This window comes from Barbus barbus (assembly GCF_936440315.1).
Source record: "Barbus barbus genome assembly, chromosome: 34".
Taxonomy (NCBI): domain Eukaryota; kingdom Metazoa; phylum Chordata; class Actinopteri; order Cypriniformes; family Cyprinidae; genus Barbus; species Barbus barbus.
This window is the reverse complement of record NC_136762.1, coordinates 6,703,272-6,825,167: the sequence shown is the minus strand read 5'-3', so window position 1 is coordinate 6,825,167 and position 121,896 is coordinate 6,703,272. Positions and strand designations below refer to the sequence as shown.

Here is a 121,896-nt window from a genome sequence, read left to right as displayed (position 1 = left end):
TTTGTGTTCTATGGAACAAATAAAGTCAATCGGGTTTGGAATGACATGACGGTGAGTAAATGAAACTGAATTTTAATTTTTGGGTGAACTATCCCTTTAAATGAGTGTGTGCTATGTGAGAATCGCTACATCCAATTGGTTCTTGGTGTGTTCCAGTGATTATCTTGTGTTTCAATGATTCTGCATCTACTCAAGTTGGGCGTGTGGTGCAGTTTTGAAGGCTATTTCTATTCTTCAGTTATGAATTGGCACTATTAATGTAGTGTGGTGTGGAGGAAACCATGAATTACAGAGTAATGGAATGAATAAGGAAGCTAAACTCCACTCACCGGGATCCATTGAAGTGACGATGACCTATTTTGTGTGTGTGAGCAACAGCAATGGAAATGTGGCATCTTGCCACCTCATCACTCTAAAAAAGAGACTTAGTTTTAGATGTTTTATTAAAATACATACACAAATGGTGATAAAACATAATTGTGAAACATCTACAGAGTAGAGAAAAATATCTTGTTTCATGCTTTTGGCATTACATGACACACACACACACACACATGGTGGGGATATCATGCCTGCCAGTGTAAAGCGGAACTAATGCATCTTCAGCACAGAATTAGGTTCTCAGCTTCCTGCATTATGTCAGCGCACTAGGATACTGTTGCCTGGAAACCCACAGTTCCTTCTCCTCAAATTCCATTTCTAGAATACAGCTGTGTGTCCCTGTGTATGTAAGAGTGTGAGGGCATCTGTGGGCATGTTTAGGTGTGTGTGTGTGTGTGAGAGAGAGATGTTAAATGGAGGAAAGGCAGATGTGTAGGTGGGATTGTGACTAAGGAAGGGATGGAGATAGAGGGAGACAATCTGAGATCAGAGTCTATATTAAGACATGCTGAATAATACAACAGAGAACTGCACACTGGATGACATATTCACAAAGTTGTAATAATAAACTTGACATACTTGACATACATTACGGTTTTTACAGTTTTTCTCAATTGCTTTGGCACATTTTTCGAACCATTTTCCTTAACATTCTCTAAACTGTGAGTGCAAATGTCTCAACTGTTTACTGGAACTTCAGAACTTTATTGCATGTCTGCAAAATGTAGTTACTCACCCAAAACATTCCATTCATGCTTCAATACCTAGTTATCGTGTCAGTAATTTGGCCAAGGCCACCAAAATATAAAAGTATTTTTGTCAACGTGTGAGCCACACTGGTCAAAATGTTTAGTTGTTTTTTCACCATGACTGTAGAAAACTGTAGTGTTACCTGAGGTAAACTATGGCAATAGATTAGATGACAGTTACTGTAGGCCTACTGAAATGCAGAAGGCTGCACATATATCCATTTCAAAAGTACAAATTTACACATTACTGTATGTGGGATATTGATTGAAAGAGACTGTTTCAAAATGTTTTAATTATTGAGGATATGGTCGATCTCCCAATTTTTAGCTGCACCCTTCAGCCATTGTAAGGCCATGATTGGCAACATTATTTCATCTGATATGCACCTCTGTCCTTGGCCTCTTCTGCTTCTTCCTCTGTTTTGCCTGTGTACCCTTCCACCATGCATCCTTACTCCTCTTCTTCCTCTCGGCTGTTGACCCTGATTGTTTTCTGGATGTCCATCCAGAATTTTTATCTCTTGTGTTGTCCACTGTCTATATGCTTTCCAACTGAAGATTCATGAGATGCACCTTTGAGCAATTTCAGAGAACTGGTTTATAATTGGTTGATCTATATTCTCTTCATTAGTGAAAGTCAAGATTCACTTGCACAATTCATGGCAAATTTACAAAAAGTCTAATAGAAATGTGTAGAAAATATGTTTGACAGTTTATGACAACTCGATCAACCATTTTGCATTTAATGACTTATACGATGAACTAATGACTAGATGTTTTGAGGGGTAAGACTATTGCACAGAGAACTATATAATACATTTTGAGCTACATGATATTAGCAACTGAAAATGTAGGAAACCGCAGACAAATGTACATAATCAGTTGCATGAATGTATCAAAGCAATCGCAACTTGTTTAAAAGAATGAGAAACTGCTTTTATCATGTGCACAAGTGACTAGATGATGTGGAGGTAGTTTTGAAAATTTAATTTCTGATCTGAGAAATGCACCAAATTTTAATGTATTTTTGATCAAATAAATTCAGCCTTGGTGAGTATAAGAGTTCATACTTAAGACCATATCCTCAAAGCGACTGAGAAAAACTGTAAAAGCATGTAGAAACAGAGTAGGATGAAATAAGGCCTGTAAGTGGCACATAATGTTGGGCCAGATGTTACCACTGTTTGCATGTAATGCTTAGAAACTGACTGATCTAACTAGTCTCAACCTGTTTATATACTTGTGTACTTTGTGGACAAAATTCTTCCCAGAAGTTAGATAGATGGACAGATAGAGAAAAGGATAGAACGATAGAACGACAGACAGACAGACAGACAGACAGATAGATGATAGATAGATAGATAGACAGACAGACAGACAGACAGACAGACAGGCAAAGTACCTCCAAAGTTCATTGTTTTTTATAAAGAACAATCTCTCACGAGGACGGAATGACATTGTGTGTGAGACACTCAAGTCTCCCTCGCTCTCTCTCTGTTTTCCAGGCAGTCTCTCTGCTGTGCTGAAGGATGGATTCAGGGGAAGACGAGTGCACACATTTCCTGCAGTACGTGGAGGACAGCGGTCTGAGGGCGTATGACGAGCTGGTTATCCAGAACGCCTCTGACATCGCCCGAGAGAGCGACCGCGTCCGCAACCACACACAATGGACATACCAACAGGAGAAAAACCAGAAGAAGAGACGGCAGGAGGAAGCTATCAAGAGGTACACACACACACAGAGCTAGGGATAGACTCGTGTAAATACTGCACATAATAATGCTGTTGGCTATTACTATTGTTTTCGGATTTGAAAAAAACCCTGTATCTAAGTATTTAAAATTCAGAACGCAGCTCATCCTGCTCTGTTTTACACTTATTTTTTTCATCTGGCAAACAATAAAACAGGCACAAATATCCCACGTATGAACACTAAAGGATATCTACACTCAAAGAAAAAAACGTACAAAAGCTGTCACTTGGATGATATCTTTTCAAAAGGTACAACCTTTCTGACTTGAAAGCCCCTCATTGTCCAATATAATATTCAAAGGCCCCACTTCCGTATCTTCTAAGATTTATGCTGTAATTATGACAAAGCTGTTTGTTTTCAACTTTTTTTAATTGATATACAGTATTTAATTAATGAACATGGTTCATTAATATTATATATTAAGTTAATTAACAACTATTCATTTTGTGATTCCAAAAGCGATGTTCTGTGTTCCAGAACTTGATGTTCTTAAATAAAAACAATAGTTATTGAGGGAATTTAAAAAGAATATATGATTTTAGTTCACATCTGTATGTGTAAAATTTAGAATGTTAATTTAGATTACAGTTTGATTATTTAAATATATTAATAACAATTTATTAGTTTAAACACTTTTAAGTAATCCCAAGTCCCCCTATTTGGACAAGCACTTTTAAAAAATGACAATATTACTGTGAAGTAATATAAATAAGTAAAAGTTAACATTACTGCCATATTGCCATATTGAGTGACATTTATGTTATGCTCTTTAACAATTGGGATTTTAGTCGCCTATGTGCGCAAAGAGAGTGAGAGAAAGCCAGGGAAAGAAAGGTCACTGGTCCTGAGCTCTAAAAGTCAATGAGGAAATAGCTGGATATTAGAGAGACAAACACAGAGTCAATGAAAACCTTCGGCCATTATGCTGTCTGTGTGAGTGAGCAACAGAGAGTTATTTAGCACAGACAGTTCTGCCAGTCTAATAAAAGACAGACACAAAAGGATGCTTTGATTAATCTAACAGCAGCCCGAGGTGTGCGAGTTTGTGTGCGTAATGATATTCCAGTGCTTTTGTCTTTCCTTTATTGTTATTTTGACTTCTGTGTAGCTAAATTTGGAACAAAATGATGTATGCAACCCATTTTACTTCAGTAATGACATACTTCTGAGGCATATTATTTATATAATTTCTTATTTTCAAATGATTTTCAGGGTACAGTAAGATTTCTTTGTGAGATTCACCAACCTATTTTAACAGCACAAGTATTTCTAAGTATATTAAATGATATTAAAAGTAAATAGGTTCCATTTGAATTAATACTGGATGGGTGATTGTTCATTTTCTTTATATAAAGTTGGACATATAAGCATCCGCATATATACAGTATACCTGCATAGGGTGATATTTACTATGTAGCATATCTCGCTTGCTTGCTTATGTCGCAAAATCTAAACTATATTATCACTAAATGTAACTATAAGCCATGAAAATATTAAGATGTAAACATCAACATCACAATTTTCTATATAGCTGCTCTGAAACCATGTGCATTGTGAAGAGACCTAGTTTACTAGACTTTCATATAATTGTGTCTTTAAAGACATATCATGAAAGTCTGTTTAAGTGCTACAATCAGGTCCTTGGTGCATCTACCAACCCAGAAAATGTTAAAAAGAGCAACCCAGTAAATTTTTTAGTAAGCCTTTCTCTGAAAATTACGAGCCGCTCAGATTTTGCTCCCTCCGTGATATAATTATAGTGCCCCTTGATCTGCAATTTCCACCCACAGCGCCGCCATTCTGTTTTGCAAGCAACAATGGTGTACCAGTTCTAATGCCATGGTCAAAGTACGAGCAAAGCATGCTAACTGTTCTGTTGTTGGCTGCACAGACAAGCACAGAACACTATTTAGAGTTCCAGGCTCCGAGGAGACAAGAGAGCAGTGGATTTATTGATTTATTTAATGTATATTACGCTGCTGCCTCACAGATCTAAAATAAACGTGATTTCTTTCCCAGCTGTTTACCTTCACAGTGTTTTTGTAACTTATGTGTTTTTGACTGTTTAAGCGCAGTAGGACATGAAAGAGAACTTAGTTTAGTACTCACATGCCATGTGATAGCCGCTTTCTGTGCGCGTGCTTCAGATGTGTGCGCTCAGGAAACCGTATGTCATAAGTTTAAACTTATAAGGCTTTAAAACACATGATCTCAGTGCAATAGACATGATAATCATAACCAAACAGATGTTTTTTTTTCTCAGAATATCTCAGATAAGAGCTGTAAAGGCACAGTCCTATTCTGGAAAAGGGGTGGGTAAAAGCAGCTCATTTGCATTTAAAGGGACATGCACAAAAACAGCCTGTTTCTGCTTCTACTCAAAATAGGCATTTTCAAAGTGATATAATAAATGATCTGTGGGGTATTGTTTAGCTGAAACTTCACTGACAAATTCTGGAGACACCTGAGTCTTACACTGCATCTTGTAAAAAGGGGAATAGTTCTTCTTTAACACACATTCCTCTACCTTCTAATTTTTGTTTTCATTCCACTTTTCCTCTTCCTTTTTTAGCACGTCTCTCTTTATCAACAACTTGTCCCCCTCATCTTCTCTTCCGCTGCCCCCTTAAACATACATTTCCTCCTGTTTGTATCCTGTAATCGAATCTCTGGTTCTTTCCTCCTCTTTAGCATCTCTCTGAGAGGACTGAGTGGTGGCTCTCTTTTCATACAGCTTGAGACACTCTTCCCACAGTAACGGGGCGTAAGTAGGGTGTTCTTTATATGGAGAGGAGGTCAATGACACACACAGAGCGATCTAGTTCATCTGTGGGTTGTCTCTCTCCCTTGGAGGTGTTTTAGTGAGATTAAACAATCAGGATTACAGAATGCAGATTAAATTTCATTAACATAACTCATGAAAGAGGATCAAAACACACACATACTTATAAACAGTGACAGTGGGAGGACCTAAAGTCACACCTCCTCAGCCTGGAGAGGGAAAAAACAGGGTCCGTCACCATGGAGACAGAGGGGTGAGTTTCTATGGCAACAGTGGGCTTGGTCCTCGTCTCCCTCTCGTCTCTAAATTTAGACTGCTAGCCCCTGAGGACACATGCACACGCTCCCTTAAAACACACACAACAGAAGCCAGGTTTGGATGTGTCACTCATTTGCTACCACACAGATACACACACTGAGAGAAACCTGGCCAAGGACACACACAATGGAAAATCTGGATCTGATGACCTTACAGGACCTACATAATATCAGAAATCCTGTTACAACTGGCCTCACTCTCATATATGAGTATGTGTGCATGTTGATGGGGCTTAAAATGAATGTTAATATGATTGGATTGGGAAATAAATAAGAAAGTATAGGCACACACCCACATTTGTTTCTCTGTATGTAGAAATATAATACACAGGGATATAAGTGGGTTTTATGAGTTGTTTTATAACATACTTCAATTAGGCAAATTTTCTTTGTTATGCTGGTAAAACAGGCTGGTGAATCTCACAAAGAATGTCCGAGTTATATTTCACCCTGAAAAACATTTGAAAATAATAAGAAGTTAAATTCCACGTAAACCCCCCCAATACTGTAATACAGAAATAAAAACAATAAAAAATAAAATATAAAACACACAAATAATAACAAATACTATAAAATACAAAAATAATGATAAACATTAACCTTTACAAATATACTACAATTTACAATTTAGCTATTATATCATAATTTTTTTCACGTTCAAGTAATGAGAATGGTCTTTGTTACACATAACTGTAGGCTAATGAGAAACTGAGGGAGGGGTGGATATGCTTAGTTGTCATAAAAATAATGTCAATGAAAACAATCTTGAAATGTACAGATTATGGTTCACCATGAAAATCATAAGATATTTTATTTTGCATAAAGAAGAATGGTTAATTTTTTTTAGAACATTAATTAACATTAATGATTTTCATGTTATTACTGTAATACAGTAATGAAAACTATTCTGCCCAGACGTATTTTTTTTTTTTTTTGGAAACTCATAATAATAATAACATTAATAATAATATTAAAATACATTAATAACAATATTAAATATTCTAAAATGCAAAAAATAAATAATAAATATTAACTACAAATTTACTTTTGTTCAATTTACAATTTAACTGTTATATCATTATTTTTTTGCAATTTGCACATATTTTGCATTACAGTAATAAGACATTTTTCACATAAACTAATGAGAATTGTGGAAGGGAGTCTCTCTTAATTGTCATGAAAATATTGATAATGCAAACAGCCTTGCTGGTTCTAAATAGCTTAATTTTCATGTCAAAATTTTATTTTATTTTATGTTGAAAAAATTTAATTTCTAGTCAGTTGTTAGATAGTGTGTCTGTGTTTTGAGTACATGTTTGCATCACAACTGTATAGGAGAGAGAGGAAGTGAACTGTCCAACACAGCTTTTCAGATATTAATGATAATTCATGTTCAATAAACTGCCTGGAAATAATTTTGACATGGTTGCCATAGAAGCAGCCAGAAGCCCTAAAAGCAATTTGGTGTCTAAAGCAAACCGTAGTCAATGGTATCATCTACGCTGACATAACAGTCACTATGACCTGACGTAAACATCATCAACAAAAACCAAAGAGAAATGCTACAGAAAGGCAGTGTTTTGAAGAAGAAATCTACAGACGTGCTCAGAATAACATGGATATTGACATATGAGTGAAGGTCAGGAAAAGGTCACTTTGATTGGTGCATCAACCTTGGTAGACCGAGTGCATGTGTTAGACTGATAGAGAGAGAGAGGAAAACAGTCACATTAACCAGGAGAGCTGTCTCTGGATGAGAAGCAAGACAAGTAAAAAAGGTTGAAGGAATGGAAAAGGCAGACAGAGACTGTAAAAATATGATTCAAATCATGCATGGAAAAAAAATATTAAAGGATAAAGACTGGAGAAAAGGATGAAAGGATGAGAGGTTGATTAAAGGAGGGTTGATGGGTGTGAACTGCTGGACAAGCAACGACAGAAGTTTATTTACTGAGCTCTGATCAATACAGACAAATATAACACATCAGTACAGCACACACACACGCACACACACGTACAGACAGCATACAGACCAGCTTCAGGCAAACCTGCATCTCTGCGTCCATTGAGATTAGTTTGTGTTTATAAAATGGATAGTTCCGGTCCTTGATTCTGATTGGCTGAGCTGCTTCGCATCACGCCAAAGAATACCCCTTATCTGTTATAAATTCACTGTAAACCATGGCTTGGACTCTTATTCTGACGGTACCCATTCGCTAAAGAGGATTCACTGGTGAGCAAGTGATGTAATGCTAAATTTCAGGATTAAGAAACAAACTCATCTGCATCTTAAATGTCCTGAGGGTGAGTAGATTTTCAGCAAAATTTAATTTTCAATTCATTAAATATGGATATCCAAGCTTTGCCCTACTAACCACTTTTCCATGACCTTTAACCTTTCACATGCACACATTTGTTATTATGTCAGGGGAGAGACTTTCCATCTAAATCCATCTATTGATTTCTACTGAGCTAATGATATTTTATATCTTCTAACCCTACCCTTAAACCCTCACACAAACCTTTCAGCATTTTGATTAAGACATTATTTATTATGTTTATTAATCTATTGTATTTGTGAGGGCCATTAGATGCTCCCCTCAGTGTAAGTGATTTTAAGTTTTACTACCTTTTGGGGACATTTGCTCCACACAACAGACGAAAGCTGACACACACACACACACACACACACACACAAACACAGACACACACACACAGACACACACACACACACACACACACACACAGACACACACACACACACACAGGCGAGCACCAAACTAGTCAGCATAAACTGGTCTTGTCAGCAGGAATAGTGAGCACCACACTTCTATGCTACCGTGAACATCCATCAAGGAGGTGATCGAGTCACCATAATGATCTAGACTCTTCCTGAAATGATGACACATTATTTTCTGTAAATAAAGGAGGGATGTGAAGGCTTTTAAGACAGTTTTTTTTTTCTTTAGTCTTTCTGAAATACAAAATAGGGACAAGTGTCGACTACTGTTTAAAATTTTGTGGACAGCAAGATTTTTACATTTGTTATAGAAGTCTCTTATGCTCATCAAGTCTGCATTTATTTGTTCAAAAATACAGTATGGCAAAACTGAATTTCCAGCATCATTACTCCAGTCTTCAGTGCACATGATCCTTCAGAAATCATTCTAATATGCTGATTTGCTGCTCAAAAAACATTTCTTATAATTATCAATGTTGAAAGCAGTTGTAATGTTTGTGGAAATCCTGATACATCTTTTATCAGTACTCTTTGATAAATAGGAAGTTCAAAAGAAACTAGAAATCTTTTGCAATATGTAGAAGTTTTACTGTCACCTTTGATCAGTTTAATGAATCCTTAATTTGATAAAAGTGTAAATTTCTTAAACGTTTAAACGGTAGTGTAGAAATCATGGACAAAGTAAAAATGAGAAGACAGAGGTAAAACGCCATGAAACTTTTTTTTTTTTTTTTTTTTTTGGTGATTTAGTCTTTCAATCGAAGCCACAATTGTATTTTCTGTCAATTCTGTCAAATGGACATTATAGTTTTAATTGTTCCATCACATTAATCAGCATATGAAAAAGTAAAATGAGTGACTGATTGGCCATTTGGTAATATTATTGTCAGAGTGAAGAGAGAAAGGAAAAAAGAACAATGACTGGTCACTCAAGACACTCAAGTGTGAAGTGTGACCGCTGCAGGGAAGGAAAAATGGCAGATGATACAAGAAAGACAAGACAGATGACAACACACATGGATGAAAGGGTGCAAGGAGAGAAGCAGAGAGATGAGGGATGCTGGTGCAGCGAGGTTGGCAGACAGACTCTCAATCATTCTTTATGAAGCACCACAGCACCACACCCATCCCTCTGATTACTCACCCACAAATCCCTCTGACCTGTGCTATGTTTGTGTGTTTGCATTATTCTTTGTGAATTCGCATTAATAAATGTTGGAATAGAGCAGACTATTAATCTGTTATGGAATATTAATCTGTGCTGGTATTCTGTCATGTGCTTGATTTTGCTCTCTTCTGGAACAGTGTCTGATGCTGAAATCCATCTGGCTTTCAGGAAGTATGGGGTTCATAGATGGGTGCAAGTGTAATACTTTGTGAAATGTTAAGTAAATTGTCTTTCTCTCTCAGGATTGGCGAGGATGTGGCCCGTGTGACGGAAGGAGGGGGATATGCAGGCAAACACTTTCGTATGGGCTTCATGACGATGCCGGCCCCTCAGGACCGCGTTCCTCCTCCCTGTGGGCCGGGCTTCACCGTACGCTCGCAGTCTCTGCACTCGGTGGGAGGGGGAGAAGAGGAGGGGAGTCCCACCTCGAGAAAACAGCCCCCGCCCAAACCCAGACGAGATCCCAACACCAAACTCAGCACCTCCTCTGAGACCGTCAACACTGGGCTCAGTACAGGGAAGAGCGGGAAGGAATCAGAGAAATGTGACGGTAAATGTGTGTGTAGGTGTGCAATACGTTAACACTAATGCTTCTAGTTACTGCGTGCAAGCTTGGTTTTGTGTTTGGAAATGTGTCGGAACTTGGAACAGCATTCATAATGCAATGAAAGTATGTCCAAAAAACATGGTAATACCATGGTTCCATATCCAATAAAAAGGTAAGTTTTTTTATCTCCTTTCCTACTCTTTCACTCTCAGTTAAACATCATATAAGAACATCAACCATATAAACATCACAGTAGTATTGTGAAAAATTATTACAATTTAAAATAACTGTTTTTTATTTTAATATATTTTAAAGTTTTACTATTGTGAAATATTATTTCAAACAGCATGCATTCCTTTAAAAAACAACAACACATAAACACACACATGCACCACAAGCCTCTGGAAAAAAACGGCATCTCTTATTCTTTCCCACCACTTCACTGTTGTATGCAAATCTCCTCTCTTCTGCCATCTCTTTCATGCATGCCTCGTTCTCATGGATCATTACACATGCAGCTCTTCCTTTGAGCTCCACACACACACACACCAAGCACTCTTCCTCACTGCAGTCCACATCACACAGAAGAGCTAGACAAGAAAAGTAGTAGATATTTTATAAACATGATCACTTACCATATAAAAATACACATACAAACAAAGAAATGCACTGTACAGGACAAAAAGAAATCATTCAACTTGGTGACTGTTGTAAAAATAGTCTTGCTTGTTGCTTTATGTCAAGGCTTCATTCTACAACAAACAGGCACATTATAGAAAAATAATAAGTAAATAAATAAATCTGATGAGGTAAAATGCATGTATTTGGTCACATTTTATTATTTTATAAACATTTTAGAAAATATTATAATATTATTAAATATATATATGTACAGTGGAAAAAAAATTATTTGATCCTCTGCTGATTTTGTACGTTTGCCCAATGACAAAGAAATTATCAGTCTATAATTTTAATGGTAGGTTTATTTGAACATTGAGAGACAGAATAACAACAACAACAAAAAATCCAGAAAAAGGCATTAATTAATTAATGAGTCAAATAAGTATTTGACCCCTTTGCAAAACATGACTTGGTGGCAAAACCCTTTTTGGCAATCACAGAGGTCAGACGTTTCTTGTAGTTGGCCACCAGGTTTGCACACATCTCAGGAGGGATTTTGTTCCACTCCTCTTTGCAGATCCTCTCCAAGTCATTATGGTTTTGAGGCTGACGTTTGGCAACTTGAACCTTCAGCTCCCTCCACAGATTTTCTATGGGATTAAGGTCTGGAGACTGGCTAGGCCACTCCAGGACCTTAATGTGCTTCTTCTTGAGCCACTCCTTTGTTGCCTTGGCCGTGTGTTTTGGGTCACTGTCATGCTGGAAGAGCCATCCACGACCCATTTTCAATGCCCTGGCCCTGACGGTACATGGCCCCGTCCATCGTCCCCTTGATGCGTTGCAGTTGTCCTGTCCCCTTAGCAGAAAAACACCCCCAAAGCATAATGTTTCCACCTCCATGTTTGACGATGGGGATAGGGTTCTAGGCAGCATTCCTCCTCCTCCAAACACGGCAAGTTGAGTTGATGCCAAAGAGCTGGATTTTGATCTCATCTGACCACAACACTTTCTCCCAGTTCTCCTCTGAATCATTGGTAAACTTCAGATGGGCCTGTACATGTGTTTTCTTGAGCAGGGGGACCTTGCGGGCGCTGCAGGATTTCAGTCCTTTACAGCGTAGTGTGTTACCAATTGTTTTCTTGGTGACTATGGTCCCAGCTGCCTTGAGATCATTGACAAGATCCTCCCGTGTAGTTCTGGGCTGATTCCTCACCATTCTCATGATCATTGAAACTCCACGAGGTGAGATCTTGCATGGAGCCCCAGTCCGAGGGAGATTGACAGTTATTTTGTGTTTCTTCCATTCGCTAATAATCGCACCAATGTTGTCAACTTCTCACCAAGCTGCTTGGCGATGGTCTTGTAGCCCATTCCAGCCTTGTGTAGGTCTACAATCTTGTCCCTGACATCCTTGGACAGCTCTTTGGTCTTGGTCATGGTGGAGAGTTTGGAATCTGATTGATTGATTGCTTCTGTGGACAGGTGTCATTTATACAGGTAACAAACTGAGATTAGGAGCACTGAAGAAGGTCTGGATGGTTCCATTCGATGGCCAAAGTTGCAATCTTTTGAAACTCTGAGGTTGTTCTTGACACTGTTGGGGTTGAGAGAGTCCTCTCTCCTAAGTAAGCACATGGCTGGGTGTAAAATGGGGCCCGTTGGCCCTGTGGGCCGCAGTGGAACAGTGAGAGAGGCTGAATTTCCAAGCGGGAGGCTGAAAATATTGGGGGGTTTTATGACCCTTTGTCTGAGAACATGGTTCGAATGGCTCTACCAGTCTATATTTTGATTAAATTACAAACACACATGTCATTCTACGAGGAGGTGTTGTACACTAAAGTGTGCGTCATCAAATGAGCATTAATTTGGTAGGATACACGATATAGGTGGGGTTACATTAACTAGTACTTCACTCATAAAGCATGCATAGAACAAAATACAATGCAAGAGACACTATACAAGATAGTTAAAATCGTACACACAATATCCTGGGATGCATGTTTATCCGTAGAAAGGTTTGTCTATGAGTGACAAGGAGGAAAGTTTTGTTTGTATGGGCATTGCGTGGGTTTCAGAAGGGTACGTTCTTACGACACGTCACATCTCACATACTTTTGAGCAATGAAACAGTCTTATCAGATGGTTGCCCTGGTAACTGAGCCCTTTAGGGTGCTCTTTCAGGGTGAAGGGTCCATAGACCCTCACAGTGAGAGGGTTTGCTGGTTTATTCATTAAATATAATGAATAAAAGTGTGTCTGATTAGTCCAAACACTACAGCAGCAATGCTGGCAGCACTCTATTTCCCAAACACAACCTCTGGATATGACGCTGAGCACGTGCACTCGACTTCTTTGGTCGACCATGGCGAGGCCTGTTCTGAGTGGAACCTGTCCTGTTAAACTGCTGTATGATCTTGGCCACCGTGCTGCAGCTCAGTTTCAGGGTCTTGGCAATCTTCTTATAGCCTACGCCAGGGATGGGCTGTATATGCCCCGCAGTGTCTTTTAGCATGGCTGGATCATATTAGACTCGGATGATACATTTTAAAACATTTGGAATAGTCACGTAAAGATTGCTTTAAGTTTATGAAGTTAATACTATCTCCAACCAGGAAAGGTCTCTAGTTTCCAGCCGCTCCCCGTATTAATTTCAGTGTAGTAGGACCTGCACTCTAATGTAAACATTCACTAACATTAGCAAATAATAAATGAAAAACTGACCATGATAGCATTATCTTTTTATCAAGTTCAAGGGGATATCCATATGTTTGGATTGTTTGGAAATCTGTATTTTTATTTAAATCGCCATCACATCACTGCTCACAAACAACGGGGACGCCAGAGTTGCACTTGCCTCAAATTTTAAAGGTAAATTGCATAGTCAACAAAACCTTTTTGCTAAATGCATGACAGAAATGTTTGCACTGAACTATGTTTTTAGTGTTTCCGCGGGTCCTTAAAAAGTCTTCAGTTTAATTGTTTAAATTTAAGGCCATGAAAACTCTTGGTACAAAAAGTCTTAATTATTAGCGGTCTTAAATTTGGGGACAGAAAGACAAGAATTGCTATATAGATTAATATGACGATTAAACTTAAAAAGGCTACGATTTCACTGAATAAATAGGACCTCTGAACGTTTCAAAGTCAGGCGCTGCTGCTTTGTGAAATGCGGTTACTGGGGAAACCGATATATTTCTGCAGTTCCAAAAGTGAAACTCTGCTGGCAGAGAACGAATTTGAATTTTCAATAAGCACACGTCTTTTAATTTTGCTACATATTTGTTAAATGTGAACCGATGGATTGGAAAGAAGCTAATGCATGATAAAAATCTAAACAATTAAGACACTAAGATATATATGTTATATAATATAATAATTGATTGATAATAATTGTTTAAATTAATGTAATAATTAATACTTTTGACTCATCCCTTTTCTTAAAAAATATGAAGTGCAGGTCTTAAAAAAGTCTTTAAATGTCCTAAATTAGATTTTTAAAAATCCTGCAGATACCTGGTTATATTATGGTACCAATTGCAATAACTTTTTTTTTTTTTGAATAAGCCCTTTTTAACTGTCCTCTTGTTGTTTTGATAATATTCTGTAGGCCACTAATAAAAAAAAAACGACCTTTCTGAACGTTTTAGTCACTGTAAAATCACAAATAACTGGATTAACCTTTCTTTAAAAAAAACCTAAATTGCATTCACTCCAGAGCAATTTATTTATAACACAAGCAGTTAACATTTTCACTCAAAACTCCATATTAATTAAGCACTAATCTGAATATTTGTTTTATAATTGGAATATTTGGGTGTAAGCATGCTCCCCCTCAGTGTCTATGACAGTTTGACTGTTATGGCTCTGCCTGAGGCGAGAAATAGCATTACCAAGGTGTCCATTGAGTGGACTGACCTGCTTTGAGAAGGACTTGATACACACTTAACAGCAGCACTGCACACTTGCAGACTACTGTATAATGAGTTAGTGTCAGACAGTGCAGTCTTTTTACATAACGGAAAATGCCGCACAGATAAAGGTCCACACACATATATTCCCTTTCACAGACACCTGTAAATATACCCAAGTATCTTTCTAGGAACAGGTGACATCGACTCTCTGTCCTCCTCTGACTGGTCACCCTGAGCCAGCAAAAGAGCTCTCATTGGTCGCCTGCTGGCTGCAGTGTCATTATGAATGGGGCAACTGTTGCCATAGGCAACATTCTCAATCTAAGTGTTTTACCGGTGATGACAGCTTCAGACAGAATCAACCAAAACACAGATGATGCTTCTTATAAACAAGTTCAGAGCTATAAGGTCGACAAGCAAGAGACTTGAGTCGTGATTCACATTCACAACATGCACACAAAACACAGTTTGAGTTAAAGCTGAAACAAATAATATATACTCTTTCAGAAAAAAAGGTACAAAACTGTCTGTCACTAGGGCGGATCTCTTTCAAAAGGTACTAATATGTACACTTTATTGGTAAATAAATTGGTATTACAGTGTACAAATAAATGAGTACCTTTTAGCTTTTGTACCTTCAATGGAGGTTGATACCTTTTTTTGTTCTATTGCTAGCCTAAACAGACAAAATGTGCTGCTCTAGGCTGTTTTATATTATACAGTGAACAAATGCCTCAGAGACCTTTACTATTCCACACGCTCATTTCCACACACATTAGCCGTTTTTTAACCCTTAACTTGATCTTTACTGATTCCACTCAGGGAGCTGAGCTCATTCAAAGTGCTTTTCTTTCAAATCCAAAGCAGAAGCACACATTACAAAATACCTAACCCCACTCCAACACTTGACCTCATTTTTCAATGTTCGCAACCTCATTTAGAGTACATTAACCCTAAAAACATCAACCGGCTCTTTGCAGTGAAATTTGAAACGCAGCCAACTTCACCGTACTGTATACAGCACATCAAACCTTTTAGTATATTCAATCTCAAACACATGCAACCTTATGTTCTACTCATTTTCTATTCAAGTCAAAAACTAATTTAAAATATTAAACAATTTAAAACATTGATTTTCTGATTGAATTTATATTTTAAAATATAATTTATTTCTGTGATGGCAAAGCTGAATTTTCAGCATCATTACTCCAGTCTTCAGTGTCACGTTATCCTTCAGAAATCATTCTAATATGCTGATTTGCTACAGTTGTGCTGCTTAATATTTTTTGTGGAAATCATACATTTTTACAGGATTATATAATGAATATAAAGTTCCAAAGACCAGCACTGAAATAGACATTTTTGACATTATAAATGTCTTTCTTTTATCAATTTAATGCATCCTTGCTGAATAAAAATATACATTTAATAAATACATTTTGTGCTTAAAAAAAAACCTATACACACACACACACACACATACATAAATTCATTCAGCAAATACTTTATTCCAAAATGGGACAATAACTAATGTTAATTTAATTTAATTCCAATTAAAACATTAAGTTACAGGAAAAGGAACACCCTACCCCTTTAAACACATATTAACCTCTTTCTCTTTTCTGCTTTAAGAGCATATTTTTTAAATCATATAGGATCCTGATGTCTTGATGTCCGAGTAAGGATCTATATAGAGAGACAGTGATTGTCTGTGGCATTTCCACCACACCAAGGGCCACAGATTATTCCTTCAGAGGAGCCTCAAAGAGCTCAACATCTCTCCTCCTTCTCTTCTATCTCCTTCTCCCTCAGGCTCCATGCTACATACACTTCTCCCCCATCTCTCATTCATCCTTTACTCTCGTGCCTTCATTTCCCACCCAAGTTTGGCACCCTTTCTTTTTCTCGTCATTACAATCCTGTCTTTTATCTCACTCGTTTATGCATTCCCTTTCTCATAGACCCAGCGACTTTTTCTTCTAGCCTTCTTAATTTTTAAATTCATGCTATAGAAACAGAACTCTCTTTCTACTCTTACTCTTTGTGGTAGAAAGATTGTATCAGATGGTGAAACTATAGTATTTTAATATATATCATTGTATTAAATGATTACCATATTTTCATGGTACTTCAAAACTATAAATACCATGGAATTACTATGGCAAAATTTTTTGGACATTTATGTCCAAAAATTCTGGAAATGCTGTAGTACCATATTAAAAAAAACATAGCAACCCTCTTTCTTCCTTCATCTGATCCCTATGATCTTTTTAAGCATATGTGCCAGCTTGCTTGTGTATGTTAGTGTGTGTTATCTTCTGCACTGCTGTCAAGAAAACACGTATGCCCTATATAGAGAGAGAGAGCTACTGACATACATGCGAACCTCAATAAATCATGAGCAGTGTCAGCATCATATTAAACTTAATGACATGTGGCATGTGGCGTATATCTGTGCTGTATATCTCATTGGCAGGGACTATTTCACCTCTAATTTAGAGGGAAATCAATATAAATGCATTATTGTACACATACAAGCACAGATAAACATCTGTATTAAATAAGCAGTGTAATACTAGATAACAGATCCAGAATTTGCTACATCCTCTGATGGAAAACAGAGAGAGAGGGAGGGAGAGATGGATGTGTTGTTAGAGGAAGGTACATCATGCACCTGCTGTCCTCTGGAACACAGTGCCCTATATTTTCCTGTGTCACAGTTACAATACACTTACAACACATTCACACAAACACACACACACACACACACACGCACGCACGCACGCACGCACACGCATGCACGCACACGCACGCACACACACACACACACACAGGCATATGTTCACACACCAGTGTTTCCTACACGATTCTGCTTTTGCAGGGGGCATTAGCATCAACCATGAAGAGACCTAACAATTTGCTAAACAATAGGAATACCATTTTTGCGAACATACAATTATGTTTTGTTTAAAAACAAAAAAAAACTCTTTTGCTGCATTGTGTCTCTTCACATCTGTATGGATTCATATTTGTGTGGAGCCCTTCATATGACATACAGAAAAAATAGATATTGTGGTAACAAATGAAGAATTAGTTCTCACAACATATTTTAATATATGGCTATTTATTATTATTAGTGCTGGGCACCGTTAATTTTTTTAAATCACGATTAATCACATGATTTTCACATGATTAATCACGTGATTAATTGCATTGTTATTCACAAAATTCAGTAATGAATTCAAAAGTAGTGTATTGTGCACTTTTTTTCATTTAAAAGTACTGCTATATGAACAAAAGTGCAATAACATTTGGTTTGCAAACACTTTAACACTTTTTTTTCTACAGCAGTATTCCTTTTACAGAGTAGCAATTATGACCCGAATTCCGGAAATATTGGGACGTTTTTTAAATTTAAATAAAATGAAAACTAAAAGAATTTCAAATCACATGAGCTAATATTTTATTCACAATAAAACATAAATAACATAACAAATGTTTAAACTGAGAAATTTTACAATTTTATGCACAAAATGAGCTCATTTCAATTTTTTTGATGCCTGCTACAGGTCTCAAAATAGTTGGGACGGGGGCATGTTTACCACGGTGTAGCATCTCCTCTATTTTTCAGTTTGAAGACGTCTGGGCATCGAGGTTATGAGTTTCTGGAGTTTTGGTGTTGGTCCCATTCTTGCCTATATAGGTTTCCAGCTGCTGAAGAGTTTTTGGTCGTCTTTGACGTATTTTTCGTTTAATGATGTGCCAAATGTTCTCTATAGGTGAAAGATCTGGACTGCAGGAAGGCAAATTAAGCATCTGGACTCTTCTACTATGAAGCCACGCTGTTGTAATAGCTGCAGCATGTGGTTTTGCACTGTCCTGCTGAAATACACGTTACCTGGAGGGGAGCATATGTTGCTCAAAAACATTTATATACCTTCAGCATTCATAGTGCCTTCCAAAACATGCAAGCTGCCCATACCGTATGCACTTATGCACCCCCATACCATCAGAGATGCTGGCTTTTGAACTGAACACTGATAACACGCTGGAAGGTCTCCCTCCTCTTTTGCCCGGAGGATACGGTGTCCGTGATTTCCAATAAGAATGTCAAATTTGGACTCGTCTGACCATAGAACACTTTTCCACTTTGAAACAGTCCATATTAAATGGACTGGAAGTCCATTTAATATGGACTAATATGGACTATGTGGGGAAGTCGTGGCCTAATGGTTAGAGAGTCGGACTCGTAATCGAAAGGTTGCGGGTTCGAGTCCCCGGCCGGCAGGAATTGTAGGTGGGGGAGTGAATGTCCAGCGCTCTCTCCACCCTCAATACCACGACTGAGGTGCCCTTGAGCAAGGCACCGAACCCCCGACTGCTCCCCGGGCGCTGCAGCATGGCTGCCCACTGCTCCGGGTGTGTGTTCACGGTGTGTGTGTGTGTGTGTGTGCATTTGTTCACTACTCACTGCTGTGTGTGTGCACTTGGATGGGTTAAACGCAGAGCACCAATTTCGAGTATGGGTCACCATACTTGACAATACGTCACGACTTTAAATGAGCCTTGGCCCACAGGACACGACAGCGCTTCTGGACCATGTTCACATATGGCTTCTTTTTTGCATGATAGAGCTTTAGTTGGCATCTGCAGATGGCACGGCTGATTGTGTTTACCGACAGTGGTTTCTGGAAGTATTCCTGGGCCCATTTAGTAATGTCAATGACAGAATCATGCCGATGAGTGATGCAGTGTCGTCTAAGGGCCCGAAGACCACGGGCATTCAACAAAACTCTTCAGTCTTGTCCCTTACGCACAGAGATTTCTCCAGTTTCTCTGAAACTTTTGATGATATTATGCACTGTAGAGGATGAGATTTGCAAAGCCTTTTCAATTTGACGTTGAGGAACATTGTTTTTAAAGTATTCCACAATCTTTTTACGCACTCTTTCACAAATTGAGTGCCCAGACTGCCCATCTTTACTTCTGAGAGACTCTGCCTCTCTAAGACATCCTTTTATAGCTAATCATGTTACAGACCTGATGTCAAGTAACTTAATTAGTTGCTAGATGTTCTCCCAGCTGAATCTTTTCACAATTTCTTGCTTTTTCAGCCCTTTGTTACCCCTGTGCCAACTTTTTTGAGACCTGTAGCAGGCATCAAATTTGAAATGAGCTCATTTAGTGGATAAAAGTGTAAAATTTCTCTGTTTAAACATTTGTTATGTTGTCTATGTTCTATTGTGAATAAAATATTGGCTCATTTGATTTGAAAGTCTTTTAGTTTTCATTTTATTCAAATAAAAAAAAAAAACGTCCCAACATTTCCAGAATTCGAGTTGTAAAATATTTCTTTTAAATCTCAACTTAAACGTTAATGTAATCAAATTAAATATAAAACCAAAGCTATTTACAACAGAGTGCGGCGCGGGACAACACTTGATGGGCGAGTGCGGGCAGGTAGAGAGACTCCTGTGTGAGGGATGCGGGAGAATAAGGGTGTATTCACACTAGGCAATCTCAACCGTGCCCGAGCGCATTTGACCCCCAAAGCCTGGTTCGTTTGACTATTGTGATGGCTCCGGTTCATTTAGCCAGCCCTGGCTCGGTTGAAAGAGGTGGGCCAGAGTGCGGTTCAGTTAGGCTCAGGCACGGTACATATGTAGTGTGAGTGCTACGGTACGTATGTAGTGTGAGCGCTAACCGCGCCAGAGCGCTGAACTTCTGATACGTGCAGCTTGATTATGTGTACATTTCTGAGCAGCAAAAGCGATAGATCTGTAAAGCAATATATTGTGAGAGGGCTGTGTGTTACTGCGTCCCAATAAATGAATCAAAATAATAAACCACAAAGTTAACAAAAAGACCGTGATTACGAGCTCATTGCATTATTTTCTGTTAAAAATAACAGTGAACAGCGTTTTGTGAATGGTGATACTTACAAATACTCTCATTGGCTATATAGCGTGATGACGCCCATCCCAAGCCTGTACTGATCAACATCCCACCCCTCCTTTGACCCATGGTTTGTCTGTATGTGTATTCAGAGCCCGAGCAACAGACTTTCAAAATAATAATAATAATAAAACTGCGTTAATGAGCGATAAAATAATTGTCTGCCTTAATTAATGCATTAAAGCAATAATAACTTGCTCAGCCCTATTATATTATATTATATTACATTATATTTGTGGCTACTTATTATTTTGTTCTCTCATTTTATAGTTAAATCATGGCCACCATTCAGTTAAAATGAGGGAACAAATTAATAGAGCATGGGAACACATTTTTGCCTCGGACTAAAAATTGTTTTAAAAATTGCAACTTTATATTTCACAATTTCATATCTTACAACTGTATATTAATTTCTCATAATTACAATTTTATATGATTTCTTCAGAACTTGATTTCTGAGAATTATAACTTTGTTTCTCACATTTGTGACTATTTCATATAAAGTATGTAATTTATTATAATTTATTATTTATTTAAAACTTTCTCACAAATATTTAAAAAATACTTCTTTAATGTGAATACGCATTTAGAGTTAGGGTGCAGTAATTACACCCAAATAAATTTATAAATAATAGAAGTAGGCTATATAGGAGGTTCTTACAAGGTGTACAAGTTTGTGTGTATGTGTGTAAAATTGCTGAGAAAATGCAAGTCACTGGCCTCGTTCTGTCACTTGGGTGAGGTGCTGTGATCTCTCCGAGTCTTTTTTCTGAAAGATAAGTGAAATCATTTTGTCATTTTGTCATTCTTGCTGACATTTCATCTGTGTATCACAGAGTTCCACCACAAAGCTGATATAAACCCCTGTCATGTCTTTTACATAACATAAACCCATCCACATACACACACAGGATCTAGAGTCTCTAGAGAATGACGTAATTATAGCTTCAGCCAGCATTACAGGAGATTAAAAATTAGCATACATCCCATGCTGCCCCATTAACTATTACTTGAACTTGCTGTTGGCAAGAGACACACTAATAGACACAAATACAAACACACACACACACTCTGCCTTTGCTGGAAGAAACGGGTCAGTCAAGTTGCCCTTCACTGAGCCAGCTGAGAAATGACAGAAAGATGGAGAATGAGCGAGTGAGTAACCAAGAGGGCGGAAAAGAAACTGAAACAGTCGCTTTCCGCTGAGATAATTCAGGATGAAATTCATTCATGAAGTAAAAATGACCTAGTTTTCTCCACTCTAGTTCTTTCTCTCCGCCCTCCAGTGTGTGTAGGAAACTGCCTGTTTGTGTCTGTTTGATTATTCCATGAACTCTCCCCACAAAGCTTAGCATCTCTAGCTGATATTACCACTTACTGGCAGTAGTGCACTCAGGGTACGTTCCAAATGTATATATGTATATATATATATATATATATATATATATACACACACAACTATGCATATATATACATAGTTGTGCTCATAAGTTTACATACACAAGAGCCGGGGGATGTAAACTTTTGAACAGGATGATGATGTGTAAATTCTTCTCATTTTGTTTAACGATCATATTTTTTCATTTAGTACTGGACTTCAGAAGTTACATAAATACTTACATGTTTCACAGAAGACAAAAATACAATATACCCTGATTATCCAATTTAAAATGTGTACACCCCCGTCTCTTAATGCATCGTGTGGCCTTCTTGAGCGTCAGTAAATGTTTTTACCTTTTGTAATAGTTATGCATGAGTCCCTCAACTGTCCTCAGTGTTAAAAGATGGATTTCAAAATCATACAGTCAATGTTGGGAAGAGTTCTAATATGCAGAAGATGCTGGAAAAGAATGTGCAGGAGCTGGAGGATTTTTCTGAAGAACAGCAGGCAGAACTGCACAGGACCAACAAGGGACTCCTGAACAACTATCCCAAAATATAAAAACAGTCGTGGTTCATCCAGGAAATTACACATAGTATTAAGATTCAAGGGTATGTAAACTTTTGAATGGGGTAATTTTTATCAATTCAGTTATTATTTTGTCTTGTGGAGTATATGTAAATATAAGTTCAGGTGCAAAAGCCTGACATTTTCTTCTAAAATTAGCATTTTTATCAGGCTCCTATATTTATGTTATTGCATAGAAAAGGACCTATATCTTGCAATTAAAATAAAATTACTGGACCTAAACATAGTATGATAAAAACATGATAAAAATGCTCATTTTAGATGACAATTTCAGATGGCACTTAGAGCCTTTTGCATCTGAATTCTTCACACACACATACATATATACACATATATATATACACAGGTGCATCTCTGCAGTGCTGCCGAATGAAACGTGTTTATGAGCGCACTCTCGCTCTTGCTCTCGCTCTGGTTGATGCGTGCACTATGCGCATTCTTCCAGGAGAAATGCCCATATAAGGAGTTCCACCGTCCTTTACGTCAGCAAGAACCACGATCGAAAAAAACTCTCAGAAACTTGTCCTAACCCGGAAATGAGATTTTTGGCACTGAAATATATATATACCCAAAACCCAAAAAAGACAACTTCACCAGATACGCCCTATTCAGTGCGTAGAGACCCTGTCAATGAGAACACAGCTGCACACACACCGAGCGTGGCCTGCTTTCCTCGTTTCTCAGCACTGGTAGCTCAACTGTGTATAATTAATCCTGTCTCAAGCAGAGTGTTAAACTCTATTCTCACTAAAAAGTCCTTGGAGAAGCCTATTAACTCATTTCATAACCGCACATATTCAGGATTAGTGACTGTACTGAGAGGGCAGTGGTGGGACCTGATGGGAACAAGAACGAATAAAACGTGAAGCATCAAAGATGATCACATGCACAATAGACTAGTAATGGCCCTGTGCAGCCCCATACGGCTTTGTGGGTTAGCAATGACATTAAAAATAATAGACGCTGACTGGGCTACCCTTCTTCTAAGCCTTAGAAGTGCTAATATTTCCTGCTAACATATGTCATGACATTCTGATAACACCTAGCAGTACTGTAATATGCTGCTATGCTGTACTATTTGTAGTGGGCAATAAACAGGTAGGCACGATTAACCGGTGGAAATTTGTCAACCAGTTGAGATTTTCAATTATTGTCTCTATCGCAGTTACAAGGTCACGTAACGTTGCTGTGCTACGTGGTCAATAAAACTTATCGTTTGCACACATTAAGCATCGCGGTTTAAAAAAAAAAGTGATGTAAGCCACAATCAGCAGGTAAAGAGAACTCATTTTACTATATGCGCATGCTGTCTGAGAGACGCGCACACTTGAAGACGGTGCTCAGACTGTGGGAGTATTGAACTGAGGTTTTTTGCCGCTTCATAGGTCTTGAACGGTTTAAAAAACACACTGTATGTGTCAAAATGCCGGTATTTGTCCTCGTAAACACAGTAATTTAGATCTTAAAGTGATAAAAATTAAAATTCTTTCATTAATTACTCACCCTCATGTTGTTCCAAGACCTCCGTTCATCTTCGGAACACAAATGAAGATATCTTTGATGGAATCTGTGAGCTCTCTGACCCTCCCATAGACAGCAAGTGTCCTTACACGATCAAGGTCCAGAAACATAATAAGGAGATCTGTAAAATAATCCAGGGGTTTAACCGTAATTTTACAAAGTTACGAGAATACTTTTTGTGGGAAAAAAAACAAAAAACTATTTTATTCAACAATTCGTCTCCTCCACGTCACCCTGGTGCCACTTTGGAGAGTATCCACTGAACATAAATGGCGTATGCTGTTCTGTGTCAGCTGCGCCATGCAGAATGACACATTTTGTAATTTAAATAAGAAGAAATATACAGTATATTTAATTTACACAGTGAAGAATATGCAGTGTTTTTATACATTTTATTACTTTATACAATGTATGTAGGCAGCGTTTCTTATTTATATGTTCTACTGTATTTTTTGTCCTATTGCTTATAATTTGTTTCTTATTCTTTTTTAATCGCCGACTGTTTACTTGTCTTCAGTGAGCTTTTTTAAATTTAGTCTAGTATTAATTTTTTTTGTGATATTGACACTGATGACAGGAATGATACAATTTCTATGGTATCAAAAAATTTGATATCATAAAGACCTTATTTAAAGCAAAAATACCTACTATATTGCTATATATATATATATATATATATATATATATATATATATATATATATATATATATATATATATATATATATATATATCTCAATACCGTGAAATAAAATTACTCATATCGTGATATAAGATTTTGGCATCCCTACTATCTACTTTATATTAGCTGTACTGTTGAATTTCATGCAGTGCTAAAAGAAATCCTAATCATTTCCGTTCTCTCACCCACAGCATCTAAATCCCGCCCTTGCAGTGAGGAGTACCGTCGCATGCCTCCACCCAAACCCAAACGCAACCCCAACACCCAGCTCAGCACATCCTTTGACGAGTCTTACATCCAAAACCACGGCAGCAAGGCTAAGTCTGCCTCTCTGCCGCGGCAACACAAAAAGAAATCTGCATCTCAGAGTCAAAGCCCCGCCCCTGACACTGACGATGAGACGGAACCTGTTTATATAGAGATGGTGGGGAACATCTTACGAGACTTCAGTCGAATTGCAGGAGCTAATGGCGACGAAGAGGACAACCAAGGTGAAAGTGTGTACGAGGAGATGAAATATCCTGCCTACAATGATTTACCTTCATCTTTAGATCAATGTCCCACTGCTTTGGTGCCAGAAGTCGAACTTACACGAGCCACCACTCCACGTGGTTCGCTGTGTGACATTCCCGCCCCCTTCCCGAATCTGCTTTCCCATCGGCCTCCTTTATTAGTATTCCCAGCTGCACCAGCCCAATGTTCGCCCAACTCTGACGAATCCCCTCTTACTCCACTGGATGTCACCAAACTGCCCGTGTTGGAGAAGGTCGGGTATGGGAAACCTGGTACATCCCCAACAAGTGCCGACCCTGGACCACAGCTGGAGCCGCAGCAGGTGTCTGGCAAACACCACCACCACCACCACCACCATCATCATCACCATAAGAAGTCAGCAGAGACTAAGGAGCAACAAACAATCACAGCATCAGGACGATCATCTGCTCCTCCTCTGCCATCTGCACTGTATAAAAGCGGTGGGTCGTCTGCGGCGCATGGCTACCCAAGGAGCCACTCCGCCTGCCCATCCCCCGTCAGTATGGGTCGCGCATTAACGCCGCTCACCCTGAAGCGCCCCCCACCGTACGACGCTCTCATGACCGGGACGATTCCTCGCAGCGCATCTGGAGTTCCACATGGATCGCGTGAGAGCGGGCGGCTCTCGAATTCCTCCAGTGTGCATGGAGGGTCCATGCAAAACGTCTCCACTGCATCGGGCTCAAGCTCAGGGTCGGGAGGTCGAAGCAGTCGTACGCCAACCAGTCCTTTGGATGAGCTCAGCAACTTGTTCTCTTCGGGACGTAACATGCTGAAGAAAGGTTCTGGAAGTCGCAAGAGTAAGGAGTCAACGGATGGTGAGTAAAAATGTTAGAATTGATCTAAATTGATCGGCAAGTCTTATATGCTCATCAAAGCTGCATTTATTTAATCAAAAATACAGTAAATAGTAATATTGGTAATAATATTTAGTATAAAATATTATTACCTTTTAAAATAACAGTTTTGTATTTATTATATTTTAAAATGCAATTTATTCCTGTGATGACAAAGCTGAATATTTAGTATCATTCCTTCAGTCTACGGTGTCACATGATCCTCCAGAAATCGTTTTAATATGCTGATTAAGATTTTTATTAGATTAGTTTTAAATTTATATTAAATAGAAATCTTTTGTAACATTATAAATGACTTTTCCTTAAAAAAAAAAAAACTTCTGACCCCAAACTGTTGAACAGCAACTTGACAGGTTTTATATATCTTTAAATTGCAATTAAATAATAATAAAAAAATAAGTTATATGCATTGGTCAAATAAAGAGTACACAGTATAATAGGATATTTGATTGTGCATTTCTCCAATTTTTTTACATACTGTTCACCTTTACTATAATGAAGATTACTAGAAAAATGTATTTAAACTTTTCTCATTAAATAAATAAATAAATAAAAGGAATGAAACTGGACTACAGTGAGACACTTACAGTGGATGTGAATGAGACCAAGCTGTTAATGTTAAAATACTCAGTTTCAAAAGTATAGCCACATGATGTAAACAATATTCATGTTAACATGATTTTTGTGTGAAAATAACCCCCACTTACTAACCTTTCTGTCATCGCAATGAAGTAGTAAAATTGGACAACACAACACCATAAACTATAAAAATTATGATAAAACCATTACAGCTCAAATAACACACACATTTTTAACAGAAGAATAATATAACAATATAATAGTTCATTTTAAGCTTTGTGCCTCAATGTAATTTTGATTTTATTTATTTTTTAAAGAAAAGGAAGAACTATTCAAATATATTTGTGTTAAATTGTATTTTTTTCTAAGCCACAAATACTGGCATATGCCCAAAATAGATTTCAGCCATTTAACTGTTATATGTGAAAATACTATAAAATAATTGTCAGCCTATTAATATCAGTGCAAGTAGAAAATAAGCAATCTAGAAAAAGTACTAAGACTTTTAATTAATTAGATCCACAAATGTTAACCCCAGCAAATACTGGAATTGAAGGGTTAACAGTGAGATATCTGGGGTCGATTGGTAGCCGTCTCAGTTATAACTTCAAAGTGAGGGATGTTGTCTCGTACAGCAAAGCCTGATTGGGTTTAAAGAGCGTGTGTAATCGTCTTGAGAGCTGCAGCTTTTTTTCCAGACTGTTATTTTTTATCATGTGTGGAGGAGAGATGTCCTATTTCCACGGTCCACTTCCATCACCCCAGGTGTGTCTGTGGGCAAGTGTGTGTTTGAGCCTATTCACAGATTAAAAATTGAGCGATCATCCTATGCACAGACCATTCAACATGCTTACAGTGTGCGGGGCACAGAGAGTGAGAAAATGACCCAAATTCTCCCACACAAACAGAGCCTCTTCACATTAAATGTGAAGGTCGCCAGATTGTTGCATTGCGAGGGTTGCTGAGTGCCTTCCTCATGAGCCTTTCAAATCTTGATAAAAATTGTAATGGATTCATTCTGAAACACTTCAGATTAACGAGTCAAGGCTATAATGTTGAACCCCCCCCCCACACACACACACACTATTGTTTTTTATTACTTATATTTAAAATAAGCCAAACCTCAACTCACCTTAATATAATAAGGCATATACACCACACAGGTACACACACACACACACACACACATACACAAACTAAAGCTGGTCAGTCTGTCCATCACGGTCAATTTTACGCAACCCAGTCCAGTAGACACACAAACACACACAGACTCCTCCTGTCAGTATGTCTTCCACGGATCTGTTACTTGGGCTTCGTGCCTGACAGAGTGTGGAGGTGTGAGAGATTAACAGGCTGCCGGCATTAGTATGTGTGTGTGTGTGTTTGCCTGACACACACAGAGAGAAAAGCCAGAGATAGTGAAGAATCTGTCACAGTGATCCAAAACACACCAGTATCTCATTTTCATTTACAGCTCAACATCAGTCTGCTAAGAAACACGGCTGTGGCCACATGTGAGATTATGATCAGAATTCACTCATCCATTTCTGATGTATTCAGATTTAGTCTTGTGAGTTAAAAGCCTTGCGAATGCTGCATTATTACAGAATGTTTTTAATATATTGTAATATATTTTAATAAATTAAAGAATCATTTATTCCTGTGATGGCAAAGCTGAATTTTGAGCAGGCATTTCAGTCTTCAGTGTCACATAATCTTTCAGAAATCATCCTAAAATGCTTATTTGAATCATTCTTATTATTTTTAATGCTGAATTTTTTTTTCTTTTATAATGTAAACATTTTCAGGATTCTATGATGAATTGGAAGTTCAAACGAACATCATTTATTTGAAACAGATTTTTTATTTTTGTAATATTATAAATGTATTTACTGTCACTTTTAATCAATTGAATGTGTCCTTGCTGAATAAAAGTTTTAATTCTTTATATCTTTATTTATATACGGTATATATATATATATATATATATATATATATATATATATATATATATATATATATATATTTATTATTGGCTTAATATTTTATATTAAAATATTAAGCCAATAATATTATAGCCTATTTGACCTTATTCAAAAAGCCCTTTGTTTCTATGCTAGGTTTGAAAAAATAAAATAAACCTTCTTCTCTACAGATCCCATATTGAAGGTCACTACTTAAACTTCACACTTGGGCTGTAATTGGGCATTTTCAGATCCACCCTATAGGGATAAAACAATCAATGACTGAGCTCTTCCTGTTCAGGGCAGTTATGCCGGTCCAAATCCTGTTAGGGAATTCTACTACAACTCAGCATGACACCATTCGGCGCCAGAAAGACATACAGAGTCTGAACACGTGCCAGTGTCAAGTGGCACACAATAGTGTTTGTGCATTAATCTGTTTTAAAGATCAGTCTAATTTAAATGTGATACGAGTTTGTTTTTATTGTGCCCATAAATAGCTCTAAATATGACTTAACAGACAGCAGTCTCTTGCTACACCTTAATGTATGCAGCTGTATTTAAATTCAATAGTGCGTTTCCTGAATAAGTGTCTGAGTAACTTCACATACTCTAAGGCTACATTAGCATATACTAATAATGATCCTACGCATTTAATATATTTCCTCATCATTATGGCTCTGAGGATGGCATATATTAGCATAATTTAGAGGCACAGTAGTGCTTACATTGTGCCTTGCTGTGATATAGAGAGCTGATCTGAGTAACATGAACATAATGGCAGATCAGGTTAGCAGTCAGGCTGAAAACAGAGAATATGATTGAGAAGAAATTCTGATCAGGATCTTCCAAGAATGTGCCATTAAACGGAGACAAACTGACTCCAGTGCAACAAAATACTTACATATAATGTTATAGTTTCCATTATGACAATTTAATTCTGGTAGTTTCAAAGCACCCCTCTGTTTAGAGAGAGAGAGAGAGAGAGAGTTGTATATACAGCCATGTTCAGAATTATTGGCACCCTTGGTAAATATGATCAAAGAAGGCTGTGAAAATTAATCTGCATTGTAAATCCTTTTGATCTTATATTTAAATAAATCACAAAAATCTAACCTTTCATTGGATAATAATAATTTAAAATGGGGGGGAAATATCATTATGAAATAAATGTTTTTCTCTTGTACACATTGGCCACAATTAACGGCACCCTTTTATTCAATACTTTTTGAAACCTCAATTTGCCAGTTTAACAGCTCTAAATTATTCTATAATTCCTGATGAGGTTAGAGAACACCTGACAAGAGATCAGAGACCATTCTTTCATCCAAAATCACTCCAGACCCTTTAGATTCCCAGCTTCATGATGGTGCTTCTTCTCTTTAGTTCACCTCACTCATTTTCTACATGGTTCAGGTCAGAGGACTGGAATGGCCATAGCAGAAGCTTGGTTTTGTGCCCAGTGACCTATTTTTTTGTTTGTTTTTGAGGTTTGTGTTTGGATTATTGTCCGGTTGGAAGAGCCAAACATGGCCCATTATAAGATTTCTAACAGAGTCAGTCACTTGTTGATTTTTTATCTGTTGGTATTTGATAGAATCAGTGATGCCATGTGTCTTAGCAAGATGTCCAGGACCTCCAGCAGAAATACAGGCCCACAACATCAAAAATACAGCGGTATATTTCATTGTACACATGGGGTAATTTTTATCCCTGTGTTCACCAAACCCATCTTGAGTGTTTGCTGCTAAAAAGCAAATTTTTTAGGTTTCATTTGACCATAGAAGCCAGTCCCATTTGAAGTTCCAGTCGTGTCTGACAACTGAATATGCTGGAGATTGTTTTTGGATGAGCTAGGTGTCATGGTGCACACAGCAGGGAGGAGCAAGGAACACACAGACGAGGATGTAACGCAAAATAACAGTCTTTACTGAAGACATCAATGCAAGGCAAGGCTGATACAGACAGGAACACCGGGGAGTAACAAGTAGACCAGACGAAATCAAACCGAATAGACAGGATTATAAATACACAGGTAAATCATAGATAATGAGACGAATACGGCTGGACAAGAATTAACTAATAATCACATTTAACAAGGACAGGAAACAAACCAAATATGGACACAAGAGGCGGGAACACATGACACACACGAAAGGTGACTGATACTAGGAGAATTCTTCTTGAAACCCTCCCAAACAACATATGGTGATGTAGGTACTGTTTGACAAATTTTTTTTAAGGTTTTCTGACCCCAAGATTAAACTATTTTCTGCAATTCTCCAGCTGTGGTCCTTGGAGAGTCTTTACCCTCTCGAACTCTCCTTCTCACCGTGCATTAGGACGATATAGACACATGTCCTCTTCCAGGCAGTTTTGTAACATTTTCTGTTGATTGGAAATTCTTAATTATTGCCCTGATGGTGGAAATGGGATTTTTCTAAAAGCCACTTCACTAATTTGTGAAGCTCAATTATCTTTTACTGCACATCAGAAATATATTCTTTGGTTTTTCTCATTGTGATGGATGATTAAGGGAATTTGGGCTTTGTTTTCACTCCTATTTATATTTCTGTGAAACAGGAAGCCATGGCTGGATAATTTCATGTTCATAATCACCCTGGAGTGCTCAAAATTGTGAATATGAATGGGAATATACTTCAGAGATATTTTACTCATAAGAATTTCTAGGGGTGCCAATAATTGTGTCCAACGTGTATTTGAGAAAAAAAAAACATTTATTTCATAATGATATTTCCCCCCATTTTCAATTGTTTTAGTTCAATGAAAGGTTAGATTTTAGGGATTAAAAAAAAAAAAAAAGATCAAAAGGATAATAATGCAGGTTTATTTTCAGAGCCTTCTTTGATCATATTTACCAAGGGTGCCAATAATTCTGGCACGACTGTATAAATATAAATATATTACAAAAAGATATGTATTGAAGAAAAAAATATATTTAATACAACAAATATATAAATAGAATAATATAAAAAGAATTCTAAAAACATAAATGTATTATATATATATATATATATATATATATATATATATATATATATATATATATATATATATATATATATATACACACACACAGTATATATATATATATATATATATATATATACACACAGTATATATATATACACACAGTATATATATATACACACAGTATATATATATACACACAGTATATATATATATATATATATATATATATATATATATACACACAGTATATATATATACACACAGTATATATATATATATATATATATATATATATATATATATATATATATATATATACACACAGTATATATATATACACACAGTATATATATATACACACAGTATATATATATATATATATATATATATATATATATATATATATATATATATATATATATATATATATATATATATATATATATATATATATATATAATGTTGAGCAGAGTTCTCAGAAATGTTAGTGGAGTACCTGCATTAAATGAACTTCAGATGTGCTTCACAAGATCTCCACCACTGCATGTTGACATAATACATATTGTAGAAACTCTATGAACAGTTAATTGTTCATATACTATGTATAATTATGCATAATTGTGCCTGTGCTTTTGCAGATTTTCAATTTCTTTTAATTCCATATCTCCATATCACTTTCTATCACTTTCAGAGCTACTTGTCCTAGTAGTGGTTTCAGTCTCATCTACATAAGCCATTTTCAACCTCAGTGTAAAAACGAACTGATAAAATAAAAAACTTTATTCCTCCCAGTGGTAACTTTGTCGGAAATGCTACTTTGTTTTCTCATAATTGCGAGTTTATATCCCACAATGTGACTTTATATCTTGCAATGGGGCTTTAAACTTCTTTAACGCAACTTTAAATCCCACATTGAGATTTTATATCTTATTTTAAAATTTAATCACACAATTAGCTTGCTTTTTATCTTTTACTCTGTGACTGAAACTGGCCTCCATACTCATTTGTTTCTCCCCATCTTTGCCTGATTGCAACAAATCCCTTACGCTGAGAAATCTCTTAGTTGTAATTATAAACAAATGATCGCTAAAAGAGGTTTGGTGCAATCGGCGGCTGATCTTTAGATCCCTAAATGAGAACTGACCCTGGAGATAAACTACAACCTGTCTCTTGTTGGTCTCCTGCTGTGCCTTTTAGTCTTGTTTCAGTGGTCTTGTTTGTGTCCATTACCTCTGAGTGCCAAAAGATATTTGGCATGGCATTTCATTTTAACTGGATGAGGAGAACATGTTTCTATGTTGGCTGCTGTTTGCTGAAAAGCCTTGTAGAACAACCTGACCCTGTGAACACTGACAAGAACACAGTCCTGCCAACATACACCTACAATTCCCTCTGCTAATGGACTCACATTCACATACACACACACACAGACAGACTATATCCAGGCATTGACCGTGTGCATGTTAATAAGTAAATATGATAAATTTGTCGCAGTCTTAGCATTAGCGGCCAACGCTAATAACAGTGGACACTAATTAAATGTAGACTAATGGAGCAGGACACCACAGACTAATGGGATTTCAACAGACGTGGCCAGACAGTGTGTGTGTGTGTGTGTGAGAGAGAGTGTGTTTCCAGAGAGATAAAGTACGGTAAATAAGGTTTTCGAGTAGCTAATCTGAGACCAGAATGCAAAATAAGCTATATATAATGAATTTGATGTGAAAAAAATACTGACAAAATAAATAATATATATAATATCTTTAAATTTGCATTGTCATAAGAAAAAACTGAAATAAATCTCACAGGGAGTTGTAAGCTGTATAAACTAGTAAGAGTCATTCATTAGGGCATTGGACTACACTAGTTGCTCGGTACTGTATGTTTTTTGATTCACTAAAAAAGAATGACCCATAAGAGTCAATAATTCAAATATCTGACTACACTGGTTGTGGATTCTGTTATTCTTTATGACTCACTAAAAAGAATGGCTGACAAAAGTCATTAATTTGGAAATCAGACAACACTGGTTGTGCCATGCTGTATGTTTATGATTCACTAAAAAGATTAGGCTCATAAAAATTATTCGTTGAGGTTTCGGACTACTCTGGTTGCACCATACTGTATGTCTTTGACTGACTAAAAAGAGCCGGTTCATAAGAATCAATGCCAGTTAGTTTTCTAGTTTCTTTTTTTCAATAGAACCAGTTTACAGTTCACAAATCTAAGAAGAGGTGCTGTGTTTATGAAAAGAGACCTATTCCTGAAGTGAATGAATTTAAGATGCAATCGCTATGAAACAGCATGGCACAATTCTGTTTCCCAAACCTATGCAATGCTGCATGAACTGAAATGAACTGAAGTAGCTCATGCCTTTTATTAGCATAAGGCTTCAGTTGCCACACATAAACACACACACACACACACACATGCAAAAACACACACACATACACACACTGATGACATATGCTAATGTCACCTTCAATTCCTACATCCATAAGTGTCAGACGATATAGCTAAGCACATGTCCATATGGACAATACGGACACACATTCAGATACTCTTGCCAGCTGAAATAATTGAAAAGCTTTCATCTGTTAGTAAAGCAATTTCCCTAATGTCGGCAGAGCCGGTGAAAGACGTGATGAATGTGACTGCTAATGGATCCCCTGTGAAAGAGAGAGATGGAATGAAAAAAATAAAGAGATAAAGGGATTTACTGTATGAAAGAGGAAAGAATGGATGGTAAAAACAAAGAAATGTCAAGTTTGAGCATAAGTAAACGTCTTCTATTGTTATTTTTTTTTATATTTTTTCAATACTAACCAAGTTTATTACACAAGCAACTGTAATTTAAACCTTGCATATTTATGTTAAATTATATACATATATACATATATACACACACACACACACACATATATATATATATATATATATATATATATATATATATATATATATATATATATATATATATATATATATATATATATATATATATATATACATATATATATATATATATATATATATACATATATATATATATTTAGTTTTTTCCTTAGTATAGTATGTGAACTAGTCTAAATAGTAGCATGCTACAGTACATTGTTGACATTTATTTCATGTTTATAATAGCAAATGGTGTCCTTTTATTTTATTAACAAACTTTAACTTTATTTATTTATATATGCAATGTATATATTTTTTTAAATATATATTAGGAGTATAAAATGTTTTAGCAGTCTGATCAATTAAATCTAACATAACATTTATTATGTTTTTTTTAATTACTGTTGATATTATCTTTGGTTTATCAATTTGGGAATTGAACTGTTGTATACTGCATACTTTTGAAAAATGTTATCCAGTTATTTCATGCATGCAGAAATTCTAAACACACTTTGCACAACATACATACTGAATACTGCAGAGATAGCAATAAGATAGTGACACTTTTTGTGACACCTAGGGATAATATATAGGTACTACAGCACTATTACAAATCAAATCACTCATGCGTGAAACTGCAAAATCATTCTCATAAGAATAGAGAGCTGGAGACTTATACTGCGTACTTAAATCTCTACCTCTTTTTCTCTCTTCTAGGTGAAAGTAAAGGCAGAAGTGACAGCAGGGATAGAGCCCTTCGTAGCTCTTCTCCGAAATCACAGGATTGGGAAACGCCCACAGGACAATCAGCCACACCCACAGCCACGCCCAGTCGGTTCGGCCGCTCCTCTATCAGCCCAACCACCATGCTTGGAGGTGCATCCTAGCCATAAAAACAAATAAGGATGTTTATTTTAGATACTTATTTAACATATTCTCTTTCATTTTAGAAACAAAAGCCGGGTGTAAACTCGGTCGCTCCGCATCCACATCAGGAGTCCCGTCCCCTGTGGGAACGCCCCAAAGACACGCCTCTGACGCCTCCGCCCATCCGTGCGGGACCCCGTTCCAGGTACAACCCCCTTATTCCTCAGAATGAGCGAGAGATGGCATGCATGTGGAGTTCGGTTCCTGTCTCCGTGTCTGTCGGCAATACCTTCATGTCTTTGACCTTTGATCCCACGGCTGCGTGTATATCCTATTCTGTCTGCTGCTTCCGCTGCCGTGTGCTTCGTTTGGCTCACGGTGTTCATTGTCTGTCTATGTAGATGCGTATGTGTGTGTTGTTTGTGTTTGGTCCAGATCAGGGCTGCCTTCCCATCATGCTCTGAAGAGGCTCTCACATTTAATTTGTCCTCTGTGAGTTTATGCCAAGAGATCTACAATCAGGGTTTTTATACAGCAGACAGTTTAAGCACTTGAGAGAAGGGTCAACTGATCTGAATCTGAATGAGAACCTCTTCAGAGCGGCGGTGGACAGCTTTACTCTCGACCTGCAGCATCCTCAATCTGTTCGGTCTCTATCACAATGTTTCAGACGTTGTGGTTGAGTTCCTCAGATGTACAGACATCAAAGACAGCTGTTAATGCCATGCAACTGGAAAAACTGGAGCCTCAATCCAAATCAAACACCATATGATTGAAAGTTGATTGAAATATGACAATATGAGCTTTGGAACTGCTTGTAAATCATTCAGAAAATGGACAAAACAGCCATAAATAAGCGCAATATATTCAATGCATATATACTTATATTAAGGCTGTCAAATGATTAACATATTTAATTGAAATTATTTTATTCTGTAAGTAATGTGTTAATGCATACAGCTCCAAGAAAACAAAATAATACATAGTCACCAAGACTGCATACAGTAAAACATTGTGACATTTTATTACAATTTAAATTTTTTTTTAATATATTTTAAGATGTAATTTATTTCTGTGATGGCAAAGCTGAATTTTCAGCAGATCACATGATCCTTCAGAAATCATTCTAATACGCTGATTTTATTCAGGATTCTTTGGCAATAGAAAGTTCAAAAGAACAGCATTTATTTGAAATAGCAATCTTATTTGCATAAATTAAAAGTATCAATTAATCAATTAAAAAATCTTACTGACCTCAAACCTATGGAAGTTTTGTGATGTTTACTTTAAAAGAAAGAGCTGTAAGTAAAGTGCCACTTTAAATTAAAAGTTCAGCATTTTCTATTCAACGGGTAAATTTAATCCAACGGCTGTTTGATGTGTGTATATATGTATCCAGACATGGCATTTATATCAGTGTCACATGTCAAATGCTCTCTCCTGTTTGTCTGTGTAGCCTTATTTGAGCAGGTCTTTAGAGCTATTGTATTATGTACAAAAATCCTGTAATAATGATTATGTTTTCCACGTCACTTTCACAGAGACTGGGGAGTCAGTTACACAGCTCACTACACAAACTCACCAAAACACACTCTTTATATCACAACTGATAAAAGCTGATGAGAAAACACCCACTCTTTTATAGGAACACAGTAATATACCATACAAAACAGATATGACGTACACACAATTACTCACTCAGAATATAAACATAAAACACATTTAGTATGTTGTCTGATCTACTCTCACTCCCCAGTTTGTGTGTTTGATTGTTAGCGACTGTAATTGAACTAACCCAAATAAACCTAAAAATCGAGGGATAAAACTAACCCAAACAAAACAAAAAAATAAAACCTTGTCAAAATCATGTCTTCTCCTTCTCCGCGTCCACTGTACTTCCTGTGTCTGTCTGCTGCTTCCTTTTTCAAAAGCACAAACGTGTGTGTACTGTATGTGTATGTGTGTGTGTGTGTGTGCGCATGTTTGAAGTATGTGCTCTGTTACAAAACCTAGTTGGCAAAACCTAATTTTATTACTATGCTGCCTCCTAAAACCTTGCTTTAGCCAAACTTTAAGGCAGTATTACATGTATCCTTATAAGTAATTTCAAATCTGTGTTATTTTAGTATTATTTATACACAAATATAGTATTTATTAATATAGCTTTTATTTTTATATTTTAAGTTTAGTTTACATTTTAGTAATTTTTTTTCTTTTCTTTTTCTTTTTCATTTGATTTATATTTCTATAAAAAGCATCCATTTATTTTTATTTCAGTTTTAATAATAGTATTACTTCAACTTAAACTTATTTCAGTAAATTGACAAAGCAACATTTCTTCATTCAACATTTCAAAGCAGTTTTTCCACCCGATCTCACGAAAGTGCGTATAAATAGTACACCAAATAAAAACAGAAACCCGTGGTATTGATATGCAAAAATGGACTTTGGCATGTATATGCTACGCGATGGGTAGGTTTAGGGTTGTGGGGTAGATGCGTATCATATGCATGTGAAAACTGCGTGTTATATGCATGCCAAACATGTGCGTATCATGAACGCCAAAGTCCATCTTTGCATATCAATACCACGAGTTTTCGTTTTTATTTGGCGTACTATTTATACGCATTTTCATGAGACCAGGCTCGTTTTTCCATGTAATATTTATTTTTATTTCAGCTTTTTTCCAATTACTCAGTGATTTTTAATATTTGAACAATAACAACACTGTCTCAAATAGTAATTAAAAATGTATTTTACTGAAAGTAAATTTACTAGATTATCACTTTGTTAGCTTAGCAACATGTTAACATTAAACTCTGCTGAAATAAACTGTCATAATTTTTTTAACAATATTTAGAATTTGTTTATATTTTGTTTTTATCTTAATTTTCAGTTAAAGTTTTAGTCATTTTGTCCTTTTTTTTGTTTGTTTTTTAATATTTCTGTTTTATTTTTATCGTTATTTACTCTGTTAAACTAAACAAATATGAGAAAAGTTGGTAACTAGCTGAAAAAAAAATTATGTATTTTTTATTTTAATTTTATGTAATGAAATAGTTTTTATGGTTTTAGTTTTAGTTAACTATAATAACCCTAAATATAAATGTGCTTCACATAAGAAGTGCTATTAGAATGACACAGACTTGCTGCCTATATAGAGTGTTCCCAAATCACTCACTTATTGGTTACATGACATTTAGAATGCTGTCTTAGAAGGTATTGAAACAGAGCTATAGTGTGTGCTCATAAGATTTTGTGTTGCCTATAAAATTGTTTTAATTTGTGCTTGTACAGGTGCATGGGCAATTTAATATGTGTGTACATTATTAAGATATTGTGTGTGTGTGTGTGTGTGTGTGTGTGTGTGAGAGAGAGCATTAAACTGAACGGCAATACATTCTGACTGCTCTGACTTTATAAGAGGACATGAATTATTAAACACATCCTTTATTATTAAAGAACACTGTGAACGCCTTCACCCTTAAAAAAATATAAGGGCTACAAAATTAAAGGCAGCGCTGCATGCACCAACATTGTCTCACCCTTGCCACCCATTAGATGCCCCCAATGCCCTGGGCATGTGGGGACAGCACCATGATGGAGACGATCGAGAAGAAACGTCACCTGTGCAAGGAGATAAAAGCCAGACAGAGACCATCAGACAAAGCCCTGTGCAAGCAGGACAGCATGCCCATCCTGCCCAGCTGGAAGAAGACCAATGGGGGCAAGAAATACGGGCCCCCTCCATACTCTACCCAAACCACTGTCTTCTGGGACACTGCTATATAAAGAGTGACCAGCGAACTACAGCCATGGAGACTGAGGGGGCGTGTCCAAATATTGATTGACAGCTAGCAGGAAGTGGGACTAAGCAAAATGCACAGTGAAGGATTATCAAAACTCCCTGGTTTCCTATCGCTGTTTACATTTGATATTTTTATATTGGAGATAACTGTCTTAATATAAAATATGATTAGCGGTTTTATAAAGAGGAACTCTCGAATTGAGATCAAAGAGTGAAAATAGTACACTTTTACCCATGAGATGATATTTGTCCTCTTCGAAAAGGTATTTCTATTTATTTTATATCCTTTTTTGGGGTGTTTCTATATTTGGCACTCATTCGTGTGTCTGGGGAAAACATCTATAATGTGTGATGAAATATGTGCAGTAATTCCATTGAGAAAACATGTTTTTGATGCCTATGCATTTGGTTATATGGCATGGACAGCGCTTTTGTTCATTGTCTGTTTTTCATATGGAGAGTTTATTTGAAAATGCTATATTTTTTGGTGTCTGTATTTTAAATGTCGGATCGTGAGGTGTCAGGTTGTTGTTCCTATGACTTCTGGGTTGGACTTGAAGGCGATCGGCTGGACTTTGAGATATTAGGTTGGATTGGATTATGAGATAACTGGGTTATTATAGTACAGATCGGGCAGTTAGTCAGATATTGAGCGTACGGTCAGATAAACCGCGAGGGCACTTTCTGTTTTGCGAGGTCAGCTGGTGCATTCAATTGTGAGCACTGTAACTCAAAAACACACACTAATATCAGCTGCTTTATGGCCTAACATTTGGTGCTGTTCACTTTCTTGAATGTTCAACTTTAACAGCTACATGACAGTCATACACATAATACAACTGGTACAAAATTAGCATGGACGGTTCACGTATGTTCATAAGGATTGCACATGGTCAGGGACTGGATGGTGAAAATTCATAAATCTTGTCTTCTACCATGTCAGATAGTATCTGAAATACAGACACTGTCCTTTTATGAAGCACTATGCAGACATACTGTCAGTTTACATGCTCATATATCACTGCGACATGAGTCAAGGGCAGGCAATATCATACTGAAAAGGCTCAGAAAGAAAAGACTAGGCCATCATTTACTCTGATCAGATACTGTGCATCAAGGCTCCATCCATGGCTTCACTACACAATCAAAGAGCCATGCTGGTGCATTCAAGCACACTTGACTATATGTGAAGTAGTTATCATAAGAGTTTGCCCACTAGCAAGTCAAGCACAGGTTTATCATGGCAGGAGAGTAAATGCATTTCTTTGTGTATGTCTGGAATCAGATCAAACATTTTGGGTCAAGAAACATACTAAATGCAAGTATACAAACAAATGCATGGCTAACGCTTTGGAAGCGATTGGTTTCTTAAAGGAAGAGTTCACTCAAAGTGAAAATTCTGTCATCACTTAGTAACCCTTAAGTTGTTCCAAACCTATATGAGTTTCTTCTGTTGAGCACAAAAGATGATATTTTGAAGAATGTTGGTAACCAAACAGTTGACGGTAGCCACTGACTTCCACAGTATAGAAAAAAATACCATGGAAGTTGATGGCTACCGTCAACTGTTTGGAGTAAATTATGGGTGAACATTTTTGGGTGAACTATCCCTTTAATTGTGGTAGTAACAAATCTCAGTATTTAAGAAGGAAATAGACCCTAGTGACAAATATACTAAAATGTGTTTGAAATACATTTACTAAATACAAAGTACATTACTTTTTTACAAGGGGAGAGCTGAAGGGGAGAGCCGTTCCAGAAACAATTCTTCTGGCATCCCTCCACCACCCCTTCTCCTCCTCTAAATTCCTCTCTTTTTTGCCCTCCAATCCTTCAGCGCTCGAGCCGAGCCTAGGGTTTGAGCCTCCTTCGCGGACAGCAAGCCAAGTTGGTTTACCATTATCTGGCAGGGCTGAATGGGCAGGTGAACTCGTGAAAAAAGATTTTAAGTGTCTTGAATAAGGTGATTGCTAACAAATTGCAGGAAAACTCACCTGCTTCTACAGCCTTGTTGTGTTTATACGTAAAATCTTGCAAACTATTCCAACTCAAACTTTTCAACTTGCAGAATTTAAATCAAGATTGAAAACGTTTTCGGTAGCTGACATTTGTATTTAGGCTTCAAAATTCATAAATGTTGTGTTCTTTTGTGAAGTATGTCATGTTAGTCATTTATTTTATGCTGTTATCCAAAAGTCAATGGAAAAATCCTACTGGCTTTTTGTTGATGGAACCAAGGTGATGCAAACATCTGGATTAGCCAACAAAATACATCATCCCTGCAGCACTTTATAGTGTTATATTCAAATGTCTGTCATCAAATGAGATGTGTTATTAATTATTCATGCAGCTTGCTAAACATTTTAACAAACTATTTCACTAAAAAGAGAAAACTCTGACCACAGAAGAAGACTGCTTAGAATGCAATGTCTTCATTCATTATTAATTGTGATGCATTTCACATCCCAGTAATCTGAGAAATCAAGTATTGCATTCATGTATTTGCATAGAGTATGTCTTGGGCCTAAAAGAGATTCACCCAAAATAGAGAATTCTTTCATCATTTACTGAAAACTCATGTCATTCCAAACCTGTATGACTCATTTCTTTTGTCTAAAATTCAATGAGATCTAATGTTGTTTTGGACGTCCCTGACTTTCACAGCACAACTGAAGCAATTATTAAAAAATCTTATTCTGTGTTGCATGGATTGAAGAAAATCACACATGTTTGGAACGAAAAAATTAGAATTATAGTATTGACATTTTCAGCTGAACTATCCCTTTAACATAACAGAGGGTCTAGAAAACAGAATGTGGATGGTTTGAGAGACGGACTGGATTCACAGTGCCCTTTTAAGTGTTCATTTGATGTGGAATAGCCAATGAGCAGTGGTGTTGGTGTCATTTAGCAATCGGCTGGCTTTGCCATCAGTAATTTGAGATGTTTATCTGCCAGTTAAAACTCTGTTTTATGCTCTACTGTACAGTTTTTGCCATGGAAACACTGTGCTCTGTAGTTCTTTGCACTGCAATGGGCGGGACTGTGATGTCATGCTGAAGTTCTGATTGATGTCTGCTCAGGTGTGATCAAGCCACACCCCTAAAGATGGGGCCGGTTGTTTGAAGCCCCTCCCCTCACTGCCATCCCCATTGCACAATCACACAACCTAACCTGCTTATTTAATACACATTAAACCAACACAGAGACACTCTTCAATGTAAACACATGCACATCAAATACAGGCACTGTTCAAAATTGTATTGTATCAGCACATGCTCACATACACATGTACAAAGCTGGCACCCAAGTAAAAAGCATTGCCTTGGAGACCTGGGTTCACTGTGACTTAAAAAAAAGACTTTAGGGAGGGGCTTTAAGGGCAGTAGAATTATGTCATAAAGGTTTACGATGAAATGAAGGTAAATAATCCTACTTACTAACATTACTAGTCACTTCAACAAAAACACACAACAATGCAATAATTGGGGTGGGGGTGGGGGGTAGTTAAAAACCAAAAATAGAGTGTTCTGCTCAGTTCTGCAGACCCCCCCCCCCAGGTGCAGTACCACAATTTACCAGTAGATGGCAGTAACAGTTAGTGTTCTTCATATGCAGTATGCACTGCATTCCCGTTTGCATACTTAAACTGTGTGCTACATACTTTTAAATGCATTGCATTAACACACTACGTATTACAGTAACATAGGAACAGTTGGCCCAGAAATGAAGATGTACTCACCCTCAGGCCATCCAAGTTATAGATGTATTTGTGTCTTCATCAGAACAGATGGACTGATGGACTTTTTCACTAGAAAAAAAAAACATTATTTTGGATTATGGATCCACATTTTGGCCGGAAATGACAGTTTCGAGTTAAAATGACTTTGGATTCGTTTCTTACAAACACGCAACTTTTCACTTCACAAGAAAAACCGATGGACTGGATTTGTGTGGATTACTTGTGGAATATTGTGATGTTGTATCAGCTGTTTGGACTCTCATTCTGACGGCACCCTTTCACTGCAGAGGAACCATTGGTGACCAAGAGCCATAATGCTATATTACTCCAAATCTGTTATGATGAAGAAACAAACTCCTCTACGTCTTGGATGGCCTGAGGATAAGTAAATTGTCAGCAAATTTAAATTTTTGGGTGAACTTTTAATATTTAGCTAAATTCATAATTTAAAAACCTTAAACCTAAAAAGCTGAAAGTGTAAAAATAGTGTCACAGTACTCAGAAAAACGCCTGACGTGCAAGGGATTGTGGTTTTATCAGAAAAAAAAAAAACATGCATGGATGTCTATTTTGAAAATCCACTAGAAAATTATATCATCCAATTATGATTTCTATTTTAAATTAAATATAATTTGGGATGCAAAAATGTTCACATCTTGCCAATATACAATGCATATAGAAACTGGGATGCAGACATACCAGAATTCCATCATGGTGTTATAGTTAATCTAACGATGTCTTTATAGTTTCTAAATACTATAAGGACGAAAAGCCAAAATGGGAATTTTCAGGTTTCTGGGAGAATCTTAAACCATTCAGATCTTTGTATTGTGAGTTTAGAACAGATCTCAGTACCAGACGTATATCACAAAACACAATGATTTCCCAGAGTCACATTCATGGAACCTGAAATGATGCCCGGGCAGGTTCTAGAACACTTGTGATGCAAATGTTTTTGATGCATTCTGATTCTAATGTGAAATGTTTCGTGAAATATGAAATGTTCTAGAATATGGATTTTTGTGGCATACTTTGGGAATGCTTCGGAGGATTGTTCTTTTGCCACCTATAACGAAAGAGCCAATTATTGTTCCTCCAGAGTCGTTTGCAGTAATTTCCAGTGCACTTATATTTTACCCATACAAAGGGATTTTCTGATATACGAAATGTTTAGTTTCCTAGATGTTGGAGAATTTTTTTTTTAAAATATGGATCAGTATGTATACATCATAATTAAAAAGAATGATGATATGTAAGATAATTTTCATATCAAAAAAGTTAAAATAGTGGCTGACACACAAGCGCTCTCATTCACACACAATTTCTTTACAGTTTTTGGGTTTTTGCAGTGTGTAAATATTCTCTAGTTTAATCAGTGGACGCATTTGTTGCACTGTGGGAGTGTAACATAAGCACAGTGGTGTCCGAGTGTGTGTGTGTGTGCGCACGTGTGTCTCTTTTGCACTCAGAGTGTTGCAGTCTTTACCTTTTCTAGTATTTTTATTTTAGAATGTCAAAAAAAGAGTACAAATAAAAAGAGTATGCTTATAGTATCACTGTTTTTCTGTTGAATTATTACAGAGTATGACAGAAATAAATACATATGTTTTTGCATATCGCTGTTGTATGTCTGGTCATTCAGGTCTCAAAGTCTCTGACTAATATCCTTACCAAAGCTGCATTGAATAAAACAGTAATATTGTAAATATTATTACAATTTAAAATAACTTCACTATTTTAAAATGTAATTTTAGCAGAATTTTTTAACAGCCATTATTTGTGCTACACAATCCTTTAGAAATCATTCTAATATGCTGATTTTGTGATTTGCTGCTAAAGACACATTTCTTGCTATTATTAATATTTATAACAGTTGCGCTTCTTAATATTTTTCAATATTCTGAAGCTGATTCTTTTTTTCAGTATTTTTTGATAAATGTAAGGTTTAAATAAACAACATTTAGGCCTATTTGAAATAGAAATCCTTTGTAACATAATGTTTACTTGCTGAATAAAAGTATTAATTTCTTTCTTTCAAAAAAACAACAAAAACAGGAGAATCATTGTGATGTTATGGGGCAGCAACACTGCCAAAATGGAACACAAGATGGCGGTGTACTTTCTTAAACCGCATTAAACGTTAGAAGAAATCGCCATAGTACAAACGCATGTGAAGTGTGCTAGTAAGCGTTCATGCGTGCAGTCTGTGCTGATATGACCACCAGGTGTATGTTACACGGAAAATATCCTGTCAGCAATCACATACCAGCATGCACGTTAACAGCACACGCTTATTTCCCTCCATAGGCCGAGTGTTTCCACTGTAAGTGCAGAAAGTGCGTGCGCTGCCCCGTCAAATGCGCATAAGTGTGTGTGACCTCAGGGCAAAAGCCTGTTATTCACTTTATAAGGGCATTCCTTCGCTTACACCTCCACCAGGAGAACCTATTCATACATTCTTCCATATGTTACCTCTCTTTCTCATTCTCTCTTCCTTTCTTTTGTTTCTAACCTCTCTTTATATGTTCACAGCATGTCTGTCTCCATCCCTTTCTTCTATTATTCATCTCTCTTTCATTCAACACTCTCTCCATTTTGTACTCCAGCGTTCATACCCCCTCCCAAGTCCCAAACAGCAACCCAAAAACTCCATGTGAGTGGAAAAAAAGTGAGAGAGTTTGGGGCAACGTGAGGCAAGGGACCGTTTTCCCCCCTCAAACTTCAGTTCTACCCCTGAACCCACTGACCCCCTCAAACCCGCCCCACACACACCCGGCGGACTAATCCAGGCATTTATCAGCCCAAATAGAGGCACAGATAATCATTCCACCCCCATGAGATCACCTCGCTACCACCCCTGCGAGTGTGTGTGGATGCATTTGTGTGTTTGTCTTCCCCTCGAAACTCAGAGCGCCACACAAAGGACACAGGAAAAGACATGACATCTCCCTAAAACAGAGCGCAGGGCCTCCAAATGAGCCTTAGACTTCTGTATGAGTCTATAGAGAGAGACTATAGAACAAAGACGTGCATGGCTTATTCACTGAGAGTTGCAGAATTCTGCTTGGGTGTCTTACAGCTCAGAGACAGTATGGAGACTCTGTATCTGTGCCTGGGTACAACATAATCTTACTTTTGTTTTCTAAATAAAACATATTTATTACAATTTAAATTTAACTTAAATGCAAAGTTGCATAAGATATTATTAGACTTTTCAGAGAAATATAATATTGTAAAATATTATGTCTTGTTGAGTCCTGGAGACCAACTCTGTTGTCTCTATTTAAGGTCAGTGCTGTCAAAGAGAAATAATTTAGATTTTAAAAATAACTTAGATGAGTGCTGTTCATGCAGGAAAATTTCAGTAAAATGATTTATGTTTATATAATTAACATGTTTTTAATTAAATTTATTTGAAATAATATACACATTTTTATTTGTTTTTACAATTTATGATTTTGTTTATTTATATTATTTGAAATATTATTATATTATTATTTATTATTTAATAAATAATCTAAAATATGTATTCTTATATGATTCATATTTAATGTATAATTAATATATTTTTCATATTTTAAAATAATATTTTATTATAATGAATAATACATCATAAACAGGCTACATTTATTTCACAATAAATCTGGACTTTAAACATTCACTAAAATTGACCTTTGGTTCTGAGATGCCATAGTTAGCAAAAAAATAAATAAAAATACATTCTTATATTTGTAGTGTTTTAAATGTCATTAAATGTTTCAGTTGAATGCTATTGCTGTCAAAGAGAAACAATTTTGATTTTAAAAAGGTAGGTATTAAATATTTCATCTTTTCTTTTTGTTATATTTTTTCACAATGCACTCATAATGTGTTTCCACCAGTTCTTTCTTAATATTGTCATTCAATTATAAGATTGGTTGTAAGCATAAACCTTACAATGTTGCACTGTAACCTCATTGAATGCATGATTTTGCTTTTTATATTATGTGATTTACAAAACACACTGCATATTTATAAAATACAGAAATATTATTTATATATTTTTGTTGTAACCTATATATTATTGTGTGACATGAGTGCCGTTTGTGCCTGAAAATGTTAAATTTTTATTAATTAATATCCACATGATGTCACTACATATATCTTTTTTATATATATATCTTTCTTATATTTTTATTTATTTATTTACTTTTTTATTTTACATTTATTGTAATGAGTAACTCTAATCCTAACCATAAAATGCAATAATTGCAACATCACTAAAGTAATTCTGAACTTCAAACAGCCACTAAAATTTACTTGGGACCACATGGTTTGCAACAAAATTCAATTTGAAGTGTCTTTGTCTAAGTACTTTTTAACCCACTGTAGCCACTGATGTGAACTGCTAGCTGAGGAAGGACTATAAAACACATTCACTTTGGACAAAAGTCAGTGAGACAGTGAGCATGTGTGCATGAGTAAAACGACTGAGGGAAACACTAAAGGTTTTACTTCCACACAAACAAGTCTCTCTGTCGCTCATAAACACAGACACTTAAAAACAAAAACACTCAGCGTTGCCAGCCAGAGGACTCGGTCCTTTGTAAGTCCTCTCTGTCATCTGCTGGTGAGCTCCCTGCCTCGACATCACATTTTATTAGACAAAGCTGACCCCCCTCACACACACCACACACACACACACACACACACACACTCTGCTGAATGGTCTGCCTGCTCTTTGATCTGTTAGGCTGTCAGTGCCACTTGTCCAGGGTTATGGGTGGAAGTAATGACCACAGAGAGTTCACTCCAGGAAGGGCACCCCTCGCCCCGTCCACACACACTCACATCAGCGGGGTCATCCGGGACAATGGGGTCAGCCCTACCACACACACACACACACACACACACACACACACACCAACTTCCAAAACATGGAACTGACTTCCTTTAAAAGAGTTTGTGGGCCGTGATGAGAAAACTCGTCAAACACTTCCAGATCCCACACTGAGCCTCTCTTTATCTCATTATGGCCAATAACTGATACAATGGATGATTTTATACAATCTGTATGTTTTTGGCCTCTTAAAAAAGCTGCAGTCTAGAATTATCCACACTTTTACTGAAATCAGGCAAGAAAATGTAGAAAAGGTGGATGACTGTTAGTAACTGAAACAAAGTAATCCAATACTATGATTAAAAACAGTAATATTGGCTAATACAATAATTTAGAACAATATGCTGATTCTAAATCAGTAATACTGATGATACAATCATAAAACAAAACTAAATCAACTAATATTGATGGATGCCAATTATAAAGACCTCTAATATTAGCAATATTAACAATCTAATATTAACAATAATAATGACTTAAAATACAGTAATACTGATGAAAAAATATTGATATTGATCAATATGATGATTATAAAACTAATACTGACCGATTTCAAAACAAATATTTGGACTAATTTAGTAGCCTAATTAAAAACATTAATATTGACCATATGCAAAAACACTCATTTGGTCCAGTACTGATTATTTTAAAAAGCACTAAAACTGACAGATATAGTATTTTAATAAAAACACAAATATCGACCAATATGAAATTTAATACCAATAATTTTAAAAAGCACTAAAATGGACAAAAACATTAATTAAAATACATAGAATACTGAAAAAAAAATATTAATATTGATTGGTACAATTATTAAAATATAGAACAGACACAAATATTGACCAATATATACATTTCTTTAAAAGAAACTAAAACAGACTGATAAATAATAAATAAAACATAAATACTGACCAATATGCTATTTAAAAAATTACGAATACTGACAAATACCAATAATTGTAAAAAACAGTACTATTTATAAAATATGTTCATTAAAAAACTATAATGAACAAAACAGAAAGAAAAAAAACACTAATATTTATCATTAAAATATAAAATACACAAATAATAATTAAAAAACAAAATGATAAAGACTGATGAATATCAAAAAGGACAAATACTGACCAACATGATAAATAAAAGATAAGAGTAATATTGACTAATACCAATACTTTTAAAAAGTACTAATTCTGACAAACACATTAAATAAAAAATTAAATCTAATATTGAATATAAAAATATGACTCTAAAAAGCACTATTGAATACTGTATCAATAACTTTAAAAACACACAAATATTGACCAATACCAAAAGGAATGAATGAAGGAAACACTCATTGACCAATAGTAGTACGGTCATCAGTATTTCATGCTTCTCTTCTCTTTGAGCTTTGATAGCAGTGCAGTTTGTTTAGAGAAGACACTTTCTCTCAGGAGAGAGATCTAAGCTGGAGACTTCAGCAACTGCTGTCACAGAGAAGCAACTGAGATATCAAACATTTCTTTTCTCTGGGACTCTGAGACTTTCTCATCACTTTCTCTGTGACCTTCTTACTTTCAACAAGGACCATCTACTATTTCAACTAACATCCTTTCTTCAGTCCTCAGCTTTTCCCATGGTCGAAATCTTCTTCCATTTGTCCTCAAAAGCTCTATGATTCATGTGCTGATTTACAGATATTAGAAAACACAGACACACATAAAATGATGTGTTCCTGGACTTTCTGTTTGGGTCACACATACACACACACACACACACCCACCCACCAGTTGGATGCTCTAAAGTGGTGTGTGTTATGTAAGAGCGCGCGTGTGTGTGTATGTAGGTCAGTTGTAGCCCGTCTCCACACGGCGTCAGACTGTGTAATGAGTCCTGCTGTTCTGTCTGTACTGGGCATTACATCATCCCAAGCTAAGCGGCCACACACAAACAGCTCTCCAAACAGACTTGCTCATGTCTGCTGCACATTCATACGTCCAGTAAACAGGACAGCACTTCTTGTTTTACCACTGAAAGAGTGATGCTTGCTCTTGGGCCTCGATTGGCGATTACGCCATGACGCACACCGACACGCAGTCGAACCGCATGGGTTTGTGTGTATTTATTTGTATGAATCCATAAATTAAGGTTGTGTTGTGTGTTTGTGCATGCATGTGTACTTGTGTGTGGCTGCTTTGAAGCAAAACACAGGTCATAGGTGATGGGGCACGGCAGGTCTTTGATTGGTGTTTCTATTTGAAGCACCATGTGAAAATGCAGAGGAAACTCACATCCACACACACACAAAATTATTTTCCCATGCTTTCATTGTGGAAAAAAATCACTTAATAGACAGTTTCATATAATTGGCAGCAGTCAAACTTTTTCTTTTAATTTGCTTGTTTGTCTATGAATTTTTATAATGATTTTAAGGTGCTGGGTGAAGTTTCTGAAGTATATATATATATATATATATATATATATATATATATATATATATATATATATATATATATATATGAATGAATTCAATAAAAAAGACAACAAAATGCAATCTGTGTAGGATTATAAACATCTGGCACATGATTGTGTATAGTTTAGACCTTTATAAAAACTGTTTATTGTCTTTAATCTGTTTTTGAGACGCTGTTTGTGCCCTGTATGTGTTTTATGCAAATTACTAGCTTTCTCATGTATAAAATAATATGGATTCATTATCAGAATGACACAGTAAGAAACCATATATTTATCTGTATGTAATCTATAATATCCGTATGTCCTTGCACTACCTGTTGCTTGAGACATTTTCAGCATAAATACTGACATTTTGAGAGATTAGTGAATGTCAACCATTTGTTTTTACTCAACAGTTTCAATGAACAAATACAGGAAACGGTGAATTGCACATAAAAACATAACAAAATATGTATTTAGCTACACATAACTGAATTTGCAGTATTACATCTATCTTGCACATATGCTTTCTCAAACTCACATAAATAATTGATATAATAATAAATAAATAATAATACATGAAATTATAATGCATTTTTAAAATTCAAACATTTACATTCTTAAAAGAAAATTGTACCCTAAAAATGAAAAATAGCTGAAAATGTATTCACTCTCTGGTCATCCAAGATATAGATGAGTTTGTTTATTTATAACATACAGCTTTTCACTACAAATTTTCATTTTTGGTTGAACTATTTCTTCAAACATTTAAGGGGCTTTATCAAATGAATCAATGTTTTAAAACGTACTTTTAAAGAAGAAGGAGAAAAAGTGAAAAAGCACACAAGCACTTGTGTGGGCCTACTAATAAGTCATGATGGCAAACAGCAGTATTTATTAACAGTACTTAACAGTATTTATATAACTGCCTGAGTAAAGACACCATTCAAACACAGACATCATTGTGTTTCTAGACATTTGCTGACCGTATCCCTCCATGGGTCGCGATCCTGCATGTATTAGTCCATTTATTGAATTCTAACTGTGAGTTTGTTTTTGAGTGGACATGTGAGTGTGTGTGTGTACGTGCTGGAGGAAGTATCTCCACCAGGAACGTGTTAAAGGGTTAAAGAGCTGGACTGTGTTGTTGGCATGGAGGTTGTCATGGTAACAGGAGTGGAATGTTGAGACCCGCTGTCCCTGTTGGGGCCGCACTCAGAGCAGCCGTTTGTGTGGGTGTATATGTGTGTGTGTGTGTGTGTGTGTGTGTGTGTATACGTTACTGAAGTGCGCAGGCCAGGGGTAACACATGCCTGGCGGTCGTCCTGGAAATCGTCCCACCATCCCGAAGGACTCCCGAAGGACTTAAACACACATTGATATTGCATTCACAGAACATATACACTTGCAGTTTAAGGAAGAAAGTATATTGAGTATTTTCTTTTCAATATACCTTTCTTGAAAGGATTAAACAGAGATTACTTACAAAGTTAAAACATATGCAGAATTCTTCAGAAAGATTTATGCCTGAATTTAATGCCCTGTACTAAGAAGTTTTGCTATGTACCATTGCTAATTTAGTTTTTGTTTTATAGCAATTTTATTTTTCTATTCTGTGTTTTCAGTTAAAATCTTTAGAACTTAGTTTTTGTTATTTTTCCTCATACCATAGAATGGCAGTTATACAACTATTATGAATTGTAAAAATGACATTCTTTGTTATGAAAATGGTTAAGTGGAAAACAAATATATCAAGGATACTCTCATACTGAAACAAAATAATAACTTTAACATATTTACATACAACTATGAAACATTCACCATGTTCAAGTCAACCGCATTACTCTGGCAACATTGTTGTTTGCTCTATTCTTTGTGCTAGCTCCTCCTTTCCCTGAGGGCACTATTAAATGTTTCCCTGTTCTTTCTTGTTCTCATGACACCTTCTTACCTGTCATGAGCAGAAGAGATTGAACTGAGAATTGCTATAAACATGCATTGCATAAGTCTCAAAATAAATTAAATTATTATTGGGTCTTAAACCCGCTGAAATAAAAAATGATTTTGTTTTGATGTGTTTAGACTTTGTTTTCGGTGACTTTTAGACCTCGTCTGTTAGCTTAGAGGTCATCTATATGCTAGTGTAGTCTTAAAAAGTTGTCAAAATAAAAGCTTAGGACATACATACGCATGTACAACTCGAATTCCGGAAATGTTTTCACATTAGAACTGGGAATCGAGGTTATGAGTTTCTGATGATGATGAGATTTGCAAAGCCTTTGACGTTAAGGAACATTGTTTTTAAAGTATTCCATGATCTTTTTTACTCACTCTTTCACAGATTGGAGAGCCTCTGTCCATCTTTACTTCTGAGAGACTCTGCCTCTCTAACATCCCTTTTATAGCTAATCATGTTACAGACCTGATGTCAAGTAACTTAATTAGTTGCTAGATGTTCTCCCAGCTGAATCTTTTCAAAATGTCTTGCTTTTTCAGCCCTTTGTTGCTCCCGTGCCAACTATTTTGAGACCTGCAGCAGGCATCAAATTTGAAATGAGCTCATTTAGTGGATAAAAGTGTAAAATTTCTCAGTTTAAACATCTATGTTCTCTATGTTCTATTGTGAATAAAATATTGACTCATGTGGTTTGAACGTCTTTTAGTTTTCATTTTATTCAAATTTAAAAAACGTCCCAACATTTCCGGAATTCGGGTTGTAAAATTGAGTCTTTGTCTTCCAAGAAAAATGGACCAAAATATTGATGATTCATGTTCACAGACATGTACAAATATTTTCCAATGGAATATTCTCTAGAACACTAACATGCTTTGCTGATATATAACACCTCAAGTTTTCTGTTTTAATAGGAAACACATCAGCACATTTGTAACTCTACAGAAGTCTTCACTGTCAGTTTTGATCAATTTAATGCATCCTTGATGAATAAAAGTATTAATTTTAAAAACTGACTGCAAATTTTTTAATATTAGTGCATATGAGTAGTTGACGTATCAATGTGTCCTATTGTGTGACGGAAAAATGTAAAAAAAAAACCCCAAAAAAACTAGCATCGAAGATAAACCTCTCTCATGCTATTTGTAACTCTAAGAATGAAGATACATTTTTCTCATGTTATTTGTGTTAAGTTTTTTTTATGTCATGTCACACAGTCCAATTTTTATTTGTCAACTACCCATATACTGTATTATAAAACTGATCTAAATATTTTTCCTGTAATTTACATACTATTTATATACTGATTTATCTCATGAAACTAAACCTAACCAGTGTACGAAACTAAATCTTGCTGAAGTGTTTTAGCGAGAGTGTGATGTATAAAAGCATAGCTTCTGCTGGCCTGGCTTACCCATCAGATTACCCTCATGCTGTTTCACCACAACCGTCAATCAAATACACCCACACACTTATACTAAAATTCCCATCTCTTACTCTCTCACAAACACACATACTGAGGTGTGGAATGTGGCTTGTGATCAGATCAAAGACTTTACACTCGCTCAACAACACACACTACAGTGCTGTATGTGTTTGCTCTGTATACTTTCTAACATCATGACCCAGAGAACGCAAAGGTCAGTAGATCACACCGCACCTCAGATCCGTTATACAACACACGGTTATCAGAGCGCGTGTGCATATTAGTTCATGAAATGTCAAAGGCAGTGTAGCATATCCCAAATGTCACTGTCTGTGTATATATGTTTATCTGTGAAGGCTGAGACTCAATGTTAAAGTAATATTTAGCTAATGATAAACAGCAACCATAGTGCCAAGAATAACAGTATGCTACATACGCTCATATAAGTACGCTGTGATTTCACTCTCATGCCTCGCTTAATTAAAGCATCCTAATGACATCACTAGGGCATAGGTCAATGACTTATAATGCGGCTCTGTTGTGTCATAACTAGAAAGGCAGCAACATGTTCCCTTGTGGTTTTGTAATGTTTAATGGTGGCTACTTATGCCTGTGTATCCAACGTCATTATCCGAGTTACATAACTGAAGCATGCATCAAACACATACTGTTGAGAACATGCAGATTTAGTTTTTAGCTCTATTACAGACATTTGATTTCTCTCGCCCTCCCTTTCTGTAAGATATTGTGATTTATTGTGTCTTGAGACTTGAGATTCTTAAGGAGTTACAGTAGCTTCTGTCTGTGACAGTCACCCCTCTTTCTGTCTCTAACAATTTCTCTTTGTTCAACAGTGAATCTCGGTAGAAAAATATCTATAATGGTAGTAATAGTATTTACTCATATACAAGTGAATGAAAACAAAGGCATAAAGACAAGTATTTCCCATGGTAACTTGGTAAAAAATTGTTCCTGCACTACATTGTTTAGGCCAGCGGTTCTCAATTCCAGTCCTCGCGAACCTCCCCCGCTTCGCATATTTTTCTTGTCTCTCTTTAACACACCTGATTCAGATCATCAGGTCATTAGAAGTGAGCTCCGTGCATGAATTGTGTTCCGATTGACATGCTCCCTACTCAGTGTCCAATGCTCCCTACTCCCTGAGCAGGGGAAATCTGTTGAAGCTTACTTCACTTCGGAACATTCATTCAAGGATTTGCTCTGCGCCACAGCCTGCAGCATCTTCACACAGAGATGAAACTTACAAAAGAAACATGAAGTGTGACATAATATATACCTCAATAAATACCATTTCAATTCACGTCTCGCACACTTCAGTGCCCTTTGTATGGAACATATACTTTCGCTTCGAACTGGAATCATGGCGGAATATCCTGTGATGTCCACTTTGTAAGGCACTTACGGCCGAATAGAACAAACGTCTGAATCGATAAGAGAAACATACAAAATGTGCAGAGTGGGGGTACGCGAGCACTGAAATTGAGAACTGCTGGTTTAGGCAACCTGATTAACCTTTGTTCATCTACAGAACATAAATTAAGGTATTTTTTATGAAATCCAAGACACTGACCCTGCATAGACAGCAATGCAACTGACACATTCAAGGCCCAGAAACGTACTAAGGACATCGTTAAAATAATCCATGTGATGTCAGTGGTACGAGAATACTTTTTGTGCACAAAGAAAACAAAAACAACTTTATCCAACAATTCTTCTCTTCCGTGTCAGTCTCCACCGTGTGATCATGAGAGTACCATGACGCATTACAGATTTTGAATTAAATTTTGAATAGCAAATATTTGTTATCATAAAACTCTATCGAGGGGTGAGAACCAGAAGGGCGTAAGTGACATTTCACCAACTTTAAAGGAGAGCCAAAACAAAGATTTTACCATAGTTTGATCTGACTTTGTGTACTGATTTCAATTGTTTATAATAAAAATTAGTACACTCATGGATGACAGTACTTTTGCCAGTAGAAAGAGCTCATAAAGAGCTTTCATCTGATATATATATCTCCATTTCACCAAAAATGTCACTTACACCCTTCTGGTTCTCACCCCTCGCTTTGCTTTGACCAAAAACACAAATGATTCAAGTGCATCATCAGTGATCAAACTAAATGGCCTAAAACTGACTTGAATTTTTAATACAATGTCATCTTTTTCTACATTTGATAGTTCAGTGAACTTTTAAAGTTTTATTCAGAAAATGAATAAATAAATAAATACAAAGTTGACCAACATTAAGCTGTTTGGTTTGAAACCGACATCTTCATTGCTACACTGATGATAACAGACAATAGTCCTTCTTGCCCATGAAATTTCACTAATATGATCAGACCTTTTTATGTCAAAAGTAGTGAACACACATGTATATGTAATAAATAGAACGGGGCATCTGTTTACTCTGACTCACCATGCAGTGTTGCATCCGGTGTAAACAGTATCACTGATTATAGAGGAAGATACAAAAGATCTCTTGCCTTAAAGTATTAAACCCACTGTATACGGTTCAGTAATGGAGCCGTAACCGTCAAAGACTTGACTGGCATTTCTACTGCAGCACAAACACATTCACACAGATGATTTATTGTGCACATGGCCTAAACTGACTCGGCACCCTGTGTGCCCAGTAAATCTCAATAGCTCACAACCGCTGAGGAATCCTTTGACATTACAGAGCTCAGAGAGGAAGTCCTGTGAGGACAGAAGGTCTCAGGTATTAGCAGAAGTACAATGTTCTTTCAATGGCCCTTAACCAACTAAGAGATAAACACATAACAGACTTATCAGAAAAGGTTTGCAAGAAATTTCAAATGTGAAGCTGAGAGAAAACAAATCATGTAATCTGCATGTATAGAATTGCATACTGTGTCCTAGTGTTCTTTTGCACAGTTCGTATCAAAGAACTGATAAAAAAAACAACTCACCAGATTGTTCACGTAATTACACAATGATGTCACATAGCATGGTATGACTCTGTTTTTCATTGCACCATGGTACCACCAGTACAGTCTTAATCAACTCACCTTTTCGCATAAACCATCAAAAAAATTCATTTAGTTCATGTTTTATGCAGTAAACTTTGACTTTTCACATGACCTGTGCATGCAGTTAGCGACTCTATTTTTTTCTACATTTTTAATCCAATTTTGAATAAAAATGTAGGCTATCTCATTGTAGTCAAACCAACGAATAAGCCTAATTATATTACTTGATCGATATTAGTAGTAATATTCATAGTTTATATTAGCTAGGCCCTATATTAAGTTGAATGTTGTGATTATGAATGGGAAACCCAGGACTTTTTTGAGCCCAGAGCAAGATGAATTATGACTCCTACTGTATTAGCTATATTAAACAAATATAATTTGTAAAACAGTCTGCTTTATATTCTATTTTAAAAAAACATAACAATTGCATGGAGTTATATTGTGCATGTGCAGTACAACATTTCATTCTTTCAAAATTTGAAACTTGAATGATCCTGTGTGCAGTTGCCTTTGCATCCCTCATAATGAAAGAAATTGTCTAATGTCATAGGCTACAGCAGGGGTTTGAGGTCAGATGAATCTTCAGCTTCACACAGGATATCTTGGATTAAGCTGGATCGCTTTGTTTCTCTGAACCTGAAAGGTGAAAGAACATCCCGTCTCTAGCAAATAAGCGTCTTCTCAAACCCTATCCTCAGTGCGATACACATCACCTATTCAGACTACGCACTAATCCAGTGTTTACGATTTGAGCTGAATGCTCGCATTTTACAGCGTATCCCTTACCTAATCTGAGTCACAGACACTGAAACTGAATTACCCCCAAAACGTCCTGCATCCTGCTTCAGATGAGCGCCGCATGACCGCTGCAGTATTTTTAGACTGTTTGTACCCAAAACGCGCCTGATTAGGATCCGAGTTCACCGAGCTATATTTAGAGACAAGCACACAGAAAAGGGAGTTCGAGTCAAAAATCACGTACGGCTTGAGGGAAAACAACACTGAGCGAAAGGAACTTAGCGGCCCACTCCTCCTCTTCCAAAACCACATCTAATGTCCATTCAGAGAAAAGCGGCAGTGAAATTATTGGCGTGTGCGCAGCTGTTTCAACTGTATGTATCAAAATGATTTAAAACGCTTGACAGCACGGCTCGGCTTCCAACCAAAATTGTTTTTGTTCCCGCTATTGAAGTGTGCTTTAAAACTAGCAGAAGCCTGCCTCTAAATACGCCTGATTGTTCCGAAGTTTCATGTGGCTGCAAACCGTTCACTCCAAACATTTAGACTTTTAAAAGCTAGCTTGGAAGCTAGCTGTCAGTGCACAGATAGGGCCGCTAACTCAAAGCTTAATGACTGTTTATCAGTGGTTTCGGCCTTACTGTTAATGAAAGGCTGGCCTACCACCTCAAGAGCCTTGTCATCTCCTCTTGGCCTCTGATAAAAGCACTCGACTCAGTGGGCTTTGATAATTTTACCCTAAAAAATCTAAAATGTAGGACTTGGCAGTCAAAGAAGCTGCACAACAGACTTTGTCAGACCACTTGTTGTGCCTTCAGGCTTGAAAGGCGTTTTAAGAGGCCAGATACTTGGCTGAATTAATGGTGCGTTTGGTGTCGAGCCTCTGAGGTGACCCGCCGACTTACTGGAACTGGTTTTCCCCCCTTTCACGTTTAATTAGCAATTAGCACATTGGGAATTCTTTGGAATTTTGATCCGATGTGCAATTATGTGAAGCCCGACCATGAAACGGTCAGTTGGTCGTAGACAGACGCAAGCATGCGAGCCTACTGTATGAACGTTCTCCCCTCCGTCTGTGTTCAGAGCTACCCTTCTCAGAGTCAGATAAGGACACATCTGCTGAGTATTATCCCCCAGACTGCCATGGGGCCCCTTTATACATCAACCCCTCACATACTGCACACACACATACATGTACACATGCACACACCCCCTTGTGGTTTTCTTCCACAATTCCCGTCTTTGTTTTCATCATTTCCTTTCTGCCTCCAATGGATCATTCTTTTAAACCAATTTTTTTGATTATCAAATCTTTTGCAAGTTACTTTTTCTCTGCTTACTTTTTATTCTTCACTCATATCTCCTGCCTCCAAGCCTGGAGGCCCAGGATAGTCCTGGCCCACCCAAACTTGAGTTTGACCCACCCTGACAACCACTTCCTTCTCTAACAGGAGTCACTGAACTGGTGGCATCATGGTGCAATGAAAAAACTAAACAATACATAATCTTCCTCAAAAGTCTTCCTGTACTTTTTCCTCAGTTATCTTTACTTGCTGAGCTCTCCTAATTTCCACTAGGGTTTTTTGCGTACTTATCCATGCATAGCCATCTGAATCCCTTCTGTTGCATATTAGATGGACTCTATTTTTGAAATGAATCATTATTACATTGCACTCAATAAACAAATATATGTGGTAAATATGACCTTAAATTAGCAAGCATTCCCATGTATCTCAATGCCAGTATGTCTTTGCACATGGGCTCTTAGTTCTGCTGCCAGGTTTTTTAAGCGAATCGTTTGAGCTTGTAAATGTCATGTGACATTTAGAAATTTTAGCATTTAGCAATAGCCCACTAAAAAATAACTGGGCAAATAGCCACTAATCATTCTGCCAGTGTTGTTTTTGTTAACTAAAACCATTATGTTCGATAATTTAAGTAAAGCTGGAAAAAATTAAGTATAAGATGAAAAAATTAAACTTGAAAAAATGTTGCCATGTTCAGTGAATTAAATGAAAAATTACCCCCTAATTTACTCACCTTCAAGCCATAAAGGAGTATGACATTCTTTAGTTTATGAAGTTTTAAAAAATTATATTTTTCTTACACAAACGCATCACTTTACTTCAGAAGGCCTTTATTAATCCCCCAGAGCCATGTGTAGAACTTATGATGGATGGACACACTTTTTTTGGGCTTCAAAATTGAGACTTTTTATTCAAGAATTTTCTCGAGAATTTTTAAAGACTTTAAATGCTTGCTTTGTTACTGCATGTTGGCTTCATTGTTTCAATACTGCTCATTGTCCTTTGTCAGATGTTTTTTGCTGAACTTTTAAATCAATTTGGGCCATTAGCCATCCTGTGCCATTTGTGCTACAAAGATAAATGATACCTCATATAATGCAGCTTGGTGAGGTGTACTGAGCAAACTTGTGATTTTTCACTTAGATGATGACTCTTAAAAAGCTGGGGCCTGAGCAATATCATTACCTAACAATTTAATATAATTATTTATTTATTTATAAAACATATGTGTAAGCATGCATGTATAAGCATATTATATTCTGTAGGGTTGGTAAAGTGTTTTTGAGAAATGTTTTTGAGCACCATATCAGCATCCTTGCAACATGGCAACATGGCGAATACCAAACTTGTATTGAAATACTGAATAAGGTGAACGAATAGAAGTAAACTAATTGCTTTTATTTGATTATACTAACAAAATATACATAGACCAAGTAATTTCGTAGCAGTTATCAGTTTGAAGTGAGTTTCGCTTCTATTCACAGTTGCTTTAATATGTCTGAACCTGTACATCACTAATCTGAAACGAATGAATGGCACACAGATGAGTTTACTGAGGCTAATTGAGTTAAAGGGGGATGTCCGAGGACACCATCCTCAGTGAGAGCGCTCAGAATCTGGGCCGATGAAAGCAAGGACACTGCCTTCTCAAGCGGGTCTTTTTGCCAGGCTGCATGTTCTAATCTCATTAAATACTAAATGCAATCAGGGTAAAATCCCAGGTAGGTTAAGGTCTCGAGTGTATATCTACCTGAGTTCCATCAAATCCCACATAAATTGAGCCCGTATACACACACACACAGAGTAAGGAGATCCTTTTGTCTGCTGCTGGCCCGTCACTGAGCTCCTGCTGAAGGAATGTCTGTGGAGAACTCCATTGATGAGGTACAACCTCATGTCATTCTTTCCTTCTCCTCATTCTGAAAGACTTTCCATATGTTGCAGGCCTCTAGAGTCCAGTCTACATGCCGCAAATCCAGACTCTCCCGTTGAGTACTTGACTATGGAAACAAAAGCCAAGATGTAATAAAAATAACTAGGACAGATGTATAGGTAAAAACCGTTATCCCACCACCATTTAAAAGTTTGAGGTCTGTAAGATTGTTTTTGAAAATGCTTATCAAGCTTGCATTTTTTTACATCAAAAATTATTATAAATTATTTTACACACACACATATATATTTAAAAACATAAGAATTTCTAGGGGTGCCAATAATTGTGGCCAACATTCATTAGAGAAAAACATTAATTTCATCATGAGATTTTCTCCCCAATTTCAATCGTTTTACTTCAATTATAGGTTAGAATTTTGTGAATTTTTGAGTGAAAGATCAAAAGGATAAACAATGCAGATTTATTTTCACAGCTGCTTTTGCTCATATTTATCAAGGGTGCCAATATTAGTGGAGGGCACGGTGTGTGATTATATATATATATATGTTCGCACACACACACACAGAGACATACATACATAAATAAAATTCTATAAAATAAAGAATTTCAAATATAAGGGACTCAGAACCATACTATTTTGTGAATATGATCATGATGTAATGGGTCACCATTTTTTAACAACATGCCCTGTTTACAATATAGCCTCTCGTGTTGCATGCATCGTGTCATAAAGAGCACAGGAAACAAGAAGTTCAGAAAAGATAAGCACTTCTACTTTATTACACGTCAAGGTTCCAGAAGATGCCATTCTTCTAAATAGGGGGGTGGGGAGGGGTTTACACAGTCCTCTCCTTACTGCTGGTCATTTTATTCATTAAAAACAAAAATATTTGTTTACATGTGCATACATCCATTCATCTGTACATACACTCATATTGTTTACATGTTTCAATTCATTCATTCATTCAAGAGGACCAATCATTTGCTTGCTTGCTTGCTTTGAGCATCCATAAAACCAAACATCCCTGGTAAGTCCAATATCCACCAATCATCGGTTTTCATTTATACAATACATTATTTACAAAGGAGAACAAGTTTGGTTGAGATGTTGAAGGTTTGGCCACATAATGGTGGGAAGAGTGATGCCCCACACCCTGTATCATAACACAACCCCAGGGTGCTAATTCGACAACTGCAACCTATCGAATGACAGGCAACCTTTAGAACAGCCTATCAAGTTTCAGGAACACCACTGTCACAGCCAATCAGAGCTCAGGAAAACGCAAGTGTAACAGGTTTCCAAAAGCGATACCATCCAGAGTTGGTGGGGGAAAAGGGAAGTCCCTGATGTGCATGTTACATTAATAAGCATCTTTTAAAAAAATTAAGGAAACTCTATAGAACTGTACCATTCTCTCGAAAAAGTTGGATTACACATTTTAAGCAAATATTCCCCACAAAAAGATTGAACTTAAGAACAGTGGACACATTTTAAAAATGTGTCGAGATTCTAAAGGAAAAAAAAAAATTATAATGAAACAACCATGAAATGTTAAATACTTTAACTCTTAAAAGAGAACCAAGAACATTTCTATATATTCAATAATTTACAGATTGTTCATTGTTTGTTTCATTTCAGCAGCAAACATGAGACGTTGAGTTTTTTTTTTACTTTTTTAAACCTGTTGCTGTGAGCTTACCATCGCCCCAGCAATAGTTATTTTAAGCAAAAATAAATCATATGAAATAAAAGATACAACTGTAATGAAATAAAACAGCCTAAAAAAAAAAAAAAAAAAAAGAAGTTGCGAGCAACTTTGACTGGCTTCCAAGGCTTAACAGCAGGATGCTCGATACGGAAAAAAACAAAAAACAAAACTGTACCGCTGCCTGTAAAATCAACTTGCACTACAAGGTTCAGAGTAACGTATCATACAGAACTGTTATGGCACATTCTTGTGCAAGTTTTATTTTGTTCAGTTTGACCAACTACTGGTGATACAATCTGATCAGAAACATTAGTTCAGTCATGGGATTTACACACCCATGAATGTGATCTCTTGAATAAGCTCTTTATTGAGCGCCCAACCAGGGCTGTAAGGCCTCTATTCATTTGTGACGATAATAAAAAAAAACGTACACCCATAATCATTCAAAAAAGTCTCAACTGTATTGTTCATCAGGTAATCTGGTAATAATGTAAAATTTTATTTACGGTAAGCAAACTTGTGCATATATCATTGGGAAAAATAAAAAAAAATAGTACCAAAATTATTTTTTAATTAAAAAGGTTTTAAAAATGTGATAAAAAAAAAAAGGTATAGTACCAAAATATTTCATACTTCTGTTTGGAAGCCAGATATATTCTATATTAGATATATGCAAATTATTAAAAATTGTTTCTTTATGAGCTTTATTATTATTCTTGATATTCATGCTAAAAAAAAAAAAAAAAAAAAAAATGGGGGTGTAGTTCTGTTTGGAGGCCAATATAAACTCCATGAGATTCATTTTTATTATTACAATTGCACGGAGTGTAATATGAAATGAAACACGGGTTTGACCGACATCACAGTGTGTTTGGCAGCATGAGGTCACTCGGCTCACAGTGCTGAAACACAGTGTGTGTGTAAACTCTTTCGTAAAATCCTGAGGTAAGGTCGGGGTGTTTGAGGTTGTCTGTACTGGGTGTATAAAAGTGTCTAACTGAGATCTGTAAAACCTTGTAATCCCATTTGTAATGGAAATATCTGGCAGTACTGAAGGAAATGGGTACAATCAACACTGTTGGGGTCTCTCGTACAAACCCAACACAATATGGCTGCTTCGTAAAGCATCCCTGTACCTAACAATTTGTTGTACATTGGGTACTAGTTAGGTACCATCATTTACATAAATATCATTAACATAACATTGCTTGAGAAACTACAACTACTACTGCAGTACCATTGCCCTTTACCTCAAAAGGTGCCGTTTTACCACATCTGATGGTAGAAATCGATTTGTACCGAGTCTGTAACAGTTGGACAGTAACGTCTGGTAATGTCTGAAGAGGTGCGCACAGTGAAAGTCCGGTTGTGAGAGATTTATGGTTAGTGGATTCCAGCATTTGTGAGGTCCGGATATGTGATGTTATGAGGTCTGTTTTGTCCATATGGTTTTGGTAGCGTCCGGGTGATAATGTGGCTCTGGAAAATGAGGTTAGTGAGTTTATTGAGGTCCAGTTTATTGAGGTCCAGTTTATTGAGGTCCGGCTTGTGGTGAACGGGGAGAGATTTTGAGTCTTGATGCTGAAGAAACGGCGGCTTTCTACTCTTCATTCTGGTGGAAAAAAGGAGAAACGAACTTTAGTCAAGATGATCAAACGGCCACAGACAACACAAAATAAAACCTAAAAGCACTATTTAGAGTAGAAACATGCTGTTAATCTACTTTAGGAACAAGCTGGTCTATAGCGCCCTCTCATACACAAAAACAAACAAATCCACCCTTTCTTCGTTTATTTGAAAACACCACTGTTTCTTGGATCCTTCCTTCGGCCTGAGGAGTAACTGACCTTGCCAACGGTTGATAAACAACCATCACTGTTTCCCTGGAAACGTTCAAAACAGATTTGAACAGCCTGAGAAGAGCCAAAAGCTTTATGACATCATCGCTCGGCACAAACACAGAGAGCGAGCAAGACCTGATGCAGACAATCTGCTCTCTTTCTGTTTATCTCCCTTTATCCATTCACAAGCGTATGTGAGCCTCATCCGAAAGCGGCGCTCCTGACTCCTGCACTGTTCAATCGCACGTCTAATCCACTCAGACGCACACAAACAACTATGTTTTCATTATATAACACTTTCACTGACTGTGATTAAAAGATCAGAACGTAGACAGTCAGCATTAATGCGCGCACACACCTGCTCGCCATCAATTCTGAAAAAAATAAGGTGACGGCACAAAGACGTCACTCATATGTGCTGTGATTCTGGGCTTGTGATTGATCACGACTTCAGACACGGGGTTTAAAGTCGACATGAAAAGATGTCCAGGCCTGCACAATTCTCCAGGAGGTTTGTCATTTTAAACATGAGTCCCTAAAGTATCTTGATAAAAACTGTTGTGAATTGATTAATAATGCTGGCGAGTGTCCATGATATAGTCTAACGTAATTTTTATTTTATTTTTGCCCTGTAGATTGTATTGGACCTATACATAACGTTATAGGAAAAGATGAAACAAAGTTTCGGTCAAATCACCGTCAGACTGCCTGTAAACATGAATTCAATCCAAGAAGAACAAAGAGAGAAGCAGCTGGTGGAGATGTTTCCATTTTTTCTGTGGATAACTGAGTATTCGGTGTTTGCAGTTACAGTATAGTAAAATATAATTATTTGTTGTGCTGAAGTAATTGTATATTATTCTAAACACGCTGTATTTGGTTGTTGTAGATGTTCATCTAACTCAGAGAGCACTTTTAAAGTTTTACCACCAGCTTATCAGAGGGTTGAAAAGTGGAAGTCAGGAAACATGACCAACCTGCTGCAAAACAATAAGATATAATTGTGAGATTCTTGTCTTTTTCCTGTTGTACTGTACTCTCCATAGTTCTAATAAATGTTTCTCTGACTTGTATCCCCATCTTAGGACATCAAGCCTAATCATCACAAGGAGGGTTAGCATCAAAATGGATGCATCACTGACCAATAACACAGAGATGCCAGAACTATCCGTTTCTTCGCAATCAACATATATTTGTGACTGACATGTTGGATGGGTGAGTAAGGTGGAGGGGGTTGAAAAAACTATATTTCTAAAACGGAGTGCGCTATTTGTGAAGTATGAATAAATAAAGAAACATGGATTTATGTTAATCTCTGTAACTGTTGCACTATGAATTGCTGTTTTATATATTGCTTGTCACAGTAAATGCTAATAAAAATGTCGTAAAGGATCACACAAAACCTTGATGTGTTATGCTTATGGATATTTCAATTTTAAAATTTAATTAAAACAAAAATTAAATCCAAAGAATGATCCCATGATGGGAACCCCTAAAGGGTTCTATATAGAACCTTTTAGGGGTTCCAAATATGTAGCGCCTGATAGAACCTTTTATTCTAAGAGTGTATGACTTGTATGCTCTGTTTTTACAAGTCTTCTGAAGTCATACGATGGCTGTGTGTTAGGAACTGATTGCTAAAAGTGTGTTTATTCACTAATATTTTACCCTCCGGCAAGCTGTTAAAAGCAATGACCGGATTGAGTCAGTAAGTGGAATTCAACAACCGAGTCGGTTTAATTAGTTCAAAGAATCATTCCGTTTTTGTGAACTGAATCAAAAGATTCATTCAAGGTCCAACTGAAAAGAATGATGTTTTTTTAGCTGTAAAGACTACTTTGATGGTACATTTGCATCTTGAATGCTCTACTCCCTCATCTTTTTATTTATCACAGAAGTCCAGAAAGTAAATGAGGTCAACTGTGACGTTCACTTTTACAAGTGTTTGTATCGGTGTACGTATTCCCGTACAAACCGCTGCCCTCTTTCCATCCATCTGACATTATTCTGACACCAGCTCTGCCCTGGAATACACAACCTTGCCTGTATCGGAGTGAGCTTATTTGTTTAGACTGGTCTGATTTTGTTCCCAAACCTTTTACCTGAATCCAACGCAGCTTTGGATGCAGTCGTCACAATGTCATACATGAAAGAGAACTAGCCATTACAACATGGAACGACTGACCTGATTTGTTATTTACATTCAAAACAAATACAGCTTCAATTCCTCACTTAACCCCTGAAACCAATCCTGTGATACTTTTCCATTACTTACTTTAATTGCACACAGAAAGCATGACAGCAGGCCCTGTGATGGAGCTGAGGAGAAATAGGCCCCAGCACAGAGCTCCACGGTTCCGATAAGGCCCCAGTTTAAATCTACGGGAAGGACCAGGCCTGAGCTCAGAGCTGGAGAGGCAAACCTCAGCTATAAATACAGTGCTGTGCAGCAACAGAGCAGAGAGCCGCAGGTCTAATAGCGCAGCGCTGAGAATATGAAAGCCCCCTCACATCTCCGCAGCAACCCCGACGTCAAGCACTTTTATAGTGCGGCCATTTTTATGGCCTCTTTCCTCTTTACTTAGAAAACCAGAAAGATGGAGAAAATTGCAGAGGGTGAAATTATAAGCTGCCGGACTGTGCAAACTCGTAGCGTGGGAAAAAATAGAAAAAAAATAAAGAAGAAAAGGAGCTCTAAAATGCTGCTCACGGAAGTCTCAGCATCCCGGAATGAGGGGGAGGAGCTACTGGTAATATTCAGCTTTTCCAGAATTCAATTCCAAAATTCTGTTCTTGGAATTAGTGCACTACAGCGTGCATGATGCTTCAATCACACAAACATCTTTATGATGTCAAAAAAAGACTACAGAACATAAATAATTCCAGTGTATGTTGCAACACAGATTCATTTTGACATAACGCCACATAAAGACCCCACGTTATGTCCCATGTTCCATGACTCATCCAGGCAAGTGTTAACGGATTAAGTTTTTTAACATTTTATAGAAATTGCTATGGACAATTTCCACTCGAGTTTCCAGATATTTCACACACATGGAAATCACAGAATGAACTGAAATGCAAAAGTAATCCCATGACAAATGTTTATCAAAAAAGGTGGACTCAATTAAAAATTTACTCGACTCAGAAGAACTGAAAACTAAACTTAAAAATGAACATTTCCATATAATATAAAATATACTACCAGAGCTAGGCAGATTACTTTCAAAATGTATTCTATTACTGATTACAGATTACATGATGAACACTAGTTACGTAATTAGGTTACACATTTTAGATAATATATTCTCACTACTTTTTAGATTACTTTGTCTACCTCGTTTTAAACTTACCATTAAACATACCGTATTTATATAAAAAAAAGCAAAGAGAAAGAAAATATTACTTTTTATTTTAATATCAAAATGCATTAAACGATAAAACCAGGATTTCCCAAAATGGACTTAATGTGAGAACAGCAGTGGGTTTGTGAGTTGATAAAAAGATAATTAAATCATAAAATGAAAACAAAAAGCAAATTCAGAAGCGTGGAACACAAAATTATTTACATGACTATTCTAAATTGTGAATATAGTCAAAGCTAAATGGTATGGCACACAGGATCTTTAGAAAGGACAATTAATAAGAGAAAAAAAGAATTAGGGAGAATCAATAAATTAAGACTAATTTACTGCCATAGTGTGAAAACGTAATCATACAATTCATAAAAAAGTAATATGATTATGAGCATTATAAAATGTAATAATCGAATTTTCCAGATTACATGTAATCAGTTATTACCCAGCTCTGTATACACAACTGTTCAAAAGTTTGGGGTCATTATTATTATTATTATTTTTTTATACTTTTATTCAACAAAATCACATGAAATTGACCAGAAATTACTGTAAACGTGTAATGGTATAAAATATCAAATAAATAAATGCTTTTTAACGGAATAAATTACTTTTAAAAAACTTTTACAACAAAAGAGTTATCTTGACTTATTTTAAATTAAAATTGTAATTGTATTCTTATTATAAGTAATATTTCACATTATTAGTTTTCACAGTTTTTGATCAAATAAATGCAAACTTGGTGAGCATATGAGACTTCTTTCAAAACATTAAAATCCTACTGTCCCTAAACATTTGAACGGCATGTGCATTTCTATACTACATAAAGTATATTAATAAAGTACCTTTCCAGACTTGGAAAACACCTTTTCAAAATGGTATAGTTATTTCTGCACCACAAGGGTCGCAAAACTGAATTAAAAAAAAGGTAGTCCCACACCAAAGCTTGCACCGTTGGTGGAGCTTCATGTTATATCTGGTCCAAGTGGGCTACTAAAACATACAATTCCATTTGGTGTTGGTATTGACGCAGATAACTCACACCTCACCTTCAACAACCCCTTACACTTCAAGGTTTTCCATGCACGGGACTGTGGGAACCCTGTGGGAATATTCAGGTCTCTTTACAGCACTGATAATATCAACAGCTTGACATTCTCAAAGCTGGGACGTGTGCCTTTTCCATGCCTCTAACATATCACATGCATGTGTTAAAATAAGCAAAGGTAATAGAAGCCAGCATTACAGTGTACTGTAACGTCACACACACTCCCACACTACAGTAAGTTATCTGCACACTCATACAGAGTCTGCAGAGGTGGGATTTGGAGCTTTACTCTGCAGAGAACCTTATAAGGCCGCGAGTGAGGGGTGGTGCTCATCTACCATCAGTTCAATGAACTAACGTCATTCAGCCGTGTAACACACACACACACACACACAGGCATGCTGTGCCAGGACCCGGGAGAGTGGGGACATTTTTAGACTGCTGAAACTTCCACACACATCCATCCCCACACGCTGCAAGGGATACAGTTATAGATGTGTGCCGCAGTATGTGCTGTGATTCGGCACGACTGACGTCAGTACACAGGTCGTATTCGCTGAGAGAGAACATTCAACGCTGACGCCAACACACACACACACACACACACACACCCACCCACCCACCCCTTGATGAATTCAATGCCAAACTTCTGAAGTGAGAAGTGCTTACTTAAAGGGATAGTTCTCACAAAAATGCTATTTGTCATCATTTACTCACCATCATGTCATTCCAAACTTGAAATTAAGCTATTTTTTATTAAACCGGAGAGAGTCTAGGTAACCAAAATGTAAAAGATCCAAAAAAGGTTATAAATAGGGATACGCCGATAGATCAGCCAATAATTGGTATTGGTCGATAAAAGCAATTAACTCTAAGGGTTTACAAAAGCTGGGTGGAAAAACAAGTCTGAAAGCAACTAATGTGTGAAGAAAATGCCTCGTGTAAATGTATGGTTGTTGAAGTTAATGCAATGATAACACAATCTCTGAGCAGAGAAATAGCTCTGTTAATACAGGTTCTATTTGACCATGTGAATCCCCCTTAGTCCAAGCCAAGGTTGCCAGGTCTGTAGAGCTTTGTTATACTGATAAGAAACAAGGTCTCAGCTCTACAATTATGTTCATTTTATCACAAATTCAAAATGTGGAATGACAGATCGCTGTAGCCATTCAAGATGTAAGAAACTGGACTGTAGTGCACATCCAATGGACACTTTACTCTCCCAAGAGGCCATGGGAGAAGACTTGAACGTGAAGTGATGCAACTGACACTGGTAGGTTACATGTCAATAACAACATAGTGAATGTAGTACGTCTTTGGATTGAATTCATGCTATATACACTGAACGCAACACTTTTGTTTTTGCCCCGATTTTTCATGAGCTGAACTCAAAGATCTAGGACTTTTTCTATGTACACAAAGGGCCTATTTCTCTCAAATATTGTTCACTGTGCTCACTAACACAGACTTAGATTTGTGAACAATATTTGAGAGAAATAGGCCTTTTGGATGCAGTCCATATGTATGTATATATGTGTCAATCATTGTGTAGATATAAATAAAAGCCTCAAATGTAATATTGAATCATATAATGAAATCATATCTCTTTACAAGACTTGGATTAAATTGCTCAAAACATATGGATTCATTTTACGACACATAACATTTTTAAGTTTTGGTTACCTGGACTTTCAATGGAGGAACAGAAACCTCTCAGGTTTCATTAAAAAAAAAATATCTTAATTTGTGTTTTGAATATTAACCAAAGTCATATGGTTCAACATGAGGGTGAGTAAATGAGAGAATGTTCATTTTTTACCACACTGACAAACCTCCACTCATACAGTCACAAAACGATGACTAGGAACTTCCCGAATACCTCACGATCGGAGAACTTCACGTTCTCACAGCACTGGGGGAGAAACCACACGTAAGACCACATCAGAGGTTTCCACAACACACCCTGAAGTAACACACCAATGCAGAATTCAGATGCAGTTTGAGTATTGGAGGAAAAAGCTGATATAACAAGGAATAAATCGAAGGTTTGAAAAGATCTCGAAACAAAATGGGGATTAAATATTGGTGTTTGTGACAAGCGAACACAATGGTGCGGCCCATTCTGGGGGCCAGAGAAAAACAAAGCGGCTGTATCAGCTCTGTGTGTGTGTGTGTGATGTGGAAGAGACAGTGTGCGCCAAATACCATTCCCTTTAGCAAAGGAAAAACTTCCATCTCCCACACACACACACACCAGATGTTTTGCCTACTTCAGCAAGTTGAGACACACGCGCACACACTCAGTTTCTCCTCCCCTCACCGCTGCACTCATCCTAGGAGCTGTAAACTACAAGACTCAAAGCAGATTTTCCCTCTGCTCAAGATGGCCGTCGACTGCTGGCCTCTTTTGATACGGACGTGAGGTAAAAAGTGGCTGTTGCTGTTCGTCGTCTCCGACTCCTCGTATTTTACCAGACGTGAGAAACGGCGGATCTTCAAAGAACTTATCAGAGGAGGCTTATGGAGACCCACTTCACACGGCTCACAACGGCTCTCTTGTGTTTGATCACACTTTGAACATGTTTACATGTCTTGATAGAAGCCTTTTTGAGGGGGAGGAAGGATATGACTTATGACCTTCGCAAAAATACTATGGTAAAAATTTGTTTTGTAAAAAACATGTAAATAGTATAGTTTTACTTGCACATTAAGTATCACATAAATACCATAGTACTGGAATCCTGCAAATATATAGGTAAATTAGTAAGTTAAGTTATATAAAATGCTATTACCATCACTTAACTATGGTATCTGCTGCCACAGCACTTTTTCTTTAAGGGAAAATTCTGAAAACTTGATTTTTTGGGATTTTCATGTTTTTGGACATGGTCACAATGTTTTCAGACTTTACCGCAATGGAATACTACATTAATACCAATGTCATTGCTTTTGTAAGAAAAGATGATGTTCTAAAGAAATAAAGCCTTGAGACTGTTACAAGAAGTACCATGGTAATACCATATTATGCATAATACCATAACAGTGGATACTGTAATCTTTACTGAGGTCTAGCATACATGGAATTACAAATATCTTAAAATACCAATAAATGAGGTATATTAATATGGCAATTTCACAACCATTCAAAAGTTTGGGGGATGCAAGTTTTATTTTTTTAAATTAATACAAATGTATAAAACTGATCAATAGTGACAGAAGAGACATTGTTACAAAATATTTCATATACATTTCATATTCATATTCATTCTTACCCACCTAGAAAATAAAGACTCCTATATGTTAGAATGCTGTTCATTGACTTCAGCTCGGCATTCAACACAATCCCACAACAGCTCATAAATAAACTAAACCTGCTGGGCCTTAACAACTCCCTTTGTAATTGGATCCTGGACTTTCTAACCGGAAGACCTCAGTCAGTCTGTGTCGGCCACAACACCTCGAGCACTACCACACTGAGCACAGGTGCTCCACAAGGCTGTGTGCTCAGCCCGCTGCTCTTCACACTGCTGACCCACGACTGCACTGCCAAGTTCAGCTCCAACCACATTATCAAGTTTGACACAACAGTGGTAGGTCTCATCAGCAACAACGATGAAACGCACTACAGAGAGGAAGTGGCACAGCTGGTTGAAGGTGTGGCACTAACAATCTGTCCCTCAATGTGGGGAAGACAAAGGAGGTTGTGATGGACTTCAGGAGAAACTCCGTTGACCACCCCCCTCTGACCATCGACAGCTCGACTGTGGAGAGAGTCAGCAGCACTAAATTCCTGGGGGTGCACATCACAGAGGATCTCACCTGGTCCACCAACACCATGTCACTCTCCAAAAAGGCACAACAGCGCCTACACCGGCTGAAAAGAGCAAGTCTCCCTCCACCCATCCTCACCACATTCTACAGAGGCACCATTGAGAATGTGCTGACCAGCTGCATCACTGTCTGGTACGGGAACTGCAGTGCTGCTGACCGCAAGACCCTCCAGCAGACAGTGAACACAGCTGCAAAGATCATCGGTGCCCCTCTCCCCTCCATCCTGGACATTTTCCTTACACGATGCTCCAGCAAAACCAACAGCATCGTGAAGGACTCCACCCATCCCTCCCACAGTCTCTTCCAGCTCCTACCATCAGGAAGACAGTACCGGAGCATCAGAGCCCGCTCTGCCAGACTGCTCAACAGCTTTTTCTCTCAGGCTGTGAGAGCCCTGAACTCAAACCACCCCACCCCCCTGTGAAACCCCATGCAAACCCCTACCTCCTGAAACATGGACCACCCCCCACCCCACACCTTACCACTCGCGGGCCGTGCCCCCCCCCCCAAACGAGTTACTGTGCCCCATCACTTTCCATCCTCCCTCCTCCTTGTTGAACATGATCGATTTTAACATGAGCGAAAGTACTGATAAAACAGCGCACATAAGATAGTGTCGCCACCCCCCGGTTGAGACTGTACAAACCACCTGTAGTAACACACTCTCCTTTATGTGCACTAGACACTTTAAACACACTGCTGTGTGAATACAGTCCCACAAAAGACTCAGCAATGTATGTATGTTTACATGCTCATGCTCTACAAATCATCCTGCTCTGTTCCCCAACCAGCTGCTTGACTCAAAATGTTTCTCTTTGCACATGTACAGTATTTATGTGAAGCATTCGTATAGTTTGTATTTTTTATCTTTTATTTTTTTAGTTTGTATAGGGTAAATATTTATATAGAGTATACTTATAGTTAAAATCTGTCAGTAGGTTAGTTGTGTATAGGTTTATAGTGTTTTTTTACTTCATTGTTGTATGTCTGTATTTATGTAGCACCGTGGTCCTGCGAGGCACGACATTTTGTTCCACTGTATGTCCCCACATGTAGCGGAATGACAATAAAGCGCAACTTGACTTGACTTATATTAATATTTCAAATAAATGCTGTTCTTCTGAGCTTTCTATTAATAAAAAAAAAACTGAATTTTCCAGAAAAATATTATGCAGCACAACATAGAATTTTTTTTAATTGTAATCATTTTTCACAATATTACGGTTTTTATTGTATTAATGATTAACTAAATGTGGCTTTAGAGGCATTCTTTCAGAAACTTTAAATCAAATCTTGACTGTAATATAACAATAGTGTAAATTACAAAAAAGTATCATGGTACATGAATACATTAAACAAACAATATCTAAGAACTACAGTGTAACCAAATGATAAAGGAAGGCTTGGTTAAATAAAAAAAAAAAAAAGTATTTTTGGCGAAGACATATGTTGAGAGAGAGAGAAAGGACCAAAATGGAGTTGACTCTCAATTTATGACCTTTCATTAGAAAACTGTCCCTGATGACTCACTCAAACACTTACACATGATGTGCCCTTAAACAAAAGGCGACTGACAACAAAGAGCTGGAACACACAACTCAAATTATTTTACACAGAAAAAGGGGTGAAATAAAGAGAAAGAAAATAAAAGGCGGCCCTGAGGCGCAGGCATGCCTGAGCGGACTCACTTGAGAAACTTTCCACTGACGGTCTGACCTCAGCGACAAGGGCGCTCACACACACACACACACACACAGAAAAAGACATCACAACAAATCCAAAACTGACAGAGATGACCTATAAGTGCTCACGTAGTATGTAAGCCTCTCCGTGAATCACATCCCAGAATGTCTTTCGGCTTCAAGCCAAGGTCGTATTTACCGCCAGAAACGCAAACAAAAATCAGTCAGTGAGTTTGCCACAGCTTCATTTGTATGGCGTCTACTATGATGTTGTGGGAAGAACTGAAAGGAGAAATAATTTACTGCCCTCCTCTAAAAGCAAACATAACATCGTAAAGAAGAATTCAGAGTCGTAAATATCGCACATCACCTACATCAAGCGCTCTCGCTCACACACACACACACACACTGACGTCTTTTCCTGTCATATCTTTATGAACTCTCTGTTCTTGCATTGGCCTTGCCCCAACCCTGACCAGAGAGAGAGAGAGAAATAAAAAGAGGGAGAGAATGAGTGTGTGTGGCTGGGGTGAAGTGAGGACATGAAGCTGACGGATCCAACTGGGCTAAGAGGAACTCGTCCAGACCAACGGAGCTGGGCGGAGTGGAAGAACAGTACTGCTTCTCTCTCAAACACACACATGGGCTAGAAGACAGATCCAACGTACAAAGAAAGACTCAGCACTTTTGCTCAACAGAACTAAACATAAAAGACACATGGAAACACGTACTACGGATGTCATGAGACTTAAATGTCAGTAGTCAGTGCAACCGCAAAAACTACTATGCTATAAACAACCATTAACAATCACGAATAAGCATCAAATATTTGATAAAGATTTATTTTAGTATTATAGCATTGAAACATTTGACATCTAACATGTCTTGATGGCATCTTTGGAGCGAGCACATCTAGCACCGTCAAAGAACAAAGGCTGCTCTATTAAAGCTATTGATCGAACAGGTTCCACTTTCGCCTCATCAGTCCAGACATTGTGATCTCCTAAAAACAGACCCCTATGTCCCATCCAAGAGACCATACCATTCCCGCTTGTGGCCGGCACCTATCAGTGCCTGACAATGCAAAACCCTCTGCTTTCATTCACCCATCCGTCTGGCCGCAAAGTCGGTTCAAATGCCTGTCAAGCATTGTGGAATAGCGGCACGGATCATTCCCTTACAAACCCATGGCTCACGTCCACCCGTTTGATGCCAAGTCTCATGGTGGGAGCAGGAACACTCTGATACCTGGCCAAGCTCACCACATCCCTCCGTTCCGACCCTCACCCTAAATAGTCAGCAGCACATTAGCAGTGTGAGTACTCTGTGTGAAATTTCTGACAAACTTAGAATGACTTTGAAGAACAAAACGGGATGTGGGAGTTCACGTGGTTCTATCTTTGGCGGATAAAGCTAAATGCAAAGCTCTGATGTGGAAATGATACAATAACCACATAATATTCAACATTAATGAGATAAGCGAGAAGAGTAATCACATGCATATTTGACTTCACAAAACCCAGATAGAAACTGAGACATTTTGTTAATTTTATCAGCATTTCTAAAAAGACTTTTAGTTCTCTATTTACGTCAACTGAAATAAATAATTTACTCAAAATCAAAATCATGTCATTACTTTCTCACCAAAAACTTCTACAATGTTCTTCTGGTGAATACCAAAAAACATTCTGAAGAATCTCTGCAAAGCTCTTTTCTGTACAGTCAAAGTGAATGGGAGTTTGAGAACAGGTGCCGTCAAGCTCCAAAAAGGACAAAAATGCACAATACAAGAACCATTAAACTATTCCAAATAAAACGTGTGGTGCATATCAAACCTTATGAAACCAAACAATATCTTTGTGTGAAGAAAACTTTAGCTGTTTTAAGTAGTTCATTCAATGATATCTAGGTCTCAAAACTGACATTCACATATAGAATTCTGCAGCCGTGACGTCAAAAGCCAGAAGTCTAATTGTTCATGGGTTCCCTTGAGATTTTCCTATGGGTTTTTCATTTCATGGGTGAAATGAGGTGTGTGGTAAACAATTTAATCATATCTGGATGTTTTCTTGTGCAACATAATCTGTACACACTCACACTCCAAATTTTTCTATGTAGTCATTTATTAGAAACAAACTTAAAAAAAAATATACATATCCTAAAAATGTGAGTGCGTGTAATTTACATTGTAGACCAATGTCCAAGTATCATCAATTTTTATACATTTATTTACATTTATTCATTTAGCTGACGCTTTTATCCAAAGCGACTTACAATTGCTATACTGTATATGTCAGAGGTCGCACGCCTCTGGAGCAACTAGGGGTTAAGTGTCTTGCTCAGGGACACATTGGTGTCTCACAGTGGATTCGAACCCGGGTCTCTCACACCAAAGGCATGCGTCTTATCTACTGCGCCACCACCACCCACATTTTATTTATCACAGCTTGTTTTGCTCATGAAATAAAAAAATCTGATTATAAAAACCCATAGTCTTGAGGGAACTCATGGCGAATTAAGGCCAAAATATACTTCTGTACGCAAGGGTCCGCATACAGTGAGCGTGATGCAAATTTCATCCCCTGCATAGCATGCACGTACAGTATATGCACAATCCAATTTTTGTAAACGCGCATACTTTGTATCTTAATTTCTACTTTTGTTCGTATGTGTCATATATGTTTGGAAAATCATAAATGTAAAAAAAAAAAAATTGAATTAAATGAAAAAGTTAGTTCACCTAAAAATTAAAGGCAGTCAATACAAATTCTTAATTAGTTACATGCTATATCAAATGCAGAACTATTAAATCAAAAACAGTATGAAACTAAACAGAACTAGACAGACTAAATTAGACCGAATTAGAATAGAATACTTAGGGGAGTGCACGCATAGTCGAACATTCGGATATTCGGTCTCTAATTGTAATTCGAAAAATAAAAACACTATACGAATTTTACGGTGTTAAATTGCTGGCCGTAAATGCAGGTAATCCATGATAAATCCTAAGCAGTTATAACAACACGCTCTACAGCGCCACCCAGTGCATGTTAAGTTGATAGTATTTGATCACAGAAAGTCGTCATCTCGAAATTTGGATTTACTTTGATCTAATGATCTTACTAAATGTAATTACTTCTGATCAAATGAATTCGTGAAACTGATTCATTATACTATCACCACCACAATGAGAAATCATGAAATCCAAACACAGTCGACTGAGGAAAGACAGCTGTCCATCACTGCATTTACGACTGCAGGTAAGCGCAGCGGTACTCCGATTGAGCCGAGAAGAGAGTTTATCTGATAGTGAAATTATCTGCAAACATACATAAAGTTTTCTGGAGGGAGAGTGGTTTAACACAAAGCGCTAAGAAACTGTTAGCACACGTTAACAGCGCGTTCTTATCGTTATCAGACTGAGGAAAAAACTTTCATCCTAGCATGTGGATATTATTGCTTCTCTCAGAATTAATACGTGAAAATTTAAACACAATAAATATAGGCTGACTCGAGTATATGTACATTCTGTAGGCTACTGTAATTTGAACAATCTGCTTGATTTTTCCGTTTGCTCTGCTTGATCGTGAATGCTTTTTTTAAAGTATTTTTTGTTGTTGTTTACACGTTTTCAACCAAAATAAAACCTTGCGATATAACTTAACGTTGTTGAGGAACAGCTAATCATAAGCTTGTTCAGAAATCGTGACAAAAACTGGATAATTAAAAATAACGTCTTTCTCATTAAACCTAATTTAAATAAACGAATATTCGTTTTTTTATGAGCCCGAATATTCGAATGCAAATTTTTTGGAAAATGCCCATCCCTACATGCATTTCACATTACTTAAATATTAATAATTTCTGTTGGCATGTGTGCTCTGAGCATCTGCTAATATTTGACCTTGGGTACAAATAACCCAATTTGTATGAACACACAACAGCATTTACTCTATGTTCTTAATGCTGAAAGGGATAGGTTATGCCTATTAAGCAAACATTTTACTTCCTGTCTTAAAACACTTCAAAGCAAAAACAAATCTTATGTGCTATATGGATATAAATGCCAGGGTCGTTCTACATGAAACACTGATTGGAGAATTTCTGGTTCCCCTTATACATGGCCTTGATCAGTTAATCTCTTAAACCCTCCTTATTTCTCTCTCCTTCTCCTGCTGTGTGCCCCTTCCTACCTCTCTCTTTACTTCCTCTCCATCTCTCCATATCTCTGCCTGTGTCTACTTTAACAAGCGGGTCTGTAAAACAGGCACAAAAGCTGCTGTTACATTCCAACCCTGGAGCTACTCACACACACACACACACACACACACACACACCACATACACCTCTCATTTCCCCGTTCACACGCATTCCAAGGATCTCAAAGAACAAAGCAGCAGACCTGCCAACCTCATCCCACTACACTACTGATGACCTTGAGAGTGATCTCCAATTTAGCCGTTTTTATGAACCTGCTACCTGCCTGATCCATCTTCGCTCATGCATCAACTAGAGATCTTCATGAATTTCCATATTCAGTTGTAATTTAAATTGATGATCTATTAAGTTAGCATTAATACAGAACAATGCATTGTTAATATTGCTCGTACTGCAGCATTAGGAAAGAATTAAAAGTGTTGCATAACTGCATCATTTGTACTACAAACATGAATATCAACAGCTCAAAATGAAGCAAGCAAGAGGTGTGCTTTTACTTTTCTATACACTCAGAATTAATATTTTTACCTTGAGATTTTAAATAGTTTAATTTACATTCATCAGAATGAATATCAGACTATTTCAAACTATTTTTATTATTAATTTTTTGAAGATTGTAAATTATATTTTAATAAATGTACTGGATGTGTTACAAATTTTTACACTTATAAACAAAAACAGTTAAGAAATGGGAATATTGGCCTTTTCTCTGTTAATAAATATTTATTTAAAAGTTTGGGATCAGAAAGATTTTTTTTTTTTTTTTTAAAGAAGTTGTTACTTCTATATTATTTATTTTTTATCTATTATTTATCTCATCAAGCATGCATTAATTTTGATAGTAAAAGTGACAGTAAAAGACATTTACATTGAAATGATGTTTTAAAATGTTACCACTTTTACTGTATTTTTACTATTGATCAAGTAAATGCAGCTTGGTGAGCATAAGAAACCTATATATTAAAAACATTTAAAAAATATTACAGACCCTAAACTTTTGAATGGTACTGTATAATTTTATCAATTTAAAAACATTAACATAAAATTACCATTAATATAGATCACTGAATTTGAGGTACAAGTGAATAAATCAATCATTCCTTAGCTTCAAATTAATCAATGACAATTAAACAATAGCCTAAATTCAACTGAATATCCATGATTCCTCTGATCTGATCCCAGAGCTCCGCCCCTAACAGATCACGCTGCTGCACAATACTTCTAAAGGATGCAAGAATGGGAGGGAAAGACAACAAAGAGGAAAACTTGGTTGAAACGGAGTGAGAGGGAGAAGGGGACAAGAAGCCACTCTGTAGGATGACCCCATCACGGTGGCCTGAGGTGGGCTGGGCTTCTAATCGTCTCACTCTGACCAAACCCACCGAAGAACTCCGTCACCCCACCACTGCCCAATGGTAATGCGGCTTTCTGAAGCCCCCGGCATCTCAGTCTGTGGCCCCTTAATCCACTGTGACATGGGGAAAAAGCGCTGCGGCAACAGCGTTACCATAGAGATTGGTGGCATTGGCGCGGAGCCACACAGGAGCATGCCATGGGCAGAACATGTGCCAGAGGAGACAGATGAAATTAGGACCTGAAGCTTTAGAGAGACATCCTGCCAAGACTGTGACAACAACACATGCAATAAATGCACCAAAAATAACCCCCACACCAAGAACTACATAACAAAATGCAAAAGCACAGGTAAAAGAAAAACAGGGAGTTTTTCCTAAGGTGGACACACACACACAAACAAACAGACACACAGGGCTTCCCAGAGTCAAAAAAACATTGGTTATGCAACACTGAAGCCCCTGTGTTTTCTCTCACCCCCCTAAATATACCAAGCCAAGCTCAAAACACACACACACACACACACACAAAGCGACCAAGTCAGTCAAGAAAGCATATGGGTGCAGGTTCTCACCCCATCAAAACAAATGCCTCCTTAGAACACACTGGGGCAAGCTCACTAAACAGTTGCGTAAAAACAATCTGACAGAAATAATAATTCTGTCATCACTTACTTATCCTTATGTCGTTCCAAACCTGTATGACTTTCTATCTTCCGCGAAAAACAAAGATTTTAGACCCCATTGAAACTGTATAAACAAAAACAGTTTAAACATTCTTCAAAATACCTTTTTTGTCTTTTACAGGAGGGGAAAAAAAAATCATACAGGTTTGGAAAGTACACAATTTTCTTTTTTGAGTGAACCATCCACAACAATATCCTCATTCTTTTTAGTGAAAACAAAACATCAAGAGCTAAAACAAAAAATAATGATACAGTGTCAGCCAGGCATGACACACAAACCCTTGGGCGAAGTGACTTCTCACAGCGCTTGATTAATATCAAAGATAACTCTGAAGAGTTGACTCACACATCAAGTAAACTTCCATTCAGAAAAAAGACATCCTATAAGCTTCTTAGTGACTCACAAATGCATATATGTGCAGTTTTTTTTCCTTTTGTCGCATCGGGAACAAGTGTAGACATGCTAACCCTTTCTGCCTCCATTCACAAATATGTCCATTTATCAGCCTGAAGAGGCCCAGTCATCAGTGGGAGGGAATCTAAACCCCCTTAGCTCTCTCCTAAGATTTCAGAATGGGATTTTCCACCAAAGACTCAAACTACACAGATAAATGGGGGCTGATTTTATAAATAATAACATGATATGCATATTACCTATTAAATGTTCTTGACAAGCATGATAACACAAAGAGACATACATAAAGAAATTTTACAGCTCAAAATGTGCCAATACTCAAGAACACAGCAATCTCAGATGCTCTATTGATAACCATTCTTAAACAAACACTTGGTCTTACCTTCTCTGCTTGTGAGATTCCCTCTGGTCTCATCTGATTTCTTGAAGTTTATACTGGCGTAGGCACTGAGGTCTTCTATACCTTCGACGGCTCCCAGCTCCACTGGCCGAGATTGGAACGCATTCCAGTCTGGAACATGCTGCTCTCCATTCTGCACCAGATCCAGATCTATGTAATTCAGGCCGTTCTGGTCATGGTTTGTTAATGTGGGAATTGGGCCTGAAGTGTTTTCCCTTCGCCCGTTGGTTACTGTAGATGCAGGTGGAGCTGCAGAAGCAGCAGAGGCCTCAACGGGTCTTAAGCACACATTCTCGAAAGAGGCGGAGCTGTGGCGCTTCACTTCACCTGACTGACAGGTGGCCGACGTGTCAACTGACCCTCTGGTCATTGTGGAAGCAAAAGTTTCTGAACTGTGTCGTCGTCGACCTTGTGGGTCAGCCCGGATTACTTTAGCCCCTTGGTTCCGCCCAGAAGTGGAGTTTACTCGTGTGAATGCACTAAGACCTGACAAAGGGCCGATCAGAGCCGGTCTTCCTGGAGCACCGCTTAACAAAGTCACATCATGATTGGTTGATGCAGAACAAGGCGGGGCATTATCTGCATCCGGCAAGGCCTCGGTCATCAGCATCATTTGAGTATCTGGAAAACTAGTGCAGGATGCTAACTGCATGCTGATGTAGTCACGGTCACATATGCTCTCACAGGGCAGTGGAGGGGAGGATACAGAGTTTGAAGGAGTGATTATGGCATAGTCTGAACAGGAAGTGGAAATCTGCATTTCTGGGCACAAGCGACCAGCCTGCGAGCCCAGCTGCATGTTCATGTACTCAGATGATGAAAGGTCCGATGGGGCCTCAGCATCACTTCTGGAAAACACGGGTGGGAACAGCGACGCCAAGCTCACCGAAAATGCCTTGTCGTTGAATTCAATGTTGACATACTCGCCAGGACTTTTGGGCTCTGTGGGGAAGGGACTCTCACGTGTTCGTGGAAGAGTACTTGCTTTGCTAGCGTCCAGTGACAGCCGTGTTGGACGTGTCAGCCTCCCGTTGCCCTCTGACCTTTTGGGTTTGACATTAGACTGCTGCGAGTTGCCTTGACCACCCAAGCTGTCGCTGCTCGCTGAAGACGAGGAAGAGTCGGCATACGCCAATCGACTCGAGCCCAGTGATATCCGAAGAGGGCTCTGGTCCTGCTTCCTGTTGGCGTGTTTGAAGGAGCGGGGCAAAGAGAAGTAAGCATACATGGGCCTGGGAGGATCTTCTACAGGGTTGAAAAAGCAATCTGGAGGCGTGCTGGTCGTTGAACAACTAGCCGGGGACATGTTAATGTAGTCTCCACAAGATGACACTTTACCTTCCATGCTCTCTACGGAAAGCTTAGGGTTGACGCCATTAGTCCAGATCTTGCCATAGTTTGTTGTGCCATCTGGAGAGCAGCTGCCACTTGGTGACATCATCATGTAACCATTGGAGTCAACATGTGAGTGTTGCCGGGGGTTGATAATTTGCTGTGGTGCAGACACACTTTTTGGACTCATGGGCATGTAGTCACTGCCTTTCGCCGTTGGAGTCGCAGGCGCAACGCCTGGCAGCATGGGCATGTAGCCGTCATCTTTGTGATCTGGTCTACTGTGGTCTTTAGCTTGTGAAGCATCTATACCTTCCTCTGGGTAAGAATGTGTTGGCATGAAGGAGTGCCTGTATGTTGACGTTGATGACGATGCAGAGCGGCTTCGTGGGTATGTGGGCATCATTACAGTATATTCCTCCAGCGAAGTAGCGGATGATTGCGAGGGAGTTTTTTGATGGCACGGAGTTGGCGGCGATGCACCAGAAGAATGCGTTCGCTTCCGGAAACATTTCTCCAGCTCGGGCTCCTCCAGTCTCGATGGTGTTCCCCTGGATTGGCTTCGCGATTGGCTCCCGGCGCCAGGATGTGACCCAGGCTTGGCCATGCAGATGTAGTTGTTTATCTCCTCCTCCCTGGCAGGTGGTGTGTGGCCAGGCGAGTCTGGAGTCACGCTACGGAAGGAGCTCCGAAAGTCGCAGGGGCTGGATCCGTATTCATCCGAAGAGATGAATCCGCCGTCACTGGGCGATCCAGATATGGAGGCGCTAGAGCGGCGTGGAAAGAGGCAGTCAGATGTGGATCCGTGGCCGCTGGTGCTGCTGGAAGACAGGCTGACGGGGCTGATGGCTGAGGGGGAGCACCGTGAGGTGGGCGTGGGGATTGATCTGCTGTGATTGAGTGGTGGTTGAAGTCTGGAGGATCCACCCCTGTGTCGCTGCGATTGAGGTCGGGCTGTGCTCGGACTGCTTGGACTCCCATCCACAGCCACCGGTCTGGACATGGTGCCCTCCCCATCGCTGGACGCTCTCACTCTGAATGAATGGCTGTGTTTGCCAGGTCTAACAGGAGAAGTGGCCGTCACACTCTCTGCCCGAGAGCGCCTGCCTAAGCCAACTTGACTGGGGGGAGGATTGTTGTGATGATGCCTCCTGACAGGCACTGAGATGGGGTTTGAGCAGTTGGAAGATGACTGACTTTTGCTGCGGGGTCTGAACTCTTCACTCATGGCTTTCATGGCTTCTAATATAGTTTCATGCATGTTCTGAGCCACAACGGAGTCGTCCACTTGCATCCAAAACTCCCCAGGCCCGGTCACTGCAGACCTCCCGACTTCAATAAAAAAGAAATTTTCAGAGTGACCACATCTTCTAATGTTCATTAACTGCAGGACCACAGCGGCCGCGTCAGAATTGAGTTTCACAAAACTGATAGTCTTATTGGTGAGACATAATCTGTAAACACCAATCAAGTTCTTTGTGTGACCCAGACCCTTTGGTTTCAAAATAACCTGCCAAACCTCTTTGAAGGCAGGTCCCGGCGTGGTTTCGCCGTAATTATCCTCGCCAACTCCGCGGCCCGAGGCAGTTTCGTGGACCTTACCCCTGTTATGAAGATCCACCAGGGCTTGATACCACGACTCCTGCTCTACCTCACTTTCAGCAGCGATGGCGAAGTACTCATCCTTGGTATAAAGCGCGACGAGATGTTTGTTTTTAGAATCGGCTCTTTTGTTGATGTTAAAGCAGCTCTCCAGCGGAATGGACCTTTTCGGCGCTCCAGACTTGTGTCTCCACTTCTTCTCGTTTTCATAGTACTCCAGTCGGGACGGTCCGGAGGCGCTCGCCGCTCTCAGTACAAAAAACCTTTTGTGCATGCTTTTGGGCTTCCGTAAATAACCCACCTTCTTCACGTCCGAAAAACATCCTTGCTCAGTGGTGGGGCTTGCCATGTTATAAAAAAAACTGCAGGATCGAAAGTCAAAGCCTTATGCATGTAGCGCTACTCTTCGCCAAATGTGAGCGCTGAGAGAAAAATGGTTCCATTTAGTAAAAATAAAAAAATAGCACTACAGGTCACTTTTGTGCAAGAGCTTCAGTTATAACAATTCATCGATACCGTAGTGCTCTTGGATTGTTTTTCAGCAGCATTACATTGTTACAACTAAGTTTAAATAATCCATCGGACATCCTCAAAAATATTGCAAGTACCGGAAAGCACCAAGTTTATGATGTAAAAACAAAAAACAGTAAAAATTACAAAACAGTGTCCTTTTCAGTCCGGAGATCCGAATGCATGATCAAAACAAGCGCAGTCAGCAGCGCGCGACCCCATTTACCCCGAAGATCAAAGCGCTGTCTGCAAAAATCCCAAAAGTGCAATTACACAAAGTATGCATCTGACCGTTATTTACAACAGAAACGTACCAAGTCCGTTTGAAACGCTGCATAAGTTCCTCCAAAACTCGCTGAGTTTTATTTTTTTGCGACGCCGTAAGAGACCAAAACAAGGCACCGCTCGTGTATGTTTGTATAGAGGAGCTGAGACTGAGGGGTTGCAGCCAAACATGTTACGATACAACTAAGAATCCCGCCCCTTTTGGTACTGCCTCGTTTGATTGGAGGGTTCTAATGTCAATCATCACGTGAGAGACGTGTGATTCAAACACAGTGATGGGTTTTTTTTATTCTTCCCAGTGATTCGAATCTTTTGAATTAGTTCACTTAAAAGATTCAGTTTCTCTGATTGTTTCAGCGAACTTTTCTGCAGTACATATTCCTTATGTTTTATTCCCTATGATATCTCTGACAATAAGATTACAATATCTATGAAAATGGGTTTTGTAAAAAAGAGTAGGGGTTAAAGAACAAACGGCAGATTGTAATTCAATTCTGTTCAGATGTGTTCACTTACAAAGTCATTTAAATGATTCACTTTGTTAATAAATCAGATTAACACTGTAGAGACATTTCACATCTAACTGAAAGTATTATAAACCTGCAAATGCACAATGAAAGTCCGTCACTTACCAATCTCTGCAGGGAAAATACATGAAATCAGCTAAAGATACGTCTTGAATTTTTATTCATGCAATTATTATTTTTTGAAATGGGCTTTCGTCTATAAATTGCTGTATTCATTGAGTACAACTATAATAACATTATAGAAACCGAAATGTGATCATTTTCCTTGCCACACATAGCTTTGGAATAGGCCGTTGGTGTGTTAAAATAGCTATAGTTTTATTTTTAATAATAGTTTATCACACATATCTTATAGGATTATGCACTAACGTGTACCGTATTTGGGGAATGAACCAGTAAAACTTCCAGCAAAGTTCAGACACTTCTAGAAAAAACTACAAATGTCGGGAGCAATGAGAAGTCCCTGTTGCATCACTTCCGTGTTTACCACCTGACGAAACATGGTGAAATGAAAGTAAAATGTAACGTGTCCTACTGTTGATAGCTAATATTAGGAACACTTCTTTTACTCACAACACAACATCCAAACCAAGCGTAGGAGCTTCAAGCTGTCATTCAGATATTATGGTAAGTGATTTGATACACAGTAATTGTTTATGTCTAGTACTTTTACACTTCAAAGTAATAATAGAGCTTTTATGGCTAAGTGTAAGTTAAGAGTGCATGCATGATATTACCCAGAGTATTCTCTTAAATTGTCAGTTTAGTATGGATTATAGATTCTTTATTTAAAGAAAGCTATAGATTTCTCGTTTTGATCATATAAACTGGTTCTTGTTTGTGTACCACTTAGCATCTATGCATGATAGTTTTATTACCAAATGAAACAAAACAATTCTTGTTATGATATAATACCCAATTTTGACAGTTATGAATTTATACACAATTTTATTCCAGTCATGAAATACACAACTGCATTTAATTACCCTATGAAATAAAAATGAGAGGTTTAGTCTGTGCGTTAGCTTTGATCCTAACTATATGCCATTCGACAAATTGCAAATGCAGTATATTCAATAGACGAAAAATATTAAAGACTCATCCTGCATTACAGTTTTAGTCCAATCAGATGCGCTCAAGAATGGAAATTCCCGTCTCCAATACTAGCTGCATTTGGCTAGCCAGATGCCAATCATGCTTAATGAATTTCCATGCTCTGTCTAAACTGATTCTAAAATATTTGAGTAAGCAGTAGTCTGTCAAGAAATACAAACAAACTTTTATACAGATAAAACACTGGTGCTCTGTGTTTGAGGATGTGGTTATGTATTTTAGATGCTAATAATCTGCTGTATGTGTTTCAGATGCGTAACAGACAAAGAGGATCCAATCTCGGCCTGCTCCTGCTGGCCTCTCAGGTTTTCCAGCTGGGAATCGACAACATCCCACCTGTCACTCTTGCAACGCTAGGCCTGAATGTCTATTTGTTCCTGTTTCCTGTCAAACCCCTCCTACAGGTGCATGTTATTATAACTTCAACACCAAAAATGGGTCACATCTGCCAGTAGTGAGTCAATAAAGAAAAAGTGCCAGCCATTAAACTGTGTTTTGCAATATTTTATTAGAAAATATATTGAAAAAGTTCTAAGTTGCACAAGTACTTAATTTTTTTTTTTGAAAATCATTTTTTGTTTCTGTTTCTCAGACATGTTTGAGTGTTCGAGAGGCGTACTGGTACAGAGACTGGAAACGTCTGCTTCTGTCGCCGTTTCACCATGCTGACGACATGCACTTGTACTTCAACATGGCCTCGCTCCTTTGGAAGGGCATCAAACTGGAGAGGAAACTGGGAGGTGCCTGGTTTGCGTACCTGCTCTCTGTCTTCTCTCTGCTCACCGGATTGGTCTACCTGCTCCTGGAGACGGGACTGACACACGTGACAGAAGACTCTTCATATAGTTTACAGTGTGCAGTGGGCTTCTCAGGTGTGTTAGATCAGGATGGAGTGCACATGCTTTAAATTTTTATATTTTTAAATGTCATTTATTCCTGTGATAGCAAAGCTGAATTTTCAGCAGCCATTACTCCAGTGTTCAGTGTCACATGATTATTTTGATATGATCAAAATGTGGATTCTTTGATGGAAGAACAGCATTTATTTGACAGACATTTTTGTAACATTATAAATGTCTTTGCTATCACTTTTGATCCATTTAATATATCCTTCTTCAATAATAATAAAAAAAAGTTACTTTTAAATAGTAGTGTAGATGTATCTTTTACTAAAATATGAATACTGAACAGTACATGCAGTTGGTGGAAAGAATAAAAAGGAGTAGACGACAGAAATCAATTGATTCATATGACATTGTTATATTTTTCTATTAAGAAATATGCTGTTTGTGATTCATTTCAGGTGTTCTGTTTGGGCTAAAGGTGGTGAATAATCATTATCATCCAGGAGGGGCCACATACATCATGGGGCTGCCCGTAGCCAGTCGCTATGCCTGCTGGGTAGAGTTGGTCCTCATCCATATCATGAACCCTGGGTAGGCATGAAAAGATGCTAGAGTAAAGGGTTTTCACAGTAAAGTTGTATTCACAGTTTGCATTAACACACATTCACACACATGTCTTTGCAGGACATCATTTGTCGGACACCTGGCTGGGATCCTGGTCGGTCTGCTCTACACAACTGGACCACTAAAGAGCCTCATGAAGACCTGTGCAGGTAACACAACATTTTCAATGTTCTTTTTTGTTTTTTGTTTTAGGTGTGTTTGACATCTTCACTGTTAATATGTGTATACACTACCATTCAATAGTTTCAGTTCAGCATATTTTTTTAAAGGAAATTAATGCTTTTATTCATCTTAGATGCATTCAATTGATCAAAAGTAACAGTAACGATATTTATGTTACAAAAGATTCTTATTTCAAGTAAATGTTGTTCTTTTTGTTGTTACAGTTTCCACAAAAACATTAACTGTTTTCAACATTGATAGTAATAAGAAATATTTCTTAAGCAGCAAATCAGCATATTAAAATTATTTCTCAAGGATGATGTGACACTGAAGACTGGAGTAATGACGCTGAAAATTCAGCTTTGAATCACAGGAATAAATAACTTTTTAAAATTAAAATAGGAGCATAAGAGATTTTCAAAAACATAAAAAATCTTATCAACCACAAACTTTTAATTCAGCAGTTAATGCATCCAGCCACATAAACAGCCATGACTGTGTCATTTCAGGCTTTGTGACATCTAATGGACAATATGGAGGGCAGCGAACATACTACAATTCATCAGGTTAAAGCTCTTTTTGTGCTATAGCGAAATATTGGTGTAGTTATAAAGACTGCAATCTGATTTGAATCACAACATCCTAGAAATGGCTCTGATTTTGAGAACCAATAAAGATGAAATGATTTAGGGATTGTTAACTAGACCATTGTAGCATTGCTCTGCTGACGTCCTCAGGATGCATTATTTGTGTGTGTTCACAGCAGGATACAGTGGATATGGCATGCCGTATCCTCCAAACTCCCAGTATGGACAGCAGTCGTTTAATCCCAGGCACTATGGCGCCCCCTACAGGCAGCAGTATGACACACACAGGCCCTCTGCACCGCCCCAGCATCCCTATACAGAAGATGAGCAGTATGAGGCAGCTGTCAGGGCCAGCCTGAACGACAGAGGTCAGGTGGTCAAAATGACTAGTTGATACTTTTAAAAATGCTTTGTCAGAAACAATTTTGTAAAGAAAAGTATAATATTTTTAGGTTTTTTTAAACAAAACGGCAACAAATATTTGTTCGGAAAATATGAACATTTGTTGACATACAGATTATTGGAAATGAAATGAACAAAACTAATTTATTCCCATGTGTTTTTGCTGACACTAAACCTGCAGAAGCAGAAGGAATAGTTCACCCAAAACTATATATTCACCCTCAGGCTATCACAGATGTAGATGAGTTTGTGTCTTCATGGGAACAGATTTGGAGAAAGCATTATTATATTAGCATTACATCACTTGCTCATGGACTAATGGATTCTCTGCAGTGAATGGGTGCCGTCAGAATGAGAGTCCAAACAGCTGATAAAAACATCACGATAATTCACAAGCAATCCACACGACTTTCTTACAAACACACAGCTTTTCGCTTCACAAGATGTTAATTGATGGACTGGAGTCGTGTGGGTTACTTGTAGATTATTGTGATGTTTTTATCAGCCGGACTGGACTCATTCTGACGGCACCCATTCACTGCAGAGGATCCATTGGTGAGTGATGTAATGCTACATTTCTCCAAATCTGATCCGATAAAGAAAGAAACTGATGTACATCTTGGTTGGCCTGAGAGTGAGTAAATCTTCTTGGGTGAACTATCTTGTAATTCTTTAAAGTACTTGCAGTTGCAGTGTGTAACATTGTCATTTGGTTTTGTAGGTGGTTTTACGCAGGCTAGATCATCACATGGGACTTATGCCCACTCAAACCCAACTCCTGAAGAGATCCGCTGGCGACGGCTTCAGAAGTTTAACAGCTGATCAATTGGAGAACGTGACATTAATGATAATAGTACTAGATTGTTTACATTAAAGACAACTCTAATAACCGTTCAGAGCTGTTGGAGAAGATTCTTCCACTGCTGACTGGTGTCATTGAATAGCTTTTATGATGTTATCAGTGGGAGGTTTCAAAGGCCATTTTCTGTATTTCTAACTGCAAAAAGTTTGTATGCACATTTGTTTTGGCTCTAAATGCTGATCTGAAGTTTGAACATTCATGACATGGTTGTGGATGAGAGTGCCTTTTGCAGTATGTTGAATGTACAGTAAGATGATTTTGTCAACAAGTCTTAATGTATGTCAGATCTCTCAAGCTTATAGCACTTGATTATTTCCAAACAAACATTTCTTCCTAAGTAACTTATACTTTGTTTAAGAAAGTATATTTTTGTAAATAAACAATAAATCATTCTTATTCTGGTATGTTGTAGCTGGTTTTACATTGGTTCCAAGACACGCTCTGTTCATATGGTAAATTATAAAATATGTAGTAAAAGTACAATTTTTACTAATTCAGAATAATTACATATCATTAAATTCAGTTTACATGTATTATTCAAATCATTGTGTAAGAGAGACTTCCTGTGTTTAGATCCATAACACTCCATTTTCATAGTACATACACAATACACTACTATACAATTTTTAAAGAAATTAATCATTTTTATTTAGCAAGAATGCATAAATTGAGCAAAATTGACAATACAGATACTTACAATGCGACAAAATATTTATATTCCAAATATGCTGGTATTTAGAACTTTTTAATTATTCAAGAATCCTAAAAAATGATCAGTTCCACAAAAACAAAAGTGATTTCAGCAAAAAAAAATAAAAAAATAATAATCTTACCCCAAACTTTAACGGTAGTGTATTTATTATATTTTTTATACAGTCCACAAAGTTTTTATATATATATATATATATATATATATATATATATATATAATTTTTTATTTGGAATGCTGATGTTCTATTTGTCAAAAGTGTTAGTTTGAATTATATGGAGTTATGTTTTAAAAAAAAATGAATATATGGGTTTTATTAATGGGAAGAGTGTCTCCTAAAATTCAAAAATAATGTATAAAAGAAGTGTAAAAACAATAAATGTAGTAGTGATGTGAAACTTTGTTAGATGTCTCAGTTCGGCGAGTTTATAGATACTCTTTTTACCAGGGTATTATTGCATGTAATACAAATGTGCATGTGACACTGAAGAAGATCAAACTTCTTGGGAAAGAGAATTGTTGGCAAATTTAACAATTTGTGTTGTCCTTAGGTGTACGTCCATGCTCAGGTGTAACAGTAAAGTACTCAAGACATCAAAATGTTCCCAAACAAACAGCGAATTGCATTTACAACAAATAATAATCACTTCTTTTAAAAGGGAACATTTTTCATTCACTAAGTTTTTAATTTCCAGAACATCAGCAGCGCTAGTGTGAAAATATCTAGAGTTCCTCAAGTTAAACATGCAGGGACATTCAGATTTATATCAAATGTAAATGCTGCCCCCTTCTGGTGAACGTTTCTGGTGCAGAAGCTTTCATATTTGTCGCATAGTGGAATGATTTCAGATTTATATGTATAGCGCTTTTCACCAAACACATTGTTTCAAAGCAGCTAGAAAATCATGATGTCAATGTTCATAATATCTTAATCATGCCTTATACTCGCATTTAGCAGTAAGAGCAGGGCGAGAAATATAGTTCATAGCTCATGCAAAAATACAAATTTGCTGAATTTTTTTTTTGATTCTTCATTGGAACAGATTTGAAGAAATTTAGCATTACATCACTTGTTCACCAATGAATCCTCTGCAGTGAATGGGTGCCGTCAGAATGAGAGTCCAAACAGCTGATAAAAATATCACAGTAATCCACAAGTATTCCACGTGACTCTAATCCATCAAGTCTTGTGAAGCGAAAAGTTGCATGTTTGTAATAAACAAATTCATTAAAGCGTTTTAACTTTAACCTATCGCCTCTGGTTAAAATACAAGTCCATAATCCACAATGATGCTTCCTCCAGTGTAATAGTTCATTGTTGACCTCCTCTCACATCAAAGTCCACTGATTTATTTGTTTTGGGCTGTCTTCACTTATGAATGGTGCTTAATCTGTGCATATTTCTCTCCTGATTCAGACTAGATGTCATTTTCACTATAAAAAGGAATATTTTGAATAGAGGATTAGTATTTTAGCCTAAAGCATGGGCTTGAATTTAAAAACGTCTTAACAATGGATTTGTTTAACAAACATGCAGCCTTTCACTTCACAAGATGTTAGCTGATGGACTGGAGTTATGTGGATTACTTATGGATTGTGATGTTTTTATCAGCTACTGTTTGGACTCTCATTCTGACGGCACCCATTCACTACAGAGGATCCATGGGTGAACAAGTGATGTAATGTTATATTTCTCCAAATCTATTGGATAAAGAAACAAACTCATCCACATCTTTTATGGCCTGAGGATGAGTAAATGTTTTTTTTTTTTTTTTTTTTTTTTTTTTTTTTTGGCCTGTCAGTAACACAGATAACACATGACAGTACGTATGTGTAGTTATGCTATCATCATTCACAGCCTTTTTTTTTTTTTTTTTTTTTTATATTATTTTTTTTTTATTAATTAATTAATTAAATTTTATATACCCTTTTATTTAACCATACTATGACCGACAAGACCAGGGGACAGAGAAAACAAGAGAGAGAAAAAAATAAAAAATAATAATAATAATAATAATAATAATAATAATAAAAAAATAATAATTATAATTATAATGATAATAATAAAAATAATAATAATAAAAAAAAAAAAAAAAGGAATTAGAAAAAAAAAAAAAAAAAAAAAAAAAAAATTGTGGATAAAGTCAACAGAGAAGGGGGAGAGAGAGAGAGGAAAAAAAAGAGAATGGGGGATAGAGAGAGAGAGGAAAAAACAAAACAAAAAAAAAAGACAATTTGCTTCGATACCTGCTGACAAAAAGAGAAAACAACAGAAGACACAACAGAAGACACAACATCAGAGAAACTGCAGCAACAACCAACATCTGTATGAATCACAATAAATTCTAAATGTTAAATGTTATTGAGCAACACGCATAACTAATATTACAAAATAAGTTTTGAAGCAACAGCAGATCAGAACAATGTAAATGTTCAAAAGCACCATCATTTCAAAATGACAACTTTTTCAGTAATTACTACTATGTTTTTATATATTCTCTTTTACACAACACAAAATATCAGTTTTTGGTTGTGGTTGTCTTTACAACGGGAATTCTGAAGCTTGGGTCACCAGATCCAAAACTGAGAGAAAAAAAAAAATTTCCAGCTCTATCTCCAGGAAATGCAACAGTTGGTTCTCATGCTCTTGCCTTCGTATCTGCAATTCAAGTTCTTTTAACCTGATTGCCAACAAGGGATCATAGTGAGCAGCAAGAGGAGTCTGAAATCTGCTAGTGAACGACGCCTTGTGGTACCATCACAGAGAGGCTCAAAATCACTCTCCAGAACATTCTCGTTCACCATTCTGGTGGAATAATCTTCCCACCCCTATCCGGAACGCCAGATCCATGTCAATCTTCAAGCAACAACTGAAAACTTATCTCTTTCGGCACTACTTGACTTCATCCTAAACTCAAAAAAAAAAAAAAAAAAAAACCTTAATCTTTCCCTCTATCTTTCTCTCCTTCCCTTGCTAGCTTTTACTTATTTGAACAATGACTGAGCCTTGGTGTTACGAGCACTTCCTCTGTCTGATTGCCTCTTCAAGATGAATCGCTTCTTGTATTCCCCAATTGTAAGTCACTTTGGATAAAAGCGTCTGCCAAATGACTAAATGTAAACCACTGTCCAATGGCAAGATCTTCATGTCAAAAAACTTCACATCTAAACTAAACATCACATCAAATATTTTGAAACCTCAACATAAGTGGTGAATAAAGACAGTGATGAATGATCACTAACATGCCATAGATGTTCTGTATTCATATTTTCTTTCAGTAAAGGTTAAAAATGTGGGTATTGTGGAAAATGAAAACACTGAATGCTGTTTTTTTTTTTTTTTTAAACTGCAGGCTCCGATGTGGAAGCGAGGTCTGAAACCGCAGGAAACGCTCATCCAGTTTGCCTTTCCGCGGTTCCACCGAACACTCGGCCGGCCAGTCGAGTCTCAACTTGGCAACAGCACGAGTGATCACCTCCACAAGCTCCTCATACTGGGGTGAAAGAGGGGGTGCGACGTGTTCGGCGCTTCCTATGTCAACCTCCTCAGAGGAAGACAAGAGAAGCGCCGCGGCCGCTGCCCAAGGGGAAGTAACCATCATGCGTGCTTCCGGACTCGGGGAGTGGTCGCGGGATCCAGCAGGTGAAGATGGAGATAGAGACTCGCTCGTCTCCGATCCCTCTGCCAGTTCCCGTTGCAAACCCCACGAGCGCCGTCTCCGCTCCGCCTCAGCGGGACCCGCGCCGTGGTGAACGCCAATGAAAGAACCCTCTCCTGAAAAGAGGGCCTGTCGGGAGCAAAGCACAAGCAGAGGAAAACTCGCAGTGCGGACAGTCAGTCCCCTCGAGGGCTGCCTCCGCTTGCCTCGCTCCCAAGCAAAGCACACACAAGCTGTGTGTATCCTCCGCGCACAAATAACGTTTGCACGGAGGCCTGAATTGCGCCTCACTCCTCCCAAACTTTGTTTTACAACGCCTCTTGGACATTTGCAAAACGGACAGACAACAGTAAATAGGACTTACAAGACACAGAGCGCTTAGCTGAATGACAGAAAGCTGACACCAATTTCACCGCACGTGCTTTTATACCAGCTGGTCTTTACGTCACCTCGCCCGTGACGTCCCTCTCATCCGTTGGACAGATTTCATTGGTATTCAGAGCCGGTTACGCTGTAGGCGTTCCCCAAAGCGTCTCCTGACGCAGCTAGAGTTCCTGAAGAGGAATCTGAATTAAATTTGAATTTAATAAAAATAAAGAAATCTTCAGTTAATGAAACAGATTGACTAGTAGATAAATATGTATTTTATTTAAAATGTGTTTTGCTATACTTGTATTATAGGCCACAAAGGACAGTGTGGTCCAATTGGGCCTGCTGGATTAAAAGGTTGTAAAGGAACTCCTGGAGCTAAAGGTTAGGTTTTAAATACTGGCATAATAACATTTTTAATCATCATTTTAATAACAATTAAAAATGAAGCAATTGCAGAGACAGTCATGTCTTGTATATTATTTTGAGGAAATCACAAACACTTGCAGGCCTGAAATGTCCAAAAAGTGTAGGTGAGTAAGCCACGGGAATACCGTAATATTGTGAAAATGAAAAAAAGTAAACAAAAATGCAAATGTGAGATTAAAAAAAACACAGCTTTACTGATGAAATGACAAAACATTTCAGTCACAACATGGCCTTCTCCAGTGTCTAATCATATTGTTTTATGAACATTTTCCCACTCTTTGTGAATTTTTAGGGCCTAAAGGGTGATGTTGTGGCTCAGGTCATGACTCTCCCAGGAGACCCTGGTTTCCCTGGACAAGTCGGGGAAAAAGGAGAACCGGGAGAACGAGGACCTCAAGGGTTAAGAGGTCTAGAAGGTACAATGCCACAAACACAATGCTCTAGTTTTCTCTGAAGTTTTATGATTTCATCTTATATTTGTATAATTTCCCATCTTTTAGGAACACAAGGTCAAAGGGGAAGCAGAGGTCCAGATGGAGGTGCTGGACGAAATGGGATACATGGACCAAAGGGAGACACTGGCCCAAAGGGAACAAAAGGTAAGTCTTAAAACTTAAGACACTTTGGCCCGGTTTCACAGACAGGGCTTAGACTAAGCCAGGATTAGGCCATCATTCAATTAGGACATTTAAGTAATTTTTATTAACATGCCTTATAAAAAATATTACTGGTGTGCATCTTGAGACAAAACAGAGGCATTGACATGTTTTAAGATCAGTCAGTGCAAGTTTATTTCAGATGAAACAGCTCAGAATTACATTATAGTCTGGGACTGGTTTTAAGCCTTGTCTGTGAAACCAGAGGCTAGAGGGTTTTCTATTTGAACTATAGCTAATAATACACTACCATAAAATTAAATATAAAAAAGTTTTGGATCTGTAACAAATTTTTAAAGAAGTCTCTTATGCTCAAATGTATGTGATCAAAAATACAGTAAAATGTACTATTTTGTACACTTTAAAATGTCACATGAATTTGCTGACCTGATGCTCAAAAACATTTCTTCTTATTAGCACAGTTGAAAACAGCTGTGCTGCTAAATATTTTTCTGAAACCTTGATACATTTGTTTACTGACTCCAAACTCCAAACAATCATGTAAAAACAAATCTTGTTTGTCTCCTAAGGTTTTGTCGGTTTGTCAGGCGAAGTGGGTCCCAAGGGTTCACAAGGTCCACTTGGCACAAAATATGGATTCCTTTTTACCAAGCATATAACATCAGTACCAGCCTCCTGGGTCAAAACGTGTGTACTTTGGATATTCGCTTCTCTTCATCAACGGCAATAACCACGGAAATGGACAAGACCTAGGTATGAAACACAGACAGATCATTCATACGACAACTCCTGCACATACAAATGCATGTAATGCAAATAGACATGGATGGTATTGTGGGAACACATTTACATACACAACAGTTATGAGCATAAGCATAAGTCAGTTTGTATTTTTATCAATTGATAGATACTATAAGTTTCATGAGCAGTAAATTAGCATATTAGTATAAGTTCTGAAGGATCATTTGACACTGAAGCCTGGAGTAATGACTTCTGAAAATTCAGTTTTACCATCACTGGAATAAATTGTATTTAAAAATAGATTAAAATACCAAACAGTTCATATTATTTAATAATATTGATGTTTTTACTGTATTTTTGATCAAATAAATGCAGCCATGCTGAGCATTTAAACTATAACATATGTATACATTCATAGTATATAACTGTGCTTGTTCTGATTTATTCCTTAGCAAACGGGTGCAGGTGCAGAAGGTTCCGGGCAGCCGCTGATTTCTCCTGGATCCTGTCTGGAAGAATTCCGGAAAATTCCATTGATAGAGTGTCATGGTCGTGGCACCTGTAACTTCTATCCTGATTCCTTCAGCTTCTTGCTTGCATCACTTGATCCTAGCAGAATGTTCAGGTACAAGAATTTTGAAGATTGAACATTTTATTTGAATCCGATTTGCCAGTTTGATCTAGATGAAATGGAAGTAAATCTTTTTAAGTACTATAAAAAAAGTACTATTTTCACAAATCAGATTTGACTCTCTTCCAGTCTATCTTCACAATTCACTGCTTAAATCAGAAACTTGAATTGATTTTAAAATAATATTGTCATATTAAATAAACAACATTAGGAACCATTGTCCTTTTTTATTCTCATTCCTCAGTACTCCAATCCGCCAGACAGCAAGACGGCAAGCCATCAGCCGCTGTTGGGTCTGTATGAAGCAGTAGTTTTTAAGTCAGAGGGGTGACCTTGGTAAAAGACTTGAACTATGAACTTCCATTCGTGGGTTTTTCATGACTTGTGTAGGATCCGTGAAGTCAGCCCTCAAGTGCTTCACCTGAAACAACTGGAAATATAGTTCTCCCCCATGAGTGATTGTCATTATGTTTGCTGTGGTCCAGTCCAGGAACAGTTCACTCAGAAATGAAAATTGTACTCACCCTCAGGACAAGAATACAGATGAGTCTTAATCGTATAAACAGATTTGGAGAATGATCATTACATCACATCCTCACCAATGGATCTGCAGTGAATGGGTGCCGTCAGAATAAGAGTCCAAACAGCTGATAAAAACATCACGAGTAATCCACACCACTCCAGTCCACAAGCAGTGAAAGTGATAAGTAGCATGTTTGTAAGAAACAAATCCATCGCTTCTGGCCAAGATACAAGCCCATAATCCATAATAACACTTCCTTCAGTGAAATGGTCCGTCTCTTGTTGACTTGAAGAGTTCAGATGCAAAAGCCTCTTAATGCCGTCTGAAAGTTTCTTCTAAAATTAGCATTTTTATCAGTTATTTCACTTTAATTGTATAGAAAAGGACCTATACATTGCCATTAGAGTAAAATTACTGAACCTAAACATAGTAGCCTGATAAAAATGCTAATTTTAGGTGAAAATTTCAGATGTCACTGAACTCTTCACTTCTCACATCAAAATTCAGTTTTGGACCGTGCTTGATCTGTGCATATTTCTGTCCTGATTACGAAGAGACCATTTCGTTCACTGGAGAAAGCAATATTATGGATAGAGGACTCATATTTCAGCTGAAAATAATGGTTTGAAGGTAAAACCATCTTAATGATGGATGTTTATTATAACACAAGATACACAAGATCTTAACTGATGGACTGGAGTTGTGTGGATTACTTGTTTTTATCAGCAGTTTGGACTCTCATTCTGACGGCACCCATTCACTGCAGATAAATAAGCAAACTCATCTACATACTGAATGTTGAGGGTGAGTACATTTTTAGAAAGTTTTCATTTTGGGATGAAGTATTCCTTTAATGAGTGGAATGATACAGATGTGGGTGAAGTAGTTTTGTTTTTTAAACACTTTTTCAGCCATTTAGAACTTTTGGACAAATTTAATTGATACAGTAGGTTCCCTTTTAACAGAAGTTCTTTATTTTGGATTTGCTAAATCCAAGGTACCAGCACAGTGTTTTTCTTCAGCATTCTTTTCTTTTTCTACATGTCCAGCACTTATAAATGTGCTTTTCTCTCAAAATTACTCTTACCAGGATTTGGGGTGACTTCAGTTCAACTACTTCTCATTATTAAACTATTTTTCATTTATAGTTAATTATGAATGACTTTTGCATGTGGGAATAGCAGTAGTAGGCCATTAGAAAATCCTGGCTAGTGAGCATTGAGAAACAGGCTCGGTGAATAATCATTTGAGCTCAGATTGCTCATACTGAGCATAAACTGTGCATAATTAATTTGGCATTTAAAACAAAACAAAATAGTTAATCTATGCTCTAGTGATGCTACTGAAAAATAGTTTAGTAATTAAAGTTGAAATATTTTGTTTATTTTTGTCATTAGTAATTGATAACTAATACACTTGACATTAATAGTCTTCCTTAGTAACACTCTATAAACATATATTAAATTTACTAATTTAATAATCAAATAGTAAAAAGTATAGAGTCTTCTGAATTCCCTTTTTTATATAAATCCTAAGTATTATTTATTTTCTGCTTATTTATTTTGGATATGTGTGCAACTGTCAGTGTAAGGCAGGTGTGCTTATCATTTGAGCTATGATTTTCCACTTTAGTATACAAATACTTTACTATAGATCTACTTGCTATTAGGACTTTATTCAAGAAAGCATCAAAGTCTTGTTTCTTATTGTGCAAAACTGTTTGTACAAAGCAGTTTTTGGTGCTGAGGTTTTGCAAAGCATATATAAGTTTGTTCATATTTAACACCGAATCACTCAGAGTTAATGGTGCTATTTGTTAGATTATGAAAAAGGAAAAGAAACTTTAGAAACTGAGACAGAGACAAAGTGTGTTTCAGTCATTATGTGAATTATAGCATTGCATTATGGAGCTTTCTCCATGACTCATATTCAGTTGTAATCAATTGTATACTGTAAATAGAAATTGTAATGAATTATTACATATAAAAGCTTGCCAATGCCAAATCAACTGAGAAATTAGGAGTGTAGTCTTGACAACACATCCTCAACATAAAAAATAAAAACTGTCATAATCGTGTCATCACCTGCTTTATCGCAGGATTGCACATGTTTACTATAGAAGTTAACGGTCTCTTTTTTGACTGTAGTGTTTAATAGCTCAAGAACGGTGTAATAGAAAATCCTATAATGGTTTTGGTCAGAATAATAAAAAAAAGTGTATATTTTGAATATTTCTGTAGAAAATGTCTATGTATAGTATAAGATCCCATATATCAAGAATATTGTGTTTGGATGTGTAGTAACGTTGCACTAATTGAATAAAAAATAATTTGGATGAAATTAATATATACTCATGTTTATTTATATATATTTGGACTGTAAATGTTATTATATATAAATATTAAGGATGTAACGGCACATATTTGTACCAAAAAATTACCAAGAAATACAGTGTTTTAATCTCTGCATGTGTGTAACTTCTCTGCTTAATGTCATTTAAAACTCAGATTTTTTTTCGCCCTAGGATGAGACAATATAGTTTAAATTGATATACTTTGATATTGGGAACAACACAAAAATTATGAAAAATAATGAAGGAGATAAAGTGAGTTGCTGCCGCATCTTCAAAGTAGTCTTAAACATGCTTTATAAGCACCACAAACTAAATCATAAACCTACTACTCTACTGTTAAATGTGTGTGTCAAATGTTTAATATATGAATTCTAAATATTTTGCAACCTGGTGTTGAATAATTTGTTTGCCTTTCCTGAGTCATGACGGCTTAAAGCTGACCACAAGATGTCAGGCCAGAGCCTCTTTTCAATACCTAATGCAAAAGGGGTTGGGGGGGGGGGGGGGGGGGGGGGGCACTTTTGCTATGCGATTTTGAGTTTGGCTTTGAAAATTCTGTATAAACATTAGTTTATAAAATTCAGTCTTTTTCTACTAGGTGGTAACCTCATAGCAAAATCAATGTGACATTGCAGGAATGTGACTGCACATTTAAAAGCCACTCGGTCTTAATATAGTAACAATATAAATAAATGAACAATTCCGGAAGGCTGTCTGTACAAATTAAGGTTCTTTATTGGCATCTCTGGTTCCATAAAGAACATCCACATAACCTTTCCATTGCACAAATGGTTGTTAATAGTTAAAAAAGGTTCCTTAGATTATTAAAATATTCTTCATACTAAAAAAGGAAAATGGTTAACTGTTTACTGAAAGTTTATTTGGGAAACCAAAAATGGTTCTTCTATGGCATCACTGCAAAAACCACCTTTTGAAAGCTTTACTTTTTAATGCAAAAGAGTTTTGAATAGTTGGCAAGGCATTGTTATGCTGTTGCTAGGGTGTTCAGGTTGGTTGCAAAGTGGTTACTTAGTAGCCAAAGTCAAAAGGCCTACCACCATCATATTCTTCAATTCTAATAGGTCTTCAATGGCATTGCTGTGAAAACCTTTCGGAATCTTTATTTTCAAGATTGCAGATGGTTGCTTACTGGCCCATATTAAAAGAGCCCAATTCCTCTAAATTATAGTCTGGTCTCAAAATATGGTTTGAGGGGTTTAAGAGCCATATAAGCAAAAGTGATACTTGTCTTAGAATAATATGTCTTCTACTGAAAGATTTATGTTGTACGTATAGCTGCACTATAACTTTCATCAATGCTTTGAAAGTTAATTCAGAATTCACTAATAATTATATTCATTCATTTATCTCTACAGTGCGAATAGAAGAAGTTCCCAACAGCACAAACTCTTGTACTGCTTGAGTTAACACTTCAAGAAACACACATTAAACTCTTCGTTCAGAATCAATTAAGTTTATAAAGGCTTTTATTCTTCGCTTCTGCCGTGGCGTGTGTGCTTCAGAGCGACGGAGACGCACACCCAGGCATTTCTGTGTTGTATTTGTTTTAGATTAGCTGAACAAACCTGAATCCATTCAGACTAATGCTTTTATTGTAGCCCCCATTGTCAAGTCGCAATTCGTTCATTTGCGTTATCTAAATGAGAGTGTTTCCCATTAGTGTGGGACCAGAAGGTTCTAAATGCTGTATGACATCACAATCCACTGTCACCCAGCAACCTGGGCAGCTGTCAGTCAACCGTACGAGTGGAAGGAGAGTTTAAAAAGAGCGCTTGGGATTTCCGAGGGTCCAGCACCAGATCCACAGCTACAAAGAGACACTCCGTGAGCGGAAGACAGAGGTTTGAGATGAGACTGTGTGAGCTGCAGTGTTATTTGGCCCTGTTGGGTCTGTCCCTTATGCTATGTGGTCACAGTGCAAATTCACAGCTAGAACCGGGCATGGACTTCCGCCATCGCAGACTTATGCAGAGAGCAAGAGCGATTGGACAAGCTACACAGGTGAGTCTCAAACGAACATTAACACGAAATCAGGGGCCTGTATTTATCAGCTAGCATCTGGTTTTCCATTGTCTGCATGTTCAAGGCTGCCATTCATCGCAAACTCACATTCAACTAACTATAATGAATAGTAGATAGTTCCTTCAAAATGTGTCATTTACTCACCCTCATATCACTCCAAAGAGGTACAGACGGACTTTCTAATGCAGAACACAAATGAAGCATTTCAACTGTTTCTGTCCATATGTTCAAAACAACGTTGGACCCCATTGATTTCAATGTATGGACAAAACAAATCTTCTTTTGTGTTCTGCAGAAGAAATATAATGTTAATATGATTTTAGAACAATATTAGGGTGAGTAAATAACAATTTCAGTACATTTTTGTGTGGACTAATCCTTTAAATAAAGCAACTTAACGTATATATTTAAATTTCAGGTTGCAGAAATGCTCAGTTTGTTTAATACTCTAGTTCATTCTGCTTTTAATAGATTTTTCAATTACAACAATCCCCATCTAATTTTATAGGAAGACATTGTTACTTCCAGTCCCTCTTTCTCTCTCACTCACGTAGCCTACACACATTTCTAAATGACCCTCTGTTTTTCTCATTTACGTCTTGGCAAGTAAATGCATTATCTTTTACCATACAGGATCTCAGAGTTAATGGAATGAATTTAGTTCTAATCAAAACACACATTGCCCTATAAATACAAAATGGCTTTTCTCCTTTAGCCTCGGTTCCCTCATGTATACCTTGATCTAAATGAACGCGCACCATTAGCTTTACTAGACAGTGTTTATTCTCCAAATAAAAAGGGGGAAATTAACTGAAATATTGATCCCATCTTATATGTCTTAACATTTCTCTCAGGACTGGACTAAGAAAGATGTAGAGGAGCTCCTTTCCCTGCTCTCCATGCCTGAAATGGAGATGCGCGAGACTGACGTTTCAACGGCAGGTGAAAATGAGGACCTGCGCGTGGAGCTAGAACGTTCGGCGGAAAGCTCGAACCACCTGCCCACTCGGGAACGCAAAGCGGGATGCAAAAACTTCTACTGGAAGGGCTTCACTTCCTGCTGAGGCCCTCACTTGAAATTGCCAATTAACACCTTCTTAAATCTCTTGCTAAGCTAACTTCTGTGGTCAAACCACAAGTTAATTGGTTCTGTCAGTCAATCGATTGATTGTAAGTTAATAAAATTCTAAATAAAAATAAAAGCTTTTTGTTGTGAATGACATCGCCTACATTTACAGTGCTATCTTTTCTTTGGACTACGTTTGTGAGGGAACATTAGCATTAATGATATGTGTGTGTTTATGTAATGTCACAATGGTGATTAACAAGCATTAGGGATCATTTCATTCTATTAAACATGGTGAGAGGCACGACACTCTAATATGATTAAGAATGATAAAGGAGAGAGAGCGACGAAAAACATTTGGTTCTGAATGTTTGTAGACGCCCCCGTCCACCTTTCCGCCATTAAAAGCCACACATTTGTCCTCATCTTCAGACGAGCATGCATGACTGACGGAACATCTATGAAGAGAACAAATAATCCACACGCATCATTTGCACTCTTGCTCTCTCTCGCGCACACACTCCAGTTCGATGTGTTCTTCATTAGCGTGTTATTGGCTGTGAAAACAGACACTGCTCCATGACTGGAGCTCCGTCTCTTGAGGCTCGCACACGAACGCGCAGACAGGGTGGAAAAGGCTGTTAGTCAGTTGTAATTGTTATTTAATTATGGTCCTGAAAGCACCGCAAATATTTAGACACATCTGGACTGTTTCATTAGCAAGCTTGAGAAGAGACTTTGTCAGACATTATGAACGGCTCTCTGCTGCTGTGTTTACAGAGTACACACATTTTCACTGTGTGTGTGTGTGTAGAGGTTTAGGCTGCACATCATTCTTACACTCCATCATTTTACCTACAGATTATGAGCTTGCATTAAAATAACCTTATGGTATGTGGGTAGGCCTATATATGTGTGTGACATTTTCTATATTTACTTAAAAAAAATTCAAAAACAAAATCTCTAATATCTTTAATTTCTCCTAGTAAAAATGAGACTAAATGGAGAGCAAATTACACTTTTGTTGAAGTATCCTGCTTCTTAGATGTTTTTCATAATTAAATGACCCCAGAAATCTTAATAAAGTGTCCAACTGTGCTCAGATGATTTGTACTCAAATGTCGGAGATTCAACTAATATTTCTCATCAAATTCCATGATCAACTTATCTGCCTCTTATTTATTATTATTGTTGTTGTTGTAATACACATTTTTCAAATTATATAATATCATTTAATACATATTATTACATATCTTATAATTATATATGTTTTATTGATAAGAACTATAAATGGCAGTTATGTTTTCTTCTGGATAGGAAGGAAATATTAGTAATAATATCTCTCTCACACATATACCCGCACAATGATTTTCCATGTTATTCCCTCATAACTCCCCTCATCCAGCTAAAACAAAACACAAATATCCCACAACCCCTCTGTTATGAGGACAACAATAGGCGCAAAGCATGAATTGAGTGTATCTTCTCTGTCCACACAGCTTTAGCAAAGCCAGTGACACGTCATGCTCTCTGAACAAAAGACCCATTACTGGCTTCCACGATCCCCTCAGCATGCAAAAATTAAGTGAAGGAAAGCAGGCACACAGCCAAAGTTATTTCAATTAATTGCAGAGCAGCTTATATATGGTATTTTGTTGCTTAACTATTTTTTATTTCAGTCTGGTCAGATGGAGATACACTGGCCACTGTCTGCAGCTGTCAATCAAACCAATTAGACATGCCACATTGAATGTAAGAGTCATCATGTCAGCTGGTCGATTTCTCTTTATCGGCTCTCACTGCCTGCCCACAACCAACTGTTATTTCTCATGGAGACATATTTCATTTTGTTTATGTTTAGTTCAAATATTTGCAAATGTTGTAAGGTGATGCTGCCAAACTGCTGTTAAGCTTATGCAAAAGTCAAAAGCAATTTTAATAATATTGGCTTTTTCGTTTTCTTTTCTTTATACTATACAACCTGTTTTTATTTTATTTTATTTTTATATGTGTTCTGAGGACAAAATTTGCCAGAAACAAAATCTTACAGAACCTCCTTTGGGGACTAAATTAATTATTATTATTAATTATTAATTTTTTAGCATTTTATTATGCTAAAATACAATGTAAATAATATATGTAATAGTTTAAAAAAAATTGTACAGTTCATTAACCTAACTATGATCTTTTTACTGTTGCCAAACAGCATAATTTTGATATACAATTTTTCAATTTAGACTTAGTCTGTAGTCATTTTTTTATTTTAATTATTAATAATAATAATAACAACAATTAGCCATTTATTATTATTATTATTATTATTCACTACATTTTGTGTTATATTTATTATTATTATTAATAATAATAATAATTATTGTAATTATTATTAATAATACTAAGTAGTAGTAATAATATGATTATTAATCACTATATTTTGTTATATTTATATGATTATAATAATAATATTGATAGATAGATAGATAGATAGATAGATATATAGATAGATAGATAGATAGATAGATAGATAGATAGATAGATAGATAGATAGATAGATAGATAGATAGATAGATAGATAGATAGATAGATAGTGGTAATAAAAATATTAATAATAATAACTGTTAAAAAAATTGAAGTTTAAGTAATGTTCTCATTTAGATAAATATTTTGATAAAGGAGTGTGATTACGTACATGTGTGTGGCCTTACCGGAATCATTAGTCTGTGAACGATGCAGGCAATCATCAAAGAATTATTCAAACAACACAAATCACAATCACTCATCCATTTGAGAGAGACACAGCACGGCTTCCTAAACACAGTGGTGTGTGCGTTTGAGTGTTTATCTGTGCTTTAAGAAGACCAGCATGCTGTCTGCGCACACTGAGCTGGTCCATTAGCCTTTAAGGCCTTAAACACTCCCTACCATTCATCCCATTAAACTCCATTTAACATTCTTCCCACTGCTAGGCCACCTATCAAGATCTCTCTAACATGTGTGTGCGTTGTGTAAGGTTTCATATGCTCTGATGCTGATGGAAGCTGACTGAACTGATGACAGACAGTGGCTTGGTCAGAGGTCTATTGCATCACACCCTGGCAACTAATGTGTGCATGTGCACACACACACACACAAACAGATTCTCTCAGGTCAAAACATTCAAAGGGATAGACACTGGTCGCACTGTATGGCTTTTATTCACTAAAAAGAATCTAAACTAAAAAGGCTCATAAGAGTAATTTCGTAAATAGGACTACACAGCGTTGTACGTTTTTGATTCACTAAAAAGAACCGGCTCATTAAGCTCAGTGGTGTAATGTAACGAAGTAATAGCCTAATACTTCATTACAGTGCTTAAGTATTTTTGTGGGAGAGTAGGCTATCTGTACTTCACTTGAGTTTTTATGTTTCAGACAACTTTTACTTTTACTTCACTACATTTCCTAATTAAAATATATACTTTTACTCCGATTCATTTCCCCGAAGCATATTGGTTACTTACTACAAAATAGTCAGAAGTCAGAAGAACACATACAGCAAGAAAGCACTTTTGACGAATCAGTGGTCTGGCGCTTGCAAGTTAGACTCCTAAAAACACCTTTGCTCATGCTGCGGGCACAACCGCAGATGATTTCATTTTCCACGCAAGTCGAGTCTGGGGTGTGCGACCCAGCATCGTCTGCGATAATATGGTAAGTGTTTTTGTAATGATGTGCGAGCTGACATTATCAAGTAGGCTATATCACCAAATCACACACAGAGTGCATGCACGTTGATTTATTAGTCTATTAAAACGCAGATTTCCAGGCATTCTAAATTGTAGACAGCAAAAATGCTTCTGTATGCTTTTTATATTTATATAATTTAATATAGTTAACTTAATCTATATCACAAAAAGAGTACCGTTTTTCTGCAGATATAAGCATTTAATAATAATTTTATACAAGTTCAGCTTGTTTTTGCTCAAGTTGTGTATGAACATTTTTTATATATATTTATTTGCTTTTCCATTTTGCATTTACTTGTTCTTTTACTTTCAATTCTTTAGTACGTTTAAGATTTAAAAAATAATTTTCGTACTTAAGTACAATAAATATCACATACTTTAAGACTTTCACTCAAGTAATATTCTAAACGGTGACTTCAACGTCACAGTTTAGACTTCAACGACCAAAGTCATTTTCTGGTAAGGTATCTGCACTTTTACTTGAGTATGGCTTTCAGGTACTTTATACACCACTGAATATTAATAATATTCATAAGGCAGCTTTGCTTTGTTTACAGCGGTAACCCAGGAAACACTGTATTGCCTGTTACATAAGTGCCACCTGCTGGCAGAGAGTGAATTTGTATTTTTACTATAATTTTTTAGACCAGTTTAGCCTGTAGTAGAGCAAATGAACAGCTTGTTCATGTACTCTGTCATTCTTTCTTGTCTCTTGCTTAAAGGAAAAAAAAAAATCAGCAATTGGTATCAGAATCAGCCCATAAGATCAGAAATGTTCATGAAAAACCATAATCAGTGCATCTTTTTGTAGATAGCCTACTGCTTAGTTTTCTCAAACATTTATAACTTTAACTGACTATTAACAGCGAGTCACGAGCGAGTGAGTTCTGGTCCACTATACACAGTAGGTATACACACAGTGTTAGTGTGTACCTGGTATTCCCTATGTTTTGGAGTCCAGGTGTGTGTGCACGTGCATGTGTGTATATTTTGAACGACAGTCCTAGGCTATGCTGTCCGGCTGGACCACTTCTGATCATAGTGGTGGGCCGCTTGGACCAAAAAAGGGCTTTCAGGGCTTTCAGGTACTTTATACACCTCTGCATATGCTTGAGAATCAGACTACACTCATGTTGTGTTTATATGCGTAGCATTGCAGTCCACGGGACAACTCAAAAAGAAAGTCATTTTTTGTCATAATTCCTTGCTACACGGTCTTTTATGACATCACATTCACCGCAGACTGCGAACTCACGTTCTTAACTCAGATAAAATATGATTTATTGGCGCGATGCTGAAGATTCATCAAAGGGCAGCGGTACAGCTACTTCGGAAGAAGGAAACACTGGTACGTGGCTTTTATCGTAATTGTTGCGTGTTTTATCGGCATTACCGAAGAGACCTTCAATTATGCATCTTATTTGAAAGTTTTCTACCGCAGCAAAGTTCTAATGAGGTCCTGTATCTACTAAAGTGTTCAGTGCAAGGCAGTGAAAGCGTCGCCTCCTAGTCATTTTACACCGAGATTAAATTAACTTCATTACCAGCACACTGCACAATCAGCAGGGAAAGAACATTAGATAAATGAGGCAGCACAAATATGTCCACTTCTGCCTCCAAATCCCCATTTAAACTCGCTTAAAGTTCTACCTCCTCAGTGACTCATATATAAAATTACTGTAGGATAAACCGAAGCCAGACTGTACGCTCAACTGCCTCAGCTGTAGAACGGCAATGTGTTTTCCTCCATCATTAAAACACTTTGGAGGACTCCTTTATTGTGTTTCTGTATAGACAAATTGGGTCATTTTAGGGTCAGTAAGATATTTTTGACATGATCCAACCCACACAAATACAGAAAGAAAGACAGAAAGAAATTAACCAGTTGTGATGTGTTTTTTTTTCTATTTCTAATTAATTTGTAAATGCACAAGTTTTTGTCAGATGTCTTTCGCAGATACTTTGCTACCCTCGTGTTGCCAAGTGATGAGCTCACGTTTAAGTGATGACAACTGTTGTTTTCTCACACACTGATCGTGATACTTCTCTGATGCATTTTTTATAAATATTATCGTGCTGGTGGGTGCATTTATGATGATTAACATTATGAATGAATGCTTTGCTTTTGAACCACCAGTCTTCATTAATCATGCATCATAATGGTAATAGAATAACATATTTTTAATACATAAAATTGAACTATTTTACATGCAGTTTTCTATATTTTCAGGAACAAGTTCACCCAAAAATGAAAATTTGTAAAAACAATTTACTCACCCCGAGGCCATTCCAGATGTAGATGAGTTTGTTTCTTCATTGTTATGGATTATTGGACTCGTAATTTGGCCAGAAGTGGCAGTTTAAAATGAAAACACCTTAATGATGGATTTGTTTCTTACAAACATGCAGCTTTTCAAATTGTAGTTTTTCCACTTACAAGATGTTAATAAATGGATTGGAATCATGTTGATGTCTTGTGGATTATTGTGATGTTTTTATCAGATGTTTGGACTTTCATTCTGACGGCACCCATTTACTGCAAAGGATTTATTGGTAAGCAAGTGACGTTATGCTAAATTTCTCCAAATCTATTCTGATGAAGAATACGTCTTGGATGGCCTGAGGGTGAGTAAATATTCAGCAATTTTTTAATTTATTTTTTGTGTATGTGTAAACTATGCATTTAATACTGCTTTGTGTAATCTTTTCAATTTTAAATATCTCAGTAAAGGCTATTATTTGTCATATGTAGTATTTTTATGATTTAACGTTGGTGCTCTGAGGCTGTGGAATAATGTGTCTGGGTTCTTTTCGTCATCTTCACACCAACAAATTAAACTCATTAAATCACAGATGCTTGAAGCAGACTTGATGATACACCCCTGTTAAAATATTCTGTTGTTAAATCATCATGCTGTCCTATGGGAAAGCTAGTTTGGCTGGAGGGAGACCACCTGACCTTCATCCAGCAGATACTCTATTATATGCCTGCAAACCATTGCAAATACAGTCTGAATAAGGTGTTTATCACATCTCTCATTTCCATAAAGGTCAGACGCGTGTATACTACAGGCAGACAGATGCATTAACACAGACTGATAGGTCAGCAGGTGTCTGCACCGAGAGCCAGAGAAAGGCTAAGATGTGAATGTATTGAGATCTAGAATTGATTCCCTGTATCTGTGGTGGTCGTGCTGTTTTGCAAAGTGTTTGGGGATGGAACCCCTGGAAATAAGTCTAAACTTTTTTGGTGTGCCTGTTAAAGACCAGTGGTGTAAAACAAGTTTTTAATGATGTTTACATGTCCGTCTGGCGTTTTTGATATGCTTAAAGGCAAACCATGTGAAAATTCATCAGTTAACACCATTGTTGAACATTTGCTCCGCAGGACACCAAAAAATGCAATTTGAAACAGTTCCTGTTTCCTACTGTCACAAACCTGTAACCTTGTCAACCTGTGGCTGAGGCTTTATAATTAGTGAAGCGTTTCTGTGTTGATTTTGAGAAGGTAGCTGTCTAAGATGGTGAACAGGAACATGGTTTGTGTAAGAAACACATTATTATAGCTGTTTCATAACAGGCCAAAGGCTAATGATATCAATTACGCGTGCAGCGATGTAAAGAGTAATAGACAAAATGCATTATCATTCTGATACATTGACTTGTAAACGATGCTGTATAATTCACTCTTCCTATTCTTCTTCAGAATCACTTTATGGCTCAAACATGCATATATGGCTGAATTATTTATTTATTTAGTCATTTAGCAGACGCTTTTATCCAAAGCGACTTACAAATGAGGACATACGAAGCAATCAAAACCAACAAAAGAGCAACAACGTGCAAGTGCTATTACAAGTCTTGAATAGCCTAACGCAGTACAGATAATTATTATAATTTTTTTTTTTTTTTAAATAAAAAGACATATAGATAAAATAAAATTAGAATAGAGAGTGCTAGAGTTAGAGGGTCAAGTAAATCAATATCTAAATGAAATCTGAATTAATCCAATATCGCCATATGCCGTTGTGTAGCATTTACTACATAACTGAGTGAAAGTGGATGCACAAGGTCTATAAAGATGTAGAGTTTAAAATGCCATTTTAAGGCATTAATAAATTATTTTCATGGAAAAAACGTTTAAATATGTCATTTCGAGTTTTAAGGGACAAAATTAGTGACTGCAAGAGGACTGCATAACGATGTCACAATAAGATTCATGCCTTTGCAATGCATTGTTCTATCTAGAACCCTCAGAATTGAATATGTAAGTAAGTATGACACATTCAAATAAATATGTAAATCACAGAGGTGACCGTAGGAAGTGACATCATGGCAAACTGTGTCTGATTGTAGCGACAGCCTCAAAAGGAATTAAATAAATTAAGCAATTAAGAAGTGCATGTGACGAAAAACTGATAATTGCATAATTTGTTAAACAAGCAAAGTAGTTTGGAGCTGTCGGCTGATTAGCATGAATTCTGCATATGCATGAATAGCTCCCAAAACTGGTTACATTTTCATATTCGTGACACAGGAGAAAGATATTTGATGTTATTTAAGCTGCATAAAAGAATCACAGCGGTTCAATTGCAGCTGATTCTTTGTTGCAAAAACGGAGATGAAAAGTTTGAAAGCAATTTATTTTGAGACGCTCAGGAGATCATTTTGACCTGCTCAAAGACATTCACACAAATACACACACACTTGAGAGAAAGTATGTTCTCTCCGCCTGAGTTGAAGAGCTGATTAGCAGTGTGAGGGTGGGTAGACGGGGTTCGGCGAGGCTGTGTTTAAATATCAATGCTGAATGATTCCGCTGCCAGGTGCTCTTTTCTCTCATCTCTGCCTGACTGCTCCATCACTAAATACCATTGATTCTGCTATTACACACACGGGGTGTAACGCTTCACAGAAGTACCATTTGTTTGAGACTGTGTGAGTATGTTTGCTTGAGCCTGATGAGAAATACAGTGAGTAATGTTGTATCATAGGGCAGGTGTCTGAAGCTCATGATTTCACAATGCATAGAACTGTGAAAATCTTGAATCATGTTCTCCACATACTGGATGCAGTACATTATACAGAAAGCATTTTTGAATGAAAGAGAATAAAAAAAGATACAGAATGCAATGTGATTGCATGGGATTTCAAACAAAAGTATTCTTCAAAGTCTGAAAAATGAAATGTTTCATAATGTTTGAGCACGCACACACACACACACACACACACACACAGGCACATTATATATATTTCCTGATTTCCTGAAAATTATAAAATCTGGGTGAAGAACATGTCAATACTCTTAAATAGCCATTAAAAGCAAGCTATTATATATATATATATTTTAAATCATTCACAATGATTTGAGACAAAAGTTCAAGGGTTTAGCACATACATTTTTTATGCTTGGACACTGGAATGTACAATGTATGTATCCAAAACGAAAACTTTTTTACATACAGTATGTAGACTTTAATGGGTTTACAAGTGGAATTCAAAGGTGGATTTTATTGCATTTGTTATGAATGACATTAGTTAAATGTTTAATGCCATTACATTGATCTAACAGCTGAAGCATTTACCTAATTTTGCATTCTGTTCTGATTCTGTGTGTCATAGATTTTCTCATATTTCATACTTAATGAGCTTTGATTTGAATTAAATCAATCTAAACAAAGAGTGCAAATGATTTGACTTATGTTAGGCTGTGACGTGTTGGTTTCTGTTTAGTTCCTGCCTGACCTTATTGTATTTCCTGTTCTCGTTTTGTTAATCTTTGTTCATTTAGATAACCTGTTTTAATCAATCATCTTATTTGCTCCTTTGTTTCCGTTCCTTTATAAGTCCTCAGTTCTCCCCTTGTCTTTGTCTTGGTTTAATGTTATTTCAATGGAAATTTGTGTGTTAGTGACAATTATTAAAGACTCCTTTCATCTACTCCTTTGTTGTGCACCAGTTACTACAACTAATTCATTTATTAATAAAATTGCCATTAAAAGCTCATTCTCATAAAGATTTTCTGTCATTTACTAATAAATGAATGTTTTTCTCTGGGGTGTCTGAGCACTGAACACGCTCACCTGTGAAGTTACCCTCACAAAGGTTCCAGTTTTTAAAGGATTTCTACAGATTTGTAAGTATTAATGATTTTGTATGTATAGTTGTAAAGGAAGATGGCATTATACTGATGCTGGTATTGGCATTTCATATCTATTCAAACATAAATGTGACAAAAAAAAAAAAAAGGGAGATAAAGGCCTAAAATTGCAAGTTGACCTTTAACATAATTAAAAGACTTATGGGCTTGTTTCCAATTTGAAAAATATTCTCATGCTTGATTCGTTTAAACTTTGATCATCTTTGTGTAATTTATTGAACTTAGCTGGCAGCTTATTAAAAATCTTTTGATGGGGACAGAGATAAGAATGGATAGTAAGAAATCAAAAAGAAAGATTTTATGATTTCATCAACCAATAGCAAGCGCAAACAGAACACACCAACGCTGTTGAACAGACTGGCCTTAATTTAATTTCAGTAAACATCAGAAGCTTATTTTTCATCAGAAGCTTAGTTTGCTGTTCTGTATAAATTTTATTGCAGCTTTTGGATGTGATTCTATCATAAACATACTTGCATATACATACAATTTTCACCTCTTGGGTGATTAAACAGAGAAAACATTGCACGGATATCGAGGGAGGGAACCAATCCAAGTGTTAGAGATGTTAGCAATGGATTTATTTGGCATAGGCCTAAATACTGCATAGCAACACCCTAGCATCACAACAGTTTTGCACAGGAAATCATCATTCACAATTTCTTTGAAAAATAAAATCTGTTATTCTAATTGCAGGGATGAATGAATTGCATTTATGTGTGTTTGTGGTGAGTTTCCATGCGTTTGTTGTGAGAATGACAGGTTCTGTGTTCACTTATGCTGCTGTGAGCTTGTGTGTGTATGCGTGTGGCTGCAAGTCATTTCACACTTTCATACATAAATTTCCACACTTTATATGTGTGTGTGTGAACGTGAGGAAAGAGAAAATGCCAGCGGAGGAGGACGAGCCTGCGAGGTGGACGAAGGGCAGGGTGAGTAATTCCTCCAAGTCTCTGACGAGCCCGAAACCTGACTTCTTTATCTGAATCATATGTGTGTGTGTGTATGAGAGTTATCAAAAATATATTTATTCAAAGATTTCATATGTACATACATACTATTTAAATCTTGTTTTATATCTCACAATTTATTATTTATATTAAGCTGTGAAGATACATTAAGTCATCAATGAGATTTATTTATACATTTTACATTTATACAATAAATATATTTATTTCATTTTGTGTGCGATCTCTCTCTAACTCTCTGTCTTTTACTTCAGTTTCTCGTTATGATAAATTAGTCCACAAATAAATAAATAAAAATGATGAATGATACACTGGAGTAAATATATTTATGGAAGGAAGGAAGAAGGTTGACAGGATGTACTTGAAAAAGAAAAAGGTTAAGGGAGGGAGGTAAAACGAGAGGAAAGTAGATGTGATTAAACTTAAAATAAATGGAGCATTCAATCCGCCGTCCCCCAAACCCCACACATCCACCTTGACGCATCCCATTTCCTCCTCTTCACACACAAACATCATCCTAAGCCAGATGGCCTTTATCAACACCTCCAACGTGTGAATGTGTGTGTTGCACAGTGGGATTGTGCTATATATGTATAGGTGACATGACTTTGTTTAAAATATGATTTAAACAACCACTGCTGGACAAATGAATGGTGTTTGTGGACTGGCCAGTTTGCCTCTTCGAGATGATGGACAGATGTGTCCAGATTGCTATGCCACCTGGAGTGACACTAAGCACCTGACCCCGTTTTGTATTTGTGTGTGTGTGTGTTTGACAGAGGTTAATGACCTTTCAAGTAAAACAGATGAGCCTTTGTAGCACCTCATCAGTCAAACATCTCTATGTTTCAAAAAATCCCAGGTTCCTGGAAAATGTCACTCCATAATTTCCAATTAAAACTACAATCAATTTAATTGAACACGATTATGCTTGGGTTGCTATGCAATTGCTACGTTGTTCTGAATAGTTTTTAACCTGTCGCTTTTCTGTAGTTCCATTGCGATCTGTCACGTGGCATTTACTGGACTTTTTTTTATTTGTTTATTTCTGGCAAGACATTAGCAAAGATGTTTGGCTACATGTGCTAGCCAAGCAACTGCAATAGAGATGATTGTGAATGTGAATATATAGCTTTCCACTGGTTGCTCACTATAGATCAAGTGAAAAGAGATGACCCCATTGCACACTGAGTCCGAAATTTTCGCACCTTAAAAAATAAATATGACCTCACGTTGTGTCAATCATGTTTATACACTGCCTCCGAAACTTTCCGTCATAAAATTTTTTTGGATCAGGTTCGATTTTCGCATTTTCGCATCCGTAGCATGCATTTCGATAGGAAAGGATGAGGAATACGGAAAAACGCACGCAAACATTTTGGACTCAGTTTGCAATGACTTTAAATCTCAATGGTATTTTGGTAGATAGTAGATATGGCTCAGATCCTCCTTTTACACCTGACTTATCATTGTTACATGCTGGCTTAACAATTGGGCTCCACAACAAACATTTTCTTTAAGTTGTTTTGTTGCACATTTTTCTCCAGCTCATTTTCTCTCATTTAATCTGCCTGAAAGGAAATGTTCCCACAAAAGTTACAATTTGATTTAAATTTACTCACCCTCAGGCCAACCAAGATGTAAATGAGTTTATGTCTTCATTAGAACAGATTTGGAGAAATGTATTACTGCCACTTGTTCTCCAAGGGATCCACTGCAGTGAATGGGTGCCGTCAGAATGAGAGTCCAAACAGCTGATAAAAACATCACAATAATGCACAAGTAATCAACACGACTCCATCAATTAATGTCTTATGAAATTAAAGCTGCATGTTTGAAGCAAATCCATCATTTAAGGCATTTTAACTTCAAACCATTGCTTCTGGACAAAATATGAGTCCATAATCCATAATAACGTGTCCTCCAGTCAAAAGGTCCATCTCCTGTAGTCCTCTCACATCAAAATCCAACGACATATTTGTTTAGAACTGTTTGGACTGGTTTTGCTTGTAAACAGTGCTTGGTCTGTGCATATTTCGCTCTAGATCCAGACAAGATCATTTATTTCACCAGAGAAAGCAATATTATGGATAGAGGACTTGTATGTGCTAATAATAATGGCTTGAAGTTAAAAACGCCTTAATGAGGGATTTTGTTTCTTATAAACAGCTTTTTGCTTCACAGGACATTAATGAATGAACTGGATTCATGTGGTTTGTTGCAATGTTTTTATCAGCTGTTTGGACTCTCATTCTCATTCAGCCGACAGCCATATCACCCTGTAGCCCAAGACTGGTCACGCACTGAAGCTAAGCAGGGTTGAGCCTGGTCAGTACCTGGATGGGAGACCTCCTGGGAAAACTAGGTTGCTGCTGGAAGAGGTGCACATGTTAGTGAGGCCAGCAGGGGGTGCTCACCCTGTGGTCTGTGTGGGTCCTAATGCCCCAGTATAGTGAAGGGGACACTATACTGTCAACAAGGACCATTCTTTGGATGAGATGTTAAACCTAGGTCCTGAGTCTCTGTGGTCATTTAAAATTCCATTCCAAATTTGCCCATTGGCCTTGACTATCATGGCCTCCTAATGACCCCCATATACAGACTGGCTTCATAAATCTGTCTCCTCTTCACCAATAAGCTGGTGTGTGGTGGAAATTCTGGCGCACTATGGCTGCCGTCGCATCATCCAGGTGGATGCTACACATTGGTAGTAGTTGAGGAGATCCCCCTCACAATGTAAAGCACTTTGAGCACCTAGAAAAGCGCAATATAAAATGTAACAAACTATTCTGATGGCACTCAATCACTGCAGAGGATCCTGGTGAGCAAGTGATTCAATGCTACATTTCTCATCTATATCTTGGATGGCCTTAGGGTGAGTACATTTTCAGTGAATTTTCACTTCTGGGTGAACTATTCCTAGAAAGGCCAAAGTGCAGTTTGCAACACCAGGTGAAAGCCATGAGGTTTATCATACAGTGAAACAAATGCTTTTAATTTGAGTTCTCATTCATGTCTCAGGACAAATTACACTCCTAAGTTTTATAATTGATGTTAGGGGTCAAAAGCATGCATTAAGTGTGCCAACTGTTGGCTAAGTATGAGCAATCACCCTTAGCAAGCACCTTTAATTAACATTCCCTGACTCACAATCAAACAGAAAAGTGACTGGGGAACCAGTTGACTGCTGTTTGAAGCCCAGTTCTGATTATAGCGATTAGTTTTATTAAACTAAAAATGAAAAATTATTTGGTTTGTGTGGTTAATCAGAAAGGCCTTTTCTTGCTGCAGTGTAGGATTTCAGCCACTCAATTTTAACTTCAATCAGCACATTCATTATAATGACAAAAGGCCAACATCCGTTTTAGAGAAAAGAGAAAATGAGATTGTAAGCTGCCTTCAATAAACCGAAGCTTTAATTAAAACACTGCAGGTTTGTTAAACCAATGGAGGGCGCTTGGTAAGAGTGTCTCTATTTGCAAGTGTTGAAGTACTTAAACTTATTTGAATGCTTAAAATGCACATTAATGTATGAATTTTATCGAATTAGTAGCAAAATATAAAACCAAGTGGCATCTGCAAATAAATGAATCTTTTCCCAGAAGTGACTTATTCAAAACTTATTCATGAAAGTTTAGAAGGCCTATGCAGTTCGGTGGCCTCTGCCAAACTCTATAGCACTAATAGAAATCATTGCCATCAGCCATGTGTCTAAATATGTTTTTAGTCTCAACCGCCAAAGGCTACTGCGTGCGCTCGAAGTACACGTGACTGCAATTAGCATTAAAAAAATACATGCTGTGAAAAATACTGTCGGTAAGGGTTGGTCTGAAATTCATTTGCACTTAACAGCGTGTGTAGCATGCTGGTGTGCGAAAAATAGTAACTGCGTAAATAATGCTGCTTCAGATGCGTCTCAAGTCACCGGGTTCGCAGGCCATGAGCGGGTGCAACCGTCACACAATCCCCACGGGTTCAATGGAATTAGCACGAGTTCTCCTCTAACACATCATGGATTAGACGGCGTGCACGGCCTGGATCATGACTGGCCATTACCATCACTTAATCGGCGCTTGTCTCTTAATTAGAAGAACGGAGGCGAGCGAGAACCCCCACGGAGGGAAGAGGCAAACAGATCCACTATCCGCCCTGCCCGGGGAAAGCAGTAGGACATGAGGCTCTTCTCGGAAACCTTGACGTCAATGCGCACACGCATGAGGCGGTGTAAACCAAACCACCATCAATTAATGTCTTTGCCCTGGGCGAATTACCAGAGAACCCACTTGAAACCAGCACTGGAATCTGCCCTAGGAATATGATTTCTGTGCAATTTTAAACCAATTTCTACTTCTTACTAGTTTCCTGTGAATCTTTTACGATTATATAGGCTAAACAAATTTTGAAGAGATTTTAACAAGATTGTGTTATGGCACCAGCCTAGTTATTTTTAAATTTAAATGAACAAAACATAATATACGCAACTTACATTTTAGAGACAGTATTTACAGATAAGAATCCTAAGTACCAAACAACAATGCAATAGTGATTAACAAATCAGTTGCATAAGTGATTCAATGAAACACTATTTTAATATAATGTATAATGATATAATATCAGTATTTTATTTTCTGAATGAATCAGGAGTTTGAGTGAATGGGTTGAATGAGTCTTTTCGTTCCTAAATGAATCAACATTTGCGAATAAATGGGTTGAAAAGTGATTCAATAAGGCACTCTTTAAGATTCACTAAAGTCACTTGTCGCCACCTTCTGGCGCAATGATGTTATGTGCAATAATCACTGAAAAATCCCCACAGACTTGTGGTTAGATTCGAGGACCAGAACTGGATAGTTATCTTTATATTCTGACAGCCTTTTTTTACAACCCATTATCCTCTCTTTCTTTCATTCATACTTGAGTCACAAACACATTAGTGAGGACTAGATGCGGTGTTTTAAGAGGTGATGTGTGCTTAAACCCTTTACTTTTTAAATGGTATATTTCCCTTCCTCTGAACTCTTCAAAAACTCTTAGACCTATTAGGTATTTTTTTATTGAGTTTTGTAAGTGATTTCAGATTTTACTATCCTTGTTGCGGGTATAGAAACTCTGACAAACACACACACAGAGACACAAATACAGTATGTGTGCAGGGTTGGAGTGACGATTGCAGGTTAAATCGATCATTAATCCCTTTCACCTCCAGTAGGATTCACGCCCCTAATCGGTGTCATCTTTGTCACTCAGCATCACTCGAGCGGACGCGGAGGAAACCCCCCTCGCCTCCTGACGTCAAGCGGATCATTTAAAAGGCAACTTTGGAGGAATGAGCTGCAACAGAAGGAGCAAAGATATAGAAGAGGCAACTTACAACTAGCGCAGCGCTACCCGACGCATCGCTCTTCTTTTAATTTTCCACCAAGTCAATACTTTCAGAGATGCTCTCCATGCGTATCCAGTGCGCACTGGCGCTCCTGTCCCTCGTGCTCGCCGTCAGCAGCATCTCAGCAGCACCGACAGACGCCAAACTCCGCCAACTTCTGCAGAGATCTCTCCTCAACCCGGCTGGAAAACAGGTAAACGAATGCATACATATGACTAGTTTTGGTGATTTTTGATATGTTATGACTTTAGATTGAGTTCTGAAACGGTAGCAAACAAACTAAAATCACTGTCCATGGTGCTGAAATCGAAGCGTCTACATCCTGAGACTTAGTTCTACAACTCGTGGAGAATATATAGAAAGGTCGTTTGAACTTGCTTAATGTTAATTATGATTAATATAAAATCTCACGCGAACAAACTGATGATCAAGTAATCAGAAAGGGTAAAAAAATTGAAATGTCCCATGTCATTTCATATAAGATATATAACATAAGCGTTAAACATTTAAGACTATACATTTTCTTGTCTACATATAAAACGGAAATAAAGTCAGATAACGAATGTCGGTTGCCAGCCCGACTGAAGTTAAAAGATGTCTATGGAGCAAAAATATAAAAGTTGCAAACTCATGCTCTAAGACAACGTTTAAAAAATAGATGTACAACTCAGTGCCTACATTTTTAGACAGTTATTCGCTTTGTGCAAACATAGATTTGTCTTTCTTCACTTGAAAAATAGTACAAAAAAGTGAGTGATAGATTCCTGAAGTGGAGAGTATTTTTATGATGTGAGTGAAGTAATGCTTCCATGTATTATTTTGTATATATTTTATGAATTTGTGTAAGTATAATATCAACCTGTCCAGGGACTGCGGGTGGAAATTAGCATTTTTTTGCTATAACCTGGCACATGACATCTCTTCTTTTTTAGACTAATGTTTTTTGTGCATTGTCCCTGATCAAATAAATTAATTCAATTCAATTCAATACAACACGGTCACTGGGGCGGTACGCATTCAAAAGGTCCTGATATGTACCTTTTAATGTATTAATATGTAACATTTAGGGGCAAATAAGATACACAGATGTAACTTTTAGCTTTCGTACCCTACGGGAACCAACCCAGTGACAGCGTTGAACCTTTTTTCTGAGAGTGTTCACATTATCGAGCGCACCTTTGGCAACAAGTATGCAACATACTAAAGTTTTGTTTCTCTCTCTCTCAATCTCTTCAGGAACTCGCCAGATACACACTTGCAGACTTGCTCTCAGACCTCGTGCAAGCAGAAAACGAGGCGCTGGAGCCCGAGGATCTGTCTCGCGCTGTGGAGAAAGATGAAGTGCGTCTGGAGCTGGAGCGCGCCGCCGGTCCCATGCTGGCCCCTCGCGAGCGCAAAGCCGGATGCAAGAACTTCTTCTGGAAAACTTTCACGTCGTGTTAATTTCTCACCGCGCAACGTTTCCTTTTGACTTATTCTTTTTTTACTTCTCCATATTTTTTTTCCCATCTTTCACGTATTCTTCATCCTACCTAAAATGTATATAAGAAAATAAAAACGATTATATTTGTCGCTTAACATCGATGATTGCTCTCATTGACTGTTTTTCGAGGCTATTGATGTGTCATCGGAAAGAATGTTTTGCGGATGTGTGCGAATCTGCTTTTAATTGTACTTTAGCAGATATCACTATTTTTAATTGTTTGTTTGAATAAAATCTATGTTTCAGAGCCAATGCATAATGCAACTTTGTCCCACTAACTTAAACACATACAGACCTCTTTATACAGCACTGATTGTGCTAGTGTGTAAAAGCCAAAGGCATGGGAATGTCCAAAGATAACAGAGGAAGGCCTCTTTCCAGGAGAAGGAAGATGTTTTTTATAATCAATAAGTCTTTGCAATTACTTCACCAAACAGTTACGCAATGATAAATATGAAAAGTGATGGCAGGTGTGAGCTTGGCAGCTTATCAATAAGGTGTAATTTAGTGGTGACCTGCACTGTGTGGAAATCTTTCAGAGCCATTTAAGAGCCAAAGTGAATGTGAAAGTAGGAGAGAGAGAGACCCTATTTGGCTGGTGAATCACAGAGGCTCTTAATAACCTTTCGTTTTCAGCATTAAGAGATTCAGTTAAGAAAGCTCTCAA

The 121,896-nt window shown here is 37.2% G+C and overlaps 5 protein-coding genes across 6 annotated transcripts; 4 read left to right on the top strand and 1 right to left on the bottom strand.

Annotated features, from left to right (window-relative positions):
• Positions 1-2,659: 2,659 nt before the first annotated feature.
• LOC306854082 (neuronal tyrosine-phosphorylated phosphoinositide-3-kinase adapter 2-like) lies at positions 2,660-39,577 on the top strand (the record flags this gene model as incomplete). Its single annotated transcript, XM_079391885.1, has 6 exons — positions 2,660-2,856; positions 10,133-10,440; positions 25,287-26,447; positions 35,636-35,794; positions 35,869-35,990; positions 39,347-39,577. 6 exons carry the CDS (start codon positions 2,660-2,662, stop codon positions 39,575-39,577), a joined length of 2,178 nt encoding a protein of 725 aa, XP_079248011.1.
• Positions 39,578-60,472: 20,895 nt separating this feature from the next.
• LOC306854533 (insulin receptor substrate 1-B-like) lies at positions 60,473-84,803 on the bottom strand (the record flags this gene model as incomplete). 2 transcript variants are annotated; one of them, XM_079392654.1, is made up of 2 exons in its annotated part: positions 60,473-61,088; positions 81,503-84,803. In XM_079392654.1, 2 exons carry the CDS (start codon positions 84,801-84,803, stop codon positions 61,003-61,005), a joined length of 3,387 nt encoding a protein of 1,128 aa, XP_079248780.1. In that variant the 3' UTR covers positions 60,473-61,002. The 2 variants fall into 2 exon arrangements, with proteins under 2 accessions (XP_079248780.1, XP_079248781.1); XM_079392655.1 differs by lacking the exon at positions 60,473-61,088 and adding an exon at positions 61,736-64,303.
• Positions 84,804-85,999: 1,196 nt separating this feature from the next.
• Positions 86,000-90,775, top strand: LOC306853945 (rhomboid-related protein 4-like). The gene is made up of 8 exons (XM_079391667.1): positions 86,000-86,403; positions 87,141-87,293; positions 87,482-87,761; positions 88,193-88,325; positions 88,419-88,507; positions 89,030-89,086; positions 89,284-89,475; positions 90,231-90,775. The coding sequence occupies exons 1-8, from the start codon at positions 86,401-86,403 to the stop codon at positions 90,329-90,331; spliced, it is 1,008 nt and encodes a 335-aa protein (XP_079247793.1). The 5' UTR covers positions 86,000-86,400; the 3' UTR covers positions 90,332-90,775.
• An 11,448-nt stretch (positions 90,776-102,223) lies between these two features.
• On the top strand, positions 102,224-103,667 carry LOC306854050 (somatostatin-2-like). The gene is made up of 2 exons (XM_079391837.1): positions 102,224-102,424; positions 103,300-103,667. Exons 1-2 carry the CDS (start codon positions 102,272-102,274, stop codon positions 103,507-103,509), a joined length of 363 nt encoding a protein of 120 aa, XP_079247963.1. The 5' UTR covers positions 102,224-102,271; the 3' UTR covers positions 103,510-103,667.
• A 16,040-nt stretch (positions 103,668-119,707) lies between these two features.
• Positions 119,708-121,474, top strand: LOC306854045 (somatostatin-1A-like). Its single transcript, XM_079391833.1, has 2 exons — positions 119,708-119,939; positions 120,983-121,474. Exons 1-2 carry the CDS (start codon positions 119,802-119,804, stop codon positions 121,187-121,189), a joined length of 345 nt encoding a protein of 114 aa, XP_079247959.1. The 5' UTR covers positions 119,708-119,801; the 3' UTR covers positions 121,190-121,474.
• Positions 121,475-121,896: the final 422 nt, after the last annotated feature.

Coding starts and splice junctions, on each gene's coding strand:
- LOC306853945 (XM_079391667.1), top strand. Junction 87,762..88,192: donor GTGTGCAGTGGGCTTCTCAG/GTGTGTTAGATC, acceptor GATTCATTTCAG/GTGTTCTGTTTGGGCTAAAG. Junction 88,508..89,029: donor CCTCATGAAGACCTGTGCAG/GTAACACAACAT, acceptor GTGTCATTTCAG/GCTTTGTGACATCTAATGGA.
- LOC306854050 (XM_079391837.1), top strand. CDS start 102,272: ATGAGACTGTGTGAGCTGCAGTGTTATTTGGCCCTGTTGGGTCTGTCC. Junction 102,425..103,299: donor CGATTGGACAAGCTACACAG/GTGAGTCTCAAA, acceptor CATTTCTCTCAG/GACTGGACTAAGAAAGATGT.
- LOC306854045 (XM_079391833.1), top strand. CDS start 119,802: ATGCTCTCCATGCGTATCCAGTGCGCACTGGCGCTCCTGTCCCTCGTG. Junction 119,940..120,982: donor TCAACCCGGCTGGAAAACAG/GTAAACGAATGC, acceptor CAATCTCTTCAG/GAACTCGCCAGATACACACT.